The 144179-nt window shown below is 36.7% G+C and overlaps 7 protein-coding genes across 8 annotated transcripts in view; 4 read left to right on the forward strand and 3 right to left on the reverse strand.

Moving 5' to 3' along the window:
* Window positions 1–748: 748 nt before the first annotated feature.
* On the reverse strand, window positions 749–9350 carry slc25a16 (solute carrier family 25 member 16). Its single transcript, XM_030156110.1, has 10 exons — window positions 9066–9350; window positions 8662–8781; window positions 8252–8344; window positions 8023–8156; window positions 7786–7849; window positions 7193–7314; window positions 5780–5846; window positions 5521–5683; window positions 5258–5326; window positions 749–3795 (listed from the first exon to the last, which is right to left on the reverse strand). Exons 2-10 carry the CDS (start codon window positions 8753–8755, stop codon window positions 3639–3641), a joined length of 963 nt encoding a protein of 320 aa, XP_030011970.1. The 5' UTR covers window positions 8756–8781; window positions 9066–9350; the 3' UTR covers window positions 749–3638.
* An 8694-nt stretch (window positions 9351–18044) lies between these two features.
* On the forward strand, window positions 18045–77139 carry tet1 (tet methylcytosine dioxygenase 1). Of its 2 annotated transcripts, XM_030155313.1 has the most exons (12): window positions 18045–18364; window positions 21159–23444; window positions 60899–63158; window positions 65957–66047; window positions 66537–66630; window positions 68323–68531; window positions 68619–68769; window positions 69656–69745; window positions 71653–71790; window positions 71945–72121; window positions 72997–73141; window positions 73828–77139. In XM_030155313.1, exons 2-12 carry the CDS (start codon window positions 21315–21317, stop codon window positions 74883–74885), a joined length of 6543 nt encoding a protein of 2180 aa, XP_030011173.1. In that variant the 5' UTR covers window positions 18045–18364; window positions 21159–21314; the 3' UTR covers window positions 74886–77139. The 2 variants fall into 2 exon arrangements, with proteins under 2 accessions (XP_030011173.1, XP_030011174.1); XM_030155314.1 differs by lacking the exons at window positions 18045–18364; window positions 21159–23444 and adding an exon at window positions 52493–52799.
* Window positions 77140–80772: 3633 nt separating this feature from the next.
* On the forward strand, window positions 80773–92758 carry eif4e1c (eukaryotic translation initiation factor 4E family member 1c). Its single transcript, XM_030156167.1, has 7 exons — window positions 80773–80876; window positions 82383–82468; window positions 87725–87820; window positions 88035–88098; window positions 88997–89110; window positions 91307–91446; window positions 91579–92758. The coding sequence occupies exons 1-7, from the start codon at window positions 80859–80861 to the stop codon at window positions 91691–91693; spliced, it is 633 nt and encodes a 210-aa protein (XP_030012027.1). The 5' UTR covers window positions 80773–80858; the 3' UTR covers window positions 91694–92758.
* Window positions 92759–97011: 4253 nt separating this feature from the next.
* LOC115433761 (transmembrane protein 150A) lies at window positions 97012–112391 on the reverse strand. The gene is made up of 7 exons (XM_030155246.1): window positions 111975–112391; window positions 108097–108144; window positions 107956–108021; window positions 107802–107869; window positions 107092–107222; window positions 104800–104977; window positions 97012–97721 (listed from the first exon to the last, which is right to left on the reverse strand). The coding sequence occupies exons 1-7, from the start codon at window positions 112037–112039 to the stop codon at window positions 97528–97530; spliced, it is 750 nt and encodes a 249-aa protein (XP_030011106.1). The 5' UTR covers window positions 112040–112391; the 3' UTR covers window positions 97012–97527.
* Window positions 112392–115933: 3542 nt separating this feature from the next.
* On the forward strand, window positions 115934–122458 carry LOC115433718 (NFU1 iron-sulfur cluster scaffold homolog, mitochondrial). Its single transcript, XM_030155181.1, has 8 exons — window positions 115934–116067; window positions 117876–117970; window positions 118071–118206; window positions 119272–119338; window positions 119433–119547; window positions 119633–119696; window positions 120516–120690; window positions 121815–122458. The coding sequence occupies exons 1-8, from the start codon at window positions 116003–116005 to the stop codon at window positions 121881–121883; spliced, it is 786 nt and encodes a 261-aa protein (XP_030011041.1). The 5' UTR covers window positions 115934–116002; the 3' UTR covers window positions 121884–122458.
* A 1056-nt stretch (window positions 122459–123514) lies between these two features.
* On the forward strand, window positions 123515–126963 carry cox20 (cytochrome c oxidase assembly factor COX20). Its single transcript, XM_030155182.1, has 4 exons — window positions 123515–123658; window positions 125059–125173; window positions 125301–125364; window positions 125930–126963. Exons 1-4 carry the CDS (start codon window positions 123626–123628, stop codon window positions 126072–126074), a joined length of 357 nt encoding a protein of 118 aa, XP_030011042.1. The 5' UTR covers window positions 123515–123625; the 3' UTR covers window positions 126075–126963.
* A 2828-nt stretch (window positions 126964–129791) lies between these two features.
* The window catches only part of LOC115433717 (high-affinity choline transporter 1-like), a 28128-nt gene continuing 13740 nt past the window's right edge, over window positions 129792–144179 (reverse strand). Inside the window, exons 6-8 of the mRNA XM_030155180.1 lie at window positions 136920–137073; window positions 134989–135206; window positions 129792–130889 (exon numbers count right to left, since the gene is read on the reverse strand). Of these exons, the coding sequence (XP_030011040.1) occupies window positions 130341–130889; window positions 134989–135206; window positions 136920–137073 (921 nt within the window). The 3' untranslated portion in view covers window positions 129792–130340. The remainder of the gene's footprint in view (window positions 130890–134988; window positions 135207–136919; window positions 137074–144179) is intronic.

A 144179-nucleotide genomic window follows, 5' to 3' on the forward strand; every position in this document is an offset into this window, starting at 1 on the left:
TAAGGCTTGGTTTTTTATTTTAGTTGTGTTGTGCATGAAAAACTCACTAATTTTACTCGTTTTTGTTTAAACGTGAAAGCCATGATTTCTGTCACAAATTATTTATTCCAGTGTTTTTCAACCTTGGGGTCAAAACCCTACGTAGGGTCACCTGAAATAAAAAAAAATGAGGTTGCCTGAAATTTCTGGTAATTAAAAAAAAACAAAAACAAAAACAAACTTACAAATAAAAAATATATGGTGAGTTGAGTGAGACAATCACAGTACAAAAAAGACACGACAAACTGTGAAGCTGAAACTGAAGCACTGTGGTACTGCTTATCTTTCAAATGTTCATTGTGGCCAGTTTAAGATGCTCTTTCATAATTCATAGTTTGAGTTCTTGTTTGTTCAGTATTAATTGTCAGCCTTGTAAATCCACGCTGAACTGACTGTAGATATCCTAAACAAGGAAAATAAAATTCTCAGTTTGTGCAGTAATCAACACCTGGCTTTTCTGCCTCCATCCATAATAATGTACATTATATAGACTAAATGTCGTATAAAATTAACTTTTATTTGCAACATAGTATAGCAAACTATTACATGATAAAAAACAAATTAATTTTACCGTTTTGAATGTCTGGGGTCACCAGAAACTCGTAATGTTAAAATGGGGTCATGAGCCAAAAACGGTTGGGAACCACTGATCTACTCCATTATCAACCACACATTAAACCGACAACAAATGAAAAATCAGACTCTGTGCCAGCATAGACAAGAATTAATCATTTAATGTATCCAGACGATGCTTACACAAAGCATGACAAGCAAAACTGAGCATGTATAAAGAGAAAAAAAAACCTAACAAACATTTGAAAAAAAAAAAAAAAGGCATTTACATTGTTCGGTCACTCTCAAATATTTACTTTGTAATTAGTTACATCTATAGAATCACAGGATACAACATTGCATATAAACAACTAAATCCCCATGACTTAAAACGAATAAGTTGCAGCAGAAACAGAGCTGGTCTATTCATGTACCATCAGGAAATGTTGCAGAGAACTATGGCAGCTGCCACTTCCAACCACTGTGACCACACTGTAGAGGCAGGCAGGGTGGACGTTCCCATCCAGCTCTGATACCTTTATCATAACACAGCTACAATCAGCTTTACATAAACAACTCTTTTGTACTTGTACTTTGTAAGACAATTCACAAGGGTGCTATTAGGAGAGATCATGTGAACTGAGTTGGATAAAACCTGTTATTTTGTTTGACATGGTGCTTGATGCAAAATCGTACCCTAGTGACATCATATTCAGGATGCAGCATTTTCATGGAACACATAAACCTGTCTTTCACGTCCCTTTATTATTATATTAATGCTCAGAAACCTGGACTAGTATTTTAGTACTCTAGTGAAGTTTTATCCTCTGGTCAACTTTCGGAAAAGTTTCTGAAAGTTTGTTTTTCTGCACTGTGTGATGAGTGGTAACTATCCAGGTAAGACGCTGCATAAAGCATTTTTATTGTCTCCATTTCCTCTGTTCCTTTTAATCATTCAGTAGTCTGTGTAAAATGTTATATTTCAACATAATAAGGCATCTGCCCTCTGTAGTTTCCTTTCCCTCCTACACCGAGATCTAAAAGCTTAGGCATGAACTAAAATGTGAGGTTAAATAAAACATTTAAGCACTGTGCTCATAAGACACCATATGTAGATGAAGGCATGAAGCTGACGACAGGAGAAACAGATATGGCTAACATTGGCAGTGACCTGAAGCCCTGTGGTGCACTTGAGGCTCAGAGGAATCCCAGCGCAATCTCCCCTCTCCATTCGTCCAATAAATAATAACATCCAATAAATGCAAACATCTATAATGGCTCCAGTGAGTGATCGAAGATTTGGGCTAAAGAGGGTTAAAAATACTGCATGTATTGTGCTCAATGCCTGCTACCTGCTTTGTTTAAACAAATGAGAAAAATCCTATGATGTGAGTTTACTTTAAAATTTGATGAATTTTGTGTCCAGCTCATGGTAAACAATGTTATTTGTATTCAATGCTGCCACCTAGTGGCATACAATAGTTAAATCAATAAATACAAGAAGAAGAAGCTACAGTCAAAGTGCAAAGCTGCCCTGAATCACCACCATCAGGTATGTCCCTTCAGATGCGAGAAACCTACGTACATCCCAAGTTTCTCAGGACAGTAGATGACTGTGTAATCACACAAAAACCCTAAAATTGTCCTCAGTCTCAGCTCAGCATGGATTAACATAATTTAGTATTAACAATGCTATAAACTTTACATCTGAGCGCACAACAATTTTTTTTTTTTATGCAAAATGAAAATGCATACAGTAACTGATTCATTCAAGGTTTGGCAATAAAATGGGAGGCCATTATGATTAAGTCACGTCCCACATCTGTACATTTAGAAAACCTACTGTATGAAAGCAGAAAGGAAAATGTGTGTACTGATTGGGGAGCAAATATGCACAAACAGCCTTTTCAAAAGATAATGGATTATAATCCAACAATTTAAAGGCAAAGTATGTAATATTTTCCTTAAAAAACACTATATATACTATATAACACTATACACACACAATAATGTTTCTTAGTCATGACTTCTGACCCTCTGTCATTGTGTGGTGGTGGATTTATCTACAGGGCCCCCTTTGGTCTGTTCTGTCTGACGGACAAAACTCTGGGTATAGGAAACACATACAACGCTTCGAGTCTGTGGACTCTAACAGACTTGTCAGTGATAACCAGAACAAATGACAAAGCATTTTGGAAAAGTATTTGTGCCTTTGTGTTTTAAGGATATAAGTATGATCAGGAAATAATGTTTTATTTATCTATTTCATATCTTTTTGTTTTGCTACCCTGCTAACCCTCAACATTCTGCTCTAACTCCTTCATGTGCCGAGTCAAGAGGAGCTGCCAAGTCTATTCACAAACACAGCTAGAAATGTTACATACTTTGCCTTTAGAAACACACCAAACCCTGACAAGGAAAAACATTGGCGATCAGAGTATTTTTAACATTTCAGATACATGTTAACACCAACACCACCAACCTACAAACCAGTCTGTCAAATCTGTATGCTAAAAATGAAGAAAAAAATATGGTGCATGTAGAACTATGTGCTTCATGGATTATCAAGTTCCCTGCTTTTAAGTAAAAATGAAAATTGTTGATTTTTAGATCATTTCTACCTGATGTGTATAAAGAATAATTAAATGAAGATACAGTGAAAAAACAAAGTGTGTGAGAATCTGAGTTTGCTCTGTGACGAAAGTGTTGTGGCAACATTGCCACCAAAAGCTGCACAAAGCCATCAAGCCACATCAGACCAAAAGTGTGGCTACCTGCTGATCCACATCAGAGAAAGAGTAGAACACCTCCAGACAAAGTCACAAAAGCTGGAAATAAGAGGGAATGAGAGGGACATCGGACAGAGTGCAGAGCGTCTGACTATCCTCTCTCAATCTCGACTCTAACTGAAGTCTGACTCGGGAAAAAAAGCAGCTTCTACATTAAAAGGTTTAAGACGTAGTGAGTGAGCCTCAGGTCATTCAGTAAGGAAGCATTCAGGAGTACAGGCCCAGGTGGAGACTTGGTGGACGGTACAAAATCTATGGCTAGTTGAGGTAGAGGACCTGCTTCATAAACTCATAGGTGGTAAAAGCCATGGCCTGGGAGGGGACACAGCGGATGTAGTTCAGAGAAAGGCCTCGGTACAATCCTTTCTTGATACCATACTTTGTGTACACGTACTGCAGGGTCTTGGTCAGATTTCTGTTCGAGAAGGAAAAGAAAAAATCATACTGCATTAAAATGATAAACACGGAAAGCATGTACTTTTAAAAACAAACAGTGAAAAGACCAAATTACTTAAACAAAATGAAAGATTTTAGTTTTGGTAATAATTTTACAGAAACATGAGAACTCCCTGTTGCTTGACTTTAATAACCTGTATAAAAAGACAACTTTTACTAGCATTTACCTGTGTACCATAGAATTAATGCATGTACTTATGAGATATTAAAAAAAAGAAAAAGAAAAAAGTGAACAGGAGCTAAGAACAATCAGTAGCATGTGGACTGGTAAAGGTATGTGGCATGCTGCCAGCTTTTAACTGCTCAAATGCAAGTAAGTCCTCCAATCTAAAGGGTTATTTATTCTAAATACTTTCCTTATTTCAGGAATTTATCTGTATAGTTTCAGTGCATAGTTCATCAAACTCAATTTTCATTTAACTCATGTCTCCCTGAGGACACACTTTCACGGCATGAGCTTCTCTTATTTAAATGAAATAAATGATGTTGGAAATAAAGCCTGTTTAAGTATTAAAACAATCTTCATTCTTATAATGACCTGGAAATAATTCCCACCAGTTTTAAAATCACTTCATTAGTTTACAGTCCACTTTAGAATACATTTTAAAATCCTAATCATCAGTTTTAAATACACAGGATGGTTTAACTCCAGAAAATATGGCTGACCTCTCATTCTCATACAAGCCTCAGTGCAAACTGAGAATCTCTGGAAGGTCATTCCTCACTCAAACCTTATGACTAAAGGTGACAGGGCCTTTCTGTTTTAGCCTCTCTGCTTCGAATGACAAGTCAGATGAAATCATGGACGGTAATACGTTGTCTTCTTCTACACTGAACAAAATGTCACTATTTTACACTTGCTTTTTTTATTTTATTGGTTTTACTGTTTGTTTTATTATCTTGTTTAATGCTGATTTTACCATTTAAGTGCTCTTGCTTGTATTTATCTATATTGTGTTTAATGTAGCTTGTCTTTTTCAAACTACATGTGAAGGTTTCTTTCTTTTGATTCAGTGTCTGTAACTCACACTAAATGTTTCACCAGTCTCCCATTGTTCTGTATACAAGCAACATATTACCATGACAAACTGAGAAACAAAAGGATATCTCTTATTAACCTTCATTAAGAAATTAAGATAAAATTCAGCTTTATTTAAGTAGCATACAATGTAATAAATAGTATTTTTTTTCCCTTTATGTCACTTATGATCTACATGTACATAGTGTTGTGTGAGCTTCTTTCTGCTCACAAGAGATAACCAACAACTAGCCCGTAAACAATATAAGATTACATGAAAACACAGATAAATGCATCTTTTAGAAAAATAATTGAAGAGAGTCCATCAATTAAAGAAATCTCTACATTACCATGTACACACAGACAGGTAGTGTACTCCAAACATTACATTTGTGATACTTACACACATTTCTCAGAGTCTGGAAGCACTCCTCCTAACTGCATTCTTCTTCTCGCCACATCCAAAGGGTATCTGTCAAAAAGACAAACTGTCTCTGGACATATGCGTTGTTGTACAACAATGTGATACACCAACCATTAATAACTCAAATCAGTCAATAAGAAGCCCCGGCCAAATCGCACAAATTAAGGGCTCAAATCATTTGGTTCATTATTCATGTGAGCTCAGGCCAGAAACCTTTTTGGCTGCCTGCCTGCAACACTTACGATATTGTCTGAGCAATGACACCGGCGAACCCTCCACAGAGCAGGTTGACATAAGTTTTCAGGACGAGGACATCAGGGTTGTCTGAAGAGGGACGGCCCAGCATCTCTGGGAAATGTTTTAAGCCCAAACTCTTCAGGGTGCCGAATGTGAAGAAGGAGAGACCTGGAGAGAAGAAGCACAAAGAGAAGACATTTAACCCTCATGTGAAGCTGTGCACAGCTAACAACCACTGTTAAGAATTCATACATTAATGCTCACCTGCATAAGGAGCCATTCCAATAAGAGTTGGAGTCAGTCCCCTATAGAAGCCTAACATGCCCCCTTCCTTTAAATAAACAGAACAACAATATTCATTTAATGAAAATAAAAATGTATCCGATATTACTTTTTTCCATAAAAAGCGGACGACACTAAAAATACCTAAAATGCCACTTCCTCCTTGTCCCACATCGAAAAAGTCAGTTACTAAATATGTAAATGCTGTTTATTTCAAACATTTATCTGCTGAATACAAGATGTTTTCTTAAATATTTTCATCACATTTCCACATCATACTTTGGTGACCAGTGGGACACTCCTTAAACTGAGTTTTCATGTGAACACACTTAAAATCCCAAATGTATGTGAAAACAGACTGACAGTATTAAACTGTGTACAATCCTATCACACACTGCAATTCAAACAGACCTAACAATGAGTAAGAAACTTTTGTGAGTAGGAGTTCTAGAGACTCTATGATGTTAGTTTTTTGGGTTTTTTTTCAATTAAGGTTTAGTTAAATTTAACGAGTACAATTTTGCAATTAACTTACAAACTGTCAGCTTTTTTGTTAAAGATGTCTAAAATGCTTAGTTCTAAAGGTGTACTATGGAGCTTTGCCAATGCTTGTTTGTGTTTACATGTTTTGTCTGTTTGTCTGCTGACATGAGCTTATCTTAGAGTATGGTAGACTTGGCTGCCTACAAGACACACTGATTTTACATTGACGTTTCCCAAAAATCTCCTTGGTTTCTTCAGTGCATCTCTTCTGCAGCTCTACTGCTGCAACAGTGTGCAAAAGTAGATACTGTTAAATTAGATATGCAGACAGCTAAAGTCAACAGGCATCTGGTTCCTGACACAACACGGACTCCAACTCAGATGTTGCACATGCAGCGCTTACATAGGGAACCTCTCATTTTGAGACAATTACTGGGGGATGGAGGCATCAAGTAACAACTAGATTGGTGTAATCACAGACTAAGAATATTTAATACTAAAAGTTCTTGACCGCAATTATTCTGAAAATTCATAATTCATTTGATCTAGTCATTGTGGTGTAGCCACCACGCAAGAACACAATGAATGAGATATGACATCACATATATAAGGACCTCTGAAGATAGTAACTGTTTCATACCAAGCCAAATAACTCTCTGTTATGAAGGTAACACAGGCAGCTTGACTTGCTCACAGTCACTGTTACCATGTTGATACTCATCAGACAGTCTGGACCAAAGAGGTGTATAAACCACACAACAGACAGACCAACAAGCTGACTAAATGTCCCTCATTGCTGCTAATGTCCCAACAGTAAATGAAAAACATGTACTGCTTTCAAGAGGAGCATAGCAGAGTCTTCCTAAAAAAAAAACTGTTGCTTGTCTAACAAGGTGAATTACTGAGGCTCACCTTAAGGTAGATGGTCTGGAAGGCATTGGCAATCCCAGTGTAGCGATGTTCTCCTTTTACCTGGAAGGCGAGCCTGGCTCGGACCATATCCAAAGGATAGGTGCATATTACCGCAGTCATCCCTGGAAGCACAAAGATGTAAAAGAAAACTACTGTAAAACACACTTTTATGACTTGTGTTTGCAATTTAAATGGGTTTAAACATTCACACAAAATGATCTGTGGATAATTTTTACATAATTCCATTTGATATTTTGCTACATATTATGTAGCAAAATATCAAACGGAATTTTTCTGTGCATGTTCCTATTTAGATGTGAATAGTCATTCTTTCTTCTTCCTGAACTGATGCTGATTTGCATCCTGGAGAAGTAGTGACTGTCACATTACGAAAAAGGGGCACACAAAAGGAAGCAAATGTCATAGTGAAAGGTAGTGTGCATGATCCAGGAAATGAAAAAAACATTTTCCTCCCATTTGCATGCAAATGTAAAAAAAACAACTTTTTTTTAATATCAGTATGTCAACAGTACATGATGTCCAATTTACACTGTTTGTAACGGCGAGCCTTATCAAGGAAAGAGATAAATTACCTGCCATTGATCCTGCCATGAGACGGTGGATGTGTCCAGAAATCCCAAGATTTTTTCTCAGCAGCTGTAAATGGAAGGGTAACTACAGTGAACATAATGCAAGATGAAATAAAGTTTCACCTGACAGGTTGAAACACTTTCTGTCAGAGAGGTGTTTTAGCAAAAAACACTTAAATAAACATACGCCAAAGCAGTTTTAAGTTAACCATAAAACCCCAAAGTGTACCCCCAGTGTACCTCACTGTAAGCGTCGAAGGCCATGAACTGAATAGCTCCATATGGAAATATCCTGACCATCATGGCTCCATTACCCTTGTACAGGCCCAAGAAGCCTTCTTTCTTTGGTATTGCTGTCAGAGTGGAAAACACTCCTGTAAGAAAAAATTCAAAGTATCAAATGACATAGAACCAAAGTGTGGAAACAAACATTACTTTTTTTTTGTATTATTAGCCGATGATGTTTAACCTAGATGTTTGTAGTGGGGGTTCTGGGCTTGAAGCAGAATCTTCACTCTGTCCAAAGGAGCAATAGAACTTTTGGCACAACATGCTGCTACACCTGAACGGAAAAACAGAACAAAACACAACACGCTCTTTAAAGAGAAAATGCACCAGATACAAATAAGGTATTTCCTAATATTGATGGTTTTCTTCCAAAATAACTCTTGAGAAGAAACCATAATTTCCATAAAAATAACACATCTGGAGTATGACATAAGCCAACATCAATTTCTGGGTCTTAACAGAAGGCTGGAGGCAGTAAAGCAAACAAGGAGATGTTTCTCCAGGTCCAAAGTGAAGTCTATCCTGTCTGCACATTTCTGACTGGACAGATAGTACAGATTTGATTATACACCGTGTCTGTGTAGACCTTACCTCCAGCTGTGAGGGTGCGAAGTACATAGTAGTCCTTCTGGGCAGGGGTATTCCCTAAGACAGAGGGTGTGGAGACTGCAGCCACAGATGCCATCCTGCCAGCTCAGGACTCAACCATGGCTGCACAAGTTGGGCAAAAAACTGTCAGTCCACAATCACTCCTCATGTTTGTTTACTGGGTCTATGACTACAGAGTACAAATGTCATGAATATCTTTTAGGGATAAAGTTCACCCAAATCCTATCAATCTCAGTCACAGTAGCAAATATTATAATGACAGTTGTTTCAAGGTTGGTTCGCCATTTGTCAATGCTGTTAATAGCCCCATCTGGCATGTATTCGTAGTACATTAGACCTATCAGTCAAACATAAGGTCTGTTAGTCTGTCAACATGGGATACTCACGAAATAAGCTGTTAGAGGTGTAAAAGGTCGGTCGGTTGAGTCGTGTTTTCCTTCACAGACCTGAACGTCTCACTCGTTTCACCACTTCCTCAGATAATCCCAGCCGTAAAAAATGACCTGCTGCCATAGACACACAGTAGAAACACACCGAGCAGCCCGTCGACCTTTACCTCTAGAAACCTGACTAGAATCGTGGTCATAAATTGGTTAACCTGGGGCACTTTCAACAAATATACAACCACATTCGTGCCCTTCGTCCGTAGACAAGACAGCTCGAAAACAGTCGCACGTCAGTGACGCACAATGACGTCGACGAAGGGGCGATGTTAAAAAAAAAAAAAGATGTTATTAATTTGTATTTACAAAGTTATTCCAACTTTTTGTTATATATATATATATATATATATATATATATATATATATATATATATATATATGCGTCACTATAAACTGCCGACAACGTTTTTTTCACAGCATTTCAATTATAAAGATTTTTAAAATTTCTAATATATTTATTTTATCTCCTGCTCAACTGACTGTTGATGCATGTTTACTTTTTATGAATTGTGCTTCATTTGGGTTTAACAAAAGCATATGAAATTTGAATTAAAAAAAAAAAAAAAAAAAAAAACCAAACAAACAGCATAATAAATATACATGAGTATTCTTTATTTTTATTAAAGGTATAGTGTTTCTGTTTATCAAAATTCGGAGGAGTAAATCAGTTGAAATACTGAGTTTCAGGTGAGGGTGAAAAAAGGAACTAATTGCCATCACTTATTTGTGTTTCTCTCAAGTCAGGTTATTTGATAAAGGTGTAAAAGTGTAAATATTTTTCAACCACCAACAAAGTGATCTATGTGGAAATGCTGTCAGATCTAAATCTAATTAACCCTTGGAGACTGTTATGCACATTTTACATGATTTTCATTCTTTTTTTAGGGGGGGATAATTTTGACAAGATTTTGTATTTTTACTTTATGCTGTTATGTTGTTATTTCCTGCTTAGCTCCTATAAAAACTCTAAAATACACTGTCTACAAGCAGATGCAAAAGGTACATTCAACAAATGTGCCAAAATGTGAAATTCATAAAAAAGAAACACCTTTTATTTTATTTTATTTTATTTTATTTTTTTTTGCAATTAGCACAGAACTAGGATTACTTAGGAAAAATAAATAGCTTAATCTTTTCTTGTGTTTTAACTATATGTTGTATGTTTACATAATATAACTAAAAAAGGATTCCCCCCCCCCTTTTTTTTTTATCCTACTGACAGTTTTCTGGAAAAACTACTCAGTAGGATGTCAGACCATTTTCTGAAAAACTGTATGACTAGGCTGCAATCAAATAGGGCCAATAGCTCTGTATCTCGCATATTCTATCAAGAATCAATAACAACTTAAATTTGCAAGGTTGTCAGGTTCTGCTGCTATGTTAGAGTCCTGTGGTCTTAATGAGATCAGTTTCCCAATAGAAGTAGCTGGTACTTTCACTGGAGGATAACTCAAATAATTAAATGGAAGTCCATATATGACTTACTGACAGCCCTCAGTAGTAACTCTGTGCATATCTCTAACCACTTTCATATTATAAGCCATCAAAATATGGCCCATTATGAGTAAAGACAAATTTTTAATATCTCAAAAATTCATCAAAAAATCAAAATTTCTCAACACTGTGAAAAAACTTTGTAGACATTGTACCAAGGAAGCATACAAAATTTGAAATGAATCTGACCACTAGTTTTGACAGGGAAGATGTTTGAAGAAATGGACAACAAAGATGAAGATGAAGATGAAGATGAAGATGAAGATGAAGACGAAGACGACGGACACAGCTGCTTCACAGTAGCTCATGGCTGGTGAGCTAACAAAATCACATATTTAAGTATTCACAAATAAAGTTAAATTCATTAATTTATCTTTTTGAAGATAGCAGTTAACTAGCGGATGTTATTTAACCCTTAGAGCCAATTCTAATATCAATCACGCTCATACCACAAAGCACAAAGACTGTTTCTTCATACGGTGAATGGGTTTAAATGGGTTTAAATTGAATAGTTTGAGAGTAACTTCTGCTTGTACACAGTGTATTTTAGAGTTATAGTTGGTGGTCAGCTGGAAAAAACAAGATAAAATAATGATAGACAATCTTGTCAATAATAATGCCATATGGATGAACACAACCAAAATTATCAAAAAAAACAATGAATGGAAAGTGTGAAAAATGTGCAAAACTTAAAGGTTAATTAAGCCTACTTTTTTTGTAGTGAGCACACAACTAGCATTGCTTCGGAAAAATAAGTAAAGCTAAATAGTTTAACATTTTCTGGCATTCTAACTATTATTTTATTTATTCTAATTTATTATTTATTTGATATGATTCAACTAACTTTATTTTTTTAACTGTTTTGTTGTATAATTACTTAATATAACTAGAATATTATTAATTATTTATGCCAATAGCATCTCATAGTTCTCTTAAAAACTTTATTACTGGTCTGGAAAACAAAATCACTTTTAACATCATATTAGTGTACAAAACTTAAGTTACATATTGTTAGCCTCACAACATAATTGCCTATTTTTTTTTTTTCCACAATATAGCCAGTGATGCAAAATGAAGTAGCAGTGTTAGAAAAGTAAATTTACACAGGTATCACAATTCAGCCAAAAATATTACAATTATGCTATGATGCTTATGATATAATAATTTGTATATTTTTTATGCTAGCAGTTAGCTAGCTAGTATTATTCCAATGCACAGTTGTATATCCACTGCTCCTCTTTTAAAGGAGTGATATTTTGCTTTTTTTTAAATGGAATTATGAATTTTAAAACATTTCCCTGTGGTCTACATAAAATGTAAATGTTATATTTGGGTCTGAATTCTTCATTAGTTAAACTCCACAGGTCCATCTTCAACCTTATTTCTAAGTAATGACATCAGAAATGTCGTTTTGAACGCTGGCCCTTTAAATGCAAATGAGCCACTTCACGCCCCTCCCCCTCCAAGTTGTTGACCGTGCTTTCTGTCCCGTTCAGTCACTTGTGTTCGTTAATACAACTAGCAACTGAACGTTTTAGGTAATCGGCTTTAAGTTTGGATATATTTTCAGTTTTTACTACAACCGCTGCTGCTGTTAAACAATTATGTCGTACTCTGAGAAATGTTTGTTGGAAGTCTTGACCTTATATGTGCAAATGTTGTGACGTAACTACTTATAAAACATAACAAGTTAAGCAGGAATTGAAACACAAAATTAGAATAATACATCTCAAGATTTTACATAACAAATCCCTCCAACGGTATTTTATCCAGATTTTCTGACGTTGAAGGAATATGTAACTTTTGTAATTCTTATCCTGAAACCACTTTGCACTTATTCTTTCTTTGTGTGCATTCTTCTGACTTCTGGTCCAAAATTAAAAACTATCTTATATGTAAATGTAATGAAAATACAGCTATAACATCTCAAAATGTACTTGTAAATGTTGAACATGACATACGTAATTTTGAATGTATTGTTAATTTGATCTTTTTATTCGGAAAATGTCACATACACGAAAGTGAATATGCCAAAACAAATTTTTAAGTCTTTATGATTGAATTTGAAAAATATATTAAATCACTGGAATTTATCTTTAACAAGAAAAGCACAAATACTCTGCCAATTTCTGAAGAATTTTTTTCAATGTTTTTTTTCTTAGATATTTATATTTTAAGTTATTATCATTATCTTTTCTTCTTTGTGTCTGTAGGCCTTTGCATTATATTAATTTATTTATTAGAACGATTTTTCCATTCAAAATTTCTCAATGTTTTATATACACATATATTTTCAATAAAGTTGGGGGGAGGGGAAAGCAGGAATTGAAGCAGGTTGTAGAAATACACTTGATTTTTGCAAAAATGAATATAAAGATAGCTTTGCAGCACCTGGAGTGTTCAAATTCAAACTTTTCAAACTGTTATAGTGGAGAATCAACGTTCAGTTTCTATGCTCCGTATATATGGAACGAACTACCAGAAAATATCAGGTCTGCTGAGAGTCTGAGTTCTTTTAAGTCAAGGTTAAAGACTCACCTGTTCACTGCTGCCTTTGACTAAAAGGCTTTTTACTTTTTAAATTTTATATTCTCCTTCGAAATTCTGCACTGCAACTCTTATTTTAACATGTCTGTGTTTTTATATTTTTTGGGTTTTATGTGTTGTTTTCTTACTTGCTGTTTATAATCACCTTTTACATGTTTCTTTTATAATGTTTTAAATGTGTTTCTTTTTCCCTTGTTGTATTTCAATGTCCTGTGTGAAGCACCTTGAATTGTCTTGTTGCTGAAATTAGCTATACCAGGGGTGTCAAACTCATTTTCATTCAGGGGCCACATACAGCCTGATATGATATAAAGTGGGCCGGACCAGTAAAATAACATAAATAATAGGATAATAATAACTTTTGAGTGAAAAAATTAAAATTCCGTAATGAAATGGTTTACATCTATGAATTGTACTCAAACATAACATGAACAAATATAAGCAACCTGAAAATTCTCAAGTAAAATAAGTGCAATTTTAACAATATAATGCCTTAGTTTATCATTTATACATGTGAATCACAAGTTAGAGATCACAGTGGATCTACAAATACACAAAACATTAAATAACAGGCAGAATATTATTAGAATTCCACATACTTTTCTTAAGACATTTCAGATATTCACATTTTTTGTAAAAGTCCAGTCTGTAGATGTAAATATTCTTGTGTAATGTAACTTTTTTTTCACTAAAACAAAGAGAAAAAAATTGCAGTTTTCATAATTTATAGGTAATAAAGATAGTATTTTACTGAACTGACCCACTTTAGATTGAATTGACCAAAAATTATTTTAACATCCTTGATTGTTAATATCTTCAGTGTAATTTTTGCATTTCACAAATTCATCCCAAGGGCCGGATTTTGGCCCCCGGGCCGCATGTTTGACACCTGTGTGCTTTACAAACAAACTTGCCTTGCCTTATGGTCCCCAAATACACAAATAAATGTACCAAAGACTAATAAAAGTGAGTTTAGCAATATTGATGGGACTTTTAGCTCTTTGAAGGGAGACATTCAATCAGGAGCCGTTCACTAAAAAGAGCCGTTCAAAAGACTGGCTCTTTTATGTTTTTTGCATTATTTTGAAACACCAATGTTTTAATGACTAAATAGGCTACATATGATGATTGACATTACATTTTAAAGGTGTTTAGTTGGCGCGGCAGTAGATATTATCTTACCGTAAAAAAGAATAGTTAGTTAAAATGTGTGGGCTAAATACATGACATGAGAGGTGACATGAGGCAAATGCTGGAATTTGATAAAAAACATCACGGTACATTATGTGGACTAGTCTGTAGCCTAAAAATGAAGAAGAAAATAAAACATTTTCTTGTGAAATAACATTTTATTCTCCTCAAAACAAGAACAATAAATGTGTGTAAACATACGGAAAAAATTGCACAAAACACAACAGCATTTAATCACTGCAATTACTTAAATTCCTGAACTATAGTGCAGTTCTCAGAACAAGAACAGTATGTTGGTAAACATACAGAAAAAAATGCACAAAAGACAAAAGCGATTTATCATTGCAATTACTTAAATACCTTAACAACTGTAGTGCATTTTCCCTAAGAACAAGAACAATAAATGTGCGTAAACATACGGAAAGAACTGCACAAAACACAACAGTGATTAATCACTGTTATTAATTTAAAAAAAAAAGAAAAGAAAAATGAACGGCTCTTTCCAAAGACTCGGTTCCCATCATTCATTTCAAAGAGCCGTTCAAAAGATTCAATTCGTTTGTGAACGTCATATCACTATTAAGCAAAATATGACCCCTTTAGATGTCAGAGTTTCATTGAATTTTTAGCACGCTCCACAGACTATTAGCCCTAATTGCACCCTGTATGGTACAGGTGTCAAACATGCGGCCCGGGGGCCAAAACTGGCCCGCCAAAGGTTCCAATCTGGCCCGCGGGATGAATTTGCAAAGTGCAGAAGATATTAACAATCAAGGGCGTCAAACTCGAAAATAATAGCATAATAACCTAGAAATAATGACTCCAAATTTTCTTCTTGGTTTAATGTGAAAAAAAAAAAAAAAATGACATCATGCCTATAAATAATGGCAACACCAATTTTTTCTCTTTGATTTACTAAGAACAAAGAAAGCAAAAAACATTAAATTCTGATATCCTGTAATAATAAAATATCAGTTACCTGAACAAATATGAACACCCTGAAATGTCTAAGGAAAAATAAGCGTAATTTTAATAATATTCTGCCTGTTTTGTGTCTTGGTACTGTAGATCTTATCTGTAATGCACATGTATAGATCATAAGTTGAGGCATAATATTGATCAAATTTTTCTTATTATTATTTCTTCTTATTTTTCTTCAGAATTTTTTTTTTTTCTTTTTTTTTTCAGATCTTTTTTCAGATCTTTTTTGTTTGGATAGTTTGTAAAATGTAATTGTTTTCATAATTTAACCCTTTCATGCATGAATTATGAGAACCTTGGTCAATATTTTTTTCTTGAGTGTTGTTATTCCTCTTTAGGCATGAATAAAACAATGCAATTGATTTTTTTTTTTTTTTTTTTTAAATGAACCTATTGGACACCATGCGTTTACTTTTTGAAGCAAAGAAACATGTATTTAAAACTCATCAGAAAGTGATAAACTGTGTGAAAACTATGAAATTAAAAACAATTTTAATGCCGCTAATTGCTAAATTGCTACTGTTTTCTCACCTTTTATCATATGCTAATATTAGTTATTACTCATTTCATGGAGATAATATCCTCCTGAGACCCAGGAATTTGACAGTTTTAGCTTTTTTACATTAAAAACAATTGTCTTGATTGGAAACTGCATAATGCAACAATTTTTTCAGATACATTTTTGAAATTATTTTTATTTATTGATTGATTTTTTTAATGGAATGTCCATTGCAATGCACAGTATTTTTTAAGTAAAACTGTCAAACTTTTGTCCCCTACAGAGGACAAAATGCATTGCTGGGTCTCAGGAGGATATGAAAAAAAACAACAAAACAAAACAAAAAAAGTTTCTTAATTGCAGTCTAATAGCAATTAGCAATTGATTTACACTAAAACATGTCACTGCAGATCAGGTTTATCATGAGCAGCAAAGTTACAATAATTGTATGAACTGCAGTGTTTTGGATGGTGCATGAGTGTCCACTGTGTTGGCTGATATGGTATGGAAGTAAATCTGTCTCATCAGATTTTGAATTATAAAAGCTATTGAATTTCTAGCACTGAATTTTTTTTTTTTTTTTTTTTTTTTTTGCACTGAAATTAAGTATCTTAATTATTTTTCACCAAAATTAAGTATCTGAATTTTTTTTTTTTTTGCACTGAAATTAAATATCTGAATTTTTTGTCTCTGAATTCAACTATGTTCATAAATTTAGAATAAAAAAAATTCAGATACAAGAAATTCAGATGCAAAAAATTCAAAAGCAAAAAAATCAGATGCAAAAAATTCAGATGACACATCCACACTGACTGTCTTCCTGCATCGGTGTCCCTTGACCAACCTTACATAACTCGATTAGCTGGCTGTCAGTTTGACTTGAGATAGAATCAGTTATTTATTCTTGGTGTCCCGGATGTGTGATCTGAATTTTTTGCATCTGAATTTTTTGCTTCTGAATTTTTTGCATCTGAATTTTTTTTTATTTTTAATTTTTTTATTCTAAATTTATGAACATAGTTGAATTCAGAGACAAAAAATTCAGATACTTAACCCTCTGGTATCCAGGTGCGCTTTTTAGGCACACTTTGCACTTCGTTTTAAAAAACTTCATATTATTTTTCACAATTTAAATAAGGTTAGAATTCAAAAGTTGTTCATTTTTGCATGATCTTTAAAATTCTGGCCACCAACTAAATTTTGCACATTGTAAACAAAAGAAAATTACAAGACTAGCATCTGTCTCCCAAGTGTGCCTAAAACGCACTATTTCTTCCATTTGATAAGTATGATAAGGGCTGACCTTGATTTACAAAAATAAAATCAAATTAGAGCAGAAAAATAAATCAATATATAATATTTAATAGTTTGATTTATAGGTGTGCCTTTTTGGCACACTTTGTGACAGATGCTAGTATTTTTCAACATTTGACCTAGCGCCAAAAATAATAATGCAAATTAACCGATATTGGAGTTAATCATTGACATATGCCAGGATGAAAAAATCAAATAATATGTGATCCACTTTTTATGCAGTATATTGAAAAAAAAAAAAATTTTTTGTGTTTTTTGCATCCAAAAAAAAAAAAAAAAAAAAAAGGTTTGTTTACAATACAAAAACAGCATTTAAAGGGTTAAAAATGTGACAATTATTGAGTATTTGGTATTTTTATTTACGGCTCAAGTTGATGAAATAGAAAAAAAGTGTAAAAGAATTAAAAACGAACTGTACGAAAAAATTTTTGACATTATTCCACAAGTGGTGCTTAGTAAGGGCTTTGCTGGACGGGATACTGGAGGGTTAATTTCAGTACAAAAAAACTCAGTGCTAGAAATTCAGTGGCATTTATAATTCAAAATCTGATGACACAGATTTACTTCCATAATATGGAACTAAAAAAAAAAACAAAACAAAAAAACAAAAAAAACATGAATATACAAGAGAACAGCTGGAGAAGATCTGTCCACTGTAGTGACCTGTAAAGGCTTAATGTTATTTTTTGCATATAAAAAATTTGAAATTGTCATTATTTCTAGGTTATTATGCTATTATTTGACTGGTCCGGCCCACTGGAGATCAAATTGAGCTGAATGTGGCCCCTGGAAGAAAATGAGTTTGACACCCCTGCTGTTTGGGACCGACTGCAGCCGTGAATCCGGTCCAGGTTTTCTCGTCCACTCTCCTCCAGAGCCGACGACGAGTTTTTGGCGAGCTAAACCCGTGGGTAGAGCGTCTGGTGGAGGGAGAGTGAGCGGGGCTGCCCTGAATGGACTGACAGAAGAGGGATTTACATTTTAACGGGTGTCGCTCTCCGTCAAACACCACATCTTTTCGGGGGGGAAAAAAACAGCAAATTTGGCTTGATGTATTCATGTCGGTGCTTCTAACATGTCCATGTGTCATCGTCGGGAGAGGATCGAACTTGCCAGCAGTCTATATTTGCCGAGGAGGGAAAGCAATACAAGGTCTCGCTGTCTCGCTGGACTGGAGTATTATTAGCAGTTCAGACAGTACAACTGTCTCTCCATGGTATGTAAAGCATTTACACCGTAGCCTTGTCAATAAAACATCAGCGACAATAACAGAACACATACAAAAGTCAGATTTCCGCATGTGTCGAGGTTTATAGCCAACCACCGCTGTAAACAATAGCGGTCAAGTGCAAAAATAACAACAAACAGGGACGTTGAAGGCGTTTTTACACGGTAATAACCCCCCGTCCGCCCCCCCCCTTCCGCCCGTCAGACAGGACGAAAACAGGATCCGACCTCCGGCCAGAGCCCACTGCAACTCAGCCTGTCTGCCTGCCCTTTAAACTGTTAAAGCCGCGATACTCAAGCAGGAAGCCGTAGTAAATGTGTGTGTGTATGTGTGTGTTTGTATTTATTATTTTACAACCACTTTATTCAGCCAACTCCATGGACACACACTGACAGACTTCGCTTTATTGACGTCTGTCCTTGCACTTGCTTGTCAAAGGAGATATTGCAGGCGAGGCAGAGCTGTCATTGAACAGCAACCATCCAAACTAGTAAAAAATAGTATACATCAGGGAGGGGTGTCAAACTCATTTTAGTTCAGGGGCCACATTCTACTCAGTATGACCTCAAGTGGGCCGGACCAGTAAGATAATAACAGTGGAAAAAGCAAAATTACATTATGATAACATATGATTATGATCTACAACGTTTCCCTAAAAATGAATAACATGAACTTGAAACTTGAACTTGAAATGTCTTAAGAAAAACAAGAGCAATTTTAACAAAAACAAGTTTATCACTTTTTCATTTACACATGTGCATTACAACTTATATTACAATTACAAATACACAAAACATTTAGCAACAGGCAGAATATTAGTAAAATTGCATTTACTTCTCTTAAGATATTTCAGGTTGTTCATGTTTGTTCAGGTTATTAATGTTTTTTGTACAAGGATAGTTTGTTAATATGCCCATTTTCATGTAATTGTACTTTTTTTTTTTTACACTAAAATTAAGATAAAATCTGCAGTTGTCATTATTTATAGGTCATTATAATTATTATTATAATATAAACAAGGTGAGGAAGCAAAATTTACAATGAACATTTAGTTGTTTTTTCTCAGCAGGCACTACGTCAGTTGTTTTGAAACCAAACATATATTGATGTCATAATCATACCTAACACTGTTATCCATACCTTTTCAGAAACTTTTGCCCATATGAGTAATCAGGAAAGCAAACGTCAAAGAGTGTGTGATTTGCTGAATGCACTCGTCACACCCAAGGAGATTTCAAAAATAGTTGGAGTGTCCATAAAGACTGTTTATAATGGAAAGAAGAGAATGACTATGAGCAAAACTATTACGAGAAAGTCTGGAAGATACTATTAGAGAAGAATGGGAGAAGTTGTCACCCGAATATTTGAGGAACACTTGCGCAAGTTTCAGGAAGCGTGTGAAGGCAGTTATTGAGAAAGGAGAACACATAGAATAAAAATATTTTCTATTATGTAAATTTTCTTGTGGCAAATAAATTCTCATGACTTTCAATAAACTAATTGGTCATACACTGTCTTTCAATCCCTGCCTCAAAATATTGTAAATTTTGTGTTGCAAATTGTGTTACAATTAACTCAGCCAGAAATCATTGCTCAAATAAGTATTTATAAAAAAAATATTTAAAAAATAACTGTAAAGTTTTCATTGATGCAGAGTATATTTAATTTTTTTAATTCTGTTTTTTTTTTTTTTTTTTTTTGGCGACACGGTGGTGCAGTGGTTAGCACTCGTGCCTCACAGCAAGAAGGTCCTGGGTTTGATTCCAACACCAGTCGACGGGGGGTGGGACCTTTCTGTGTGGAGTTTGCATGTTCTCCCCGTGTCTGCGTGGGTTCTGTCCGGTTACTCCAGCTTCCTCCCACCATCCAAAGACATGCACTAATAGGTTAATTGGTTAATCTAAATTGCCCATACGTGTGAATGTAAGTGTGATTGTTTGTCTCTATATGTTAGCCCTGCGATGAACTGGCGACTTGTCCAGGGTGTACCCCGCCTTCGCCCCTATGTAGCTGGGATAGGCTCCAAGTGACCACCGTGACCCTAGTGAGGATAAAGCGGGTTCAGAAAATGAATGAATGAATGAATATATACTGGGGGGCAGCCATGGCTCAGGTGGTAGAGCGGGTCGTCCAATAACCGAAGGGTTGGCGGTTAGAATCCCACTCTATCCTAGTCAGTCTGTTGTGTCCTTGGGCAAGACACTTCACCCTCCTTGCCTCCAGTGCCACTCACACTGGTGTATGAATGTTTGGTGGTGGTCGGAGGGGCTGTAGGTGCGAATTGGCAGCCACGCTTCTGTCAGTCTGCCCCAGGGCAGCTGTGGCTACATATGTAGTTTATCACCACCAGAGGGAGAATGTGAGAGCGAATGAATAATGGATCAATAATGTAAAGCGCTTTGGGTGTCTAGAAAAGTGCTATATAAAATCTAATCCATTATTATTATTATTGTTATTATTATTATTATTATTATTATTATTATTATTATTATTATTATTATATTATTATTATACTATTTTACTGGTCTGGCCCAGTTGAGATCTAATTGGTCTGTATGTAGAACTTGAATTCAGTGTAATTTTAGCATTTTACAAATTCATCCTATGGGCCAGATTAGACCCTTTGGCGGGTTGGATTTGGCCCCCAGGTCACATATTTGACACCTGTGGTATACATGTTGTTTTTGTGTGTAGTCACCAACTTCTAGCAGATGTTTGTGTGCCTGTGCTTCCACATGAATAAATTCAAAGGTGGTGACATTATTGCTTTCTGTGTTTATAGGTCATGCAGTGTTATTTCCCAATAACTGAAGCATCCAAATCTGCGAGAACAGAAGGAAGGTTTTGAAAAGTATATTACTGTGTGTACAAGGAAAGATAAACATTCATCTAGCTCCCATGCTGGCGGACAGAAATCCTCCTCTCCACACCCTCAGCCATGCCTGCTACTACCAAACCCACAAGGAGACAGACACCTGCCAGGAAGAATGGACAGAAAGTGATAAGCACCAAAAGGCAGACCTGTAACTCCAATAAACCCAGAGGAAGGCCCCAGAAAACACCCGTAGAGCCCAAAAAATCAACAGCTAGGGCCCAGACTCAGTCAGGAAAAAGCTCCCGTGGAAGAGGAGCAAGTGGGCCAGCTGGTCAGGGCCCAGAGAGGTCCCCTGGTGGAGTTAACCGTGCCCTAAATGTAACAGGATCTGCAAGGCTTAGATCGCTCAGCAATCCACCTGACCACTGTGTTGAGTTAGAAGATCCCCCAGGACGAAGGAAGTCCCTGCGGGGCACGGGGGTGTCTCTGTCTTCATGCCAACCTTCCAAACCTGGCAGAGGAGGGAGGAACAACAGACGTGGCACAGGGAGAGGAGCAGCAGCATCTCAGACCAGGACTGCAAGAAACCAGCCTCCAAGCACCACCAGTAACAGCAACAGCAGCAGTGATTCAACCTGGGATGAAGAAAAAGTAACACTGGGCCCCAGTGAGGATGAAGATGTCCCTCCAGTTTCTCTGAAAACTAGTTGTGAAAGCCCTAGAAATATCAAAAGTCAAGATCTTGGAGTCAGCAATGCTAAAGAGAGGAGCCCTCTTAAAGCTGATTCACCTCCATGCAATGACACACTGGAAGACTGTATACAATGCAGCTGCGACAGCACTACAACTGAGCAAGACGAAAAGACTGTCAGTCATAACAGTGAAGAGGACCTTAGAGGTGTGATTGGAGCCCTTGAGGGTGATGATGTTGATGGACAGCTCTGCACAGACAGTAAAAATAGCCCTCCTGAGACTTCTGCACTAACAAGTATCAGCGCAGTGGGGATCCAGTCCAGCATTGTGGGAAATGACAGCTCTCCCATCCCTGGAAATAAGCTAGATCAACTTGCCAGTGATAGGAAGCAAGATGAAGGGGGCGGTATCCATCAGGAAGAGGGTGACAACTTGGACACGAAAGTGCAAGTGACAGATCAAAGTGTGAGAGTTGACACTGAGATAAAAGAGGAAATACATCCAGAGAAAAGGGATTGCCTAGAGGCGAATGAAGCAAGACCAGATGAGACTGTGGTGGAGACCAGTGAGAGTCTGCATAGAAATGAGGATAAAAAGGAAGATATGGATAAAAAGGACAACCTCATCAGACCTGCTGACTCCCACCTCAGTTCTGCTCCAGTCTCTAAACCTCCAGATCCTCCTCAATCTAGCAAAGGACTGGCAGTACAGTCTGAAGCACCTGTCTCCAACACAGCTACCTCAGCCACCACCAAAGCCCCCTCAAAATCAGAGTCACACAAAGGAGAACAGCTACTGAGTCATGGCAACACAGACGTGCAACCTACCATTCATGGTGCTAAGCCACAAAACCCAGACTCCCCTGCTGGTCTGACCCCTCAAGTGATAAGAAATACACCAGTTATAATCTGTAATGACTCCCTCAGACCAAAAGGCTTATGGGACTCAAACCAGAGAGAATTACGAAAATTAGAGATCCCTCAGATGGACAGACATGCTTACAGAGCAGCAGAGCGGCAAACCAAAGATAGTGAATCCTGTCAAGAGCCATTCAAGCACCGCAGCCAGGAAGGGTCTCCGTTTTCCTCAGTGTCATTGTCTCTACTTCCTCAGTCGAGTACGGTTGCCCTTGTAACCGAGGCCGAGCCAAATGTGGGCGAAGACAGTGTTGTGGTAGCTGTGTCAGAGCAGGACTCAGTGCCAAAGATCTCCACTCATTCTCTGGATTGTAGTTCATCATTCTCGTGCAGCTCAGAAAGCACTCGCTCCTCTTTTTCTTTTGACACCGAGTCAGAAACAGGATACGGGGAACCCAGTCCGGTTATACTTCCGGGACCTTGGGGTGCAGAGGGGGCATGTTTTCCTTCAAAACCTCAGAGGAAGGAGAGGAAAAAGAGGAGCAGGTGTGGGATGTGCAAGCCTTGCCTGACGAAGATCAGCTGTGGCCAATGTAGCTGCTGTCTCAACCGCAGGACTGGCCACCAGATCTGTAAACTGAGGAAGTGCGTGGAACTGAAGAGGAGAAGCCCGTCAACTCCTCTTCCTGCTTCTGCTGAACAGGTGATGCTTAAATCCACTGTATGAGTACATTTGAATTATTTAGATAACACATGCTGCAGGATTTCTTATTGAAGTCAGTTCAAAGACTTCTACTTAGATCGGCTATGATTTTAGTGGGAACACGCCAGAGTTTCTTTTTGTGTCTACAAACAGCTGATCTAAAGAAACTGAGAAATGAGTGGCTTTATATGCGGTGAGCCCTGCTTTTGATCACAGAGGTTTCCCAGTCGCCCACTGGTAGAGATGACAGAGAACTTAGAAGCCCAGACAGTTGAAACAAAATGTTTCACTTTCATAGATTTTGTTGATTTCATGTGCTTTAGTTAACTTGATAATGTGTTCCTCTTAGAGATTATTGAGTGATTAAAGGGGAAGTGTTCTCCTGGATTGCGTGTGCGTATGCAGAATAGGATCATGTGCAAATGCATGTGCGGTGTAAAGCATGTGTGATGATACTCTGTGTTAGAGAGGAGAGCACTGTCACATGACCAGCAACTCAAAACATTGCTGGAATATGTGTCTGTTTTGTGTGTGTATGTCTTTGTGTGTGTCTTTCGATCACTGGTAAGAAGTACAAGTATACGCTATTTTGTGTTTCACATTGTGGATGTATGAATGGGCATGTGTGTGCAATTAAAGCCAATTTCAGCCGGGTGTTTTTACGGAGGCCAGTGAATGGCAGTATTGTGGGATGGTCACTTTTCTTAGTTAGCTGTTTTAAAATGTAAATATAATGTATTGTGGTAAAATATAAATATGATGGTATTTTAATTACCTCATCAAAGTAAGGTAACTCATTACATTATCATATGTAAGTGTAAACCTTTACAGCAGTGAACTCTACATTCAGCTCTTCGTAAGATGTCCAATAATGTCAGAACACATTGGTTGAAAAAGAGATGATGCAAATTCAGATAAGAGAACCAATCATAAACAATGTTCGTACCCTTGATGGTTTGCAAACAGTTTCTTGGTGACTCACTTTGTCTAGAAATATGAAAAAACAAAGCGTTCTTTCAGAGTGAAAAGATGCAACGCAACAGACTGAAAGTTATATCCTGCATATAGGCTTTATTCAAAGAAGTGGATTTTTATATGGAATGTAAATATATAGAGATATTTGATGATTTATCTCAGTAAATAACATATAACAATTACAGTATGTAATTTAGTCATTCTCAGTGCTGCTGAATAGTATTGTGAATGGCTGTCAAAGGGAATAACCCCTAAGACTTGCAGACAACAGACAATGTTATGTGGCTGTTTATTGTGTTTGCCTTGTAATCTTTAACCGACCTTTAATCATTTAATAATAGCATTGAAATAAGTGACAAGGTTGTGGACTACACCTACCTACCTCTGGAGATACTCTGCGCCAAAAAACTCAGTATGGTTTTAGTTAATGTTCTCAACAAGAGCAGGAGACTATTGTCAGCAAAACAAAAGAGAAATCCAATAAAACCCCAACTTGCCCAGGATTTAACAACCAACTGAAAAAGGGAAACAAGGAGTGTGTTAAAAATGAAATATTTAGTAGCTAGAGACCCAGAGAGTTTCCTCAGAACCAACAGAAAACACAACAAATTTATTTCTTGGCTTTGTCAGGACCACCAACACCAATGGTACGAGACTAGAGTAATGTTTCTGATGTACAGAATGTTAAATTTGTTATGTAATAATAAACCAAACACACAATTCATCAGTGTTCTGGTGTTAAAACATATAAATAGACATCTGAAATGACCATAAGAATAGTTAAAGTCAATTAGATTTAGCAGCAAAACCTTTAATAAGAAAACAGACATATTATGCAACTGAAACTGGTCTTATTGCCATAATCTGACTGCCTTTAGAAATGTTTCGCAACATCCTTACTTATAGAGAGGTAGTGGGAATAAGTGTGGCTAGCAGCAGCTGTCTACATAAGCATGCACATAGTTCAGTGGTGTCCATTGTGGCTGGGGGGAAGGTTATGCGTGTACAACTGTGAATGTAGGTCCATGTGTCTGTGGAGTCTTGTCTGTGCATGCGTACACCGGCATGGCGTAGCAGTGGCAGGAGCAGATTAGGGCTGATTATATAACACCTACAGCATTACTGGAGACCTCTGCGCTCTATTTCTGAGCATAAGAGGGGGCAAGGAGTGAAAGATTAGGCCAAGCAGGGATTTACAAACATATTCTACTGAATGTCGTGGAATGTGGGTCAGTGCAAGTGTGTGCGTGTGTGTGCATGTGTGTATGTGTGACTCAGACGCAGCTTTGCATGTGCAGGATTTCTGGTTGATGTGTCATATGCACAGCATGTGTTTAGACAGCCGTACTGTAGCCTTCCCTGCTTCCCTCAACTGACATCACACTGGCCCACATGTACAGCAGTTCCTGTGCTTGTGTTTGGAGAACAGTCTCTCAGTTTGTTTTTAGTGACTGCAGGTTAGGATTGTCGCAGTGAAGAAATGTGCAATATGTGGCATTACTGCAGCATGTACAGTACCAATACGCCATAATCTGATTATATAATATACTGAAAATATTGTTACACTACCATTGCTTTGACAAAATATCTGTCTATAACATCAAACTTGCTGCTTGTTTGGACATCTATAGCCAGCAGCTCCGATTACAGTAGCAAGATGATCTGAAGTTGTTTGTTTTATCTTCAGTGATACGTTTAGTGCTGGCAGACTGCAAAGAATCAAGCTGTACATGCTTTTAGACCCTAATGTTGTTTTCTGCACCATTGCTTTGGCAAAAAAGGACAGAGTTCAACAGTCACAGATTTTACAGTTGTTTTTTGTTATCTAAAATTGTCGTTATTCCTTGAACAGCAGCAAAACAACACATGATAAAAACTCTACAGGTTACTCTGCAGCATTATTGAACATTTTAGTGTGGACAAATGCATAAGAATCACTATACCCAGGCTTTATTTCCTCAAATAAACTCAAATAATCCAGCAAAATTAAGGCTAACAAGACAAAAAATAGTGCAATAACCTGGCACTCAGCCCAATTAAAATGAATAACAGTAGAATAGAATAGCGAAGGACAGCGCGTGTATTTTATTATGTCATGATATGATCTTATGAAAAGCTCTGGAAAGCTTATCAGATGACAACTCCAAACAACCTCATGAAAAACTGAACAAGTGCGACAGTGGTATCACAGCTGCTTGCCAGCGTCTGCGGTCGGCTTGTTAATAGTGCGGTTTTTACAGTTTTGTGGTTACTATAACATCCTTAAAGCGGGTGTAGATCTTGCTCCAAAATCCAAAACTACAGGAGAGCCAGAGAGTTTGGCTTCTTTCAAAAGGGTATGAGCTCCCTTGAAAACATTTATCAGCCTATTGTTTTCTGCCTTTTTTCTTTTTTAATCTGTATTACCCTCACCATGACTCATGCCCAACATTTGGTTTATTGATTTTGGATCAATGCAGATGGGTGATTCATTTATACAGTAAAGGATCACACTAAAGATACCAATAAACATAAATAAACAATATACATATGCTCTAGTCTTTGCCATCACCATCATTGAAGCGTGACAGCGCAATGTTGTAAACTTCACTAACCTTGTCTCAGAGATCAGGAGAAATAAACCTTGATGCCAAACGCTATAAAAAAATAGAATTAGAAGAAGAAAAACCAACTTTCCCTTTGCTTCTAGTATTCACATTCTTATTACTGCTACTAAATAACAACCTTTATAAACGTACCTCTTGTTCATGCCTTCATATTTTCTCTTTCTCAACACCTCAGTTTTGCTGAACCATGCACATTAGACATCAGCAGCTACGTAATGGTTTTGTTACTCTTATTGTTAATTTTCCAATTAATAACAGAGGTGATAAATAACATGGCATCATAGTGGTGGATGGTAGCTGTGGATTTGATCCCAGTACTGACCAGCGGGGCTTTTCTGGGTGGAGTATGTGTGAGTTCTCTCTGGGTACTTTGTCCTTAGGGAAATGAATAAATAATGGATAAATAATACCTAAAGTAAATTAAATGCTTTGTAAAAGTTGTACCTGACATTGACAAAACAAAAAAAAATCTAATCTTCCATGAAGTCATGGTACAATACTGTGCCAAAGTCCTGATCCAACATTAGGTTTGTTGGTTTAGTAAAGTTATGTCCACACATATGCATTTGTCTGTGTCTGTTTTCAGATACAGTCTGATGTATGTGAAATATGTACACTAGTAAAAACAAAAATTTCAGGGAAAAAACTGCTTCTATAAACCAAGGAGGTAGTATTTACTGTGACCTCCCTTTACGCTTAACATGTCTTTTGTTCAGACAAAGTAAACTTGTCCAAAATCAACAAAGTTCAACAGAGCATAAGCCTTTTGCGAAAAGTGTTGCAGTGGCCGTTAGTAGATGCACTGTGAGTCATATTAACGACATGCTGGCCAATCTTGTTGATCAAGCTCACACACCCTTTCACTGAATGAAGAGAAGAGGAGTTTATCTGATGCCTGTTTACTTTATTCATCACATTTACCCTGGTTGGTGTGGTAACGGTCTTAGTGTGATCTGATTTTATTATGTCAGAGAACATCTATGAATAGCGTGAAAGCATTAAAACACACAACTAAAATAGAGGACACAGATGTTACAGAGTATATACTGTATGAGGACACCACTTATAAAATAAGGGCGGGCATGGTTTGTGAGAAAGTGAGTGAGCATTAACCAGACACAGTGAGAGTTTAGGTTTCCACATAAACATGTCTGGTTTCACTCAGGCTCCATGGCCCCCTCGTGGCCTCGCCTTGTGTTGGCCAGTGGAGACAAGGCTGAGACCTGGCCCTGTACAGACACACACAACCACATTATGAACACACAGATGCAATGAAAACACAGCTATACTGTTGATGATGTGTAAGAGCTCCTGAACTTCTACAGTGAATTTGATAGAAATAGTCCTGACATGTTTGGAGCTGGAGGCTGCACAACTGAATGGCTTTTCTGCTGACAATGGAGACCTCATAGGTTATTATTATTTCCATTTACTCATCATGAAATAGGTCATGAAGTACATTTCAACACATAGTCATCCTCAGCATTTTACCAAAATAATAGGAATTTTTAGACTTAAAGAGGAACCATGCAAGATTTTTCCATTTTGGCTCTTCTTCACTGTTTTTGTAGCATTTTTCCTCTATGGAGCTCCCCCTACAGTTCCAAAATACATATTAACTGTCGTAAAACCCACACCTAACCCTCCCCCTCCGACTGTGGGTTTGGGCATTGTTCATAAAATGAGTTCATAAATGAGTAAACACCATTACAGCCAATAATAATCATCAATAGCGCAAATACACTGAAATACACAGAGTATAGAGAATTCTCAATCTCAGTGATACTTACAAGTGCAACAGCAAAAACGCCAAGTCTGCATCCGTTTTACATGCTTTTTTTTCTTTCAGCTCTCACCATTCTGCAAAAGCTGGACCAAGGCAGCCTCTTGTCTTGTTCCTAGTTTGGTCACTCACTCTTTTCTTCTTCCTCCATCCTCTGACAATGTCCGCCTCTCCCTTTTCTCTGCTGGCTCTGCTATGGTAAACACCTGTGAAATGAAGGCATGGCTAGCTTGTGTTTATATCTAGCCGGTGGTACCTGGCTGGGGGAGTGTTTGTGTAATAGTGCCGTAAACTGTGCCGTTTCTCGCGAGAAGTGAGATCTAGGTCACTGGGACGGTGGCAGAGAAGTTGCAAGTAGCATATTTGGCCGTAGAGACACTAGTGGGAAGGTAGAGGGCCGCAGAAAACCATTTAACCATTAAAATGTGTCAAAGCTGTTTAATTAAGGTAAAAATTTTTGTATAGTTCCCCTTTAAATGTAATATACAATTTGAAACAGTTATGCCTTAAAATATCTAAAACAACTGGGCCTAAGTGCATTAGATGTTTGTTTTAGCCTTTCAGAATATAGTAATGTAACTAAGTGGTGTAAGATTCTGTTTACAGGTTGTGGAAAATAAATCTCTTAGCAGAAAGTCATAGGTGTATTCAACCAGATAACAGAGTTAAATACATGATTTGTATGATTCTGTCAGACACAACTATTGCTCAACTCGTTGCCTCAACGTAGAAGCAACACAGCAGTTACTGTAACCGTATTCTGACTTCAGCATGGACATATTCTAGTGGTTTTTGTTTGATTCCCACCTCCAGTAGCCTTAATTATAACAGCCAATTTCATTTGGGTTCAATATGTATGATGGTGATTTTGGATTCAGAGTCATTGAGCATGGAGGTACAACAAATTGTATTTACTTACGAAGTGGCTACTGTCACAGTACTGTTGCACAAAATATTGGTTTGTCTATTACCACAGAGCCAATCAGTGCCCTCATTATATCATGTCTAGACCGGTAACTTACGTCCTGTAAAGTACCAAGGCAATCAGCTGACAAATAGGTCAAACTGAAGCACAATGGACTTTTAGCTCACTTGGCAATGTATCAGACTGCAATGTGGAAGACTCAGGTTCTATTCTCGGTTGGAGTAGCTTTTTATTTTTCTCTGAAGATTTCAAATGGGGGGGGCAAGGGTGCCAGTAGGTAAATCCGACATTGATATAAATCAGCCACTGGCACAACGTTCACAGTGGAGAATTCGAAGCACAGCACTCAATACACTGAACTGGCACAGAACTGACACTGAACTGAGAAGTCACACGGCACACTGTATATATATGTAGTGTGCGCCATATATCACCACAGTACTGTGGCAGTAGCCATTGCCATTTTTCTTAAGTGCGAATTAACAGAAATAGATATTAAAACATATGTCTATTTTCTGTGATTTTAAGAAAAGATAAATAAGATGGTAGATTCAAGTAGTATTTGTTAATCTCAATATTGCCCATAATTACTGCAGTTTGACCTCTATGTAATGGGGAGTTTTACTGTAGTTTTCACACTGGTAATGTACAAGCAGTTACACTACAGAGATAAGTTAGAAGTTAGATTGTTTTAGTAATAATATTTGAAAAGCCATTTTGCAACATAGTAATCTAGGAGAGAGCCAAATTATTGATTATTTTTTATATACTGACAAGTGAACTGTACACACACAAAATGGAATTTCCTGCTGTGTGACTGTATCATACACTGGTACCCATAAAGTTGAGTTTTTCAGACACATTCCTCTTTTTAGTCCTATTTATACACATTAGAAATCACCTTTTATCAGGTGCAATGATTACATACTGAGTCCCAGTTACACTTCATCTGTCAAGAATAAATCACATTGTCACAGTCATTTTATGAGAAGAGGTCAAAATATTTTATTCCAGTTATTTATCCATGGGCAACAGTGTATAATGTTGAGAGGTCTGATATGTTTGACATGTCTTGTCTTGACTTGTCTCATCTAATGTTAAAGCAGTATGTAGCATTACATTAGCTCACGTTACTTTTAGCGATTTAGCCTAATCAGAATTAAATGACATCGTATAAATATACATCATAAAAATATGAGTGAAACTTTAATACGTTGCTTTCTCTGTAAATATGATTTTTGGCACAACTCCCAATGATTAGAGCTGAAACTAAGGATTATTTTCAATTTATTGTATTTTTAATTAATTTGGTAATAGTTTCGCAAATAAAATGTTAAAAATTGTGAAAAAGTGTTTCTCAGAACCAATGTGACATTTGAGAATGTCATATTGCTTTTAGAGAAACTTAACCAATAGTAATGAGAACTATTAAATCAAAGGGGCCAGTTGGTCGTAGCTTTCAAGACACAGTATTTGGTCAAAATGTGAAATCCTATGAATTAATGAGAGAATGGGTTTTACTCTGTCTGTGAGCTCCAGCTCTACTTCAAAACACTGTCTGCCCTTTAGAATACATTCCCTTTTCATAAATCTTCTGGTGTTAGTCTATATAGATATAGATAAACCTATGTATATATGTAGTAACACTTTATCACATACCTTAAACATTAGACAGCCAGCTCTTTGTTATTTGTCATTTAATTCAAATGATCCATGTATGAAAGATTTAACACATTTGATATGAAACTGTTCATTTCCAAAACATTGTACAAAAGTGATATTGTTTATTAAAATAGCTGTTGATTTTTTAGAAATTGTCAACAAAAAATCTATCAAGTCTTACACCTCATGATCTCACACTACTTCACAGTATTGTGAAGTCTTTTATTCATGTTTCAGGAGACAGTTTCAAAAATTATGTGTTTGGATTTTATCTCTTTAGATTGTACTGGTACAGTAACACAAACTGTGTGATTCATGATTTATGGACATCCAAATATGTAAGATACTCCTTACTACTGCATTTATAGTTGATATGATTGGTGTGTCATCATAACGCTGTAGCTGCGATGCTTGGAGCTCTTGCAGATAAAAGAAAAACACCTCCATTCATGTGTGTCCTGATTTACCACTGAGCTTTTCCCAGGTGTCTGCATTCACCAGAGGATGTAGAAAAAAGTGTTTTAAAGCTTTAATGGAGCTTGACTCAGACAGAAGTAAAAGGCAGGCGAGCTCAGGGGTAATCCATTTAACAGTATTATCTGTGCAGACTGAATTGGTGAGATGCAGTTTGGTTAATTGCAGCGTAATTAAATACCAAAGGGGAACATTTAATACAGCTGTAGGTAGACTGTACTATTTTACAAATAGTCACCAGTGGGCTCACCAGCTCAATCCAGCTCCTCTTGCAGACTTATTTGTCTCCTGCAGTTCTTCTTCCAGTCCTCCTTCGCATTTAGTAACCCAGCTGAGATAACAAGTGTATCAGGAAAGCACTTAGCAAGTCCTCAGACGGGACGCTTGGTAGAGAGAAAGGCATCCAGGAACTCATGTTGTCATTGACTGTTTAGTCTGGCACCGCCTACATACATGATAACAGATAACACAGACAATAACACATATTTAAAGTGTGTTTGTGCATGTAGATGATATTCCCTTGAATCCTAGTTATGTGCATAAATCAACTTTCGTGTATTTATGTGTGCTTGGGTGTAGGTTTTGTTTATATGTTCCAGTCTGGGTTTCCTCCTCCTATAAATTTTGAGCATGAACCACTTTATTTCCTGTGTCTGGTGAAATTTTTATGCACCACTTTGTCATTTGTAAATCAGTTTGTTGTGTACATGTGTCTATATTTATGTGAAGAAAACACCAAATTCAGGCACCAGGTGGTAATTTCAGGTAGATCAACTTTTTCTGTTTAATATTATCCACAATAGTGTCCAACGCATACACTCTAGGGCTGCACGATATTGGAAAAAACTCTCCGCGATATATATTGTGATATGAAAAACTACTGAGGAGGATACAATAGCTGTGTGGTGCAGACGTAAATGGTCAAACAAATTAGTTGTGTTTCCTCTCTTGTCGACAGGTGTAAGGCACTGTTGACACAGAATATGTGTTTCAGTATCATTCTTCTTATAGCCAAAATAATTCCAGATAACTGACGGTGCTTTTCTTTTTGGCACCAAGTCTTTGTTTTTGGTGATTTTCTCTTGTTCGTTGCTTATTTTTCAATGTTGTTACCAGCGACTCACTGCATGTGCAGGTGCGTGGTCTGCTTTGGCAAACTGATTTAGAACAGTTGTGATTGGTGGATTGCTGTGCGCAGAGTGTGTCAGGTACCCTGGTTGAAATTAGATGAGAACATGTTGAGTTCATTTGCCTCCTACATTGCAGGACCTGCAATGTGACTACTGGGCTCACGTACATTGCAATGATGATGCTCAAACAATATATTGTGCAGCTCTAATACACTCTATCACCTTTTGTGAAATAAAATATCATTACTTGCAGGACTCTTACTCTTGTATCTCCAAATAGCAAACCTGCACCCAGACCACTTGACCACCAGTCAGCCGCTATCACTTATATCACTATATTACCTTTGTAGCTGAGTAACCAAGTAGTGTTTCACAACATAATCTGTTAAACTGAAGTCCCTGTGTAAAACACAAAGGTTGAGGAGACTCAACAGGATTATAATAGGCTGAGCAGGACTAACCTTTGTGAACTGTGACAGAACAGGTGAATCGCTTGCTTTAGGGTCATTCTAGAGCCTTGTCTGTAACACAGTCAAAGCCACTTGACAATTGCAGTGAAAATTATCTTATCACATAAGGACAAGCGAAAGAACACAATTGTGAGTGGCTAGGGTGATTCTCTAATCTTTGTTATCATACACACATTCTTTACATATTCATGCTGAAATGAACTAGATACAGATAAAAACACTTCAATAAATGTACTAATGGACAAACACAGGATAAGTATTATATCATGCTTCTATTTCTGAGACAGTTTTGCTGAAATGAATATATTCAAAAACATTCTTTCCCATGTAATTTTAAGTGTTAACCAGCCACCATTGTATCAAACAAGTGTGTTTATTTTTAAGAATATTGAAGCAGACTAAAAACTAGAATAGAGCTACAATACATTTTGACCATAAGTGATTAAAATTAAAAAAAAAAAAAAAGACAGTTTAAATCTAGCATTGATCTTTTTAAAGCCTCTGTGAGGATAATAGTGGTTATAAGTATAAGTTTGTAGTTCATAGTTTTGGTGTAAAAACAGACCCAGAGCTGTAGATAAAAGGACTGATGCATTGTTGTATTTATGGGGAACATTATAGGCCATTGTCAAAATAAGACTCCTCTGCTTCTTTTATGCTTTTGTTGAGGAGGACATAAGGGGGAAGACAAATCCCCTGATATCTGCACCTATGTGTGTAGATTTACCAGTTTATAGTTCAGGCCATCTAACAACAAAACCACCCTATTGTTCCTCTGATGGATCCAGATTAATGTAACTAGAGAGTGATTTGTCCCAGCAGACGCTCCTGTCAGGCTTCCCTCCCATCTCTCTTATTACACAAAGGAGAAGAGGTCTTCAGCACTGACAGTTACCATGGTGACCTCATTGTCTGCCACTGACCTTTGACCTGCCACAGTTGTCTGATGAGGTATTCTCTAGGTTGTAATGAGGATTAGTGGAGATTACCCCTACATACGTACCACTAGTGGGTTAAAGCTGGGAACTTGGTAACCTACATCCAGGTAATTAGGTCAATTAAGCTATGCTGAATACATCTATGCAGGCAGTACAATACTTTTATTACCTAAATTCATGCATGTGGTTGGAAAAAATTACACTGGTTTATGTTACTCAGCAGTATACTATTTACTGTGCACTTGTATGGGATATCTGAAGCTCCTTTTACAGCTTCAGATTCACCAAATATTTGCAGCAGTGTTGCATTGTGGGGAATGGGATGGAATTGATTTTATAGATACCAGTGTCATCTCCTATGCTCATTGGTCAGATTTTATTTTTTATTATTTACCTGGGCTGATTTCTGGTTCGTTTTCTTTATGAATAAAGTAAGCAACACTTAGGACTGTTGTTTCCTGTCTGCAGTAACTCAGTTTTGCAAATTAGCCTACCAGTAGGTTTGTAGAATATTTATTTCTCAATGAAATTGTTATTTTGATCATTTCTTGTCATGATGTGAGTCATTTTTACATTTAATTTCTATAGAAAAATGTCAGAAAATAGTGATGATGTGATTTTTACTGATCTTCACTGAGAATATGAGAATAATAATTATTATGTATATTGCACTTGGTAATATCGCAATTCTGATTATATTTCTTGAGCCTGTCAAAAAAATCAGCCTCGATAAAGTATTTAACATAAACATGAGTCATACTATTCTAATTGATTGAACAACATTAAAGGAGTGATATTTTGCTTTTTTAAATGGAATTATGCATTTTAAAACGTTTCCCTGTGGTTTACATAAACTGTAAATGCTCTGCTTGGGTTTGAATTCTTCATTAATAACTCCACAAGTCCATCTTCAACCCTACTTCTGAGTAATGACACTAGAAAGGTCGTTTTGAGCGCTGGCCCTTTAAATGCAAATGAGCCCCTTCACGCCCCGCCCACTCCAGGTTGTTGACTGTGCTGCTCTGTCCCGTTCAACCAACAACTGAACATTTTAGGTAATCAGCTCAAAGTTTGGACATATTTTCAGTATGGACTACAACCGCTGCTGCTGACAGACAGTTATGGTGTACTTGGAGAAATGTTCATTGGAAGTCTTGACCTTATATGTACAAATGTCGTGATGTAACTAGTCATAGACATAACAAATTAAGCAGGAATTAACCCATTCATGCATTAATTATGAGAACCTTAGTTACGATTTTTTTCTTGAGTGTTTTTATTCCTCCATAGGCATGAAAAAAACAATGTGATCAAGTTTTTTTGGTTTTTTTTTTTCATGAAGTTACAAAAATATCTATGCATTTAATTTTTGAAATAAAGACACATGTTTAAAACCCAATATCAGAAAGTGACATGAAAACAATGAAATAAAATAAAATCTGATGTTTTCTCACATTTTAACCTATTCTAATGCTAGTTATTACTCTTTTCATGGAGATAATATGCAAAAAAAAAAAACACTTTTTTTTTTTTAACAAATAAATGATTAATGCTGAAACATGTTAGTGCAGATCAGGTTTATCAAGAACAGCAAAATTACAGTAATGGTATGAATTACAGTGCATGAGATGATGCATAAGCGTCCACTGTGTTTGCTGATATGGAACTAAAACAACAAAACCCATGAATATATAAGAGGATAGCTGTAGAATAACTGTCCACTGTAGTGACCACTATGCATGAAAGGGTTAAAACAGGTTGTAGAAATCCATTTGTTTCTTTTCCAAAATGAATATAAAGATAGCTTTGCAGCACCTGGAGGGTTCAAATTCAAACTTTATGAACTATTAGGGTCCCCAAATTCACAACTAAATGTACCAAAACTAATAAAAGTGGGTTTAGCAAAATATGACCCCTTTAACCCGGTTCTCAAATGAAACGCATCCTCCATTCCCATCTCTACTGCAGTGTAAACTATAATTTGTGTTGTGGCCCCTCTGTTGCACTGTGTAATTTTGTGCAACTCAAGGGCCACAATTAAGGGAAAAAGATGCTTCTGTAATAGTGTAAGCAAATGCAGCCTTCAACCTGAGCATTCAACACAGGACCCATTTATTATTAATGTCTTCATTGTTAACAAACGGTTCAGTCATTCTTACCATTTCGCCTCTAATTAATTGCATATTTTCGTATATTTTCATTTCCCAAATCCCCTAAATGACTTTGATCACGCTTATATTTCCAACAAGCTACAGAATGAAAGAATACTCTTAAGAAGGTAGATGTGTAACAAGTGTCCCTTCCAAACGCAGTGGTTAGTGCTTTCACATCACAGCAAGAAAGTTCAGAGTTTGATTCCCGGTTTCTGTGTGGACTTTGTATGTTCTCCATGTGCCGGGCAGGTTGACTCCAGGCCCTCCTGCTGTTTTTATGCCCTCACCCAATCATAGGGTGGGGGAATATAGTAATACCAGGAATAATGTCCATCTTTTTGTCCATCCGTCTGTCTGAGATTTTTGTCCAACCAATTTCTCGAAGACTATTCACCCGATTCTTTTTAAATTTGACACAGCCATGGCTGAATTTCAGTTTTTTGGATTTGTTATTCATTTGCCAATTTAAAAATTATCCAACTGATTTCTCAAGGACTATTCACCCAATTCACCAAACAAAGTGCAATCAGATTGAAGTTAAGACTTTGGCAGAATAATGTCTGTTGTGGTTTGACTGAACTACTCAAAAAGAACAGTAATTTTCTTTAATCTAGTTTACAATTATCTTTAATTAGAATTCAAAATGAATCCCTGACTAGGCAGGCTATCATTTGCCAAAGTGCAAAGTGTTGTGCGGTGGGGTGTGGGTATTATAAAGCTCCACTCACTTTTGCTACGTTCAGACTGCAGGCAAATGTGGCCCAAATCCGATTGTTTTGCCCATATGTGACCTGTATCCGATCTGTTAAAGACAGTTTGAACAGCACAAATCCGATTTTTTCAAATCCGACCCAGGCCACTTTCAAATGAGGTCTTAAATCTGATACGTATCTGCTATTTTGCAATGTAACTTCAGTCTGAACGGCCAGGTCACATTTATCCAACCTTTACATCATTGAAATGCAACAAAAGTCACAATTCTGTGTCCCAGGGGTGTCGCTTCTATAAACACAATGCATGCCTGCATGGTCACGTATTAAGTCAGGACCTCTTTTGTGCATGCAGGCCACTTCAGGGTCGCATTCAGTTCATGCTAAAAACTGATAGAAGTCACGTTTAATGTGTAATATCCAAATAAGTGCATTAGGACCTGCTGTCTGAACATAGCCTCTTTCACTTGGTTGTGCTATAAAACCATGTATGCTAGGTTAATTCTCCTGTCAGTATCCTTGATCAAGATACTTATGTATGGTGACAGCCCCCTGCTAACTGTGTGCACTAAGATGAGTTAAATGCAGAGGGTGGACTTCTTTATGACAATAAAAGTGAACTTTACTTTTCATTACATGACACATTAATGATGTGTAGTACTTTCACAGGGTTTAAAGATGTTGTTGATATGCAGTCTGCAGAATTACATTTCAGTCTTTACACTTGATTAGACTGTGCTGAAATGAATGGGAAAAGAAATCCATAAACAGTAAATGTCCTTTCTCATATAATATAGTACAAGCTGTCCAGAAACATAAAAATCAGGTCTGTTCCACACAATGTGATTGATTGATGCTGTTATCTGTAAAGCAGAAGTTCAGAAAAATCAACTCCATTCAGAAGGAAAGCATTGCTATTCACTGCGTAATATTCTTTTCTTTGTGAAAGTACTTGCAGAAATTTAAAAAAAAACAACAAAACATAGTCACATTAAATCACCCACCAAACACACACAGCCAGTGTGTAAAAGCCATAAGCGTTCATGATATCATAAGACACAAAGTGTTGTTAACAGGCAGCCGAAAGAGAGTTCGAAGTGTGTGTCACTGTCAATCTTGTCTCATACAAGAGGTTTGTTCAGTTACTGCTACCGTGCTTGTGGGCATTCTGACAGACTTGCATCCACACACTTTCTGAAATATTTTCATCATTACGCAAATGTGTGGGACAGAAGGAGGCCGAAGCACTGAGGAGGCTGCATGCATCGTGAAATATCAGAGACATTGTCAACGTTTTAACAGAGCCACCTCATTATGATTAAGCTGAGAGCATGGTGCTCTAGCCCACTCCATATCCTCTTCCCCTGCACAAACACATTTTATTACATGAACTCGCTTCTGATTAGGGCTGCTTTGTGTTTTCTGTTAACCTGGTCCAAGCCAGTTAAATCTGAAATAACCCTGTGAGGTAGTTATCTGTAATGGCTGCAGGGCTTGGGTCTTGGCCCAGAAAAAGGCTCAGCGGACAAGTAGAAATGTCTGTTTTATTTGATTTGGGCCCAGTTATTTGGCCAGAACCCACTATACGTCAGAGCAGATGTATGGAAAAGCCTACGCCAGGATGGATCTTTATATTAGCAATAGAGTGATTTAATGTAAGGCTACTTTTCTCCACTCCACGCGGTTTGCTTTTGCTTTAATGCAAAACATCCCAGCTGTTTTTTTAAAGTTTGCTGGACCTTCACAGCCCCAACAGATGAGCTGACGTTCCCCTTCATCCAAACCATCTGTCATGCTCCCAGTGTGTTCATTTAGAATGATTTGAAACATTACCTGTTATGAAGAAGTCGGTGTTTTCATACAGACATTCTTCAACTAATTGTATTTTATTGTGTTTAATTAGCTGAGCTACTCCCAGTTTTTCCACATATCTCCTGTCGGTCCAAAACTTTTCAGTTTCTTTACATTACAATTCAATCTACAGCATGAATGTACTTTAATATTGTAAAATGTGTTCAGATATTCACACAGTTAAACTTTGATAACATTAATGCTCCATTCCTAAGCGGTCTGTGGTTCTTTGCATCTGTAACTTTGTCCTGACTGTTATAAGACTCTTAAGTCCCTGGATAAGCTTTGAAGTCGTGCTACTTGATTTCTCTGGGTGAAAAGAAATCCTCACTTTGCCCCCCCCCAAAACAAATGCCACTCAAATCCTACCCAGGGGCACACAATGGCCCCCATCTGGAGACATGGGAGCTCACTCATGCATAGGCCTCATTTAGAATATACAGCTTGCACACCTAAAAAGGATAGAAACTGCCTCTCTGCTTTATGCTCCCACTTGACATTATCTAGAGAACATCATCACTAATTATTCATTCGGTTAGTCATAAGGTGATAAATTCATCTTAATTTTTTAAAAATTTAATCTCATGCAGGAAAAGGAAGATTTAAACATGTGGCCTTTAACCCATAAAGACCCAAACAGCCACTGGTGACCAAAACCATCTGTTGATCTAAACTGTTTAATACCTGTTGATCCACGAATCTTATCAATGCATGTAATAATCAGTGTAAAATGCAGTTTGTCATCTTTTCATCAGATATGACCCATTTGGACGTTCAGAGGCTCTGTAGTGAACATGGAAACACTGTCGTCTTCTTTAACATTGATTCGCCAGTAAAACCCATGGAGTCTGATAATGACAATGGATGGAGACACTTGGTTTATGTTCAGTTAATTATGTATTTTACTAACAAAGTCACTTTTTCTTCAGTTTTCTCTGATTAGATCTAATAACCTTTGCACTTACTCTGAGCTTTTATGAACATCTACATGATCAGTGAATTAAATATCAGAAAATACATGATTTACACCGGAAAAAACTCAAAATAAAGAGGATAATATTAATAAATAAGAATAAATAATAAATGGTGATGAATCACTTAAGAGAGGTTAAATATAGAGAAAAAATCATGTGGGAACTGCCACAAACATACCAGTGGGTCTTTATGAGTTAAACTGGCTGCATGTGATAGAAACAGGCAGTTACTCAGACATTAATAGAGGAGAGAGCAAAACACAAAACATTTTCCTCAAAACAAAACAATATATTGACTCATACGATGTTAATCATCATCAAACAGCACTTCTCCCTCTTTGTCAGTGTGTGGAGGTGTATTCACCTGCAGAGACCAAGCCTTCTGCCTTAATTTTCTGTTTTCCTCTTGTTTTGTATTTGAGACATTTCTGGTCATTGACTTTTGCTGTATTAAGTTTGTAACCTCAGCCACAACAGTGTTAACACAGTATGTGTAAATGGAACAAAACAAAAACCAATGGACGCTAGTTCATTGAGCTTTTCTTAGTTGCTGCTCTAACACTTAGTGTGGTGCAGGACTGGACTAGGACATAAATTTAGCCCTGGACTTTTTGGTCCAGACTGGCCTACCACAGCCTACATGCAAGTGCTGTACCGATTCTCTCTGTTAATGTACATACACACAGGCCTAGTGTTGAAAGTAAAGCATGCATATGTGTTATTCAGCTTACTACAACATCACCATCTCCTTCACGTGGTGTGACGTCTGCCTCGACATTTTCTACTTCAGTCTCCAGCTCGTGTACCATGTTACTAGTGGTTTCACCATCTCCATCCTCATCAGACTTACTGTCAAACTTGCACTGGTCCCATACCACCTGCTGTTGCTCTGAGGAACCCGCTGAAGCAGCAGCCACCTTACTATTAGCCCTGGCCCCTGCAGCAAACGTCATCAGACTTTGTTTACTCATTGCAGCCTCAGTTGCTAGAGATATTCTTTTCTTCTCCCGAAATTTTGCAGCATCACTTTTGCTTTTTTTTTTGTCACCTTCTCCTTTTTTTATTTCTTTTTGTTGGTAAGATGATACTGCTGTCACTATCTGATAACTCTCTCACTACTTTTTTCATGAAGGTGATTGAATGAGGGCATGGGACTCCTGGGCCACTGTAGCCTCTTTCATAGGGCCACTAGGTCAGGTATTCTGAAAACAGGCAAGCCAGTGGACCAGTGGTCACCTCTATGCTGAGTCTGCAGCTCTGTGGGCCGGTGCTACTCAAGGTCAAGGATCAACCATTTAGATGAAAGACTAAACACTGGGCCAATTACATGTCTATCTACCCCAGCTGGAAGGTTAGTTACAAAAAAAAGGTGGTCATATTCCATTTAACACAATCCCATAGAGTTATGCAGTGGTGAGGGAACATAATCACTGTGAAACAATCACAAAATGTGCCATTAAAATTAGGTGTAATTAGTGGTTGTTCTCCAACACCACTTAAAGGATACAAGAAGTGATTTTTAACTCTTTTGAACAGCGGACAGGGCTGAAGAAATACACTAGTCTTCCACGTCCAGAACTACAGCGTGTCCACAACTACAGCTGTTCCAGTTCTATAAGCTAGGTCTGGCTCCATCCACTATCACTGTGGAATAAAGTCCAGGAAGTCACTGATATTCCTTGGGCAGCACTCAATGCAAATGCAGAAACCTCAAGTCAAAGAGAACTTGTTTTTGTGGAATATGTGGTAAAGCACGCTGTCCGCAATGATGTCCTTTCATTGTGGACTGCCAAAAAGCGTGTGAAGATGCGAGTCCAATTGTTAGTGCTTTAATTATTTTTCTAAGCCAGTACTGGAATAAGTGATGCATTCTTGTCTTGGAAGCAGATCATTAAGTGTTGGAGGGAAGTTATTGTTTTTGAGCTGAATGTAAAATATAACAGTTACAATATTAGGGTAAAAGTTGTGTGAAAGTGCACATGGGATTATTGAGGTTTTGGCTTGTTAATTTTTCCAGTTGTTTATCATTTTTATCTTCTTTTCTGTTTTTTCTGTATAATATTACTGCACCGCTGGAAAGGGCATTTGTGGGTCTGCACACAGTTTTGCATATTTGTGTGTTTTATGAATGTGCATGCATACATAGAGGCAGTCATATGGCACACATGCTTACTCAGCATGTTACTCCAGCACACACTTAAGTAAGCCTTTTCCTGTTTCATTGTGTGTAGCTTTGAGGCCCCCAGGCTGCTTTGCCCTGCATATTGTATGTATTTGTGTGTCTGTGTTTACATAAACTTAACAGATTTAGTTGCTCTTCTCTATTCTTCCCAAGGTGGAACACAAATTTGACGAAGCAAAACCTTCTATCTGAAAAATGTATTTTTTGAGAAACTAAAAAATATTGCTGTTTTCTTGCAGAATGCTATGTGTAAATTATAATATAGTCCAAAGCACAGTGTATTATTTATTTCTTATTGTTATTAACAAATCAAATTGTGCAACAAAGTACATTTTTCAGATAGGAGGTTTTGCTCTTTGGCTGATTATATAGTCACAGCTACTCCATTTCTGCTTTATTGTGTGTTCACAACATTATCACCAAAGAAAACAGTACTGAAATACAATAAAAATAGACATTACACACATTGACTTTATCATTTAGTCACATCAAAATGAAAATTCAATGCAATGATTCAGGAGGCAACAGTAAGAAATAAAAAAGGCACTAGTATATATATATACAAGGTAAAATGTGCTTATAAAAACTATGTATAAAGTAATAAAAAAAAAAACTATGAAGCAACCACAAGATTTTCATGAGCATATTTCCTGCTTTCTGCCAAGTTCAAAAGTTCATCACCTCCTTCTTAGATAGAGTGGGAAATGTGTGAGTTGGGAGTGACCTGCCATCCCATCACACTGACCAAATCAACATCACATGGGCTGAGGGTGAGGTGTCGGGTGATGCACTTTTCTTCTTTGGCACTGTAGTAAAATGTTAAATACCAGACGCCGTGTTTAGTGAGATCTGAATATGAATCCATTGTTTGTACTTAAAATAAGCTTCCCTGTGGGTAAGAGGAAGTATGAAAGCTACACTGCGAATTATTTATATGCCTACTACTGGCACCGGGTGCAGAAGGGATTTTTTTTTTGTTTTTTTTTAAAGCTTAAAAGTCCTTAGATGTCCCTTTGGAAAGCTGAGTAGCATGAAGTGAGAGCAGCCTCCAGGGTCTGTTAAATATGAGCCACACTGCTTCCTCCTCTCAGGTAACACGTTGTGATATCAGTGTTGTCTCAAAAGAAAATCAACTTTTACTTTTACAGCCCTTTTCTGCTCATTCATGCTTGTGTCTTTTCAGACTACATGAGGACAGGTCCACTTTCCCATGGCTGTCACCACTCACATTCTCACCTCTGAAGCGATAACACAACCTGCTCTTCCCTCCTCCTCTGGAAACTACTTTTAACTCAGACTACAGGTGTCAAACGCACGGCCCGTGGGCCAAAACTGGCACGCCAAAGGGTCCAATCCAGCCTGTGGGATGAATTTACAAAGTGCAAAAATTTCACTGAAGATATTAATAGTCAAGGGTGTTGAACTCATTTAAGTTCAGGATCCACATACAGACTAATATGATCTCAAGTAAAATAATAGCATAATAACCTGTAAGTTATGACTCCAAATTTTCTTCTTGTTTAATGTGAAAAAAAAATACATTATGCCTATAAACAATGACAACTCCAAATTCTTCTCTTTGTTTTGGTGCAAAGAAATAACATTTAATTATGAAAATATTTACATTAACAAGCTATCCATGAACAATAAAATGTGAATAACCTAAACAAATATGTTCAACCTGAAGTGTCTAAAGAAAATGAAGTAAAATTTCAACAATATAATGCCTGTTACTAAATGTTTTGTGCCTTTGTAGATTCGATCCATAATGCACATGTATAAACGATAAGTTGATGCATAATATTGTTAAAATTGCACTTATTTTTTCTAAGAAATTTCAGTTTTTCAGGTTAGTCACATATTTTTTGTTTGGGTAGTTTGTAAGTATTTTCCTCATTTAATTTTTTTTTTTTTTGCTTAAAAACAAAGAGAACATTTTGTAGTTGTCATTATTTATAGGTTATTATGTTATTATTTTGCTGGTTGAGATCAAATCGGGCTGAATGTGGCCCCTGAAAGAAAACAGTTTGACACCCCCGACTCAGACCTTTAAAGAACGAAAAAGAAGTGTGAACACCGCCTTCATCGCAGTCCTGTGGGCATTCCAAGAAAATAATATTACATTATGCCAATGAATAATGACAATTCCAAATTTTTCTCTTTCTTTTATTGCAAAAAAACTCATTAAATTATGAAAATATTTACAGTAACAAACTATCCTTTAACAATTAAATATGAATAACTTCAGCAAACATGAACGCCCTGAAATGTCTAAAGAAAATTAAGTGCAATTTTAACAATATTCTGCCTCTTACTAAATGTCGTGTGCCTTTTTAGATCCATTCCATAATGCCCATGTAGAAATGATAAATTAAGGCATTATATTGTTAAAATTGCACTTATTTTTTCCAAGAAATTTCCATTTTTTCAGGTTATTCACATCTTTTTTGTTTGGGTAGTTTGTAAATATTTTCATCATTTAATGTTATTTTTTTTGTTCTAAAACAAAGAGAAAAATTTGTAGTTGTCATTATTTATAGGTTATTATGTTATTATTTTACTGGTGTGGTCGACTTGAGGGCTGAATGTGGCCTCTGAAAGAAAAGAGTTTGACACCCCTGACTTAGACCTTTAAAGAACAAAAAAGAAGTGCGGATAGTGCCTTCGTCACAGTCCTGTGGGCATTCCAAGAAAATAATATTACATTATGTCTATGAATAATGACAATTCCAAATTTTTCTCTTTCTTTTATTGCAAAAAAACTCATTAAATTATGAAAATATTCACAGTAACAAACTATCCTTTAACAATTAAATGTGAATAACTTCAGCAAACATGCACAACCTGAAATGTCTAAAGAAAATTAAGTGCAATTTTAACAATATTCTGCCTCTTACTAAATGTCGTGTGCCTTTTTAGATTCATTCCATAATGCCCATGTAGAAGGCATTATATTGTTAAAATTGCACTTATTTTTTCCCAAGAAATTTCCATTTTTTCAGGTTATTCACATCTTTTTTGTTTGGGTAGTTTGTAAATATTTTCATCATTTAATGTAATTTTTTTTACTCTAAAACAAAGAGAAAAATTTGTAGTTGTCATTATTTATAGGTTATTATGTTATTATTTTGAAGGCTGAATGTGGCCTCTGAAAGAGAAGAGTTTGACACCCCTGACTTAGACCTTTAAAGAACAAAAAAGAAGTGTGGATAGTGGCTTCGTCACAGTCCTGTAGGCTTTCCATGCAAATGAGAGACAAGTTTACATTAGCGTCAGCAGTAATGGCAGTAATGACAACTATTGGCACGGACTAAGCCTGGCACAGCTCCACCATTGGGCTGGGCCAGGCTCCAGCAGGTCAGCCTCCAGATGTGTTGGACAGAGTTTACGGCCACGCTGTAGAATGACTTTCTTTACCTCACTTGCGTGCTCGTGTAGCTTAGGGTGATTAATGTCCAGGCTGGTTGTTCCTAACGAAAGCAGGGCAGCTTGTTAAAGAGGAAAACATATGGGGCACGTAAAGAGCTGAAAATGAAGGGTGCGGTAGAATATTGGTGGAGTGTTTTTGAGTTGAAGGAATGGAGCGGCTGCAGGAGGAGGAATGGTTTGATGACGGTTAGTGGATTATCTCTGCTATAAGGTGCATACTTACACATCCTGCTGTGTGTAGTTTGTTGGAGATAACACTGTGTAATTACTGTTCTTACATTTTCTTCCATGTCTCGATTAAAGAGAAAAAGGCTACAGAAGCAGCTTGTTTAACTATAATGACAGAGCAGGGGTGAACACTGCTACTGTTTGCATTTCTTTACGCACATGTTTGTTTGGGTTGGTGAAACCTGTTCAACAGTTGTGTTTGCAGATTTTGGTGCACATGTCAAACCTGTCAGACGACCTCTGGGAGCTTTAATTCACAGCCTGAAAAACCACAGTGAACTTTAACTATAGTGTCCACAAACGGTCTCTACATGTGTTCTGTTGCTTTGTGCTCTTTTTATTGTTTGTTTTGTTTAATTTACAAATGAAACAGTGATTTCAACCAAGCTTTAAGAGCCGTCATAAGTCCTAACATACTAAAATATTTAGTATAATATTTACTTTTTTGTGAAACATATTTAAGAGAATCCAATGCCGTGCAAAAGTCTCAAGCCACCATTAGGTTTTTATTTTAGCTCATAATGATCATACAATGAAAATCTCTCTCTACATTATTTTATTTTATTTTATTTTATTTTTCTACAGTGATACAATCAGGTTATACAGGAAAATTGTGCAACAAGTTTCAAGAAGAAAAAAAACAACTGCTCCTACAAACCAAAGTGTCAAATACTTAGTGTGACCTCCCTTTGCACTTAACATTCCTTTAACTTTCTTGTTCAGGAAAGAAATACATCCACTGCATTCATTTTCTGCCTGTTTTCCATTAGATTTCATTCAACACATGTCAGATGTTTCTTTTTGTTTGGGCTATTTTTTGTCATTGGAACAAAGGTCAGACTAAATATTACTCTAGTAATGTTGTAGCTATTTAATTCAGATTTATTATGTGGGCTTTTATTGTTCAGCACATATGACCTGTTTTCTTGTATCTGAATAGAAGAGGCTGAGAAAGAAATACATAAGCTCACTACAACCATGTAGAAACACCAAAACTACTGTATTTTAGCTGTCGCCTACCCAATGTTTGGAACATTTTAAGAAATGATTCTTGATTAAAGGGAACAACTGTAAATAGTTGGACAAGAGTAACAAACATTAGACTTTCTCAATATATGAATTTATTTATGTGGATACATTACAGCTTATACTGTAGGTGCTGATACCTGTCATCAAAAAGCTTGTACTGAGTCCACCTAGGACTGGGATTTATGTATTCTGAACTCTGTAACTGTTTAGTTTTTACAGAGGAATAGTGTGTTCTAATGTGGTCTGTGGTTTATTGTTTGATTACTGAGAAATGATGCTGTGTAGGGATAAAGTGTCTGTTTATATTTTATGTGTTTAGTCTGCATTTGTGTTTGTTACAGTGACTATGTTAACATGCACAAAATATTCTTTTGCCCTTATCCAGAAAAGGGCAGTTTTTATAATAAGCTGCTCATATGGCTAATGAAAATGAAAAATCCTTTAACATTTCTGTTTCAGTGTAAGTGTGTGTATTCTGATTAACATAAAAACACCTACCTTCTTGTAGATGTTAACGTAGCAGATTTGCACATGTCATCTCGTACTGTTGCTCAGTTTCTCCTTTTGATCAGTAATGTGAAGTGGGTCCTTTGGTCGTGCTTGTCTATTCCAGCCTGGTTGGTTTGTATCCGATGCACAAAAGTGACTATAAATAGACAAGAGCCCATGTTTGGCAAACTGTTAAAAACCCTAAATGAGAATTATAACCCGGATAATAAACATGACTTTAGCAAATATATTGTAAAATGCTCTGTCTACATGTCTAAAGAATGCTCCTAAAAGCTGCATAATATCCAACATGTCTTAAGCAGAGAAAGCTACAGTCAGAACAAGGCCTAATTCAATGCAAAATGAATATACTGCTCACATTTGGACGATTACATTTTCAGAATAACAAGAAAATATTAGCATGAATTTCTGTGTATGAGATAAATAGTTGAGCTGTATATTTATCTGTGCTTATTTGCACCTCAGGTAGATATGGAGTGACATTAGTGTGAATTTGTGTCTTTTTTCTGGCTTCCAGATGAATTTAAATCTAAGATTCTTTCTGTTTTACGCCAGTTGCAGCTCCCAACTGTGGCTCTTTAGAACTAGTGTGTTCAGCCAAAGAAAACTGTCTGAGAAGTGAAGTGAAGGAGTGAAATGACACAGTAAAGTTGGAAGCCAGAAATCCAAATGAACCAGCAGAAACGTTACACATTGTCGTCACTTTTTGTAAAAAATGTTGTATTAATTTTAAAGATAGTCACTGGCTGTATGTTTCCACTTGTTTACCACTTGTTTTGGATTTAATTTTTTTATCATTAAGCCACACCATGCAGTTGTTTGAAGGTGATAAGTTGTAATCATTTCCTGACTGTTTTACTGTTGAACTGCTACCATTGGACCAGGAACTCTCATCTGTGCATCATTCATTTATAACTGATATGTAACATGTTAGACCTGACAAACCTGATTTACAAACCACATTTAAGTTCCATATTGGCAAGAGTTCACCTCGGTTGTAACTTGTGACTATTTTTGGAGGTGTTGACATGGCTTTAAAGTAATCCATCATAATACAATCTGCTAACGTGCCTGTGGTATTTTTTCTCACCGGTAAACTACATGTTAAACACGACATAGGTATGTTTTGCATTGTTTTCGAGGGATTAAGCTGCGCACGTTGTTTTGCGCAGTCACATTGGTGCCTTATGTTGGTTACTAGAGTGATACAGACAGGCGCTGGCTTGAGCTGCGTTCATGTTCCCGTGTCCTGATGTGACCTCAGCGTCTTGGCTGCATGGTTGTCTTTAAAAGAGGAAAGTACTTAACTCTCTCATGACATTTTTCTCTCTTTGTCTTTTGCTTTAAGTCTTCTTTTTCTGACCACTGTCTTTCCTTTTGTCACCTTGGGGAAATATGTAAATAGAAAAAAATGCTTTGGGGTGTATGAGAAAGAATGAGAGGAATGGGGTGAGATCAGGAGAGAAAACACAGTGGACGTTATGAGTCAAATTTGGCATTTTTTATTTAGATCTTGTGCAAAAACAGAGGTGCTGCAGATAAATTGTGCTTTTTGATGAGAAGGATGTGATATAACCGGCTACACAGTGTGTCTGATGGGACTGACAGCAGCACTTAAGTTTAATACAATACCTCGCATTCCTTCAAACTGTGGGAGAGTAGTTTTTAGAGGGAGGGAGACGTACACACAAACACTGAATCCTGCCCAGTGTCACAGTCTTGTGATGCTGGCTTCTGCTTTTTTGTGACACTAAGAGAATAATTATGTTGCACAAGAGTCTTTTGAAGGTTTGCAGCGGTAATCAGTTTTCTCTCCTGGATTCAGTTCTTGACATGCTGGTTAATTGTTAAGTCTGACGCATGCATGCAGGGAACGAGACGATATTGACACAATTACACAAGAGCATAATATTTCATAGTAAGAAAACAACTCAGTCAGTTTTATATGTACACTATGTTCAGGCAATCTTCACTAAAACATGTCAACTTGAATCTGTGTATGAAGGAAGCTGTTGTCTACTTTTTTTTTTCTTTTTTTTTTTTTACAGTCAGTTACACGTACAAATAGAAAATAAATATGCTTAAAATTAACCTGTTTTGGTTTAGTTTAAAACACAGTAGCTGCATTTACATGAATCTAAATGACCAGTTATCATTACTTACATAATGTTGATTATCTCATTATGATGTCACCTCTCACTGGGTTGGGTATGTGAACATTTAATTCTCAAAGATGATGTGTTGGAAAGCAAACTGAACAGTGTACAGATCTGAGCATAAGGGTGAAACTGTGTAGGCTAAATGACTAAATGGGGTAGAACACAGGTGTCAAACATACAGCCAGTGGGCCAAAACCGGCCCGCCAAAGGTTCCAATCCAGCCCCAGGGATGAATTTGTGGAATGCAAAAATTACACTGAAGATATAAACAATCAAGGATGTGAAAATCATTTTAGTTTATGTTCCACATACAGATCAATATGATTTCAAGAAGGTCAGACCAGTAAAATACTATCATAATAACTTATAAATAAGGACAACCCTGATTTTTTCTCTTTGTTTTTTTGTAAAAAAGTGAAATTACATGAAAATGTTTACATTTTTCAACTATCCTTCCACAAAAATGTGAATAACCTGAACAAATATGAACAACCTACAATGTCTTAAGAGAATTAAGTCCAATTTTACCAACATTCTGCTTGTTATTAAATCTTTTGTGTATTTGTAGATCCACTATGATCTGTAAATTGTAATGTAAATGGTAAACTGAAGCATAATATTGATACAATTGTACATATTTTTTTTTAAGACATTACAGGATGTTTATGTTACTCAGATTTTTAAGGTAACTTTGTAGATATAAACATTGTCATAATGGGATTTTACTTTTTTCATTGTTATTATTTTACTGGTCCAGCCCACTTGACACCATATTGGGCTGAATGTGGTTCCTGAACTAAAATGAGTTTGACACCCCTGATCTAGAGCAACTCCAAAAGTGCAGGATGTGTCAGGTGTTCCTCATCCACAGTGGTTAGTAACTACGAAAAGGACAACCATATCTAAAGTCAGTTGAGCATCTGTGGGAACGTAATATCATTACCACCAACTTCTTGTGATGTAGGTCGGCCTTTTGCTACCAAAAAAGCTCTAATCTGAGTCCTGGATGCTAGGAGACCTCTGAAGGTGTATCTGGGAACAAGGCAACGGGTCATTTAAGTCCTGTTAGTTGCAATGTGGGGCCTCAGATTGTCCATCACATCCCATAGATGCTCAATTAGACTGAGATCAGGTTGGCCTTCCTTAGACCACTTTTGGTAAGTGCTTTCCACTTTAGACTGTTTTGGTGTTTTGATTATTTTGCTCTGACCCAGTCATTTGGCCATCACAATTTGGCCATCGGTCAAAGTCACACAGACCCTTATGCTGTCCATTTTGTTGCTTCCAACTTAAAGGTGTAAATGTTCGCTTCCAAATATATCCAACCCAATGAAAGGTGCAAGTGTAACAAAATGATCAGCAGTATTACCACTTCACCTGTCAGTGATCACAAGGTTATGGCTGTGATCTGTGTGTTCTGTGTGTATGATCTGTGTGTTCTAATAATATTCATCCAGTAAGAATAAAAATGCCTCGACTTCAATCAGAAGGGACAGCGGTGATCAGACAGAAATAACCTAACCATGTAAACACTTCATCCAGTTGTTTCTCACTGATTGGAGTAAATATATGTTTTCCCACATGGTTGTAATATTGGGTAATGGACTGAGTTTCCAAGTGGGTCCAGATCATGGCAGTTTTAAAACAAAACTAGTCTGCAGCCTGAAAATTTACAGCCTTAAAAGATTTAAGGATTGCTGAGCGCTTTTATGGTCAAAAACCTCAAAACAATGAGATGCTCAAACAAGTGTTTGAAAAGATTTTTGAAAGACTGGAATTTCTATGTAAGTGTTGAAAACATGTCTTCAGTTTTGTTTTTAGCAGAGTACGTTAAGGCATACCTTATTGGATTACTCAATTCAGTGAGTGTGGGTCTAAGTCATAGTATATATGATATTAATTTACAGTAATAGCTTTTATTCTTTTATATGTTTGGAATTTCCATAAAAATAAAAACACATCTGCCTCAAACTGGACAAGACTGGGGCTAAAAACAAAGGACTCTGAACAGTAAAACTGTCATTCTTTGAAAATGGAGGCTTTAAGATTCCAAATGAGAACAAACTATAGTGTGACAATACTAGTTATCATGCCAGTCCAGCTTCAGTACAATCAAGACAAAATACCTATTAGTTTTATTGGTTTTAACCTAATGAGCAGTTGTGTTGCCCAATCCTTGTTGCCTTTCGAAGCAGCTGGAGATCACACAACCATGATAGAAAGGATATGAAAGGATATAGACAATTTTGAACACATTCCCTCTGTCACATCACATCACACAATCCTGTTATTTAGTGTCCATGTAAACAGTCATAAACCTTTTCTGCCTGTTATTATTGCAGTTGAAAGCAAAAAACAACGTGCATTAATCAGTGAATACAATGTCAACATCAACGTTAAAAACAATTTCAGGAAACAGTTAAAGATTCATCTCAACATTCAGAAGAATGAGTTACTGTTCAAATTGCATGTGTTAAAGACATATAATTTACAATCATATAAATCAGGAAAGAGGAGCAGATGTTCACAAGTGATTACATGGAAGAAAAGATTGTTTTGCTTTTGTGCTGAACACAGAGTAATGTGATAATTCAGGTATTAAACTGGTGAATGGTAATTCAGTCTAGATGTATAATGAAATTTGCAAATTGTTGGAGGACTCTTCATGATTCATTCTTAGCCTGAATGATGAGCTGTTAAGGGGTTAACATTATCTCTGTTTGTTTTCATGTGATCCAGTTCCAGCATGTGCGGTGTCCGCTCCACGTCTTCCCTTCAATCCATGTGCGTAGGGCTGGAGTAAAAAGCCCACATAGGGGATCCTTTGTTTAGGAGAGTCTAGGCATGGAAGATAATTTACAAGCCGCTAAGGTCCTCACGCCATTGGCTGATGAGGCTCTGTCTGCGTCTACGAAAGGCATCCCGTATGTGTGTGTGTCTATATGTCTGTGTGTGTGTGCGCTGAGTGTGTGTACGTCTGCTGTCGCAGCACTTTGCTACAGTGGCTCACAGTCGCCCTAGCCATGACACCCAGGAGCTTGCCCTGTGTATGGCTACTGTAGCCAGCGTTTTCTTTTGAGGGTGAAGGAAGCAAAGCAAGATGGCCACCAATACCTTTTAGGGGTATGCTGCCTAAACCGGAGGGGCTTCCTCTGAGGACAGACAAGGTAAATGCAGCCTGAGTGTTCACCCCAGGGTCTATTGTCTTGCTGCAGATGGGTCATCTATCTCCGGTGGAGCTCATCTTGAGCTTGTCCTCTGTCATCTCCTCTTCTCCCCCCTGGATTTAGCTGATTGGAGCACTTCATTTGGACACTGATGGTTGTTATTGTCACTACTTAACCACTGAGGGACCTTGGCTTGTGTGCGTATGTGTGTTTGCCCTGTCTTTTCCAGGTGGGTTTAAAGGACATGACAACAAAGTCAGCAACAAAGAGGTTAGTTTCCACAGTAACAGACATCCCTCTTCTTTTCCCCCCTGCATGTCTTTTTTAGCCGCTGCAGTACAGGAGGAGAGCCCCTTTGCTTCCCCTTTTCTTTCTTGCAGTGTTTTGGACAGCCATATTTCTACACCTGCTGTTTTTTAGCACAGAAGTGGAGGACTTCTTTTATAACTTTGTAATTTGGCAGGCTTCTCTTGTTTGGCAGCAGCAGTAAAGGTGATGTAACTGCTGGTGTTGATCTATAAAATGTTATAGTTGATGAAGCTCTAATTCATGCTGGTGTACTGCAGTTCTCCTATGTATACTCAGCTCATTGTCTTCATTGTCTCTTTTTTCATGTGTTTTGCTTTACATGTTGTCTACGTGACTTAAAGCTGAGTGCAGACAGGAAGCGTTCTCTCTATGAATGAGGGAAATTCTCACGTGAAACACATAAACACGCTCATAGCCAGGAAGGAAGCACGCTTTTTTAGGGTTATATTGCAAGAGCAACACTGCGAATAGGAGATCATAACAGTGAGTGATTTCTGCACAACCACAAAGTCAGCAAGAGGAACACTACAGAAAATGTGATTTTATGAATGCAAAGCATCTTCTTCATCACATACAACTGAATACATGTTTTAATTCAGGAGTATACATGTCAACACGTGTGTGTATATGTTGATGTGTATTTGTGAGTTTGCTTGTGTTAGGATACATACTCCTTTAAACTCCTAGGAGACTCAGGTCTCTGGAGAGGCTTGTTAGGATTCAAGCAGCAGTTACACCTTTGTTGCTAGGGAAGCTACTCCGCTGTATGTTTTGTTGATCTTTGTAAGGCACAGGTCTGTATGAGCGAAGCAGAGATTTTCATTGAAAACAGATCTGTAGTTCAGCAGAATGTGAGTGTGATTAGATGCCTTGAGGAAGACACAACAAGAGCAACACAAAGACACTGCACTAACACAACACAGACCCTGCTCTCTCCAGAGACCCAGTGGCTAAATGAGAGCACATGACTCCGCATTTACATCCTGCATAAGGCTTTATGTTATCACAAGACTGAGCGCAGCACAATTAAAGACAGAGACTGCACTTTGATGTCAGATTTGGATCATAAACACTTGGATACACAAATGTATGCAAACTCAGGCACACGCATACGCATGCATAGCGACACGCGTGTGTCTGGTGCAGTGCTGGAAGGCAGCCAGCGCTGCTTTGTCATTAAAAGCAGGTTATTGTGACAGACACACTGCCTTTTTCTCTGCTCCCCATTGCTTTCCCTCTTTTTTCTCGCTCTGTCATTTGAACGTCACGGTGGCCCGTTTCCACACGCTGTGTGGAGTGGTGGGTCTCACTCTGTTGCATTGGCAGCTTTCGTATTGGCTCAGTCCGAGCTCCAACAATCTGTTGCATCAGCAGCGTGTTTCTAATAGTAAGACAAAGTCCTGGCAGAGGTGAGAAGAGTGCAGTGGACGGTGAAAAAAGCACAGCAGACTGGATTGGACTAGCATTACATATCAAAGGGACATCAGCTTAATGTCAGTGTAATCTTTTTATGACTGTCACTGAATTGAAATTTGTAGTTGATGATTAACCGACGTACGTAGAGTTTTGATTAAGTATTAGTATTTCTATTAATTTTGTGCTGCTGGTCTAGTATAAGCGTAACAATAGTTTATTTGTACGCATATTTAAATACACGCTAAATGAAGAAGAATCATTATATGGCATTGATCACATTGATCATCACACAAGCAAAAAATACATGTTTTGCCTTTAAGTCTGTGTAAACAAAAGCTGGAACGTATGCACTTTTGACACACTAATACCTTTATGTAAATATAAGTGAGATGGCGTTAAAAATGGCAAGCAAATCTCAAATGGTGGAAATGTTGGTGAAACATGACATTTCTGTTAGTTTCAGCAAGTTGTTTATATACGTGAGTAAACGGAGGTGGTCCTCACAGTTATGTAAAATAGTGGTGGTTCTGATTATGTAATATTTTTAACAGGCCTCCTTAAGTTCTTTACAATTCTTCCTTTCTAAATCTACTTTCAACTTCAACGTACAGGAGGTCCTATATGTACATTTTTAATAAACAACTTAAGAGTTTGTGCTTTGGGTTCCTGTGGATAACAAGACAAGAGCATAACATAAGGTGGTCAGTGATGAATACTTTCATGACAAATTTTTCAGTCGCCTGTGGTTAAGATTAGGGTCACTGATCAGTCCCTGTATAAAACATTCTGTCTAGACCCCCATGTATGCCTGTTTGATTGATTTTCAACTACCATTTTCAAAAGTATCACAATGTGGTTTTCATCTACCACTGTTATCAGCTGTCTGAAATGATACTGCTTTGGTCTAAATCTCTGAGAGAGATTTTGTTTGGAACCATGGTAATGCTGTGGGTCAGGCATTGAAAAACAGTTGTGTATTATAAATGTAGTAATATATCATTAATAAGATAAGATAAGATAAGATAAGATAAGTTAAGATAAGATAAGATAAGATAAGATAAGATAAGATAAGATAAGATAAGATAAGATAAGATAAGATAAGATAAGATATGCTTTTATTTATCCCACCATGGGGAAATTTCACAGTTAACAGCAGCAACATACAGCAAGCAAGTACAAAGAAAAAGACAGGTAAAAAACCCACAAATGAGTGAAAAATGAAATATAAAGAGAAAAATAAGAAATTTGGTATTCATATAAATATTTATATAAATATAGAATTTGAATAATTTTTTTACATTATTTACGTATGTACATTGTGGTTGCACATACACATGATGTGATGGGGGGTTACTAAGAACTATAGCATAGAAACAACAATCGTAAAACAGTTGTGTATTAGAAATGTAGTAATAAATCATTAATAATTATGTTATATTGATATTAGTTTTGTGGAAAAAAAAACCTAGACAAACATTTTACTTGGCTGTAGGATGCAGGACAGAACATCTGAAGTTCCTGTGACTCGACTCGTCACTTGTTTGACCTAAACAGTGATGTGACATGTTGTGATTGGCTTTGAGCAGGGACTTGACTCGACTTGACTTCTTCAGCTTTCACCCCAGAAACCAGGACTTGCTTGAGACCAAAAGTTTAAGACTGGAGACTTGTTGCTCACATATGTGTAACCTACTCTCGCTTGTGTCAAATCTAGCATTGGAATGTTAGTTTTTCACTCTTTCACCACATGTATTGAAATAGTGCACCAAAATAGTTGAAGCGTATTGTTTAAATCCCTCTCAGAAATGTCAACAGTCTGGTGGAAACTTACTTGAACACAAAAGGTTTCAGGAATGCATTAAATGGTATAGATTTGTGGTATTTCAGTATCAAATATGGAATGTGTTTTTATAAAAACCAGACTAAGATAAAAACTAAAAAGTAAAACCCTAATCTCTGAACTTGAATCAAAAGATCAAAAGTATTTGATCCCTGAAAAACCTCATCTCTTTCACACAGCGCAGTAACCAATCTCCTTGAGGAAGACCAGCGTTCTCCTCAGCTTCACCACCATTTATTTCTACACTCAGCTCTACAGATGGCTTTGTGTCTATGCCTGTTTCTTCATCAATGACGATTCATGCCACTACTCAGTAACTATCACATGTGGGATGTCACAAGGCTCCAGTCTTGAGTTTAACCTCTTGTAGTACATACTTATCTTTGCTTTAGTCTCAAACTCTTCATCTCTTCATACATTTAACTCTTGCATAGATAACAAAAAAGAAGATAATTTCAATTCATAGAGCTCAAAGTATAGATCTTCACCACTTTATCTAGTTTTATTTTGTAATACAATACCTTGGCCTACCATGTTATTGTTTCAACTTTGCAAACCCTCATGTTCAGTATAAGGATCAGTCATGTACTTTATCCTTTTTGACTGTCAACAAATCCTGCAAATACACAAACACTGATTCTTCCTCTAGAGTCTATACACTGTCAACGGTGCTCTTCTGGAAATCTTCAAAAGTGGGTCAATTACATGAAAATGTTTACATTTACAAACTATCCTGTCAAAAAAAAAAGTGAATAACGTGAACAATTACAAACAATATAAAATATCTTAAGCGAATAAAGTGCAGTTGTAACAATATTCTGCCTGTTACTAAATATTTTGTGTATTTGTAGATCCATTGCGGTCTGTAAGTTATAATATACATGTGTAAATGATAAACTGAGGCCTAATATTAAAATTGCACGTATTTTTCTTAATAAATTTCATTTTTTTCATGGTTGTTCATGTTATTCACATTTTTAGGGTAGTTTAAAGGATAGTTTGTAGATGGAAATGGAAATATTTTCATCATGTCATTTTTTTTTTCACTCTAAAACATAAAAAAAAGTTTGGAGTTGACATTATGTATATATTATTATGTTATTATTGTGGTGCAGCCCACTTCAGATCATACTGGGAGGATGTGGCCCCTGAAATAAAATGAGTTTGACACCCCTGAGTTAGCCTATTTGGGTGCATGTCTTTGGATGATGAAAGGAAGCAGGAGAACCCACGAATGTGCACACCCACACCAGCCAGCACTGGAATCAAACCCAGGACCTTCTTGCTGTGAGGCACCAGTGCTAACCACAGCATCACCGTGCCACCACTACAATACACTCATTTTACATTAAAAAGTAGAGAATGCTTACACTGTTCATTGTTCAGTAGCCACAGTGACCAAGCTGCCTGCGCTGCAGATGTGTCTGCATTCATTTTTTTATTTACTAGCCCTGTGAAATAATTGGTATCGGCCAACCAATGACATGGATTAATACCCATTTGAAGGAGCTGTGAACTGTGTGTGAGACAAAATAACAGACAAATGTGCCTTTCAAATGGATCATGTCGTTGTTGGTTGATATTGATTTGTTGACCAAAAGGTAAAATATCACCAGCCATATTATGTAAATACAGCAAAAGTAATATTTATACAGTTTTGTAACCTAGTTGATGTCTGGTGGAAACAGAGAGAACAAAGTTGGACAGAGCAGATGTTAGTGATACAGACACAAGTGTTTCGTGTTTGGCCTGTGGGTTCACAGGAGTCTGGTTTGTGTTGAGGGAAGGATGCTGTTCAGTCTTGATCTGTCAGCTTGGAGTGCACATCTTCCCCATAAAACACATGAAAACAGTAGTAGTGATGGAGTTTAAGGAGAGTTCAGATCAGGTAAACAGTGATAAACAAAGGCTTCGCCAGCTCCCCTACAGTTGTGCTGCTCCATTTGAGGGAAAACATCGCTCCTACATACACATATACAGTCAAACATACACAACACTCATCAATGCTCACACATTCTCTACCTCTCGTAAAAGGATTTGGGATCCTTTTGTCAGCTGAGACTTGGCACGTGATGCAGTGGGGTTTTTTTCTTGTCACGCTGCTACATATTTAATAAGTCTTCCATTGCTCAAGGCTTTAGTTCTTGATGTAAAGCTGTGTTTGAAGCTAAAATAAAATGCAGCATGACTTCAGTTGATCAAGGTAAAGATATAGGTTTTATCAGACACACAAAAAAAGAAGAGCTTGGCTGAAATTGTCTTTATTTTATCCAATAGGCCACTTTCCAGATCTAATGATTTTATATTATGATGGATTTTACAGATGTCCATATGCCCTACTCTTGTTTCCCAAACATGTTAAAACTGCATTTTATTATCCCAGTCCACACTATATAGCTGGAGCTGTACCAAATGCACATTATACATACGTTCTACTGAATGACTTCACTTAATTTCGTTATTGTTTTGGTTTATTTGGCAGCACACATTAATCAACCTTGCTGTAAATGCGTCAGTTAGCCAAAGCCAAAGGGCTAGTTATCATCTGTTGTCCCTGAACAGATATTACATTATCACCATGAAAACAGAAATATGATATTAAAATTCCAAAGCTATGTAGGTCACATATAAGCATGCAGAAACAATCATAAAAAGACACAAGAATACTGATATTAAATAAATAAATAAAAACATATTAAAAATACCCTAATGCTATATTATCAGGTACTATTAAAACCATGAGATGCAGATATACATACTACCAGACACAGAAATAGAAATACAGACTAAATTTTGGCCACATTGTGCATTTATTTGTTGCATTTTAGACACTACTAAAAATATATAAAGTGGAGACGCACATTTTAAGAAAACAATGTCAGTATAGTTAGGTAAAAAAAAAAAAAAACACAATAAGACATGTGTGCAGACAAATGACTTTACACACCTCTTTCTTTGCTAATGTGATGCACATGTAAACAATGCAGCCTGAGTAGCACCATGGCTACCCGCAGTCTACTGGATGAACCTATAAAACCAAAACAGCTGTCCGTGAGTGAGGCCTTTGAGCAAGGGCCAAGGTAGAACATCCAAGAGAGAGGTGACGTCCTTTTATTTGATGCAGTGTAAAGTAACAGAGAACACAAGCCCTATAGATGCACAATATGACATTAACCCTTTCATGCATAGTGGTCACTACAGTGGACAGTTATTCTACAGCTGTTCTCTTATATATTCATGGGTTTTGTTGTTTTAGTTCCATATCAGCCAACACAGTGGATGCTCATGTATCATCCCATACACTGCAATTTGCACCGTTACTGTAACTTTCCTGTTTTGATAAACCTGTTCTGCAGTAACATGCTTTAGTGTAAATCAGTTGTTAATTGTTATTACACTGTTAGAAGTTTTTTTTTTTTTTTTTGCATATTATCTCCATGAAGTGAAAAATAATTGGTATTAGAGTATGATAAAATGTGACAAAACATCTGATTAGCTGCATTAAAAATGTTTGATATTAGTTTTAAATACATGTTTCTTTGCTTCAAAAATTTTATGCATGGTGTCTGGCTGAGTGGACATTTTTGTAACTCCTTAAAAACAGAAGAAAACAATTCAATCACATTGTTTTTTTCATGCCTATAGAGGAATAAAAACACTCAGGAAAAATATCTTGGCTAAGGTTCTCATAATTCATAAGCATAATGCATGAAAGGGTTAAAATCTACAAATGTTTTTCCAATCCTGCTTTTATGCTCAGGATCGACAGGTTGTCATGTCTAATTAGGTATTAGACATTGTGATATGATGTTTTGGTCTGATTACTGACCCTTTTTTTTTGCAGTCCTCCCAAAATCTAAGTATGATCCAGTATCCAGCGTAAGCTTTTGGGATCATCATTATATCTGTATTGTGGACCTGTTGTTGGCCACAGTTCTGTACAATCTGTCCTGACTGAAAGGTGAAGTAGACCTGCTCTGCCTGAATAGAATCTCTAGTGGGTTAATCACTTACAAAGCAATGCACCACAGAGTTAACGTTACAAAGCAACAGCAATGTGCTGCCTTGCACATACATGCATGCCTGGTAACACACCTACAAATGCACACAAGATACAACATGTACATAGACATTGCACACATGCCCTTAGTGACCTGCTATCAGTGATGCAATCATGAACTTTAAGTATTTACTCTTTTTGGCTTTTACCTACTTGTGGGGCTGCTGTTATCAACATAACCCATGCAGGAATATATCACAGCCTTTACGGTAAAGTAACAGTTTAATGTTAAATTAGATGTGTTTAGAGAGAAGGTTCTTCATGTGTTATAGAAAGCAGATTTTTGTTGCGGTATGTCATAATATTTTCCACAGCCTTGATAGTAGTTGCAACAGATGCTTGTGCCATGCTGGGAGACAGTCTGTTGTGCTGTGTGCCGTGACTGTTTAGACCAAGCTGAATCACTGTATTCTGCCAAAGCTTGTTGAGTCACTTCTCTCTCTCTCTCTCTCTTTGTTTCTCTCTGTGTCTCAGGTGGGTCCAGAAAGTGGGTCGGTAAATGGCAAAGGCAAGGCACAGATGGATGACACCCACACGGCAGCAGAGGAGGATGAGGGGGAGGAAGGCCACATACCTCATATACAGTCTCCCCACATCACCCACTTGCTTACCAACAGCCTGGCCTCAGACCAAGCCACACGGCCAGCACTTATTAAACGAGAGCCCGGGCTGGAGACGACCAGCAATGCACTTCACCAACACGTATGCTCTTCTGTGACTTTACAGAATGGTTCTGCTGAAAATCTGACAAAACCTTACGGTGCTAATATGACCACAGGATCACACTCTGATCCCAAGTCGACATATCAAAGGAGCACAATGGCATCAGAGCCTCAAAGGGCTATAATATCAATGGTTTCTAAAGACTGCTCGGAGAATGGACGCAAGAATCCTTCTGCAGACTTTCCAATTCCACTCAAGAAGATCAAAATGGAGGAGCCATGGGTGTGGATCAATGAACAGACCACCACACAGCTGAGGGATGATGACGATGAGGTGTGTGAGGACCCGCTGTCCACACTGGCGGCAGTAGTGTGCCTTTCTGTCACAGAGAGAAAGGGTTTGGAGGAGAAACTTTTTGGCTCGCGTTCTTCCATTCTTCGCTCCATTAAAACGGAACCACTGGATTTCCACTCTGTGAAAAAAGAGCCAGATGACTTGAAAATTGACTTGTGTCAGAAAAGCACTCCTGTCAGCCTGCAAAGGACTCCGCTGCCTGTCAAAACTGAGCAAAATGTCTTTTTACCAAGTGTACAGTCTTTGGCAGAGAAAAGAAATCTCAGTTTTGATCAGGCTATTGCAATTGAGGCCTTGACTCAGCTGGCAGCTATACCTCAAACCACCCCAGGGCCCATTAAAGCTGAAATTAAGGGTGAACAACCCCTTTCTGTTGCTGCCCCTCTTACAACCTCCAGTACAAATACATCCCTACATGAAGCCAAACCCACAGCAGCTATCCGCTACAACAAAGTCTCGGTCATCAGCTCACCACTACACCAAACATCAGTTATACACCCTCCTGTGGCCAGACAAGGGAATGCCATCCAATGCTCCCGGGAGACAAGCTCCAACACAAAGCCATGTCTCTCAGAATCCTATCAGAGCCGGTTCCTGAATGATAGAACACCCAGCAGGAGGACAGAACAGGGCTTTGCTTCTCATGTCATCAAGTCAGAATGCAGCTATAGAGATCAGAGTGACATTAGGTTAACGAAAGACCATCAAGATCGCCTGTTTGGGGAGGACAGGGAGGGGATTGTTGGGAAAACAAGAAGGAACAGAGATGAGGAGGAGGTGGCAGTCCAGCTGGCAGACTTAGCTTTTATCATCCAGGCTCGTCACAACCAGCAATCGGAGAACAATCCTCCAAGAGGAACACCTGTGTCAGCCATCAAGTACAACTACAATTCGCAGCTACCCCCCACTCACAAAAAGGCACTTGTGAAGAAAGCCAAAGCTACCCCCCCCAAGCCTAGACGGAAGAAGATAAATGATGGACAACATGAGGGAATTAACCAGAGGACCCCTCTGTCAAAACGCATGCCAAATGGTGAGATGCCTCATCGGAGCCGAGGCCAGAAGATGCCTCCACCAGGGAAATCAGTCCTCCCACACAAGAGGAACCTGTTTCTGCCTCAGGCTCAAATTGACCTCAAGAGATACTTGGCTGAAGCTCAAGAGGAAAGGAGACAACTCATCCATCATGGTAGCACACACATGCAGGGCCAGAACTACTGCTCCCTCATGAAAACCAACCATATTCATGGTCAAGAAAACCAGCTGCAGTCCCCCTCTAACGGTCCACTCAACCTCCACAAACCCTGTAACGGTTACTCGGCAGGACCAGTGCAAGACTGTGAAAGGCATTTTTCTCAGGTACCACAGCCCTGTGGTGGGCTACAGCACGATGCTGATCCTAACACCAGCTCAGCTAAGGCTTGTTTCTTCAGTCACACCACCGGGCATCACGGTTTGGCTAATGGCCTCTCAGGACTTCGACAGTCCCCTCCTCCAAGCCAGCAGAACTACTACAAACTAGAACAGTCAGGACCCATCACTATCCTATCAACATCTACTGATGTAGATCTGGACCACTCCGAGGAGTCGACTCCATCTAAGAACAGCGTCAACAGCTTTCTGGAGTCTCCAATGAGCTTTCTAGACACCCCGACCAAGAATCTGCTCAATACTCCTTCCAAAAAACTGTCAGATCTTCCATCCTGTCAGTGCATGGGTGAGTTTACCGTGTACATGCCAAGTATGTTTTGTTACCACATTGGCTATGATTCAGTTCTTCTTTCAAGTTCACTTTCACTAGTTCAGTTATTCTATTGCCTCATCCACATGCACACCAGCTGTTTCCCAGTTCAGGGGCCAATTAGATAAAAATAGGCCACATTTCACAGTCATATTTGGACAGATGCCTTTGGAAGTCTTATTGACCTATTGTGGTGAATTTGGTGTTGAATAAATAAAAATGAAGACTTGAAAGGTGGCCTCTGAACTGAGATACAGCCACAGTAACTATGTGCATCTTACTGAAATTTAACCTGAGTCTCAACTAATGGACTAAAATGATGTTCTACTAAAATAGTTGAGGGGTGGGTTTGGGGATAGGTTTGCTCAGAAACATCAGGATATCAGTGAATTCAAACATGTTGTTTTTTGTTAAAATATTATTCTTCTATTAATACTAAAACCACCAAGAGTCTACAAGCTGCTGCACATACTGTCAAACTTATGAAATACTATAGGTACGTATGAGCTTACAGTATTTGGCCCTGTTGTTTTAATAGTGGTCACATTTACATTGCCAACTCTGTTTAACATGACAAACTGAAACGTGGCCTTGTCACAAATATGTGTGATATTATAAGAAATTGTCAGTATATACCATGGTATTTAACTTATCCAAACAGGCTCATGGGTGATTTTATATTGTTGTGAATTTAACTTTTACTGCATAAGTAAGCACAGTTTATGCTAATTGATAAAACTGGTTGTAAACACATTGATCACTGGAGAGCAAGCAAAATCATTTTCATTTCAACATGTATTACGAATTGGGTGTTAGCTATAGTGGAGCCACTGGGGTGTGGGTCCTATTAATAAACCATAGGCCCCTGTAAAAACATGATTTTACCTCTAAAGTACAGACAGTGTGGTAGTATGGTAGGAATTTCTGTTTATATTCATTTTCATCACCATGATGGATCATGCATAAATTTAGACTATTTTTTGATGTATGATTCATGCGCTGGGGTGACTCATCACTGAATCACCTTGATAAAGATATTGGCATAACTACTATGCATTATAATCACTTCGTAAAATATTCTCTCTCTATTGGCAAGTGAAATTCTGTCATCACTAATATTACTAATGTTTTTTCCATTGTCAGAAATGGCCAATCCAGTATTTATAACTGATATGATTTTTGTGTCTGAGCTTTGGAAAGTAGAGGATAAAAGGGTTTTTTTATTGAACTTTATAGCATTTCTCTCTCTCTCTCTCTCTCTCTCTCTCTCTCTCTCTCTCTCTCTCTCTCTCTCATACCTCTTGCCACCTCTGTGTTGTTGAAAGATGTACTGTTGCAGGCAGCAGTGGCTACTTTTCAACAGTTTTTCCTGAACAGTAAATCATGTGTGTTCTATTTTCTGACCATGAGCAGGCACCACAGGTTCAGAAATGTGATCACTATCCTTGTGTTAGCAGTACCTTAGTTTTAACAATCTACGTATATACAGTACTGTGTAAAAGTCTTAGGCCACCTTTAGCTTTGCCATTTGTATTTATTTCTTATTCTCTTTTCTTCAGATACAACAAGAAAATACAAGGAAAAGTGTGCACAGTCCTAAAAGACACACACAAAAACTGAAGTAAATGTATTGTAAAGGTTAAAGTCACTATTTAGTGTGACTCCTGACCCCATGACAAAAAAACGGCCCAAACAAAAAGAAACATCTGACATGTGTTGAACAAACCCTGGTATAAAACAAACAAAAAAAATAATGCCCTAAATGTCATATTGTCTGAACAAAAGGGTTAAAGACATGTTAAATACAAAGGTAGGACATAACAAATACTACTTATGCATATAAAGTATGCGGTCATTAGAACTTTACTAAACTAACAAATTTAATGTTGGCCTGTGACTTTTGCACAGAATTGTAGTTTCACATCAGTGTGACTGGAAATAGATATGAAAATTAATTTTAATGCAACTGAGACTGACCGCTTCCAAAGATTCTCCGAAAGTCATATTATATTGTATTACATTATATTATATTATATTATATTATATTATATTATATTATATTATATTATATTATAGCATAGTATAGTATAGTATAGTATTGTATAGTGCACCATTCTTTAACCCTTTCATGCACAGTGGTCACTACAGTGGACAGCTATTCTACAGCTGTTCTCTTGTATATTCATGGGTTTTGTTGTTTTAGTTCATTATCAGCCAACACGGTGGACACTTATGCATATGTAACTTTGCTGTTCTTGATAAACCTGATCTGCAGTAACGTGTTTGAGTGTAAATCAATTGTTAATAGACTGTAATTATCATTTTTTTCTTTAGCAAAATGTTTTTTTTGGTATATTATCTCCATGAAGTGAGTAGTAACTAGTATTAGAGTATGTTTAAATATGAGAAAACATCAAATTAGCAGCATTAAAAGTGTTTATATTTCATAGTTTTCACAATATATCAGTAAATACATGTTTCTTTGCTTCAAAAATTAAACGCATCGTATCCATTTGAGTGAACATTTTTGCAGCTCCATAAAAAATAGGTTCATAAAAAGCTGTAATTTGTATTTTTTTCATACCTAAAGAGGAATAAAAACAGGGGAGAAAAGTCATGATTAAGGTTCTCATAATTCATGCATGAAAGGGTTAAACCTGGTTTTATCTTGATAAGTCTCTTACACTATAATAACAGATGTACCTGCTACATAATCACATTTTAGGGAAAAAATCAATTTCTTTCTCTCATCCTGTTTTTGTGTTTTCCCTCAGATCAAATCATTGAAAAAGAGGAGGGCCCTTACTATACTCATCTTGGGGCTGGACCTAGTGTTGCTGCGGTCAGAGAGCTGATGGAGAACAGGTAGAGTGACTCTTTAACTTTGGGAGCATTTACTCTGAGAGCCAAATAAACTCTCCACCAAAGGTTCCGTGGAATGAGGCGGAGTTACAGCTGAAGAGTGTGTCATTAAAAGGAAGCGCCGCCGAGCATACACGTGCACATACACATTCATATATGGCCTCACACGGATACTCTTAAACACACAGAGCATGTTGAAACAGGAAACCCCTTGAGCTGAGACGAGGGGCCCGTAAACCAAGGTGACAACCTGATTTAAAGGTTTGAGGCTCACCTTCCATCTGACAGGCGCACTTAACAGCAAAAAAAAAAACTATTTAGCTGTTGATGTGTGTTTTAAATGACAGAAATGCACCAAAAACATTTCAGTATTTATCTTGGATTACTACGTACATGTCTATTTCACATTAAAAGAGTTTTAGATGTTAATGCTGCTAGAGTTCTCTGCTGTCTTCTGATATGTTTGACGTTTCTGTGTATTTTGTGTCACAGGTATGGTGCCAGAGGAAATGCAGTAAGGGTGGAGGTTGTTGTTTACACTGGGAAAGAAGGAAAGAGCTCCCAAGGGTGTCCGATAGCTAAATGGGTATGTGACCAGGGTTTGTGTTTACTGGATGTTGTATCATGAAACCTGAATATGTCTTCTGTATACTGATCCCTTCTGAAGGATTTCGCCGTTATTTATTTTTAGCAAAAGGCACCTGCAGCTACTTACACTAACTTTAAGGGTTAACATCATCTAAATTAAATCATGTTTTACTCAGGGATATTTAGACATGCAGGTTGGGTTTTATTTGTTTCATTATTTATGATTTTGGTTTTACTTGCCCTGGTTTTAAAGACTTTTTTTTTCCACAGTACACTCAATAAATTAACCTCAAGATTTTCAGAGTTGTCTGTAACAGTGAAGAGGTAAAATACATTAATAAAACCAGTGCTATTTGCATGTCATGGTTTTAAAAAATTATGTCAAAACTTGCCATCCACTTATTATTATTTGTGTGCCCTGAGCTTCACCAATTTATATGACTTATTTTTGTGGACCGGGTTGAAATTTGTACAAAACATCTAAGAAGCTAATAATTTACAACATATTTAGTTGAAGTTGTTGGAGTTATTGAAATCAGATTAATAAACATTAAAAATTGTTACCAGACCTCCACTAGTTATCACTCTCCTTTCATTCTGTTTTATACTAAATATATTTCTGTCACATCTATTAGTTATGTCATCTTGTATAGACCACAAATTTGCTAAATTTAGCTTATAAGGTGACACTTTTTGTTAAGAAATTGTTTTCATTGATTGCAGATATTCACAATATTCACAAGGTTATATTACTCCTCCGTCTTCTTGTTTTCTTCATACATTTCACTCGCTTTAAAACATAATAAGCAGTTGATGAGGCTCCGAATATACATACTAATGATTAAATTTAGCCCAGAGGCCAAACCTTTATAAATAAAGGAAAACTAAAAACCTATTTAGAGTAGTCATTTAGGATATTTCAACATCCCAAAAATTAAAAACTTTTCACTATATATATATATATATATATATATATATATATATATATATATATATATATATATATATATATATATATATATATATATATATCCAGAATACAAACTAGATGAGTAAATGGATGGATCTGGATGTTTTTCTAACTGAGTGAATAAGATTGTGCTTTGAGATGGTTTTAAGGGACATTGTTGTACACTTTAGTACCTTTTTAATTAATTGATGGTGTTTTTTTTTTACGTATGTTATCAGTCAGGACTCTCTTGCAAAAGAGATTTTTAATCTCAACATGTCTTTTTTTCCCCCGTTAAATAAAAAAAAAAAAAAAGAGTAAAAAGTGTAAGCTTAAACGTAAACAAGACCATATCCAGTCAGTATATGTATAACATTTACGTATTTTGGATCAACTGCTGCACCATCTGTGATGCTCTTGTAATATTGTTCTACCTGTACCAGTGTCTGGGATGAAAACTAAACAGGACCAAGCCTTTGTAGTTTAGTCTGAGTTGGGATGTATTTTAAGACTCTTCCGAAAACCTCCTTTTACCAGAGGGGTTATTCTGGTTTATCTGAGCCGCTAGTTTACCTTGTCATTTATTTGGTTTTTACAACCTTTTATTCACATTTGTATATTTTATCATTTAGTGTAAGATATCAGTTTCTTGTTAAAGCAATTTATACTTTATGTGAAAAGTGTTATTGTATTTAATCATTTTCATGAATGATATATCTGTTTTTTTCCTGTGCGTCTCAGGTGATCCGTCGTGGCAGTGAAGAGGAGAAGCTGCTGTGTTTGGTCCGCCGGAGGCCAGGACATCACTGTGACAGCGCCGTGTTGGTCATTCTCATCTTGGCATGGGAAGGGATCCCACGGCCTGTGGCGGACCACCTGTACCAGGACCTGACAGAGACCCTCTTTAAGTACGGCTCCCCCACCAGCCGCCGCTGTGCCCTTAATGAAGAGTGAGTACTTCATCAGCTGTTTGTACCTGATGCTCCTTCTTCTCGGCTTTGTCTGAGTCTTCAGCTCCTTTCACTGTTTCCCCACAGTCGGACGTGTGCATGCCAGGGGTTGGATCCAGACACCTGCGGAGCTTCTTTTTCCTTCGGTTGCTCTTGGAGTATGTACTTCAATGGCTGTAAGTTTGCCCGCAGCAAAGTGCCCCGCAAGTTTCGGCTGCTTGGAGACTACAGGGAGGAGGTACGGGAAATATCCAAGCAGAAGTCAGCAATAGTGATCTCTCTGTTTTGTTAACACTTGTCGAATTTTACACATGTGAAAGCCTATTAATATACACTGTTGTCAATAAAGTTAAAATATAATATATTTACCTGTTTTCATGAAATGCTTGGGACAATGTGGTTTATTATTGATACATTAAGGGTAACAATCAATCCCATTCAATGTTATTTTGACAAAATTTTGCCAAGCCTTTCATTCTGACAAATCAGGAATATAAATAGAAGCTATTTTAATGGTTATACTTTATATGAAAGTCTAACTTAACAGGTTAACAAAGACCTGATACAATTTAATAAGGCATTGTTTTTGCTTTGGATTCAGTAGCTACAAAAAAAACAAGAAAAGCACTCAGAGAGCGCAGACCTCCGCCAAGACAAATCTGCCCCCCCTCTCCCCGATCACCACCAAAATTTAATCATTTCTTCCTTGTGCCAGTATCTACATTTCCTGAAAATTTCATGAAAATCCGTCCATAACTTTTTGAGTTATCTTGCTAACAAACAAACATGCACACAAACACACAAAGCAAAGTGATCACAATACCTCCTGGTGGAGGTAATTAGCTGTTGCACATAGATAGATAACTGCTGGTACATCATAATAGCACAATAATTAATCTTAACAAAATATCACAAAATGTTTAACAGTAGTTAAACTCAAATGTTGCTTATAAAGATACTTTTATCAAGTAAAAGAAACCTTAAGATTTTTTAATATTCTTTGGAATTAATAACTTCCTATAAAACTCTAATAACAATAAACAAGTGTTTATTATGCTATTATTACCACTTAAAGATAATTTAGTAATTAAATTGTCACTCACCCCTCACATGTCTCTCTTTAGGAGGAGAAAATAGAGAACAACCTCCAGGCTCTGGCCACTGACCTGGCCCCTCTCTACAAGAGACTGGCTCCTGAAGCTTTCCAGAACCAGGTGTGACTCATTCAACAGCTGAAACATGCACCAAATGTTCAAATTAACCCACATCTACCATTTTATGATGCATACACACATCCTTGTATGTAGGTTTGTCCATCAAAATGCTGGTTCCATTATGTTAAAAAAGGCAAAATCTCAGTAACTGTTCAACAAAGTGTGTAGATTAAAAATGTGAACAGTTATTGGTCAACTTGGCTGTAGGGAAATTCATACTCTGTATTTTACCCATCCTAATGTTCTCTTGGTCACTGTGGCTTTGTGTCTTTCCATCTATCAAAGTGTCAGGAAAGCCATGTGGAAATGTATTAAAATATGGCACAAACTTTGTTATACATTTACTTGGACTGAATACAGGCGGATAAAGGTTAAATGTCACAAAACATAATTCATGATTTCAGGTTATGATGTGTTATGACAGTGGTTATGTACGATCAAACAGTTCTTGTTTAAATAGGAAAATTTTTTTACAGATTTGATCATTTAGATTGATCGGTTCTGTTTTATACACTGAATACACCAAAGCCTTGAACACATTGCTGCAGAGTATTACTACTGCTTCCATCTGATCCTGTCCTCTGCAAGGTCTCTCTCACCAACTACCTGCATGTCCTCCTTCACCACATCTATAAATCTTCTCTTTGGTCCTCCTTTTTCCCTCCTACCTGGTAGCTCCATCTTCATCATCCTTGTGCCAATGCATTCACTATCCCTCCTCTGCACATGTCCAAACCACCTCAGTATGGTCTTTCTCACTTCATCCCTAAAATGTCCAACCTGAGCTGTCCCTCTGATCTGCCTGTTCTTAACTTATAAAGACCCAGTGCTACTTTTATGGTAGTTCCCAAATTAATTTTTCTCACTATTTAACATTTCTTAATCAATTTATCACTATTTAATATAATATTATTCTCTTTGTTTTGTGTTTCTTCAGTGAAAATCATGAAAACAATCACTGAAGAAAAAGTGACTGTTTTCAGCAAAATATATCAATAACTGAACATAAAAACAAGTGTGTCCATCCACTGTCATTGATCCAACTCCACGGGTTTTACTGGTGAATTAATGTTGTAGAAGATGACAGTGTTTCCACGTTCACTATGGAGCCTCTGAACGTCCAAATGGGTCATATCTGATGACCATGAAAAAACGACAAACTGTATTTTACACCAATTATTTACATGTAGTGACACGATTAGTGGATGAGCAGGTATTAAACATTTTACATCAGTAGATGGTTTTGGTCGACGGTGGATGTTTGGGTCTTTATGAGTTAAAGAAAAATCTCAGCATCTTCAGTTCTGCCGCCTCCAGCACTGCCTCCTGTCTTTTCATCAGCACAGGCACCTCTAAAATGTACAACATTGCTACAGACTACTGATATAAGGAGAAAAAAATATACATAGGAAGATAATAATACCTTCCTGACAAACCATCCATGCCAGAAGCAGAATAATAAGTTAAAATGAGGTGGTAAAAAAGAAGAACCATAGGAACTATTTTTTCTTATCTCCTCTATTTTAATTAAGGAAAAAGAAAAACTGTTAACAGTAAAATAGTATTCATTGCTTTTTCCCTTGCTCCTCCTTTTTGCTCTTCACTTGGTCCAATCAATATTTAAGGTGCTGATCATTTACAGATACAGATTAACTTTATTGATCCCCAAGTGGAAATTCACAGCCTTCTCCAGTTTCACACTTTCTGTTTCTGTTTTTTGTCTTTGCCCGTCCTCCTTATTTTCTGCCTACTTTCTTGACTTAATGTTTCAGCTGGGTCAGCTCATACATGGCTGATGTATTCTGTCAAGTTAAACATTTATCTTCTCATAATTTCAAGGACAAACTCAGTGGTGCTGTAACTTGTGCCTCCTGTGTCGTGTTCCTTCTCCTTGTCTTGGTGTTTAGGTGGAAAATGAAGAGGCAGGAACGGACTGCCGGCTGGGCTGGAGGGAGGGACGTCCTTTTTCTGGGGTCACAGCCTGTGTGGACTTTTGTGCTCACGCCCACAAGGACACTCACAACATGAATAACGGCAGCACTGTGGTAAGTGTGGCAGACAACAGGGTGAACATGCAGGATGCTTTGATACTGCTCAACACTTCCACCTCAAAGGTCGCTGGGTCTGGTGTTGCTCCAGAGTCTTGAGGAATTGATCTACTTGGTTAAACATCACTGCTTTTGTTTATTTGCCCTTCAGGTTTGCACTTTAACCAAGGAAGATAACCGTGCTGTACGTAACATACCAGAAGATGAACAGCTTCACGTTCTGCCACTTTACAAGATCTCTGATAGGGATGAGTTTGGCCAGGTCGAGGGCCAGTGGGCCAAAATCCAGAGTGGTGCTCTACAGGTTCTGTCCTCTTTCCCCCGTGAGGTGAGTAAATAGGCAATCATCTCATTTATCATCACAATAAAACTTTATATTGAAGTATACTTGTAAACATTACGCATATATATTGGTGACATATCAGCTCTTGTCATTATATAATACATTTGTTAAGTACTAGTGAATGAGTTGTGAGCAAGACCTAATTTTGGAATGGGGAACATATTCTGAGTTAGAAAGACTTAATTTAAGGGTAATTTGACATTATTATACTTGTAGTTTTTGTTTTGTCACATAAGAACTCTATTAAGTTGTGATAACATGATAGTTTGTGACCAGCAGGGAAGTAAAGCAGTGCAGTGCTGAAGAGGGAGGCAGGAGCAGAAACAGGCCCATTTGAAAGCAATAGCACTTGAGTGTTACTTTTAGAATATTTTCACATCACATTTCTTTTGGTTCTACATTTTATCAACTGTAATATGTACTTATGTATTTCATACACACTGAATTATATCACACATTTGCTGTCTTGGTTGAGTTGGAAAATGCAATGACTATGGTGATGACTATGGAGAAGTACCACCTACAACCCAACAGAAACAAATATGAGCTATTCCTGTCATGGAGAAGGACTCTTCTTGTTATACAACCACCCTTTAAGACCAAACTAAGATTGCAATCCTTGTTGAACCCCTCCGGGTATTACCAATAAGCAGTATTTAAGAGGTTACTAAAAAGAAAAAAAAGACACTATTGAAGGAAATCCATAAGTCAGTAGCCTAGTAATTGTAGAATATAGTAATGCAAGAAAGCAGTGCTTTATGATGACTGATAGAGAGCCAATATGCTATTAATTTATATGTCTGTGTATATAAAATATAAATAGTGCACATTTTAAATTAATTATATTATGCATCTGTTAGGTTCGTCTACTGGCTGAGCCAGTGAAATCAGCCCGTAAGATGAGACAGGAGGCTCGTCTGAAGGCTCAGGCGGAGAAGCTGGAGAAGAAGCAGGGGCTGACTCCCCTCACTCCTGGCAAAGGGAAAAATGAAACCACCAGCAAAGGTGACAGACCTCTAGTCCTGCTGATGTTTGAGCTGTTTCACAATACACACACGTTGAAGAATAACAGGTTAAAGATTACATTCAGAATGTATTAAGTAATATAACTGTTTTAATACTTCACAAAAGTAATGTAACTCATTACTGTAAATAGGTGTGACACAAATATGATACGATCTCATATACTGCATAAAATCATAATTTCACCGTAGAGCCATTCTGCGATACATCACAATATCTTTGTAACTGAAGAAGAAAAGTAAGATATAAATTCAGCCACTACATTTTTGTGACAGTTTCGCAGAGTTTGACAACTGAGGTGAAATAATGTAGTGAAAAGTTGACTGAGTTTTAGATTTGTTCGTCTTTAACACACAAATTCTTTCTAGTGCAATATGACTTGTATATATTGTATAATACAACATACCATGTATCACACAAAATGATTTATTTTTGTGTTAATAGTTTGCCCTGTTGTGCTTATCTTTGTCATTTTTATTAAAAGTTTGTAAAACATAACTCGAATCAAGATTTTATTATTTTAATGTTAAAACAGTACCACTAAAACAAATCACATGGATGTAAAATCTGTTACATGTAACTAGTCCCCATCACTAGCTCAGGTCACAGAATCTGGATGTTTGTAGATGTTTAATTCTGATGTTTTGATTTTGGTGCTTTATTTTCAGAGCCCCAGCCCTACTACAGCTCTTATAAAGTACCACCCCGACCTGCCAGCGTTGGAAGGTACCCACCGGAGAGGACGCCACACAGCACTTACAGTCAGACCATCAGCAGCTTTCCCACTCCGGGTACTGGGATGTCCACACACAGGGACATCATCTCCTCCAACCACCTCGGTCTGTCCAGTCTCCAGTCCGGACAGAACGGCTCAGTTCTCAGCTATAAGACACTGAGCGGCACGGTGAATGGTTTTCCTGCAGCTTGTAGTGATCAGAGCACTAGATCAGATCGTATACCTCCACATAACGCCCTTAGTGACCACCCTTTTAAAACTGAGCCCAGGGAGGTACACTACTCTCCTCTGCACAGACCCTCCCCCAGCGAGAGCGCTCCTCCCGCCTCCTCCTTCTCCCCGCGACCTACCTCTGAGGGCCTCTTCAGTAGGCTCAACGGACTCCACAGGGGTGCAGGAGATGGCGGGTCAGAGGTCAGAGGTCACGGCCTCGCACCTCTCTCAGCTCTCGCCCTCCCACCGCAAACGTCCCCGCCTGAACCAGAAGAAGTGAAGCACGAAGAGGTGTGGTCAGACAGCGAGCACAACTTCTTGGATCATGAAATAGGCGGGGTAGCTGTGGCACCCTCACATGGCTCCATCTTGATTGAGTGCGCGCGGCGGGAGCTCCACGCCACCACCCCGATCCTCAGGCCGAACCGCCGGCATCCCACGCGCATCTCTCTGGTCTTCTACCAGCATAAGTCTTTAAACGAGCCGGGCCACGGGATGGCGATGTGGGATGCTAAAATGGCCAAGCGGGACCGGGACAGGGAGGAGGAAGCTGAGAGGTTACGGATGGAGGAAAGCCCGAGCAAAGCGACGGGAAGGAAACGGAAAGGAGCTGGAGGCGTGGAGGTGGAGGAGGAGAAAGAGGAGGATGCAGAGGCGATAAAGAGGACGCTGAATGTTCCAACGCGTCAAGCTTTGACTCTAGCAAGGGATGGAGTCATCACTGTGTCTCCCTATGCTCTCACCCACGTCACAGGCCCCTACAACCGCTGGACTTAGTCAACATGTTTTACACACACACATACACACTTACACACACAAAGAGAACTCCCACACCCTGTGCTTCTGCCTTACCTCAATCAACTTCAAACCGCTACTCTCATTTTTATGTCATTTTCATTGTGCTTTTCTAATATCTTTGTCCACTTTGTGCTTCTTTGTCTCTGCCTTCAAAGTGATGAGGAAGACCAAAGTTGTGTCGGCTTTTTAACTGTGAGTTCGGGTGTTGGTTTTTATTGTAAAGAGATGGTGCTTTGAAGCATTTTAAACTGGTTTTATACACATGATTTAGAACAAAAAAAACAAGATGTGATTATTTATTCTGATCATAACGATTTATATTTAATTCCTGGTGTAAGCCTGTTTACTGCAAGATTTTCTATGATAACCTGCATTATGTGTTGACGCTCAGAGTTTATGTTGTACTATAGGACTATGCTCTTTATTTCAGCCAGTAGCTCTCTATCTATGAGATGAACTTACTGGCCTATTATACATTGGTGCCATTCTCACTGTAACCTTTGTTCAGCAGACATCACGTAATGTAGAAAACAGGACTAATAAGGTGCATATATTTACCACAGACTGTCACATGTAGCATTATACTTTTTCTTCGGCTGCCTCCGACTGCTGTCTGCAGCTGATGAAAGAAATGTACTTGTATGGTTTGTTGTTTATTTTCTATAAACCGGGATGGTTTGTCTTTTACTCACAGATATGTATGACATATTAAGAAGCACTTTTTTATTTTCTTAAACTTAACTTGAAAAAGGTCCCAAACCATAGGCCTAAAAATGTATGTACAGATAGAGATATATATGACAGTTTAGCATGAACCCTGTTTTATTTTTTCAGTATTTTACCGCATTTATTTGATTGAGCTACACAAAGACATACATATCCGATTAAAATTCACTCTTATTCAAAACTTAGTATGACGAGGAATCGTGAAATGCTGCAACAGTAAGGTGCTTATTATTACTAGCACTTCATTTATGCTCACCTTCTGGAAAACAAGTTAAAAATGTTCAAAACATTTTTCACAGGGCACAAGCATGAGTATAGAATTATGAATTTCTGACTTACTGTATTTTAATGGTGCTAACGAGACCTCTGGTTTTTTTTTTTAAACAGTAATCATAAAGTGTCAGATTTGTCAAAAAAGTGTTGCAAGTTTTTTAAATCCACACTGTTTAAATACAAAACCACAGGTGCTTAAGAATCAAACTATTTATTCTTTACATTCTCTCTACATTTGTCGGAAAACCACTCATTACTAGTTGGCAGATTCCACTCAGACAATTGCCTAAGACAATTTCAGGTGCTCGAACCTTGTGAAGACGTTGTTTACAAAAACCTTTTATACAGGATCTGAGTAAGGGGGTTGGTGTCAACTCCTAATGAGTCTGGATCTCATGTTCTTTGACTCTTCATTGTTCTCGCTTATCACTGAAATTTCAGCACAACAGACAAAGACCTTTAACTGATGTCCACACTAACACTAGTGACATTTGAGAAACATGGTGGTCTTTTACAGTTTGACTTCCATTTGGTGCTAATAGGACAAGGTGTCAATGTACATTCAGTGACACAAAAGCTGATGGTATGGTGCTTTTTGTAAACTCATCGCACACTGACCTGCTATATTCTTCTCTACAAAGACTGTTCTAGTCTTTCTGTAGTTTCTTAGTGGCTGACAACAGACCCGAGATGTGTTGGATTCCCATCCTTGATCATGATGTCAATTAAGTGCCAGAAAAAAGCAAATCATTATCAACATGTCCATCAAGTCTTCCATAGATTCTCATTGATTTCAACTCTTCGCACAGTCTTCACACACACAGAAAATGCAATGAATGTAAACAGATTCAAATCATTTGGCTTAGATGGAGCATTTTTTTAAAACATTTTTTAGCATCTTTTCATTTGCCTCTCAGTTATCATCATACAACATTGAAACTCTTTGTATCGACGAGAAACTAACAGCAAGCACCAGCATTTGAAAAAACTGAAAAAACATGTTTTAATAGTGGAGAAATGTGTAAATATGTATGTGAAGCAAACTGTTTTTACTGTACTATTAATGGTGTTTAGACAATGGATGATCTTGCTTATTTTGAAACTGAATTACTGTATGTTGCTGAAAGTATATCCAGTGTAGACTTGAGAAGAGACTAAATTTAGCATTCCTTTTATGGATGGCTGAGCTCCTTCGGGATTGTAAAATAAAGTCATATTTATATTTTGGACCTGATCATGACTTTCTCTGCTCTATTTTGTTGTGTGTATGTGTGTGAGTATTTTATCTATGCATTATATTTAGTATGAGAGTGATAAAAAGGGTGGTGCCAGACACAAGAAACCCCGCCCCTCACACATTGTAACTTATTCTGGCATTGATCCAGCTGATGTCATCATGTCTGTGTGTGTGCTGATGTCAACATATCAATTGCCTCTATATATGTGACAAGTTTGAAGTAAATTGAAACAAAATTAATATTTTTATAGACATTTGAAATTTTGTTATTATAAGTAGATGGGAGAGGAAAGAGTGTAAAAATTCTTTAAAAATTTGACCTTTGACCTACTTTTCCCAAAATGTAACCACATCTATTTTTGGCCACTGGCAATCTATAAACCAAATTTGGTATGAATTCAACCAATAGTTTTGCTGCTATAGACATTTGAAATTTCACTTATTAAAAGCAAATGGAGAAAAAAAGTATTTTAAAAATTCATTAAGAATTTTAACTTTGACGTACATTTCCCAAAATGTAATGAGATGTATTGTGGGTCACTGGCAATCTATAAACCCAATTTGGTATGAATTCAATTAATAGTTTAGCGGCTACAGATATTTAAATTTTGTCCTTTATAAATAAATGGGGGGAAGGAAGTTTAAAAAATTCATTAAAAAATTTAACTTTCACCTACTGTTCCCAAAATGTAACAAAACCCTTGCCTCCCTTTTTCGGGGTGGGGTAAAAATACGCCTTTCACACCATTTTGAGTTTTCTTTACTATAACATGAAAAAGCAGTGACACACCTTAATTTGGCAAATATTCAGATGAAAAAAAAAGACATATAATTGCCCTCTGAAACACATTAGGATATGAGTCAGTGCTCCAGGACTTTATCCTCAGTGTTTGGACATGAGTCATCATGTGTTTGGGAACAATTTGTCTTCAGGAGAAGGAGTTTATTCCAATATGTTATGAGCTATTGGTTTGCAGGAATGAGTAATTTATTTTCAATCAACTAAAAAAAAAAAAGTCATTAAAGGTAAACCACTGAATTTTTAGTTGTTTTACAAATCCCAAAACAGTTTAATGTCACATCATGTATATGTATATCTGCAGACATTTGCTTAGTATTTGTGCAGTGAATATTAGTTTCAGTCTATAAAATGCCAAATAATTCAAAAAAGGTCTATCCTCAGAACTCAGAATGACAGGTTTTTACAGTGCTCTAGGCTCAAATTATTAGTTACTACAAACGTGTGAAAGAAGAAGAAGAAGATCAAAGAAGATGAGTAAATCTCAACATTTGGTCATAGGTTCAAATTTCAGTCAGTTTTGATTGAAAAATCATTAAAATGACTTAATAACAAAGAACATAAAACATTAATCTGCAACATTTCTATAACATCCAAGATCTTGAAAAATTTATTTGGAGAGAAAGACCCAAAGCAATACTGTAAGTCATAATTATGGGACAACAGCAAAGATAATGATGTGTTTAGTCAAATAAATATGTATAAATTCATAGAATTTTTTTTTTTTTTATTTTGCATAGGGCCTAGTCGGTGTCATACTCTCTCATTAAAAACCAGGATTTTGGTTATTTTAATAAGTCTCAAGTATAGTTGTCTCCATTATTTATTTGAAAATTTGTGATTTAATATGTACAGACTTGTTCTTTTAAAATTTTGCTATTAATTAATGAATTATTGATTATTATCCATTGAATTATTATTAATACTAATCATTTGGTGATTATTTTATTAGGATACCCATTAAACTAGTCAAATAAAATTATATACCGAGCCTCAGAATTAGATATAACTTACATCAGTCATTCTGACCACAGACAGAAGTGGTGATAATACTGATTATTTCATTTCAGTGGTTCCTTTCACTAGGTTGGATGTATCTAGCACCAAGTGAACATTTAGTTCTTGAAGCTGATGTGTTGGAAGCAGCAGAATGACCAATGTAAGGATCTGAGTGACTTTGACCAGGTCCATATTGTAACGGTGATGACTGTGTCAGAACATCTCCACAGCTGCAGGTCTTGTTGGGTGTTTCTGGTCTGCAGTGGTTAGTACTGACCAAAAATAGACAAAAGAAGGGCATCCTCTCAGGTCAATTGGGCATCTTTGAGGAATCTGATCCATGGAGGTCCACCTCTCTACTTCCAGGACTTCAGGGATCTGCTGCTAACATCTTGGTCCAGATCCCACAGCACACCTTCAGAGGTCTGATGGAGTCTAGGCCTCGGGTCAGAGCTGTTTATGTGGAAAAAAATGGGGACCTTCACCATAACAGACAAGTAATAATGATGTTACGCTCCCACAGATGCTTGACTGGTTGAGATCCGGTTGTACTTTAGACCACTTTTGGCCTGTATTTACACTGGGAATGAATAACAAGATCTGGAGATGCTCTGAACCAGTGATTTGGACGTCACAATTTTGCCCTTGTCAAAGACGCTCAGATCCTACACTTACACATTTTGTTGTTTCTAACACATAAACTTGGAGGGCTTCTTGCCAAATGTATCCCATCCACTGACAGGTGTCATTGTAATGAAGGCTCATCTCCACTGGCTACCAGTTGAAACTGATACTAAAATCTTACTTTTTGTTATTAAAGCTCTCTATGGTCTTGCTCCATCATATTTAACAGAACTTTTAACGCTCTGTTAGTCCAGTGTGTGTGTGTGTATATATATATATATATATATATATATATATATATATATATATATATATATATATATATATATATATATATATACACGAGGGCTGTTCAATAAGTTCATGGCCTCACCCAGAAATACTGGTTGTTATAATACAGGATGTTACATTCTTTCATGATGGGATAGTGATGCTTGAACATCGATGGACCAAGTGCATTGCTGTAAATGGAGATTATGTTGAAAAATAAAATATAAATTATCAGTCTGTGTTGTTCTGTTCTGGGTGAGGCCATGAACTTATTGAACGGCCCTCATATATATGTATATATATATATATATATATATATATATATATATATATATATATATATATATATATATATATATATATATTTTTATATAATTCTGAGAAGAAACTCAAAATTCCAAGATTACAGTCAGGATTATGACTTTTTTTCTCTGATTTTTTGTTGTTGTTGTTGTTTTTTACATTCAGGGAGTGTCACTTCTGCTTTATGACATAAAGGAAGAGTGCAGGAGGCTGACATATTGACGAATTTAGATGACTATTTATGCATTAGAGGGGTTCCAGAAGAAGCCATTTCACTATTTTATAAGCAAAAGGAAGGGAAACAGATATCAGTGGCTTTTTCCTTCATATTTTCATAAACAAGTTTCAAAACATAACATTCACTCACCTTTTGCTAATCTGAGAAAAAAGTCAAAATTCTGACTTTTTTCTCAGAATTCTAAGCTTTTCTCAGAATAATAATAAAAAATCATATTGGACTTTTTTTTTCCAGTGGCCCTAATCCTCTTCCGCAGGATAATGTCTTGGATGACCAGTGTAATTACACCATGTACAAGTTTTGAGTGACTCTCCTGGTCGTCCGTTGTTGTAATATTCGTGGAAATGAATAAAATACGCTTATGGATGTGTCAGTATTATGGGATACTCACCTCGGACTGAGCCGCGCAGGCTTCCGTAGCGGTGTGAGCTGCCGGACGGTGACGCAGAGGCGCTGAACGGGCAGAACATTTCTACTGTTAAGATGGCGACATCGGAGCCGGTAAGAGGAGCGACACATAGCTGTATATTTCGACTTAAGTTGCGTAAAAAGACAGGAATTACACCCACTATATATGGAGACATTATGAAATAATGACATTTAACCGAACCCGTCCGCGTATTTGAGCCGTGCTGCCTGTTTTTGCGGTCGTTGGTGTGTCAGTTGGCGTGGATGTGTTAGCGTTAGCATGCACAGCAATGTGATGGATGAGGCTGACTTTGTCGGCAGGGAGGGACTGACTGGACGCCGTTCATTCAAACTCCATTCACTAATTTGTTTTAATGAACACCAACGTTAACGTCAACCTTTTATGTTTATTTTAAGTGAGCAATGGCATCAATAAACACCCATATTAGGACGCTATCGATTAAATTCGTGACAATCTGGACACGTGTGTTTCTCGCTGGTCGCTAGCTTAGCACGACTGCTAAAACTAAAGCTAATGAAGGATAACTTGGTTTTATTATAGTGATAAATGTGAGTCTTGGTTTATATTTTTGCTGCTCTATATGTTTTCTGTGAACTGGCACATACGTGATCAAAAAGCTGACATTGTATATATGTTCTTAACAAAATAAATTGTATTAATATTGTGAAGATAATGGTTTCATAGTAGTAGGTAGAGGCTTTCATGTGGTGTTTAGTAATCCTTAACTGATATGTGACTGCTCCTTGGAAATATTCAAATTAAATATGGGTGTGACCCATCATGTTAAAGAACGAATATATTTGCTTAATTTAGATATATCAGATATACTCGTTAACATCACAGTTTGTACTTTTCTTAAATTAGAAAATATTTGAGGTTACCCTTTTATTGTTACTGATACAGCATCTATTTCTCCTTGGTGATAACTTCCTTAATGCATGTAAGTCATATTTAGTAAATATTTTGTTATCTCTGTTAAAGAATTCGATTAAATTAATTTGTATTGCAGTTTGGCCCTCAGAAAATTAATCATCTGAGGTGTTAAGCCACCAAGAGCCTTTCAGTTTTACCTCTTGAAAGATGTCATCAGCAGTGATGGGTTTAAAATTAGCCACATTCATGACATATATGGTATAAATAGTTCTAAATATTACCTCTGCTCATTTTCCTGTCATGTCTTTTAAAGGAATTTGAAAATTGATCCCTCCCTACCTTATCAGACACTTAGAGCTGATAAGATTACTTAGTTGTTTAGCACAAAATTAACCCAGGACTATTTTAATCATTAGTACTTACTTGATCAGACAATATTCTTACACTGGCTGTAGCTGTGTTAAAATGGGGAATGTAAATGTTTATAAGGCCCTGTGTCATGTACATTGCAAACTGAACATCAGAACAATAGCCCTGTATTCCACTATACATAGGTCAATTCGACAATATTCACTGACAAAACGAAGATCATATAGAACCCAAAACTGTTAAGAAGAGAAAGTGTGGATTACCTGTGTTGACCCATGATTATTACAAAACACTGTGGGAAAACCTGTGATATGTGTGTGTGTTTCTGTCCTCAGAAAGCAGCTGATACTGAAGATCAACAAACTGAAAGCCAAGTCGTTGCAAATCCTGAGCAGTACATCAAACACCCTTTGCAAAACAGGTGAGTATGTAACAGTATGCTCTGACTAGTGTATGTATGCTGGCTTTCATAGGAGTGAGCAATATATTAAACTAGTGCGTTGAGCCATGGGGAACCACGGGTTCTAGATGTGGTAGTTTTTATGCTGGAGAGAGCTGACTTTTGGGAAAATATGTTTGTCTATATTTATTTATATTTACTGGCATAAAAATAATTTGGTGAATCATTCTTTAAAATGTAAACAACAGTTAATATATTAATACCCACATCTAGGGACTGAAGTTAGAAAATGCGTCGTTACTGTTTTTAACTTCATTTCCCATCATGCAGCGTTGTACTGCACTTCCTGCCAATTGTCTCCTGACGTGTAAGGCTGCTTCCTGTCCCTCCCCCTGGTAACTGCTTAGCAACATAAATTAAATCAGTCCCTCCTGACTTTAAAGAAGGGAAATTAAAAAGAAAAAATATATTTAATATGGAGCTGGGACTATTCCTCAACTGTAGGTACCAAATTGGCCAGTTAAAAACATCTCAATTTCTCAGAACCACGCAGATACACACACAGACACTCTGAGACCTTCTGTATTATGATATAAATTAATTTAGTTGTCATATATATTGTTGTTAGTACTGCTTATAGACAGTGTGTAGATTTAGTAGGAAAAACACTTCTTAATGTTACATCTTGAGTTCATATGGGTGGAATTATAAATTGTACATACCTAAAAAAAACAAAACTCAAAATTAAAATTTTTGTGCGCATCACTCAACCCTAAAAGAACATGAGAAAATAATTGTTAGTTTACCTTGCTTTAACCTTGGATGAAATCCAAACCCTCTACATATAATGCCTGGTTGTTTTGTATAAGTTCATGTTAACATAATGACTCATTTTTGTGTTGTTTTGGGGAAGGTGGACATTTAGACCTCTACTCATTGGCCTCACTGATACATCATTCACTGATTAACAGTCCTTGAATGTTTGTGCTGTTCCTCGTGATATCTGAGTGGGAAACACTACTGGTTTTGATCATCACTGAGTGCATTGTGTTATCAACTGTCTTCCCTACGATAAGGGTATATGTTCACTTTTAAAACCTTTTCAAAAGAGGAAGACATTTTTCAGTTACCAGATAAATTAAATGAACAATGCTGAGCTTTATGTAGACAAGCCACAATGGTTTAGGGTTAAAAAAAAAACTGAATCACCTATATGTTTAAATAGGAAAACTTAACAGGTTTTAATGTCCCAACTGCTGTTCATTTTCCCTATTTTAGAAAAATGTTATCATAGCTTGGTGCTGGTGCCTGACCTATTCACCATACAGGCAGTTTACTGAATTGTTCGCCTCACAAGTCACTTCCAGACCTTTCTGCTTGTTCATTGTGGCTTCACAGGGAAAGGCTGTCATCTCTGCTGCTCTATCATGTCCTGTATAAACCTGGACATCTGGTTTTTAGGCTGTGAAATAGTACTTGACCTTGCTATGGATGCATTATTTTGATGAATCTTCTACATCTTGGGTGGAGGGCAGGGTTGGTGTGGGTCTGTCTTGCTTCATTCCTCTTCCCTGTTACAGATATCAGCTTGTTGATGCAGGACTGCTGTGTTGTGTAACATTATTTACAAAAATGTCGTAACTTGGCTTGTGCTATAACTGCAATCTCAAATTTCCCTTTGTAGTAGAACCAAGGCTGCTCCTTAAGTTATTTAGGTTGATCTGGTAATAGATTAGCATAAAGATTGTAAACAGAAGTAAGATTCATTTTATCCTTGAATGTCTATAAAATGCAGCCTTACTTATGACAATAGCAGTACAAAAAAAACGAGCAAAGGCAGTTTTAGCCAGAAAAATGTAAATATGTACCATATGTTTCAAAGTACAGTTGTGGTTTCCTCCAATTTTTATATTTTTCTAAGTGTAATTTTCTAACTTTTTTTCCTTTTGAAGGCAACTAGGGTTCTGGGAAATTGTATTATTTCAAACTTGTCTGACATTTTCTAACCAAAAATTGGAATGACATGATGAGATGAACGCTACTTCAAACCTACATCTTAAATCATGCGCAAGTTTCAAGTCTTGCAGTTTGATTTTCATATTGTACTGAAATAGAAGGAAGCTAACAGCTGCTGGGGGGAGGTAAATCTTGGATGGGGTATTCAATGCAGGATGGGCAGAAGCTGACTTTCTTTTCTCAGTTTAAGTAAACAGAAAGATACTGAGATACTTGCAGACAGCCCATATTTAGAAACATGTGCTGGTATGTAAATAAGATACGTCGCATGCTCTGATGACAGGACAAGTTATGTCACATTGTTATATAGGAAATAAAACAATATCCACACACTTGGATTTAGATCCGAATGTCTTTGACTTATTTATCCTTCGTTTTGGTGCTATTTTCTGTTTTCAGTCAAGAGGTTGCAGTGGTTTTCTACATAGTCAAGGAAGGCAAATCTAGTTTTATTTGATTTTTTTTTCCCCCCTTGGAACGATAAAGTCTTTTCAGGGGGAACTTACAAGTTGACTCTGCTTGTCAAATTCTCATTGGCTGGTTTTAAAACATAGTGTTAACACACCGTGTTTTTTTTCTCACTTTGAGCTGCACCTCACCTGTTATAAAATGCAAGTTATAATCATCAGCCTCATTCATACCCAGACCAATTGAAATAGGGGGACACCGGTTTCAGCTGGTCTCTACGGGGCTTAAAAATTTTAAAATGATGTCACTTCGTGCAATTTCCCCTAATAAATGTTGAGTTTGCAGTGATAACTGATAATGCTGTTTGAGATGACATCAGGCATCCTTTAGTTCAGTCTCTCCATTCAGAAGTTATCACCTAAATTGAAGAATCCAGCCATGTCTGAACAAGCACTTAACTCAGGCTGCATCCACCCTAATCTCTACATTTTAACACTTCTATGACATGACCAGATGGACGAACGCCACCAGTGGACATGACTTGGTCCAATAACAGCTTTCAGATTGTGAATGTGATCAGTAGTATCATGGTTGAATGCAGAATTTAACAATATAACAGATGTTTGCTGAGAAAATAAGAACGGGATGTGTCTTAATTCAGTATCTATGTTGAATTAACAGCTGATGGTCTGGGATGATGTCTTGTTGTCGTGCTCCCCCTGAGAAGGTTTCATGTGACTACTGTGTGGAATCAGGGAAGGATACAGAGGCACTAGTCGTTTTTCCATTGGACATCTGCACAAAACTTTACAGATATTTATTAAATGTCGAAAAAACAGAAGTGTGTAATGTCGGTTTTTCCAGTTAATCACAAATGCAATGATTTGTTTATTATTGTGAGATGACACAAGAAGTCATTCCATAAACATGGTGACAAAACATAAATCGTATTGATTTACAGATGTATTCATTATTATATATTACCTCTCTATCCTGTACTAAATTACAAAATGATTTGGTTTCCTGGTATGTCCACACATACCGCGCCATGTTTCTTTTAAAACTCTTCTTCTTCGCTTGTTGTAACATCCATCAACATCCTTTTTTTTTTTTTTTATTCACCTGACTCTAGTTGGGGGAAAAAAGGTCTTTCCATTGCAGTTTTGCGTTATATACCAATTGCGCTATGCCTGAAAAACCACCTCTTGCCAGCGCAAAAACTTTTAATCGAGAAACAAGAGTTTTGGCAAAATTGTCGTTTTGCCATTAGGGAAATTTTTATGTTATATCCGTGCAATTTGAAGGTCAATAGAAAAGTGATTACTGATGAGACCCAGTCAGACCGTGAAGTGGGGCGTCCTTTTTTCTGTCCATATTTCAAATAAAGTCCACATTGTCAAAACTTAAACAAGTTCAGCTGCATTTTTCAGTAAGTCCCTGAAATGCCAGAGTAGTGTGGGTGTACACTGTAAACATTTAGATACCTCATAACAAAGGGATATTCCTTTTGTTTTCGAAGTGATCTCCAAACATCTGCTGTCATATTAGTCAAAATGAATTCACATCAGAGGAACAGGCTGGACTTGACCTGCTGTCACAGGTGTCCAGGTTTATCTAAATAGTTGTGATAGTGTTTATTATATCGTTGCGTGGAGGGTAGAGGGTTCTATCATTGGTACTAACAGCTGTAGTAGTACTATATCCACTGTTAGTACTTATATTTGGAGTAGGAGTATTAACAGTTGTGGGTATTTGTACTAGTTAGTGGTAGTTATACTAGTAACAGCAGTTGTAGTTAAGAGTCATAGTTCAGTTTGCTGTGCATCCATGTCTCCCCCTGTTTAGCCCCCTTCCTCCCCCAATCTTTCTCTCTCTCTTTCTGTCACTGTCTCTGCCCCCCCCACCCCCCAAGAGGATTCTGGTTGTGTCTGTGAATTAGGGACTGATCTCATGAAATTGCGTTGTATGTCTTGCCAGTTATTGTGGCATTTGGCATGCTATATGTACACATTTTTGACCTTTTGTGTGTTATTCAGTGCCATTTGATTGCGTGTCAGTTTACGCCAACATCTCCGCTTCACCTAACCCTAACCCTCAGTGCGTGATATTTGATGCGGCGTGAACATACACGCGAAAAGCTCACTGTGTGTACAGATAAAACCCCAGTTAAAAGTGGTGTGTATATTTACGCGATACCATGATATCACGTTGGTTAATTGGTTTAACAGTCTGTTTTAGACCAGCTCTAAATATAAAATGCCATGACATAACTTTTCTTATGATGTGGCACTGTATGAATAAAATTTAATTGATTGAGGCGTCTGTTTTTATGCCAGGCCGGTCAAGTGTCCTCAGTTATTTCACCACTGGAGTCCTCCCCACGCAGAGTAAAATCAGGTTCACCCTCTGGTTTGGCTTTGTTTGGCCAGTGTTTATTGGTGACATGTCGGATCGATGGTTGGGGGCGTTGGGGAGAGGGACAGAGGGTTCAGCCGATGCCCTCTGTTTGCCCTCAGCCCTCCCCCTGCACGCTCCACCCTTCTGCGAGCAGATGAAAGAATAACCCCACGTAAACAAAGGCTGCATTTATAGTGCTGATGATGGCCGGCTTTCTCTCCTCTTTTCATTGATATGCATGCTGTTGTGTTCTGTTGAAAAATAGGCTGTACATGGGTTAATAGGGCTTTGGCTCAGGTTGTTTTGTTTGGGATAATTGTTTTATATGTAGTAGATTTAGGTTTAGAAATTTGTTTTTGAAATGAAGACACAAGTGTAAATATTTGCTACTTTGTCAATGTGCTATTTGTTTCCTGTGTGTACTAATTGTCATTGGTGTTTTTTTTTTCCCCACAGATGGGCCCTGTGGTATTTCAAAAATGATAAGAGCAAAAGCTGGACAGAGAACCTGCGTCTGATTTCCAAATTTGACACAGTGGAAGACTTTTGGGCGTAAGTTTCCTCTATTCATCCTATAATGATCTATCTTCAGTCAAAGCTTGAATCCCCCTACAATCATTCTTGATGCATTTTTTCTTTTTTTATGACTTGTTATATTTAAGTCTCTTATTATGAAAATTAATGTAGAACTTCACACCCGCCTTAAATTGTGGCACAAGCATTCCTGTTTTGACGCACTTGCTTTTTTTTTTTTTTTTTTTTACAGGTTATACAACCATATACAGCAACCAAGCAAACTTGGGTTTGGTTGTGATTATTGCTTATTTAAGGTAAGGCCTTTTCTGATATATATTTAAATGTATCAGGCACAGCAGAAATCACAGAGTTAAGCAAGAAGAGGATCCTGTTGGAGCAAATGTCAGAAGGCAACATTTTGTTCATGCGTACTAGATTTGACTCACCTCCTCTAACTGCTCAGGGGTTGGTTAGCGCACTATTTGATCAAGGGGATAAGTGAACCAATGTCCAACTTAATTAGATTACAGGGTGGGGAAGCAAAATTTACAATATTTTGAGGCAGGGATTGAAAGACAGTGTATGACCAATTAGTTTATTGAAAGTCATGAGAATTTATTTGCCACAAGAAAATTTACATCATAGAAAATGTTTTTATTCTATGTGTCCTCCTTCTTTCTCAATAACTGCCTTCACATGCTTCCTGAAACTTGCGCAAGTGTTCCTCAAATATTCGGGTGACAACTTCTCCCATTCTTCTTTAATAGTATCTTCCAGACTTTCTCGTAATAGTTTTGCTCAGAGTCATTCTCTTCTTTACATTATAAACAGTCTTTATGGACACTCCAACTATTTTTGAAATCTCCTTTGGTGTGACGAGTGCATTCAGCAAATCACACACTCTTTGATGTTTGCGTTCCTGATTACTCATATGGGCAAAAGTTTCTGAAAAAGTATGGATAATAGTGTTAGGTATGATTATGACATCAATATATGTTTGGTTTCAAAACAATTAATGTAGTGCCTGCTGAGAAAAAACAACTAAATGTTCATTGTAAATTTTGCTTCCCCACCCTGTAAATAGCAGGTTTGGATGGGACCTAAAGAACAGAACCAGCGCTAGGTTGCTAGTGACACATTATGGAGGACGTCTAATGCAGAAGAGACTGCACCAACAACAGCGTTAAGTTATTGTTGAACTTTTCGTTCCAGGATGGGATCAAACCGATGTGGGAAGACGACAGGAACAAGCTGGGAGGTCGATGGCTGATGACGCTCACCAAACAACAGAGACACAATGACCTTGACCGTTACTGGATGGAGACGGTAAGCCATCTGGGGTTTTTTTGCACTGCTGTACTGTTACTTTAAGTAGACAGACATATTATATCATATTATTGACAGACAGTTAAGAAAAAAAGGAGGTGCCATGTTCCTATTTTTCTCAGGTTGTGTGTGCTTTATCAATCACTATCTGTATAACATACTAAGTTTTCTATTTGTAATAAGTCTTTTGCTCTTAGAGGGTTTAGGAACTGAAACTCTATCACTATTAAAAAGTCCAGAAAAATATCAATTACCTAATGCATGTAAAGATGTGGTATATTGTCTTTGCTTATTTTAGTCCGTTATTACTACAAACAAAGCTACATGCTAAGGAGCAATAGCAAAATTCTTGGCCGATACTAACTGTTAAAATGACAATTTAGCTGATGCCAGTAGCAATGTTAATTTCTGTTTCTTTGTATTGTTTTTGTAGTTATCCACACACCCATTCACCCACACTCAAGACTAAAGAAATACTCAATATAAATAAAAAGATCAGTTAATATTTCCTAATAAGTCTTTATAAGTCTGAAAAATAAGTCTTTTAGTCCATCATGTTATCGTTGAATGAATAGAGATTCAAACATACACATCTATGAAAAAACCTTTAATATAACATAGCTGACAAATATTGGTGAAAAGCCATCTGATTTGTCAATAGCAGTGTCCCACCTCTGTATCTGTGCATCCTTATTACATGCATGCCATGACCCAGTCCAAATGCAGCACTGTACCGGTCGGGCGTACAACACTGATTGGATTGTTGGATCCGGCTAATTCGACAAATACATTTCAATCATCTGTCTGTCCATCCAAATACGTTAAAGAGCGTATTCGGTAAATACGCTCAAAACAGTCTGGACCTCATCAAACGTATATGTCGAGGCCCAAAACGGAATCTGCCCCGATTCAGAATCGGGCCGGCCCAGAATGGAATTCTATTCTAGGCCGGCCTAGAATGGAATCCTGCTGCTATAATGTTATTTTTATACCATGTTTAATGCAAATGATCCATAATTCCATAATTTGTCATAATTTTACATTTTCAGTCTTACATACCTTGAGTAACTATTGTCAATTTCAGTCGATTTCACTGTACCATATATCGGTGGGGAGTACCACTAGGTTCTATTTGTAAATAAAGTGTATTATAGTTTACAATTAAAATGTTGTTTCATTTTTTTTTCACATATTTGCAAATTCCATGTATTGATTTTTGTAATAATTTAGATCATTTGCATTAAACATGGTATAAAAATAACATTATAGCAGCAGGATTCCATTCTAGGCCGGCCTAGAATAGAATTCCATTCTGGGCCAGCCCGATTCTGAATCGGGCCAGATTCCGTTTTGGGCCTCGACACATACACTCACAAGAAATTCAGTGAGACTTTGACTCAGCGACTGGAAATGTCATTTGAATACATTTTCAGGAACTTTGAGCTGTGGTGGAAACGCAAAACATGCAGATTACCAGGAATTATTTTACCCAGGTAAACAAGTTCCTGGTAGTAAATATTCCTGGGAATCTGGTGGAAAATGGGTTACTGGGTCATGGACCTGTTTTTATGAGGTCACCAGTTTGTCAGTTTAATGCAAGAGACTCAGTGTCAAGGCTCTCAGTCAAATATATTTTTCCTGAGTAAGACACAGTATCTACAGCGTAAAAGTAGATCAGTTGCGTGTGTGTGTGTGTTTGCTTGCATGAATATTTGTTTTTGTTAGCGACTGGAGCACCACCAACATTACTTTCAATTTTAGCAGTGATTTAAAAATGTGACATTTCCACCCTGATGCGTTTCTAATGTGAACCTTAATGACCTAGAATTATTTTTCTGGCAGCAAATGTAGATGTTAAGGCAGTTCATAAAATGTTTTTGCAAGTCTGGGTTCTGAAAAGTTTGGGAACTCTTGGTTTAGTGGGTAGAATCACTTTGCACGTCAGCAGTGTTAATAAATGAATTAATAAAATTACATCAGTTCACAACCTATCAGTAGAAATGTCAACCCTGAAAAAGCCAGTTATGGATTATTTTCTGTTACTTTAGGTGTTCATGAGGATGCTGTCTGTCACATGTGGGTGTTACTGATGAGAACCTGCTGTTTTCAATGATCTGTGGTGTGTCTTTGTACCGCAGAGATGTGTTTAGGTGTTTGTTGATCCATTTTGACGTTCTTCCTTTGTGTATTTCACAGCTTTTGTGTTTAGTCGGCGAGTCCTTCGACGAGGCCAGTGAAGACGTGTGCGGAGCCGTGGTCAACGTCAGACCTAAAGGTGACAAAATAGCCATCTGGACGAGCAACTGCCAAAACAGGGAAGCCATCATGACGATAGGGTGAGCCCCCTCATTCCACCTGCTTCGTAACATGACTAATGTGGTTCGTTTGGTGTTTGCTGCAGACGGCCACTAGATGGTGACATGTTGGCATTCAACACTCACACCGCTTCCTACTTTGTCTCTCCACAGTCAACTTTACAAAGAGCGTCTGAACATCCCCATCAAAGCCATGATTGGCTACCAGTCACACGACGACACATCCAGCAAGAGCGGCTCCACCACCAAGAACATGTACTCCGTTTGAACCAGTTCTCATTTCAACTCGCTGTAGATTTAAACAATTACCAGGCCGCATCACATTGATTTTTTTTTTTTTTTTTTTTTTTTTTTTTGAGTTGTCAGCTACTGTAGTGTCCTTCCCTTTTTATTGAAAAGAGGATATTGTATACAGGTGGAGCTCCCCACTACATGAAAAATGACATGTATTAAAATAAATGGGGACAAGGCAAGAAAGAGAAGCTTTCAGATGTAAGTAAGAGAACACGCTTTTTTTTTTTTTTTTTTTTTTTTTTAGATTTGAAGAGTTCTGTGATTATTATCTGCCCCTAGTGTAGCTACGAAGGAGCTTTATTTCAATACTTATGGCTTGGAGTTGCAAAAAGGAAAAAAAGTTACTTAACTATAAAGTCTTGTGTTTTCTCACTCCTTAGAAAAAGTGTCTCACCTCACAGGAAAAGACAGCAAGGAACTTATCCTGTCACAGAACAAATTTTTAGGGCAATTTTAACTCTTAAGACGTATCCAGAAGTGTTAAGCATGAGTTGGGCTTTGAGATGCACCAGCTTTGAAGACTCTACAGTATGTTAAAGGTTTGTAAAAGCTGTGGTCACACTCCAAAGTATACGATTTGGATTTAAGGCCACTTATTGTTTCAGCCATGCTGGAATTGTGGAATATTGCTTGTAGTATTTTTTGAACTTTTTCCCCCTTCTTCCTTTTACATTTATTTATAATGTATGCATTGCAGTTGAACTACTTAGTTAAAAGACAACCACAAAAGTCATGTTTTTCAAATCCTTTTTTTTTTTTTTTCCTTCTTTTGTTATTGAAGTTAACAATGTGGACTACTGCATATAGGACATTTTTTACAGTGTACCATACAGTAAAGATGCTGACAGAACTAGGTGTGCTTTTCACTGTTTTCTTCCTAACAAAAACTGTAGATATGTCGCACTGCTCTTCGGGTTGATGCGAAAGAAAGATGATATTCATTGTGAAATGATTTTGCTCATAATGTATCTTTATTATCTGTAATTCCAGGATGTATATTACCTTCTTTCAAGTAAAGGTTAAGTGCTTTGCATTAAAATCTAGTCTTCTTGTGTCCCTCAATATTCATCTTAATGCACTCACAGATGAAATGAATAAAAAATGCTCCTTAAAGATGTGTAGTCAGTGAATGTAACCCCAGTTTTGTAAAGACAGTCCTTGACTAAACCTTAGAACCACTGAGGATACAAACTTCAGATAGATGGCTAAACATGTTCTGCACAAAGCCTACTTAGGTAGTACTCTTACTTTGAATTCTGGGTAAATATAAATGTGACTAGATACGCATTGAAAGAACCTTAAGGTAAAAAATTGTTCCATTGCAGCAGAGCTAGTTTTTTTTTTTTTTTGCTATTTTTGGACCTTGCACAACACTAGTTGTGTCTTTTTCATGTCTTGGTCTATACCCCAGAATACTGACAAGGCTATAATATATGATGACTGAAGCTGACGGTTACATGTGTCCACAGAGTTAACGAAAACGTGTTAAAAAGCACAAGATTCCTATTTTTGCTTTCACTCACTACGTTTCCTACATACAGGGAACTTTCAGGAAGTTTAATAGATACAACATAATTTGCCCCTGTACCCTTGAGCAAGGCATTTACTTCCTGGGTGCCTGACATGGCAGCCCACTGCTCCTCCGCTGTAGTGTGTGGTCTGTTCCTGCATGTTCAGCTAGTGATGGGTTAAAGGCAAAGGGTAAATTTTGGTGGGTGTCTGCATATATAATACACTAATAAAGATGATTTTTTTTTATTTTATTGGGAAATTCAGCTACAGTTTAAGTCAATCTCAGAATGGTTTTTCCTGCAGCTACTGTGCTTTCGGGAAGAGTTGGATCTTATTTTTTAATTCCATTTTATGATACAACCACAGACAATCCATGGTTCTACCCTCTGTTTTCCTTTTTTCTAATAAACCTGATTAGTTTACCAGTTCAGCATAGTCACAGAAGTCTGAGCTTAACCTGGGTGTTGCTAACATGTTAGGTTAAATACATCCTAATTTAACCCAGAAAGACCAAACATCCACTGGCGACCAAAACGATCTACTGATCTAAACTGTTTAATACCTGTTGATCCACTAATCCTATCAATACATGTAAATAATTGGTGTAAAATACAGTTTGTCATCTTTTCATGGTCATCAGATATGACCCATTTGGACGTTCAGAGGCTCCGTAGTGAACATGGAAACACCGTCATCTTCTACAACATTAATTCACCAGTAAAACCCATGGAGTTGGATTGATGGACACGCTTGTTTTTACCTTCAGTTATTGATAAATTTGCTGAAAGACTTTATTTTCAGTTTTCTTTGTTTTGATGTATAATATTTGAATTTACTCAGAGGTTTTGTGAGCATCTAAATTAAGTATAGGAAATGAAATATAGTCAAATACATGATTTACAGTGAAAAATGCAAAAATATAGAATATAATACCATAATAAATGATGATAAATCACTTAAGAAAGGTTAAATCAAGAGAAAAATTAATTTGGGGGCTGCCACAAAAGTAGCACTGGGTCTTTATGGGTTAATTTTTGTGAAAATGTGTAACTTGCATCAGATAAAATCTAAGATCAGAATAAGGACTGGTCTAACGCTGAAGACCAGTTTGAGACTTCTTAGTCAAGTATCTTTCACACAAGTTGAATCCAGTCTATTTTTAGATGTATTTAAGCTTTAGATTATTTCTATTCCAAACAGAACAAGATGTAACAGGAATATTTATTCAACTATTCTTAAGTATCTTTCAGTAACTGCATGCCTTAACCCTTAAAGACCCAGGACTATTTTGGAGGGGACTTCCAAATGCATTTTTCACATTTCCTAAGTGATTAATCACCATTTACCATAATATTATCTTCTGAGTTTTGCATTTTTCGGTAAAAATGAGGTGTTTTCCTATATTTAATTAACTAATCATGTAGATGTTCATTGAAGCTCAGAGTAAATCCGAAGGTTATTATATCAGAGCGTGGAAAACTGAAGAAAATGTGACTTTTTCTGCAAAATATATCAGTAACTGATTATAAAACAAGTGTTTCCATTTACTGTCATTTGTCAAACTCCATGGGTTTTACTGGTGAATCAATGTTGTAGAAGATGACGGTGTTTCCACGTTCGCTACGGAGCCTCTGAATATTCAAATGTGTCATATCTGATGACCATAAGAAGCTAAGAATAAAGACTTAGACTGCAGACTAAACGTCCTTCGTCAGCCTGTGTTTGGAAATCTGACAACACACATACAGGCGGGGAATCCCAGTTACAACATTTTTTGGAAACTGGGGAGACAAGTGATAAGTTTTCTTATGTTTCGGGTGCTAATCAAATTGATTCATGATGTTAAATTCAGTAAGAAATGTGTGGGAATTATAAACGTTTGAGAAAACACTTTTACTTATTATTGTAGTACAAACTTCTGTTTTTAACCAGTTTCCATAGTCTTGGAAACTGATGTCTGAGAGAAGCAAAAAGGATTTTAACCCATAAAGACCCAGCGCTATCTTTGTGGTGATTCCCAAACTTTTTTTTTTTCTCTTTATCTAACCTTCCTTAAGTGATTTATCATCATTTATTATGATATTATGCTCTGTATTTTGCATTTTTTAGTGAAAATCATGTATTTTCCTATACTGAATTTACTGATCATGTAGATTTTCATTCAAAATTCAGATTAAAGTTGAGGATTATTACATCAGAAACAGAGAAAACTGAAGAAAAAGTGACTTTTCCAGCAAAGATATCAATAACTGAATGGGGAGGGGGGGCACATGTGGTTCTGGGATTTATGCTCAGGGGAGACCCACACAATGTTACCAAAATTTTGTCAGAAAAGATAAGTAATGTGTTAAAAATTTTATAAAGATATGTGTTAAAAAAAAAAAAAAAGTGATGACTGTATTATGCTTTTGTGGATGATTCGATGTGTAATAAAAACACTTTGAAAAAAAAAACAAAAAAACATTGCAATGACGTTTTTCCATTGAAATCAAACGTCTGAATGTTTTGTTCCCATAATCATTAAAAAAAGTGACATTTTTAACAGAAACCCAGATGGAAATTAATATAACTACTTAAATTATTACAATCTGATCAAGCAACAAAGGACAGTGTGAAAACTAAACATTTCTGAAGTGTTCCTTTCATTTGCATTACTATTTTAAAAAAAACCTGTCGAAAAGATTTTTTTTTTTTTTTTTTACACGGACCTTAGGAGGTTATGAAACTGAAAGAAGAAGAAAAACCTGTTCTGTGAGGTGGCATTCTTCCTGAAACAAATTATTTTAGATGGACTCTTTTTTTTTATGTCGCCTTGAATTCAGAGAAAATGAGCTTTAGTCATTTGACGCTGTAGTTTTTATTTATTACAAAAAGCTTGGCCTTATATCTGTGTCTTTCTTTGTAAAATCACACAACTGTGACACATTAAACAATCAGAAAATCCAGTAGATCTCAGACGTCAGTGTCTCTCACAAAACAATAAACCTCGCCTATCACGTTTGTAATGGAAATTAAACACCCATTACGCAGTGTGCTGTGCAATAATGTTAGTCGACCAGTTGAACAGGTTAGTGGTCTAGAATGTCAGCATGGGTATGCAGGGCAGAAATGTGGATGGCATACAACTTTACAGTAAAAAGGAACTAAAGCAGTCAGATAAATGTATTAAACTAAAATACAAACTGGTGTCTTTTAAACAAGCTGAAACATCATGTGTGTTAAGGAGAAAAAAAAGACTGTTCAGTGTTTTCAATGTGTTTTTATTAAAGTGCCAAAGCCTAAGTGCTGAGATCTGTAAAGGTTTAAGATAACACCGTAACCCATAAAGACCCAAACATCCATCATCGACCAAAACCATCTACTGATCTAAACTGTTCAATACCTGTTGATCCACTAATCCTATCATTACATGTAAACAATTGGTGTAAAATACAGTTTGTCATCTTTTCATGGTCATCAGAAATGACCCATTTGGATGTTCAGAGGCTCCATAGTTACCATGGAAACACTGTCATCTTCTACAACATTGATTCACCAGTAAAACCCATAGAGTTGGATCAATGACAGTGGATGGAGACACTTCGTTTATGTTCAGTTAATGATATATTTTACAGAAAAAGCCTGTTTTTCTTCAATTTTCTGTGTTTTTTATACAACAACCAACTTTATTCTGAGGTTTTATGAACATCTACATAATCAGTACGTTAAATACTGGAAAATACCAGATTTTCACTGGAAAAATGCAAATTATGGAGGATTAAAAAAAAAAAAAAAAAGGTGTTCAATCACTTAGGAAATGTTAAATATAAAAAAAAAATCATTTGTGAACTGCCATAAAAGTAGCACTGGGTCTTTATGGGTTAATATAAACCTTAAGATTTATCATCATCATCAGTTATAGGTACATGTGCTGTTTTACTAAAGTGAAGCGTAAATTTAAAAAAAAGCCAAATGTTCTTGTTCTGTTGGCATAGGATCAATACCACTGTTTTGTTCATTTCTTGTTCAATCCTTTTCTTTTTAATAAATAACAAATGGTGGACTGAGATTTTTACCCAAAGATCCCAAACACCCAGAAAAAAAAAATATTTACACAGTTTAAAAGTGTGGGATTGTGGGGGAAAGTGTCAAGTCTGCGATGTTGCATATCACAGTTCCATCCCTCTATCCAGAAAGGGATTAAAAATACAAAAACTATGGATGTTCTAGCCACGGTCCGGACACTGTCTTTGCAGAAACTTCTCTTAGTCCTTGTGTCCATCCTCCGTCTGTCTGCCGGACCGTGGCTCTCTCATGTCAGGACATCGGCATTATCAACGGCTTTTGTTCGTCTCTTTCACCCACCAGATTTGATATCATGAAGGAGGAGAAGAATAAAAACTCTACGGCGTAGCTGAGCTCAAACAGCTCCAGGTTGATACTGAGCATCCACTCGAATACAGCAGACAGGTGGAGGTACCGGTACTGGTCCTGGGTAAACAGAATAGTATCTGGAAGATCTCAGGTTAAGGATGTAGAGCTTCAGCTTTTAAGGTTGGCTGTAATTATGCCTGGAAAATGAAACAACTATATCTATGAGACTTAACACTGATATGATCATTGTTACTTCCTTATATTATAGTACTGTGCAGCTGTTGTATTTGCAGTGCTGTAATGGGTGTGTGTCTTCATGTCTAACAGGAAATATGCATGCAATGTATGCCCAGTATTAAAACACACACGCACACTCCCAAAAAAACAACAAAAAAAAAACACAGATCAGAGCTAAAGAGCTTCTGCAGGTAAAGTCAGTATTTTGTGTGACCTCCACTTGGATTCAGTACGTCTTTAACACTTTTGGCTCAACTGTCTAGATCACAGGTGTCAAACATGCGGCCCACCAAAGGTTCAGATCCGACCCGTGGGATGAATTTGCAAAGTGCAAGTTAGGGCATCAAACTCAAAAATAATATCATAATAACCTATAAATAATGACAGCACCATTTTTTTCTCTTTGATTTAGTGCAAAAAAAAATAAATTATGAGAATATTTATAAAAACAAACTGTCCTGTAACAATAAAATGTGAATAACCTGAACAAATATGAACAACCTGAAATGTCTAAAGAAAATTAAGTGCAATTTTAACAATATTCTGCCTGTTACTAAATATTTTGTGCCTTTGTAGATCTGACCTATAATGCAAATGTATAAATGATAAGTTGAGGCAGAATATTGATAAAATTGTAGTTATATTTCTTAACAAATTCCTTTTTTTTTTCAGGTTATTCACATCCTTTTTGTTTGGATAGTTTGTAAATGTAAATATTGGCATAACTGAATGTTATTTTTTGCACTAAAACAATTTGGAGTTGCCATTATTTATTGGCTGTCATGCTATTATTTGACTGGTCCTGCCCACTTAAGATTAAATTGGGCTGAATGTGGCCCCCGGAAAAAAATGAGTTCGACACCCCTAGGCTAGACGTTTTCTAAAATAATCCTCTGTTATATATTACACACCTTCAGAATGTTCCAAAGGCTTTCATGGTTTTGTTTTTTTTATCGTTTTCTCTGTCCACATGATCCCATACAGCTTCTGCAATATTCATATATTTTTCTGAAATGCATGACCACATACATATGCATTTGTCAGTATTTGTAGTATGTACAACTGGGATATGAAGCAAAAATGTAAACAGTATTAACCCCTAAAGACCCAAACACCTAAAAGCATCTACTGATCTAAACTGTTAAATACCTGTAGATCCACTAATCCTGTTAATACATGTAAATAATTGGTGTAAAATAGAGTTTGCCATCTTTTCATGGTCATCAGATATGACCCATTTGGGCGTTCAAAGGGTTCGTAGTTACCGTGGAAACACTGTAATCTTCTACAACATTGATTCAAAAGTAAAACCCATTGAAATCAATGACAGTGGGTGAAAATATTTGGTTTATGTTCAGTTAATGATATGTTTTACTGAAAAAGTCACTTTTTCTGCAGTTTTCTCAGTTTTTGATTGACTTTAATCTGAGCTTTTATAAACATCTACATGATCAGTGAATTAAATACAGAAAAATACATGATTTATACTGATAAAATGCTAGATACAGTTGATGATATGATAATAAATGGTGATAAATCAATTAAGAAAGGTTAAATATAGAGAAAATGTCATATGGGAACTGACACAAAAGTCTTTATGGGTTAAAGCAAAAATGCATTTCAGAAAAAAAATATGAATTTTCACTCAGGAGCACAAATCAGCCTTTAAACTCGAAAAGCATAATTATTTGATATTTGTAGTGATAATTATAGATACTGACTGACATGAAAATATTGACCATGATAAGATTTTTGACTGTATCAGCATCATTGCCTTATCTGTGATATTAGTCAGCTGCTAAACTGGTGCCTCCATGTTACGTCACTGGTGACTGAGATAAAAACTGTAACTATTTGGAAGGGTTCAGTTTTGTCTGTTTGCAGGATCACTGAGGCAGATTGAACTTGTACTGACCATTCCTCCCGTTCATACTGACTATTAAAAGATCCCTTTACAAACCACTTAGAATAGAAGTATTTAGAGGCTAACACCAGAGCAAATATAGCTGCAGACATCCTAGTCGTATCTCTCAAGTACATATTTGCTGAGGTCTATCTTTTCCATATTCTTAATTTACCTTTCAGCTCCTCCAAAAGAGCTCAGCACAAACAGAAATAACTTAAATCCTGTAACTCTAGAACATCCAGACTAGTGCGATTCTTCAGGTTAACTGATAAATATAATTCCACAAAAAAGCAACAGTGGATTTTGTCTCCCATTACTGCACTGGAGGCTGGTGTTCTTTAAATGACCAGAATTAAAAAGGAAAAAAAGGACCAATGGCCCTATAGCTTACCGGCCAAATTAAAAGCTTTGGGAAATGTATCCAGATGTCATTGATCATTACCCAGTTCTGTGTATTTATTATATTACAGAAATAGCCCATGTTTTGGTCATATTCCGATGAGATCAGTAAAAAATTCAAATTCCAACTTGATATCATTGATACTTACTGATTTAGTGGATCAATCCACTTCCTATCTCTTATAATGGGAACATTTTTCAAAGTCGCACCAAATCCAGAATCAGATCCGGATTGAAATAATTTCACTAACTTTTGTTGACATCATTATAAAGAAGCTGTATACCAAGTTTGAAGTCAATCGGAATTGCAGTTTCGGAGAAGAAGACAATTGAAATTTTTGTAACAGACAACAGACGATGCCGACGCCAACGGACGCCGCATGACAACAATAGTTTACGGCCTGTCGGCTGGTAAGCTAAAAATGATTATAGTAGACACACCATGTTTCATCCAGGGTGTCAGGGTAAGCTCTAGTGACCCTCAGAAAATTCAGAACATGGATGGATGGATGTGAAATTGTATGAATTAATGAGAATTAATATTAGTATTAATTAGGGCTGTCAAAATTAAAGTGTTAACGCAGATTAATATATCATCATAATTAATCTGATTAAAAATTTTAACGCAATTAACCCATCTGCAGCACAGAAAGACAAATCTTTATTGAATCAGTTTTTAGCTTACCGGCCGACAGGCTGTAAGCTATTGTCGTCATGCGGCGTCCGGCGGCAGCGTCTGTCATCAGTTACAAAACTTTCAATCGTCTTCTTCTCTGAAACTACAATTCTGATTGACTTCGAACTTGGTATACAGCTTCTTTATGAAGGGAAATTATTTGGATCCGGATCTGATTCTGGATTTGGTGCGACTTTGAAAAATTTCCCCATCATAAGAGATAGGAAGTGGATCGATGCAATAACTCAGTAAATATAAATGATATCAAGTGTAAATTTCTACAGTCCAGCCCTGATGGGGAGATGACCTAAACATAATGGCCACATGCTGATCAGGATCTTCTTCTGGATCCAGGAACTTACGGAAAATTTAACATGTGCTCTTATGGGGAAAAAATTTCAATCGTCTTCTTCTCCAAAACTCCAGTTCTGATTGACTTCAAACTTGGTATACAGCTTCTGTATGATGATGTCAACACAAGGTATTGAAATTATTTCGATCCAGATCTGATTCTGGATTTGGTGCCACTTTGAAAAATTTCCCATTATAACAGATAGGAAATGGACTGATCCAATAAATCAGTAAGTATCAATGATATCAAATTGGAATTTGAATTTTTTACAGATCTGATTGGAATATGACCAAAACATGGGCTATTTCTGTAACATAATAAATACACATAACTGGGTGATAATAAATGGCATCTGGATACATTTCCCAAAGCTTTTCATTTGGCCGCTAAGCTACAGGGCCATTGGTCCTATTTTCAATAATACTACTAATTGAATCAAACTTTAACAAATAATAATGCTTTTTGTTTATTTTTGACAAAGTGTATACAGAAAATCTTGGCCTAAGAAGTCCCACCCCATTCACAATTGGCTGTCTTCTGCTCAGGATTCATACATTGAACTTGAATAACAATGAAATAATTTAATATAATTTTCATTTTTTTGTGCTCACTCTAATAACATCAATAAAATCAATTGCACAGAATATCTTTTGTCTGTATTGTTTGAAATTTCAGTATTAAATAAATATGTTTTTTGTCTGTCTATACGTTCTGGTCAACTCTGTTATCTCTGTTATAAAACTCCATAAAAATCTCCAAAGCATTCATATAAAAACATGAGACCTGCATATTGTGATGTCACTTCCTCTGGCAGAAAACATGTTGAAGGCACTAAGGTATGTCATTTTTCTTCTCCCATTATTTTGTACAAAATGTTTAGGATTCACCAATAGTAGATTCATTACTTGTCAACTCTGTTATTGTTAAATCATGGTGAATCAATCATGAAACCTTTAAAAACCAATGATATGATAAAATCTATAAAAATTCTATTTTTAGACATGCCATGTGGTGTCTCATTTTCATCTAGCACATGGAGTTAAGGCCAAAAATGGAAGAAAATGTCAACTCTGTTATGTCAACTCTGTTAATGGTTTAATGATAACAGACACTTAATAGTGACTTACAGAGTCAAATGCTCCTAATCTTATCTGAGTATTTTGAGGTATTTTACTTTAGTAATACACACACATATATTCACATTTATTATGGTTGCTGACTCATAAACTATAAAGAGAACATCAGTGATATAACTTTCCAGTTTAAGGAAATTGAATCATATGTTGTAGGTAGATGAAGATGAAGCTGTCAGGGGCAGAAAGGCAACGGCAATACAGGGAAAGCAAGATGCCAACTCTGTAAGGAGAGCAGAAAATGCACAAAAAGACAGAGATAGATGGAACAAAAGAAGAAGTGCAGGGCAGACAAGCAGAGTGGCAGATCTGAGTCAAAGGGAGCAAAGACAAAAACACAGGTACTGGAGAGAGGTTCAGCAGAGGTGCAGCGCAGGAAGGTAGAGAATTTCAGAGATGACACCACCACCAAGTCCACAACCAGACCCTGAACCACCACCAAGTCCACAACCAGACCCTGAACCACCACCAAGTCCAGAACCAGACCCTGAACCACCACCAAGTCCAGAACCAGAGCCTAAACCACCACCAAGTCCACAACCAGACCCTGAACCACAGCTATCCAGGTTAGATTAGTACGTGATTACATGGCTACAAAGGTCCATGAGTTTATAATTATATTCTGTAAAATAACTGTACAGTAAGTCACAGATAGACTGAGACACGTGTTTTTTATTAGGGTTGTCAGTGTGACAGTATGTAACTGAACTGTCCAGTGCGCATTCTGTAATTTTCGCATGGCTTTAAATAAAGGTGCACTTTTTAGCAACAGATTTTGGTAAAAATTTTGGACTTCTAAATGGACAATGTTCTCTTTTTGTTCTCACCATAATTGATATGATGCCCACCGTAACTCTAAACACAAGCCTGTTTTGCTCTTCCTTCTATCAAAACCTCTGTCTTCTTTGTTTGATATGATTTCAAAGTAGTTGTATAGTGCACCTTTTATTAATAAATACTTATTTCTTGAAAAATTTAACTCATTGATGAAGACGTGGGACATTAGGCTAGTTAGGCCATGTTCTCATAAGTTAGGCTAAGTCCTAACTTAAACTAAAGAAGAGTGAATGCGTCAGATGATATCACAAATTGTGTCAGGAAAGATATTAAAAATCCTTTCTACATTTTTAAATGTTTTTAAAGGTTTCAGAGTCTGGCAGAAATGTTATTGTTGTTTTTAACTATGAGCGGTTAACTCTGTTATTCATGTCAACTCTGTTTGTTTAAGGTTTTGCTTTAAAAAATAATTATCAGGTATGTTTTATTGTTAACAAACTTACTAGAAGCTGTGTCCTAACTACCATTCTTCCTAAATGAAATTTCAAAGTATTTAATTCATTTTTACAGATATGTTTACAGAAAATGCACACCCTTGCGGCAACATGTCAATTAAATGTGTTGATATTTTTACTCCAAAACAAAAGATTTTATCTAATCAGACCAAAAATTTACTTAATGGATTTAGAGACACAATATCTTTAAGGAAAAACAGTGTTTTAAATTGTGTGACATTTGTTAATTTTATGTAGTGTACCCAATTTGTCTGCAACAGAGTTGACAAACTTTTCTGCAACTACATTGTTTTTCATATTAAAAATTTTAAATGTTACAGGTTTAAGCTCAGCAAATACTAAAAAGTTAAATTTAAAGTGTGTTCTATGAAATAAAAAAGAAACTCTCCCAAATTTTGTTTTCTTTCTCCATGTGAAATGAACCCGCAATTATGAAATGAGCCACATATATAACAACACTTAATCATATTTCTGTAAAACATTAGCCACTCAGCACTTTTGCCATCTCTTTTCAGTTCATCTTATGAAAATATCAGCACATCATATCTCTGAAGCAGATGATAATAATAATAATAATAATAATAATAATAATAATAATAATAATAATAATAATAATAATAATAATAATAAAAACAAAAATAATCCTAGGCCAAAGTGGTAAACATAGGCTAGAATACATGTAAAATAGTTTTAAAATACCATTCAAAACTGGTATTGGTGTACCAGAGTGGAGGTGTTTTGGGGGGAGTTTGTACTCAGTAGATGAATGCCTGGCACTCATGTAAGTGTCCTCTTGTAGCTATATTCTATCACGCTAGATTCGACCTTACACCCCGTGAATGAACCACCTGAAGCTGAATCCATTGTCATGTTTCCTTTGAGGGTGACAAAGTATCCACTTACAGTGAGGATGTTTCAGCTCCTACATCAATGATTGTCAAATCCTGGAAATGTGAAGTCAAACATTCCACAGTGATAAGAGCCGACTACATGGTGCATATCTGCTGGTGTTACGTAGGCTGTTTTGGCCTGTCCCACTTTGTAAACAGAGCCAAAGACTATAGGTGCTGCTAGACAGCGTTACTCATTCACCACTTCTTAAGAAGGTTACTGTAATGTCTCATTATAAGCTACACTATAATCAGTCTTACCTCCTTCATTAGTCATTGAGTCACCACAAACAGGCAGAACACACAACACAATGTTTTATGAAAGGATACAGCAGAGGGTGGCGATGCTTTGAGTTATTGTTAATGTTATACGTAAGGGGTAGAGAAACTTTTCATATCCTGTCAGCAGACATTTCCCAGTCAGAGCGGTGAGCAGCACCGTGTAGAGGCAGATGCACAGAAAACTAACAGCAGCTCCCAGGTAATGTAGGAAAGTCAGGTAACCCGGCTGTGGAGGACAGAAATGAATGAAAACCAGAAGAAACATGACACACAACAGCTGTTTGTAGGTTTATAACACTCAACTTATATATCACATTGTCACAAAATATCTTTTCATACAGGAAAAACTAAAATGTGTGTATTGATCTTTTAATAAATTTGACGTGATCTCATGTCACTAATGTGTCAAAAAGTGTTACCAATAGATGATCTAGTCCAGGGGTGTCAAACTCATTTTAGTTCAGGGGCCACATTCACCCCAATAGGATCTCAAGTGGGCCGGACCAGTAAAATAATAACAATAAAAGAAGTAAAATTACATTAGGATAATTTTGGCATCTACAACGTTTCCTTAAAAATCTGAATAACATGAACAACTTGAAATGTCTTAAGAAAAACATGCAAAAAAAGTGCAATTTTACCAATATTCTGCCTCAGTTTATCAGTTTATCATTCATACATGTGCTTAACAACTTACATTATTATTACAAATACACAAAACATATAGTAACAGGCAGAATATTGGTAAAATTGCATTTACAGATAATAATAATAATAATAATAATAATAATAATAATAATAATAATAATAATAATAATAATAATAATAATAATACACACTTATATAGCACTTTTTTGGACACTCAAAGATGTTTCACAAACAAACAAAGCAAAAGGAACATTCTCTTAATACTTTTCAGGTTGTTCATATTTGTTCAGGTTATTCACATTTTTTGTAAAAAGGATAATTTGTTAATGCACACATTTTCATGTAGTTTTACTTTTTTACACTAAAGCAAAGATAAAATCTGCCGTTGTCATTATTTATAGGATATTATGATACTATTTTACTGGTCTGACCCAATTGAGATCTAATTGGTTTGTATGTGGAACCTGAATTAAAATGATTTTTACACCATTGATTGTTAATATCTTCAGTGTAATTTTTGCATTTCAAAAATTCCTCCTACGGGCCGGATTGGACCCTTTGGCAGGCCAGATTTGGCCCCCGGGCCGCATGTTTGACACCTGTGATATAGTCTAAAACAAAACAAAAAAAAAGCCGTAGTTGTTACATTTTAATATCCAGATCATTACAACCACATGGTTTTGTTTTGTTTCCAATTTAACTCATGCATTCTTCTGGTCTTATGGTCTGGCATAAAGGCAAAAATCAAAATACTGGATGTCTGCATCTCTAATGGTATGAGGGTGAATCAGCGTCTATGGAATGGGCCGCTTGAACATCTGATAAAGCACCATCAATGTTGAAAGGTATTTACAGGTTTTAAATCAACACATGGTCCCATCCAGACTATGTCATTTTAATGGAAGGCCGACTGCATCTACTACAACAGCATGGCTTCATAGTAGTAGGTCCCACATGTTTATGGACTGTTGTTAAAGCAGAGGGGATGATACACAGTAGTAAACATGGGCCTGTCCCAATTTTTGGACAAATATGGCTGCCAAAATTATGTGATTTCTTCTCCTGAAATGGTACATTTTTGCAGTTTATGGATAAAATGTGGGTTTATGAGATTTGTAAATTATAGCATTGTATTTTTATTCACATTTCACATGCATTCAAACTTTTGTCGATCATAATGTCATTTTATAATATTTAAAAATGCCACTATTTTGAGCACCTTTCTGTGCATGTTTCATGTTGCTTCTTGAAGTTTGTATTTAAATATTTAAATACAACCTACAAGATGTCACATACAAATATCTTCAAAAGTCAAAATTGTAAAATATGTGGTACGAGTGTCGGTGTTGTGTTGTTTAAGTTGTTTTAGTCAAAGAAAATGCTCACTTTCAGCTTCAGGTGTATGTTTTATATACAGCATGAATACTGAGCTGAAATGAATGAAAAATGTGCATGACCTGCATTTAACTTTGTGCTCTAAATCTTTACAGATGACATTAAACACACATTCTCCCACCTTTGTTTGCTCTCCCAGCACAGGTGCAAATGGAAGCTTTATTCACATTTTATTATGAGGTCCTGTTCTGTCAGAGCTTTACTGTTCTTTTACTGTGATGAATTACTCTGATAAAATGCGGTAGAGCAGGACACCACACATATTCAAACATGTCCATCAGAATGTGCTCTACTTACGTTACAGTTTCCGGCTGCAAAAGACCCCATGGCTGCAACCACACCGAAGACCAGAGCAGCTTTGCTCAGCATTGAATGATGTGAATGTTTTTCCATGATATGGGCATGGTGAAACAAACAGAAGAGCAGGACTGGAGAGGAAATCAATAGTTAGAATAACACATCACTCACAGGATGTACAATGCGCTTTAACCCCTTCATGCATGACGTCCACATTTGGGGACACATAGTTTCAGCTCACTTTCCAAAGGGTTATAAAGGCAATATTCTCCAAACCACATGGGAGCAGTCTATATAGACCCTAAGCAACACAATGAAAAAAAGGATCATCTTAGTTTGCGAATTTTGCCTGCTCTGTGATCTCATAAAGTTAACTTTTGTCCGCAGCTTTATACAAAAAAAAGTCTACCGCAGAGGACATTCCATAAAAAAAAGCATCTGAAAAAACTGTTGCACTGTTGTTGTCATGATGTTTGATTTGAATGTTTCCAATATAGGCAATTATTTAATTAAAAAAAGCCAAATCTTGTACTTTCCTGGGAGGTTACATATATTCTGAATAAAACTATTTATTTATTTTTTTATTCTAAATGCATTTCAACTTTAGCCTAATTTTGAGTAATAAAATCAATCTAAAAAAAAAAAAAGAAAAATCTAGATGCTTTTTTTCATAATTCATACATGAAAGGGTTAAACAGGTTTAAACTCACAAAGAAAGGATCCAGCGTTGATCGTGGCTGTAAAAAGTGAATTTTCTGGTGTTCCGGTTCCACTGGAGCTGAGGCCACATCATTAGTTGAGTTATTCAGTGCACCCTCACAATTTAATTCCACTGTAAATGAAAATATCTGTATGTATCCGTACCTTATGGTGGGAGCAAAACAACAGTTGAAGCTTGAGTGATTTTCTCTGCAGAAATTCTCTCCACTCCTGAGGATAAATGGTTTAGATTTAAGACAAACTGCTGATAATCAACTGTGTGGAAAACATACGACTTGAACTCACCAGTCACTAAGGGAACACACATGACCATTGGCCAAGGCAATGCCATATCTGGAAACATAAAAAAGACACAAGTACCCTTGAAATCACTCATGTTCCACTGGAAATGACAGTGGCAGAATGTAATAAAGTATTTAGTAACAGCTTTGTCGTACATTATTAGGATAATTCCACGTTGAGTTACCTTATACTTCTATCTCAGCCAAGGTAAATGGACTTTTTACTGCTTTATATCTATCTGAACATTGTATTTATATACTTTAGCTGTAATACAGCTCCAGCACTGACTCGTCATTGGATAGAACGTATAGCCACTTCTTTTAAATAATGAACTCTAATAATGAATATCTTTACATCAGTGGTTTCCAACCTTTTTAGGCTTGTGACCCCATTTTAACATCACAAATTTCTGGCAACCCCAGACATTCAAAATGAAGACTTTTTTTTTTTTTTTTGCTAAAATTAATTTGTTTTTGGTTATGTAATAGTTTGCTATACTATGTTGCAAATAAACGTTAATTTTAGATGACATTTAGTCTATATAATGTATATTATTAATAACGGAGGCAGAAAAGCCAGGTGTACAGGGTGGGGAAGCAAAATTTACAATATTTTGAGGCAGGGATTGAAAGACAGTGTATGACCAATTAGTTTATTGAAAGTCATGAGAATTTATTTGCCACAAGAAAATTTACATCATAGAAAATGTTTTTATTCTATGTGTCCTCCTTCTTTCTCAATAACTCCATTCACACACTTCCTGAAACTTGTGCAAGTGTTCCTCAAATATTCGGGTGACAACTTCTCCCATTCTTCTTTAATAGTATCTTCCAGACTTTCTCATAATAGTTTTGCTCATAGTCATTTTCTTCTTTACATTATAAACAGTCTTTATGGACACTCCAACTATTTTTGAAATCTCCTTTGGTGTGACGAGTGCATTCAGCAAATCACACACTCTTTGACGTTTGCTTTCCTGATTACTCATATGGGCAAAAGTTTCTGAAAAGGTATGGATAATAGTGTTAGGTATGATTATGACATCATTATATGTTTGGTTTCAAAACAACTGACGTAGTGCCTGCTGAGAAAAAACTAAATGTTCATTGTAAATTTTGCTTCCCCACCCTGTAGATTACTGCACAAAGTGAGAATTTTATTTTCCTTGGTCAGGATATGTACAGTCAGTCCAGCTTGGATTTACAAGGTTGAAAATTAATACTGAACAAACAAGAACTCAAACTATGAATTATGAAAGAGCTGCAGCATCTGAAACTGACCACAATGAACATTTGAAAGATAAACAGTACCACAGTGCTTCAGTTTCAGCTTCAGAGTTTGTCATGTCTTTTATGGATTGTGATTGTCTCTCTCAACTCACCATATATTCTTTATTAGTAAGTTGTTTTTTGTTTTTTTTTTTTGTTTTTTTCCTATCAATAACTAGAAATTTCACTTCTTTACATTTTAGACTGGAGAAAAACAAGCAATCTGAACATTCAGTTTATATCAAATCAGTGTTATATAAATGCATTTTGACATCAAAGGGCCTTTGTCTGTACAATGTACAACACCCTTTGTCCTTACGTTGAATGAGGAAAAACTCCCCCAAAAAACTTTTAACAGGGAAAAAAAATCAGTCATGTTCCATTCTGGTGCACTAATACCAGTTTTGCTCGGTATTTTTTTATCTATTTTCCATATATTTTAGCTCATATATTTTACCACTCTGGTCTAGATTTTTTTTTTTTTTTAATTATTATTATTTCTTCAGAGATAAGATGTGCTGATACTTTAATAAGATGAATTGGAAAACAGATGACAAAAGCACTGGTTACCTCATGTTTTCAAAAATACAGTTAAATGTTGTTATATACTGTATGTGCACAGATTAATGTACATTTATTTAACAGAATTATAAATCTGACACTAGAAGGAATCTGGAAAGTGAATGTACTGGAATGTGTCGGCAGTGTTTTGAAACTGGAGCTCATAAGCATAACTTTCACTAATACCTGTTTGTTCATTAATTCATAGAATCTCACATCCATCCATCCATCCATTTTCTGAACCATTTACTCCGTGTGAGCATCATTTAGACCCAATAATGTATCTTATGTACGGTGTTTGTCTCCTACTCTGTTTGTATTGTCCTAACAGACCAGTGCTGTTAATAGTAAAAATAAATATTGGTAGGACCTGAATGTATTCTTATGAAATGCCCGATAACTAACACTTTCAATATAGTTTTGATACTGAAACCACATTTTCTGAGGTGTTTAAAGGGTAGAACTTCTACTTGCAACAAAACACATCTTTAGGGAATATTTAATAACACTCCTATTCTAATCCATCCATTTATAGATATTTGGGATGTAAGATAATGCACAAATTGACATTCCAGATCTTTATAAATAGCTAATTTAAATAGAAGTGTTTTTAACCCATAAAGACCCAAACATCCACTGGCAACCAAAATAATTACTGATATAAAATGTTAAATACCTGCTGATCCATTAATCCTATCAACACATGTAAATTATTGGCGTAAAATGCAGTTTGTCATCTTTTCATGGTCATCATCAGATATGACCCATTTGGATGTTCAGAGGCTCCATAGTTACCGTGGAAACACTGTCATCTTCTACAACACTGATTCACCAGTAAAACCCATGAAGCTGGATCAGTGACAGTGGATGAAGACACTTATTTTATCTTCAATTAATGATAGAATTTACAGAAAAATATACTTTTTCTTCAGTTTTCTCTGTTTTGATCTAACAACCTTTCAATTTACTCTAAGCTTTAAAGAACACGATCATGATCAGTGAATTAAATGTCCAAAAATACCTGATGTTCATTCAAAAATGTAAAATGCAGAGCGTAATATTAGAGTAAATGATGATAAGCCACTTAAAAAAGGTTAAAAATACAAAGAAAAAAAATAATTTTGGAACTTCTTCTAAAGTAGCACTGGGTCTTTGTGGGTTAATTATATGTTTCTGATACTAAAAAGAATGAAAAGTTTGTGATGTGAAATATAGGCCTCTCAAACAGACACCATCATCTGAGCAACCACTAATACGTAATGTATAAAATGTTCAGTACAACAACAATGAAGCAAGAATAACATGGGCTCTTTCTGTCATTTCATCAGCGCACTGGACTGGAGCTCACAACATTTTAACAGAAGGAGTTTATGATTAATCTGCAGGTATGTATGACTCAGACCAAGAGGCCGTCTGCTAGATCATCAGGCATTTCTTGGCTGTCCTGTGTGCACACCTTGTGGTTTTAAACTTGTTTGATTGCATATTTCAAAGTTGACGATCGTCAAGACATGCAAGTGATGTTTCTCAGAATTAAATACTGGTGTGTAGTCACTTCCTTTCATATCATCAAATTAACTTTTTACAGCCACTCCTGCTAATATGCGTAAAAAATCTCAGCTAGAAATGTTACATGCAGGAAAGAACATGATAAATCTAGTACAAAGTGATGTCGTGGCATAGCGTTATGTTCTGTTCAACACTTATCAGCATTAGCACTGAAACCTCCAGGTCCGTAGCTTATAAAACATTAGGAATGTGATAATATTGTTCTTGATGAGTCGCTGCAAACAATGTCTTAGATACATGATAATAAACAAATAATGAATTATCAGGAAAACACATAATAACTGATATGACTGGCTAAATATTTCAGTTGTGGATGATAAAAAGAGCTGGATTTGGATGCTCAGAGTGAAAGAAACACAATCTAAAAGTTAGTTTAAATGAACAACTTTCAGAAAACAATAATGTTGATAAGGAGAAAATTACTTTAAGGTTAAATGAGGGTTGAAATGTGACATTTTTTGAAGCAGTAGCAACGTCACTTACACGGCCCATGTCCCAACAAAAGAAACCAGGGCGAGGATGATGGGGAAGAAAATCCAGAACACCATGTCTTGGTGTTAAAGTTGTAAAAACGAAAGCCGAGATATCTTAAATCCTTAAAACAGCAGATGGTGGACGTCTTGAGAGTCTTTTAGATTCCTCATGGAGTCATCCTCATATCTGTGTGAATCAAACAGAGGATAACAGGTAACTAATAACCTGAAACTGTCCTTCAGGCTCCTCAGGTACATCCAGATCCACTTGGTTAGACTGTTCCACCATCCACAGCACAGCCTCGCTTTTATGGGAGAGTCTTTTTCACTGCCACTCCTTTGAGCACCACCTCACTCTGTCTGAACAAATGTGAGGAAACACAGGGCTGGTCGTCTTAACGCTGCAGTATTGTTTGTTCTGTTCCAAAACTTTGTGTTCCACTGATTTTGAAATTTCAATTGTCAAAACAGAAAATCATAGAGGTACTTCATGTTTTTTTTCCCGGAAAGTACAAGAGGGAAAGTTCAAGACCAGTGCAGCCATTTGCAGAAGTCGAATAATCTGTTAGTTAAGACATGCTTTGAATTCTTTAAAAGATATGCTGTTCCTTGTCTCTCCAGGCTCGTGAGTAGGTATGTATTTGGAAAAACCTGGAAAATTAGCCCTGGAGCACTGTTTCAGAACAAGACAAGACAGTACGCTGTGAGTCACTATGAGTGTAGTGAATGTAAAACAGTAGTAAAACACATCATAAATCTAAATTTGAATAATTACCTTCTCCATAAAGGGCTGTCAAATGACACATTATCAACTGAAAAGGAATTACAGATAGAACATGTATAACAATGGTGAAGGACAGCAGCATTTTCAAAATTAAATGTACTGTATTATTTGGATTATGTTTGACCCTTTTAATCCTGTATGTCATGTTAAAAAAAATAGTACCTCTAAAGTATTACTGCATAAATGGGCCTCTGTAGCTGACTTTCTTCTCTCTTTACATATTTAACCTTAAAAATAAAGCAAACAACTACTGTAAATGTATCATTGTTAAAAAGTGACTGTCCTCATTAAATCTGTGCCTTTTTATTTAGTAATCACGACTTTGTATTGTCAAAACAAGATTAAGCTATGGACAAACTGATCTGAACAGAACTTTATATGTGATTAGAGAACAAACTATCAGATAGGGGTGTGTATTGGCAAGAATATGGTGATACAATATAAATCACAATACTAGGATCACGATATGATATATCACGATATATCACGATATATCACAATCCTGTTAACAAGGCGATATTTTTTTGTTTGATTTGTTTCTTTTTTAAAAAAGATTATTCCCAGGAAAAATTTAATTACACCTGAAATATGCCCAAACACTTATTATTATATGGGCGACATGGTGGTGCAGTGGATAGCACCAGTGCCTCACAGCAAGAAGGTCCTGGATTTGATTCCAACACCAGTCGATGGGGGTTGGACCTTTCTGTGTGGAGTTTGTGTGTTCTTATTGTCTGTGAGAGTGACTGTTTGTCTTTGTATGTTCAGCCCTGTGATCAACTGGTAACTTGTCCAGGGTGTACCCTGCCTTCACCCCTATGTAGCTGGGATAGGCTCCAAGCGACCCCCATGACCCTAGAGAGGATAAAGCAGGTTCAGAAAATGAATGAACTTATTATTATTATTATTATTATTATTATTATTATTATTAGTAGTAGTAGTAGTAGTAGTAGTAGTAGTAGTAGTATTAATAATAATAATTATTATTTGGTCAGAACAGGATCTAATGCTTTATCACAAAACTTTCCTCTGTAAAAACTTAAAGTGCAGGATTTGGATAAATAAAGTTGTAATGTGCTACTTTACCAGTACAAAAAAAAACACAAAAAAAAAAAAAAAAAAAAAATATGTTTTACACTCATTACAGTTTAAGATCCTGCTCAAATGTACATATTCTATTAGTTGTGAAAAGAATGCATAGTGTACAGTTCCTGAATCATCCAACATCGTAACATTATTTTTGTGCAAGCCCAACAAAGAAACTAACATCTGCCTCTTTCAGACGGTAAAAAGTGCTTTTAGGATGCTTAAAATAACCATTATTTAACAGAGCAGTGTTGTTAATGTCAAAAAACTGCATGTATGACCTGCAATATCACAATACTACTTTTGTAGTATACAAACAACAGAGCTAAAAACCCATGATAATATATAAATAAAAGAGCTTAATAAATACAAAAGAAAACCTAAAAACAATGTCTGCATTTGAATAAATACCTAAAAATATCAATACAGTACTTTTTAATATCAATACAGTATCATGAAATGAAATATCGCGATATATAGCAGAACTGATATTTTCTTACACCCCTATTATCAGAGTGTAGTATGTCTAGTTAAAAGGTGTGAAAGAATCAACATAGTAGACTTCACTGTTCATTCCATCAAAGCCAAAATATAGAATTGGAAAAATGACCAATAACATTAGTCATTCACTGAGTTAATGTTTGACATTCTGTTAAAGATGTATTATCACTGACTAGTAGTTATTAGTAAAATCCAGTCATTCATATTTTCAGCTAAGCCATAGTGTTGATTAAAGCATTTTTTTCTACTGGGTTACTATCAGTTCCAGACTGGTAAAACAGGAAGTGGCACACTGACTGAGTTTTTATGGCTTTTATACAAGAGGAAACCCCAGATGAGCTACCTTGGTTGTTTGGAGTTGCTTAGTAAAAGCATTATTTGTTAAGAATGACAATAGACAGGCCTAGAAAGATCAATTATAAGCTTGGGTGATCTAATGGGCAGGGATACCAGCTCTAACAACCAGGCAGTAGAAGGACCAGGAAGAGGATTTGACATTGTTTACTCTATATTTCATGTTTGAACATAGTCCTGGTTCCAGTTAACTAATTCCTCCAGGAACAGAAAGGGACACAAAGTTATCCTCCAGGGTCATGAACTGAATTAGGTTTGTATCATCTGAAGTCCTTGAATAGTTTGTGACGTGAGCTGGGAGGGGAACACACTGGAGCTCAGTTTTACTTTGAAGAAGTTGAGCCATTTTGGTGGAACTTGATGGCTATATGGATATAAATCATTATTATTACTACTACTACTACTACTACTACTACTACTAATAATAATAATAATAATAATAATAATAACTAACTAACTAACTAACTAGCTTTTTGCACTTTTCTCCTGGCAATTGGACAGTTTTTATCACCTTCCATCACAAGTTAAAATAAATTAGTCACTGGGAATACTGTACTGATGCTATGTGTGTCGTTTCCATCATGTAAACCTCCTCTTACACACACTCTACTATCGTGTGAAAACTTTATTTTAGTTTATCTAAATCCTTGCTGTTTTAATTATATCTTGCCAAGTCCTTTGTGCTCTATTGTCCAGTCTGATTTAGTTATTTATTTTTCTTTCTGCTTCAATACTTTCATTACACCTCAAATGTCTAAAAATTATTATTTTTTTGTTTGTTTGTTTGTTTTTTGTTTCTGATAGTTGTAATAGTTGTGTTTAATCATTCCACCATATCTCAAATGTATTTCTGTATTTCTCTTTTGTAATGTTTATCCCATTCTTGTTCTGTAAATTTGCTTTGTGCCATTAATAATAATAATAATAATAATAATAATAATAATAATAATAATAATAATAATAATAAAAACTCTACTATCGTGTGAATATTACAGAAACAAGGAAGAAGTGGATTGTGATTTATTGTCAGAAGAACTACGATAGATGAATTAAGAAATACTGGAAATTTAAAGTGATGTTAATCCGTGTAATAATAATAACATCGGCAGTGTTTTCTACTCATTTTGTTTTCTGAAGCTGCCACAAAGATCAGAAAGTTGATATACTTGTCGTATAAAACCAGATCGGAAGACGGCAGTGTTTCACCCGGAAGTAGATTGACAACTACCATTACAAACGAAGAAGAAACAGAGGCCGTCGTGACGTCAACATCCTATGGTCCACATGAGCCGCTCATTTCCAAAACAAACAAAATGGCTGCTCATATGAGATGGGGTCTTCAGCGCCTACTCCGGGCAAGAAATTCGGCTCAAATCAGGTATGAACACTAGTGTGTGAACTTTTCTATGGAACTATGGTGTGTGTTAACATATTCTTGTTTGTGTAAATCGGAACCTTGACCATTTAAATTTTTTTCTCAGGCTTTACACTATGCAAAGCTAATTTGTTAACTGCGACAGAACAGTCAACACCTTTTTCAGCCTGACTATTCAACTCGAACTTCTTTTGGAGGTTATCTACATCATTATTGAGTATCTATAATGCTGGGGGCATGTTGAGTATAATGATAAACTTTGTGTCTAATTTTGCTGATACCACGGACTCGCTGCTGTTAGTTAGCCACCGTTAGTTAGCTAATGTTAGCTGAGATTGGTGTTGATGGTGATACTGTTTATCCTTTGTTTCCCAGAATAAAAACCAAATGGGAGGGTGCTGTGGAAATAACTTTTGGATTTTGGTTCAGGTTAAATTTACAATCAAATGGAAACTGAAAAGGAAGCAAAGTATAATACAGTACCCTTGAACTTTTGAACTTTTTTGGCCAATTACATCATGCATCGATAACACTGGTCAACAACAAATTTATTGTTTAAGTTTTTTGAGCTGATTTAGGATAATTTTGGTGTGCTGAATCCAAAATCACATTAATTTTGCTCAATCAGGTCAACTTTCTGAACTATGCTACATATTGGCTTTTTAACATTTTTGCTTACATTTATGGCCATTTTCACATCATATGATACAAAATTCTTTCATATTTCTTGCAATAAACGAGTTCTGAAGATTTTACTTTTGCCAATTCATGATTATTGGTTTTTTTTAATATTACAGGTGAATGAAATGGCTTCGACTAGACGATCTTGCAAAAATAAGCCAGATGTATTCTGCTACATCTGCGGTGAATACACCATTGTACCTAACAGGAGTCAAGTCACAAGTTTCATAAAGTGCCCTTACCAATCTTATTTTGGTATTAATGTAATTAAATGTAATCAATTTTTTGAGAAGATCTAATTTTTCAAAATCAAATTAGCCAAAAAACCTGACCTGATTGAGAAAACCAGATGTCATTTTTGGATTTAGCAGTGTAAAATGGTCCTAATTCAGTTGAAAAAACGTAGACAACTTGCAAAAAACATTTTTTTGTAACCCAGTGTAATCTACTCACCCTTCGAGGTCCCACGTCAAGTTTTAAGTAAACTCTTGAGCTCAAACTAATACCAGTCATGTTTCTGCGAAAAGGTACCATAAAATCAGAAAAAGAAAAGGTGCATTTCTGCTTCATCCATTACTGTTGTTTAAAGACAGGTGTATATTTCTGTTTTCATTTTGTAAACGGTGCATTTGACTGAAAAGGACGAAGATATGACTGAAAAAGCCATTAACACTTGTCAAGTTCCTGTTTAAGCAAATGTTCTGTTTTCAGTTACATTATGTTTGCGGCTATTTAAAATGTAAAACAGCTGGAAAGGCACTTTATCAATACAAGATCATAATAACCGTGGTTCTTATTTTCCGTTTATGTCCACTGTATTTCTTTAGGGTTATAAAACATCGTCATGTCTTTCATGTGATTCTGGGCATAGCAACATGATTGTAACGCTATTGTATTCCAAAATGACTAATAGCTCCTAAAATATTGGTCCAACAACTTGCTGTTTTTGTTAGTCTCTTCCTTGACCAAAAATACATAAGTATACCAAACTGCAGCAGTCAGCTCTGTCTGGATTTTGTGTGATGTCCGAGACACATTCACAGAGTCCACTTCCCTTTTATAATATAGATTCTCCCCATGAAATGAATGAATGTCCCAAAATGACTAATATTTGTTCATATCAAATTCAGGGTTCCAGACAAGCCAATAACATTGTACCACACGCAGTGCACGGCCCAGAGTCTCAGAAGACTTAAGTCAGGGACGGAAACCACATACTGCACTAGTGAGAAACCTTCACTCATTGTCATCCTATTCCAAATGTTTTTTTTCTATGTCGTCAACAAAATATTTGTAATACTAAACTCTTTAACAATACCTCTCAGTTAGAAACCTGTCCATCCAGACACAAGACACTCCAAACCCAAGAAGCCTGAAGTTCCTCCCTGGTAAACCTGTCCTAGGAAGTGGGACACTTGATTTTCCTTCTCCAAGCTCAGCTGAAAGTTCATCTTTAGCCAGGTGTGTTTTTTGTTTTTTTTTCCAATATGCAGTAATAAATAGTACAACAAATATAGACTTATAGTTTGTCCCTGTCAGTGCATGGGGCTGCTTTAGTAAAGAGCCCATATACAAATACTGCTCCTTCTAGACTCTTTTTTTTTTTTTTTTTTTTTTTTTGCACACAAAATACTTAGTAGTTACAATTTATGATATTTACCACATTTGCTGCAGACTGTCTTCTGCACTTTATTTCACATTACACTTTTGTCACATCTGCTGCTGTTGTGTTCCATTATGCACCTCCTCACCTTTCGTCACACTACTGTATTGCATTACCGCCGTTATTCTAAATAGGTTTAATTTATAATGTTTATATTCTTTTGTAGTTTATCTTTCATAGCAGTTTATTTTTATTCTATTTACCCTCTTTTTTTAAATTGCATATCATTTAAATAGCAATGTTAGACAGAAACAGTATCTCCCGTGCATCTCACGAACTGACAACAAAAAGTCGTTGAGTCTTAAATCTGTGAATATAGATTATTATTATTTTTACACATGTAGTATAGTAGACAGATTCTCAGTTACAGCTATATTTGTACTAATGTTATTTGTGTAAAAATGAAGAGATTATGGATCAAGGTAGGTGTAATGTTTTCATTAGATTGATTTATTAATCAAGAGAAACTTAATTTCAAGAATTTTTGGGAGTTATTTGAATAATCATTTAAATTATCAGGCAAAATGTCAAAGGGATTTATATTTTCTAGCTTCGTGAATGTGAGGTTGGTGATTGGGAAGACCGTATTGAAGAGAATGATTTAATCATAATGCATATCTGACAGGCTATTTGGCTGTATTTTAACTTTTTTTTTTTTTTTCTAAATTCTGTCTTAAAAACACAGTAAACTACATGAATACACTATGTTGATATTTTTGTCTCAAGGATGTCTTGCATTTTGTCAGGTCTTTGGAATGATATTAAATATATCATCACTGACTGTAATCTATCGAAGCGGTGAACACACACTCCCAGCTGTCCTCCTATGTTTTTAATGATTGTTAATATCGTGATTTCCTCAGGACCTTGTTTGAAATTGAAGGAGTTAAAAGTGTGTTTTTTGGCCCCGACTTCATAACTGTTACTAAGGTAACTATTAAATAAACTCTAACCACTTGTTCCTGTGATTGACCCATTATTGGAGTGATATTGCAATACACTCTATATCTTCTTGCTCTGTTAGGAAGATGAGGACATGGACTGGACAGACATCAAACGTCACGCTCTGGAGGCTATTACCAATTTCTTTGAGAGTGGGGATCCTGTAACAACAACAACAGCCGTACACGGCGAAAGCAGTGAGTAAAGCAACACACCACTGGATTCTTATATGTTCACTTTAGATTTGGCAAATTAACACGCGAGCTCTTTTGTGTTTTGTAGCTCTGTCTGAAGATGATGATGACATTGTATCATTGATCAAAGAGCTTCTGGACACTAGGATCAGGTATAAACCAAGGCTGTAACAGTAATATGTCCTGTCCTGAGATCAAATAGAGGAACAAGTCTTATTTATGCAATTTGTGAATTAATTGTCAGATGATGTTAATATTTGCATGGTGTTCATTTGCTTATTTATGATCACAAGCAATTTGTTATTGAAATGATCTGGATAGTGATTTGTCATTTATTTATTTATTTATTTATTTTTTAATCAAGTCAGAGGCCAGTAAAATATATATATAGTGAGAGAAACTTAAGAGTGAAATTTAGTTTATTTATTTATTAATTTATGTTTCAGGGACAGTACAGTGAAACATAGCAGACATACAGTCGTGGAAAAAAATATTAAACCGGCTTTGTTTTCTCCAGTTTCTTGTTTATTTTAATGCCTGATACAACTAAATGTACATTTGTTTAGGCAAATATAATGATAACAACAAAAGTAGCTCATAAGAGTTTAATTTCAGAGCTGATATCTAACCATTTTCCATGTTTTCTTGATAATAACCAAAATCACTTCAGTTCTTACATCAATATCCATGGCCAAAACAGTGCTTTTAGGCATTCCATGTTTTTTTTTCCTGTCTGTTTTAGTCACATGATACACAAGTTAATACTTGATTACATAACCATTGTTTTTGATGACTTTTGATGGTCTAATAATATTTCCGCGACTGTATAAAACGACTGATGTTCTGCACAAAGAGTATATAACATTTAGCTAATTTGCTTCTCCTGTCTCTTGTGCCGTGGCCAGTAAATGATATCTGTACTGAGAGTACTGTACTTCTCTTTGTGCTGCTTTTGTTTCCTTACTTGTAAGACCTACAGTGCAGGAGGATGGAGGTGACGTGATCTTTAAGGGTTTTGAGGCAGGCACGGTGAAGCTGAAGCTAGTTGGTTCCTGCACCGGTTGTCCCAGCTCCACCGTCACCCTGAAGAACGGCATTCAGAACATGATGCAGTTTTATATCCCTGAGGTGGAAAACGTGGAGCAGGTGGCTATCACAATGGGATAGTGTCTTTTTGTTTGTATTAATATGTTTGGTACTTGTAGGTTTCTTCCAGTAACCTTGCTTCAAATATCATGTGCACAGTGTTGTATTCAGGGTTCCTGTAGGGTCTTCAAATGTCTTAAGTCTTGAATTTACAAATCTGTTTTTAATACTTTAAAAAAATATATTTAGATTTGATATGGTAGGTCTTAAATTATGTTGCCATAAACTTGTTTGCTGTATTGTGTTTAAATGTGTCTGGGAACGTTCAAGCAGCAAAGAAAGTAACGTTAATCTACTCAGCTGCAACCCGACAAATTATATTGAAATTAAATTGAAATTCAGCTTTATTTATAGAGCACATTTCATGCACAAAACAGACTCAATGTGCTTCACAACAGGTATATAACATAAAAAAAACAGGACTTTACAGAATTAGTTGGATATGAAAACAAACAACAGTCAAATAAACAGTAGGAGAAGGGAATGGATTAATGTCCTGGGCATCCTCCGTCCTTAGACCCTCCTTCTTGGCGAAAGGAAAAGCTCCAAAAACCCAGTGGAAAAAGAGAAACCTTCCGGAGAACCACAGTGAAGGAGAGATCCATTCCCATGGACATCCACCAGGACTGATGGATGTCCATTTAGTTCCAGTCTGTAAAGATGCAGTAGGGTGGGGGCACATGAGGGAGTCCATCTAGTCAGATGAGACAGGAAATTAGGAACCAGTTAAAGCTAACTTCGCAGCCCCCCCTGACAAATGACTCAGAACAATGGGAATCAAGGCGTTGGCGTAAATAAATATATTTTCCTAAATTCTAGGAGTTATGAATTTTTGCCAATGTGGCAATGAAATAGGCATGAAATTCTGGTTTAAGTAGTCTTAAAAAGGTCTTAAAAAGTCTTGAATTTAACTTGTAGAAACCTGTGGGAACCCTATATATTTTAATGTTATTTTTCCTTTTGGCCTCAAAGGTAGAAGAACTGTTAGATGCATTTTTTGTCAGTCCAGTCTTACAGACTTAGCACATACAACTACTGCATTTTGGTTTTTGTCATACTTGGATACATATTAAAAATATGTCCCATGTCACTCTGTCTAAACAAATGTCTGTTTCTTACTGTAGGTGGAAGATGAAGTGGACGAAATCAATGCAAAGGTTTTCGAAGAGTTGGAGCGCAAATTACAAAAGTAACCCATGACCAACACGCTCAGAATTTCTCATGGTATTTAACACGTATGCCTGCATTTTAATCCACTAAATGATACAAAGGCGAAGAAGCAGCCATTTCCTACTTACGCATCTTATACTGTTTAAAATTTGCGCTTTCCAGCACATACTATGTACACCTGTTGACCTGTACTCAAAGGATACTGCTGTGTTTCTGCCTAGACGAATATTCCGCAGTGCTGAATTCAAATGTTGTATTTATTTCTTACAGTTATAATTTCTTATTGTATATTTTGAGAGAATATTTTCATAGGATGGAGATGTTTTGAAAAGTGAATGTGGCCGTGCGTGAAGAAGAAAATGGTCATGCTTGAAGAAGATTATTCATGATATTCCATTTCTTGATGCCATACACTGTATAAAACATACTGTAACAGTTTGTTCATGGTTCATCTGTAAATTAAATCAAACAAGAAAAGGTTTTATTTAAAAATGTTGTAGTAAAATGTTTGATGTGACAATATTTCTGAAGATGTACTTTATTCATGTGTTTCTCTGTGCACCATATTGTTTCATATTAAACGAAAAACTGAAAGTTCTACTGCATGTTAATAATGTTTAAAATAAACCTAATCTGTAAATCTTGTAGTAATACGAACAATAGTTTACTATATGTAGTAAAGGTGCAGTCAGCATAAAATGAAAAATGCATACCAGTCACAAAATCAAGGAATTTATTCTCTTTGCAAATAATGACCTAAGTTTCTCTTAGATCACAGGTGTCAAACATGCGGCCCGGGGGCCAAATCCGGCCGGACCACCAAAGGGTCCAGTCTGGCCCCTGGGATGAATTTGTGAAATGCAAAAATTACACTGAGATATTAACAATCTTTTTAGTTCAGGTTCCACATTCAGACCAATTCGATCTCCAGTGGGCAGGACCAGTAAAATACTATCATAATAACATATAGATAATGACAACTCCAAATGTTTCTCTTTCAAAATGTAAATATTTTCATTATACTAACTAGTATAATTTCGCAAAAAAAGTGAATAACCTGAACAAATATGAACAACCTGAAATGTCTTTAGAGCTTTTTTTTTTTTTTTTTTCCAATTTTATCAAAATTCTGTCATTAAATGTTTTGTGTATTTGTAGATCCACTGTGAACTGAAAGTTATACTGAACATGTGTAAGTGATAAATTGAGGCATAATATTGTTAAACTTACATTTTTTCAGTTCATGTTTATTCACATCTTTTGAAAGTATAGTTTAACGATGTAAACCTTTTCATTATGTAAATATACTTTTTTCACTCTGAAACATTGAGAAAAGTTTGGAGTTGACATTATTTATATATTATTATGTTATATTGTTATATACATTTTACTGGTTCGGCCCACTTCCGATCAAATTTAGCTGATTGTGGCCCCTGAACTAAAATGAGTTTGACACCCCTGCCTTAGATACTTTATACAAACATAGAAATAGAAAGGGCAAGAAATAATTCTTTCTCAACGAGTAACAAGCCACTTAACACTGGACTGATAGGGCGTCCCGGACATCTGTCGTGTATGAACTTCACATAGTGGAACTAAACAGACAAACATTTCCTTGTTCTAGTCGGTCACCTATAACGGACGGACATTTTTGACTTGGAGCGCATGCGCAGAACTCAATGTGATTACAAAATGTGTTATATGATGGGTTTCCTGAAGTAAAGTCATTGTAAACTTGTCATAAATATATTGATGCATTGCAGAAATGTCAGGAGAAGACGAAGAGACAGCGAAGAAGGTAAATGTCTTGAAAATAAATATCGCAAATCTACATTTTGAAATGTGTAACGTCCTAGCTTGCAGTATTTAACCAGAAGGTCAAGAGCAGCCATTAAAAGACACTTAATTTTCTTATTATTGGGTAGGCTTTGTAGTATTTTATCTATATTTGCTCATATACCTAAAAGCCAAACTACATGTATATGAGCACGAGATAATAACAGTGGTTGTAAATGTCATCGTGTCCATAGCTCATATTCATTTCGTGGAAAAACTCAATCCATTTTCAGAATTGAAGTATAATGTCGTTTAGTATCAGTAGGTAGCATTAGCATTAATAAGATAAATATGGCAGCTAGCTATGAGATATCGGTGTGAAATGGTCAGAGCCACATCCTTGTAAGTGTTCAGATTCAGGGTTGGCATACGAAAATGCATAGCAGCATAAATTACACTGGGTTACAAAAAAATGTTTTTATGCAAGTTGTCTAGGTTTTTTCAACTGAATAAGGACCATTTTGCACCGCTAAATCCAAAAATGACATCTGTTTTTCTCAATCAGGTCAGGTTTTTTTGCTAATTTGAGTTTGAAAAATTTGATCTTCTCACAAAATATAATAATTAATACCAAAATAAGATTGGTAAGCACACTTTATGAAACTTGTGACTTGATTCCTGTTAGGTACAATGGTGTATTCACCGCAGATGTAGCAGAATACGTCTGGCTTATTTTTGCAAGATCTTCTAGTCGAAGCCATTTCATTCACCTGTAATATAAAAAAAAAACATTAATCATAAATTGGCAAAAGTAACATCTTCAAAACTCGTTTATTGCAAGAAATATGAAAGAATTTTGTATCATATGATGTGAAAATGCCCATAAATGTAAGCAAAAATGTTAAAAAGCCAATATGTAGCATAGTTCAGAAAGTTGACCTGATTGAGCAAAATTAATGTGATGTTTGGATTCATCACACCAAAATTATCCTAAATCAGCTCAAAAAACTTAAACAATTAATTTGTTGTTGACCAGTGTTAGCATTAGGACTTTCTCAAATATAAAGACCTGTTGGAAAATTTGATTCAGTTTGTTTATGTAGGATTTTCTTAAGTGACTCAACCCAGTTTGCACGTGTTTGCTCAGTATTATGTGCTCTCTATGTCACACCATACCTCACTGTTGACATATCTTAGTAAATATGTAATTTGATTAAACTGTAACCATGTAGGATGCTTTTTCTCACATGTACAAAACACAACTGGGTCACTGTACACCAGATATGATAATAATAATAATAATAATAATAATAATAATAGTAATAATAGTAATAATAGTTATACAGCAATGCGAAAGTTGGATTATGAGTAAAGATCTTCATTCACAAGACAATTTTCACAACTGGGGTCTGATTCTTTCAGGGTTTCAGGCTGCTTGGGATTCTAGATGTCCACAAGGTCCCCTGCTCTAGAGAGGCTGTCCTGCATGGAGCTGGTGGTGCAGTAGTTGCTGGTCTGCTGCACTTCTTAGCCACCAGTGAGTCTTATGTTCCTGTGTGATCTCTGTGTGTGTTTGCCTTGCAGTAAGAAGTGCAAAGCTTTGTATGAGGAGTTTAAACCATGTGAGTTTGATTCTCAGCTACAGTTTCTCTGCCTGTCTGCAGGTCGTGTGAGGAGGTCTTATGATGTTGGGTTTGCAGGTTTCATGCTCACTACTCTTGGATCCTGGTAGGTCCCTGCTCACTTCACTTCCATGTGTCTCCCCCTACTTCCCCCCTTCTCCCCCAGTCTCTACTGCTCTCTCTGTTTCTCCTCCTTTACCCTCTATCTCTAATCCCAACTGGTCGAGGCAGACGGCCATCCTCCAGGAGTCTGGGTCTGCTCGAGGTTTCTGCCTGTTAAAGGGAAGTTTTTCCTCGCCACCGTCACCAGTCACAAGTGTTTGCTCTTGGAGGATTCTGTTGGTTTCTGTAAATTGACTTAGAGTCTGGTTTCAACCAACTCAATATGTAAAGTGTCATGAGATAATTTTTGTTGTGATTTGGCACTACGTAAATAAAATTTGATTTGATTTTGATTTGATTCACCTCCCTTTTTATCTGGATATTCATTTCACATGTAGAGGAAAAAACATATAATATAGGACATATTTTAATTAGTTTTTGTCTGATTCTTCATCTCACAAATGCAAAACTCTTGTATCTTTCCACCAGAGGGCACTGTTCTCTAGTGTTGAAAACATGTATTCCTTATAAATACAGCCCCTTTCAAACAGATGTGTTTCTCCCCTCAGGTTTTACTGCAGGATGAACAATGCTAAGACACGAGTGCAGCAGAGAATAATCCAGGACGGCATTAAAAACAAAATCTTGTATGAAGGAACTCGTCTTGACCCTGCAAACCAACCCAAAGCAGAGGCACCACCAGGACCCTCTTGACCTGCAGCAGTAAGACTCCTCGGAGGAAAAGAGAGGACACAGTCACAAAACACAGACTTTGAAGCAAAACAAGTAAACTGACATCAGCTGCACAAATGACTGAGGGATAAAATGTCAGATTTTATTTGTCAACTTCTATATAAGTTGACTGTACTATCTGAGGAATGATGGCGTAAATCCTCAGTAATTCTGCAGACTTCACTCAGAACAGACTCCTTATTGATATAAAAGATTAACTTCAATGATTACATCAGAACAGAGTTGTTTATTTGTATTTTATTGTGTTGTCGGTTGTTCATTTTTGCTGTAATGCTTGAACCACATGTTATACTCAATGTGTGTGGAAGTGAGTAACTAAGTCTTGTCTAAAGGAACATGTGATTTCCCTCACTCTCAGACTCTCAGATTTCAGATAAAGGAAATACTAATGGGTCAGTCACTTGTTTTCCTCTTCTTTACTATCCAATACTCTCTGCAAAGGTCAACACAGTAATGAATTCATCTCACAAGTAAAGGTGATAATCATATCTGCAGTAATGGTTAACACCTCATTCCTACTTCTACTCTGCATCTGTTAATGTTTCCTACACTTTTTTTTTTTTCTCCATGAATTAGATTGATTTGTCGCAGGATTATGTAAAAGGTACTGCACCAGTTTTCACGGAGCATAGACCAAGGACAAAACCCTTACATTCTGGAGTCGATCCAGACAAAGTGGCAGATCAGTGGCTGTAATAGGGGGACGTACTCTGTGCGTTAAACTGAATGCCCTTCCCGTTTGACTTCAGAGATGCTTTGTTTAAAAAATAGTGCTCCGTTGTGCTTTATAGGGAAGAAATGTCACCCAGGGCAAAAACCAAGCTCACTGCTTTTAATCATTTTCTGACAACACTACAGCTCTACAGCACATGAACAAGTTCACAGACAGTACAGAGAAGGCATTCATTGGCGTTACGTGTTTTCACCGAATGTGTGGACGGTAAAGATATTAAAAAAAAAAAAAAAAAACATGACTAGACTTATCCTTATGACTCTGAACACATCAGGGGAAGTCTTAGTCTGTAATTCTGGACATTTGCAATCATAGACCTTTAACCTGGACGACTAGGCTGCCCATCTTGAGGCACAATAAACCAAAAAACTGTAAATGTCGTGGGGTTTTTTTTTTCAGCCACAAATGAAGTAAAAAGTCAACTGTTACATGTCTTGCTGTGGTGTTGAAGGTATGTGTGTGTTTTCTGTCAAAGTCACACTCCTGCTGTGAAGTCACTGATTGTCACAGCGCCAAAACCATAATGCACTTTTTGGTTTTACCCCACAAAGGACAGAGCTCCGACTGTTTCAAAGTCTTGGATTTTGCATTGACATCTTACATTCACATAAAATTAATGTTTTAATCTGTTGTATCTATAAATTTAGTGTGGAAAATAAAGTGTGTGTGCTGCAATGATGTGTTTTAAGTGAAATATTGGTACACAGATATAAACCATAATCACAGCTAAAGGTGATCCTGTGAAATGTTACTGCGCTGAAGTGTTTTTGGCTGTGTGTAAACTAAGAAATATGAAATGTATTCATAAAATAATCACAGCAATGATTAAAATTGCTGACTGTAATGTTGAGTTTGCCACTTGCTCTAAAATGAGGGCATGAGTCTAAAATTATCTGCTTTAGGCACCAGCCAAGTGAATCAGGAGATGAAAAGTCCACCCTGTGAGCATATTTTGTACCATCCAAAAAGTCTGAGTATTAAATCCTCTGAAGGAGCTTGTAATTGATACAATGAGTACATTCATTGTTTGTTTTTTTTTCATCCTCATTAAACTGAAAGATGATGGATAACTATTTAGTTGTATAATATGTACAAACAGCAGTAAGAAAAAATGTGTTTTATATATTGAGGATGAAGTACCTCTCCCATCCACCTAAAAGTGTACCTTTTTTATATAATGTATGGATTTGTCCAAGTTAACAATGTGTTGTTTTTTCAACTGTGGATCTGAGCATGGACTGAACTATAATCCATCAGACATGTTCTAATACAGGCTGTATGTGTTGATACCAGCAGGGGGTGTAAATCCCTCCTCTGTCCAAATATGGCAGCTCCTATACATCAAAATGCACAGTCATGTCTGGTGTGACAGTGCAGTTAAGGTCAAGGTTAATGTTAAAGGTTAAAAAAAAACACCTCCATGTGTCTAATTCTTATTATTATAAACTCACATGACGTTGCTCAGCTTTGTGATCTGACCAGAAACCTTCACTCATGCAAAGTATGATCACTATTTTTTGCCAATGTCAAGTCTAAACTGTCAGTAAAGAAGAGGTTATACAAACATTGTCAGTTAAAGGCCTAAAGTGTTCACCTACATTTAACACTTTTACTGGATAAAAAGACTATAATAGGTTTGCAGAACATGCTAGTGCCTTAGTCCACATTGAGTGAGTTGCTGTATTGTGGTTTGTTGTGGTGGGAGTGGGACAGTGAGTTTGAAGAGGCTGAGAGCCACACTTGTCTTTGTAGTCTTATTATAGAAGACCTTTATCTGTGTATGACTTTGTCCTGTGGGATGATTGTTCCACCAGAGCTGCTGCTGCTGTTGGCACCAGCACAAAGTCGAAAGCAACATGTCACCTCATTCAATATCTCACTGATATACTGTTCCTCAAACGGGATAGACACGGACATTAGGGGGGTAAGGGGGACGGTCAGGACACATCTGTCACATGACATGTCTGTCATCTACATGCCACAGGTCCCATGTTGCATTTTCAAGGAGAGGCTGGTTATTTTTGTGAGCTAGTAGGACACTGTCGGCTTAGGTTAATGAGGGGCTTAATTTCAAATCCTATTATACACATGTTTGACTAGATATCATCCACAGTCATGTTGTAAGATGTTAAAAAACAAACTGCACTGCATGGAACAATAGATGAAGTCTAATATGGGTCATTCTGTAGAAACATCCTTATCCTTTACAGGAATATTACACGTGAAGGACACAATTTATTCATATTATAAAATAAAATGTTACAGTTGTACAGCAATACAGAAATTACACCTTATTGATCCATGAATTAAGTAGTTATTGTTTTTTAATCAGACTTAAAATGTTTGCACTGAAGTCACTGTTAAAGTCATTCTTATTAACTCAACTTTCTTTTATTTTACATAACTTAAAACTGTATTTATTTATTTGTAATGCATGGTAGTTGCTTGTTTGTTGGTTCTTGTTTTGTTGCAACTATGTCTATGCTGCCCTCTTTGCCAGATAAATCTTGGAAAAGAGCCTTTTAATCTCAATGAGAATTTGACCTGGTTAAATAAAGGACAGATATTAATCGAGCACAGAGATTTCTAACCACAGAAAAGCATGAGCACACTGTCATGTATAGCTGTAGAGTAACACATTTTCAGGTCAAAAATTCACTTTCTACTATTTAAACTCTAATGAATGAAGACAAAATACCAGATAACGTACGTATACTAATATTTATGATCTAGGTGATTACTTAGAGTTATGTTACTTATGGTAAATAAATGCACAAAAAAGTTAAAAACTAAGCTGTGTACTCATGCATGATAAATTTGGTCTAAATTTTAAGAGTTTTTTGTTGAATGACTCATTTAGTTTTTGCCCCAAAAATGTCACCTCTGTAAAAACTGTACATCTTCTCCACCTTCACCGCTGAAAAAAAGTCAAGAATCTCAAAATATGTACACTGTAAGCTGTTTATTTCTATCACTAAACTACTAGACACAAGATGTTTGTTCCTCTCCTACGAGTCATTTTTCACTGTATGAGCAGTGATGGCTTCAGGTTTCCACATGCACATAAAACGTTGCATATTAGACCACATTTGGCTCCAAAATATATGTGAAGTTACACATCCTGCTTGGAGGTGCATGTCTTCAGTGAACACAGAAAGACTCTGCTCCTTCAGCAGATGAATGTGACAACATATCGCAACATTCTGCTGTGAAACTCACAGATAACAGTGAAAAAACAAGTATGATGAAAAATACTTTCGCATGGTGGGTGACTCTGCTTCATAAAAGTGCAGAGAAAATATTGAGCTCTTAAAACAAAGAGCATAATAGTGTTATTATTTCATTAATGCTGTACATAAAAGTATACAAAAATCTAATTAATCTGTGTTGTAATTAAAAGAAATAAAGAAATTCCATGTTTGCCCTTAAAAGTGTCTGTGCATATTAACAAGTTATAAAAAGGTGATGGGATTTCTTACCTAAACTACTCTTATTTAACACGGTGACTCTAACATGGGTTCGCATATTTCATTGTCCTCATTTTCTGCTTTTAAGTCTTCCTTAGTGTCGGTTATGATGCCGTTATGTTTATATGTTAAATGCTGACTTTTCACTTTAAAAACGTCAAACTTCTCAGGGATCAGGCCTCGGTTGAAGAGCACAGATGCGAGGTAGGAGAACAGCAAAATGGCCACCACAGCAGAGAGCATGCAGATGGTCCTGATTGGGGAACGTTGGACATAAACTCCATTAACCAAAACGCATCCTGGGAATTTGATAACAGGTGGTAGCCCCAGCAGCGGCTCCCCGCAGAGCACCCTGAGGAGCACGCCCACTATGCAGCCCAGAACGGCGCCGTAGCCGTTGGAGATGCTGAAGAAGAGGACACAAACGAGCTGCGGCAGCATCAAGGTGTAGGTGAGGTCGGAGCGAAGCATCCAGATCATCAGGACGCTGTTGTCCAGGAAGGTGAGCGACGTGCCGGCCAGGCCCACCACCACCACTGAGGCCCGGATCACCCACTGGATCTCCTGCTCTGTCGCCTGATGAAAGGAAACTTTGATCAGATTTCTTCCTTAGCTCAGTGACAGTCAGTTAAATGAATAATACAAAACTCCCGCCCACTGTAGGAAGACTGAGGAACACTCTGGAGACCCTCTGGATCTTTTAATACAGAAGAAATTTAACGTAATGAGATTTTACAACCTGCAGTACTTGATATACAGGGTGGGGAAGCAAAATTTACAATATTTTGAGGCAGGGATTGAAAGACAGTGTATGACCAATTAGTTTATTCAAAGTCATGAGAATTTATTTGCCAAAAGAAAATTTACATAATAGAAAATGTTTTTATTCTATGTGTCCTCCTTCTTTCTCAATAACTGCCTTCACACGCTTCCTGAAACTTGCGCAAGTGTTCCTCAAATATTCAGGTGACAACTTCTCCCATTCTTCTTTAATAGTATCTTCCAGACTTTGTCGTAATAGTTTTACTCATAGTCATTCTCTTCTTTCCATTATAAACAGTCTTTATGGACACTCCAAGTATTTTTGAAATCTCCTTTGGTGTGACGAGTGCATTCAACAAATCACACACTCTTTGACGTTTGCTTTCCTGATTACTCATATGGGCAAAAGTTTCTGAAAAGGTATGGATAATAGTGTTAGGTATGATTATGACATCAATATATGTTTGGTTTCAAAACAATTGACGTAGTGCCTGCTGAGAAAGAACAACTAAATGTTCATTGTAAATTTTGCTTCCCCACCCTGTATATATATATTTTTTTGTTTTGTTTTGTTTTTTTGCATCACTGGGAAAAAAATCCCATGATTCCTTTTCAACATATAGTAATTCAGGTGGTCTGACAGGACATGACAGTTCTGCATGTACTCTCCTTGTGTTTTCAGTTTATAGAAAACGCTGAGATTCTGTCCAATCACAGGTGTGTTCAGACAGGGAGGCGGGTTAAATTTATGATTGACAGCTCTAATTACCAATTGTTGATCAGATTATGTCAAATGCAACTTAAAAAAGCGGCTTCAAGTTCAACTACAGCTATATTTACTCTTTTTATTTGGACCAAGACAAGAGAGCTGCAGACAGACGATATATACAGAGCTGGGTAAAAGGGCATTTGTGTACTTTGCTCCTTGCTCATGGAATATGCTGCAAAGAGACTGCAAATTGACTGAACTGATCTCTTTGAATGCTTTTAAATCCAAACTCAAAGTGCTAGAGAATAACTCAATGACTTGCACGTGTTTTACATAGGTTGACTGGACACAAATATCTAACATTTTAAGTTGGCTCATTTGAATCTACATTAAAGGTCCCATATGGAAGATTCGCATATGCTCGCGTGTTTACGTGAACTGTTGTAATCCATTGGTGGGAGTTGCTCATTTTGTGAAGGCCTCACTCCTCCATCATTTGTCAGGATGTGAGGGAAACTGTTTGAAACTATTTTAAAACATGGTTCAAATCAATGTTACAAGGTCTAAAAAAACAAACATAAAGGCTTCAAAGTCAGAATGAGTAACTTTTAAAGCCCATTCTCATCAAACATAGATGTGTGTTACAAAAACACTTTTGCTTTTTATCCTTCACAATAAAAGGTCTAGAGTCTAGACAGACAGACACACACACACACACACACACCATGAAACAGATGCCACATTGAGTGAGCAGTGTTAACTCAATAAGCTATCTGACAGTACAAGTGGTTTCAAATTTAGAGCAGCTTGTCTGTGCAGGCAAAGTTTAAGAAATAGAGTTTAGTCACCAGTAGAAAAGTCAACTTCTGCTGTTAAGATTTGTAACTTACTGTTACCGCTGTAGAGGAGCAGAATAGAGGCAATGAGGAACAGAATCAGTATAATGTGGCTGTTGTAAACAATGGGCTCCAAACACAAAAACACACTCCAACAAAAACTTCACACAAGTACACAGACCTACAAACTGCAAATGTTCCGTATTAAACCTTTAAACAGTTCAACCGACTTCATTTTCTGACTCATTCAGGCAGTTGTACTCAGATGTGGAACAGAAAACATTGTAATCTTTGAGAAGCAGCCTTATGAGTGAGGTAACCTGGGCTAAATTAGGGAATGATCTGAAGGTCACACTGTCATTGGTTTGATGTGTCTGGGGCTGAGAGTCTAACAGTGTATTTGTTGAAGGAAAACCATGTATTCCCTTATTTAGAGATACATACTGTATATGTAGCATTGTCCTAACTTTATTGAGGCAACTACAAAAACAATAGAGGTGGAAATGTTATGCAGAATGAATTACTGAATATGGGCCTTCAAACTGAAGGATTAAAATCCATCTGTTGGCTTATTGTTGGAAGCTGCTTAGAAAATTCAGGAGTTTGAACAAATGTAGTTGATGACCCTGGTGTAGTGTTCGCTTGTGGTGGTAAGGTGATCCAACCAGGATGTGACCTGACCACAAGGCCGCAGATCCACCCAACTCCTCAAGGAAGGTGAGCTTTGCATGTGAAGGCGATGTTACGCAACATCAGCAGCTGCAACCAGTGGGTCGTACATGTCAAGATGTAAATAAACTACGGCGTTGTCTTGATATTTGAGCAGATCATCACCTTCCATGTGTATTCACTCAGACAAATGGGAGGAGAGAATGTTCCCACTAGTGTCGTAGCCACGGCCGCCTCAACCGAATCAAAACCACGACCCGAGTGTAACAACACAAGACCAAGACTTTAAAGGCTAAGACTGACACAAGATGAAAAACACATCAGAGTAACCATACATCCACCCATCCATCTTCTGGAGATTATGCTAACCACTGCACCACCGTGCTGCCCGTCCAGATAAAGTTTTTCAAATACTTACAAAAGGATACGACTGATACAGTGTGATACGTCCAAACCAGTTAATTTACTTAAACTGACGATAATGAACAAAACAGTTATCTTTAAGGTGACTAAACATCCACAGTAATCGGGTAAATCTCTATTTTTCCATTCACCCAATGTTGAAAAGACTGTGTATAATAGCACATTAGGGATGTAACGATATGAAAATTTCATATCATGGTTATTGTGACCAAAATTATCACGGTTATCATTATTATCGCAGTATTATTGAAATAATGTTCAAAATGTTCAAGAAGTACTTATATACACACACTGAAATAATTTAACCAAGTCGTATTTAAAAAAATAAATAAATAAAATAATTGGCACAATGTACCTTCTATTGCAGAAACATTCAAATATTAACCCTTAGGGGTCTGAGCCTATTTTGTCCGTTTTTCAGTCCTTTTGATTTTTCCTTTATATACTATATAAATAAATATTTACTATACCCATGTTTGGTATATTTTTTTTCAGCACAACTTCATTTGTATCGTCTGTCTATTATTTTTTCACTTTAACCTACTATAAAAACATAAAAGGCGAGAAAACAAAAAAATATATAAAATCCGATTTGAAAAATGTATATAATTTATTGCATAAATAACACAAAGATGCTTAACGAACCTTTTCAAAGACTTTAAAAGTGAGTATTTGTTCCAAATATTAGGTATAGAAAATCAAAATTTTTATAAATTAAAACTATACTCAAATATCTGACATAAAAGCATGTCTTTACGTATAGTTTTTTTTTTTCCTAAACGTACAGTAATCAAACACGGTTATCATAATAATTAGAATTTAAACGGTAATACTAACCGTCTGCAATTTTACCGCGGTTTATCATTATACCAGTAATCGTTACATCCCTATAACACATCAAATCAAATTTAATAAGATCTTCACAAATAGATTAAACAATTCACAGCTCATTTTGTAATATTGTATGACTGATCAGAAAATTTGAACTGAAAAAAGAGTTTTCAACCATAAATGAAGTAAACAGTGGTTCAGTTGGATCCAGACTAAGACCACTTCTTTTGGTCGGTGCTATTGATTGGGGTTGGTTTCACACCAGCATATTTGGAAAGTCTGAAAGTCCAGACCAAATGAGGCTGGTGTGAAAAAGGTCAGCAATTCCAGGATGAGATCAAAACCTTCAAATAGTGGCCATGAGACCAGTCCTGAGTACTCCAGCACCAGTTCTCTCCAACCATTACATTCTAAATCCAATCCTCGTCCTCATCGTCTCTCTCACCTGTGTCCTCAGGATGTTCTTGTAGATGTTTGAGGTAAAGATGGAGGCGGCGGACAGCAAGGCGGAGTCAGTTGATGACATCACAGCGGCAGCTACGGCCCCGATGCCGATGATGGAGATATAGGTTGGGGTGAGGTACTGTAGGACGATGGGCAGGATGAGTCCGGTCTCTCCACGCTCAAAGGGAGACGGAGAACCGTAAGAAGTCAAGTTCCAATCTGGGAAACAAAGAGTTAAGACGTTTGGTGAAACAGAGCAGTGGAGGTGCCTGCTATGTTTCTAAAGTAATGCAGAATGGACTTCCCCTTCATTTTTCTGAGGTGCATCACTGTCACGGTAGACTACAGTGATTTTTAGTGATTTATTCCGAACATGCAATGAAATTTTAACATATATGCACTAGCAAAACATACATAATAATACAAATATCAAGAATCATAACAATCTTAGTCAGAAGAAAAGCACAATAATTCCATTTACATGCCCGAAAAGGGGAAGAAGTGCAACTTATTTAATCCCACCCCCTCTCCCTACAATATTATTAATATTATATGTCCCTCTTCCTTTTACATTACCCTTCAATATTTATATATCTATTCACACACACACACACACAAACACACATACACACACACTCATTCATCCATATACACATATATACGTTTATACATATAAACAACATACAAATACACATATAATCTTTTACCAATGCCTTTCTTAGTTGTGCTAGCGAATAAATAAACAAATAACTAACTCAAGGAAGGAAATATATACATAAACAACAGTGAACATATGGTGACAATTAACAACCCTTTTCCCTATATCTTGTGAAAAACATGTTCTTATAAGTGTTTTTGAATTGTCTTATGTTTGAACATTCCTTGTGCTCCTCCCTCAGTCTATTCCAGACTTTAACACCACACACAGATATGCTAAAACTTTATCTAGTAGTGCGCACCCTCTGAATTTTGAAATGAAATCTACCCCTTAAATTATAACTCCCTTCCCTTTCAGTGAATAATTTCTGTATGTTTCCTGGTAGTAGATTATTTTTGGCTTTGAATATGATTTGTGTTGTTTGTAGTTCTATGATGCCTTTGAGTTTTAGTAACTTTGACTGTGAAAATAATGCATTTGTGTGAGTCAACATCCCCTTCACTAAAAACCTCTGAGCAGTCAAAATAAGGGTTTTTGGAGGTTTTAGGTGGACTGAGTTGTGAGCAGAGCAATGCAATCTGCTTAAAATCATTCACTCTGATGCTGCAGTATTTAATTCCCTGAGCTCATTTTTTAAATAACAAGTGAAAAGTAAGCAGAATGTACTAATACTCCCGCCTGGTTGCACAGCAATTTACCCCTCCTGCTCACTGATATTCTGCCTCCCCAGGGATTAATTTTGACTCTTAACTTTCAGTCTTTTAAAAACATAAAAAAAGCAAAAATTGAGAGAAAAGCACGTGTAAAAAATATGTGTGTGAAATTTGAAAAGAACTGGATGAATAATGTCTGAGAAATCAGTTGGACAAATTTTCTAAGTTGAAATTTTCAGAAATTTGCAAAAACTAAAATAACTTTAATTCAGCCATCAAACTGTGCACTGCACCTCTCCTAGTGGTAAAGAACATATGTCCAATTTGAAAAAAAAAATGGGTGAACATGGTCCCAGAAACAGGGTGGACAAAAATTGTAAGTTGAGATTTAAAAAAAAAAATTTAAATTCAGCCATCAAACCTATTCACTGCACCTCTCCTAATGATAAAAAATATGCGTGTGAAATTAGAAAAGAATCGGGGGAATAGTGTCCGAGAAATGCGATGGAAAATAATCTCGGACGGACTGAATTCCTGGTACACCTATAATGGGTAGACTAAAAAATAAAGAATGAAAATGAGGTTTAAAGTTAAGTTTTATTGTGCGCTCCCGATTCGTACTTGTTGATGCGGCAGCTGCTCCGAGCAGAATGGGAGGGATGCCTAATGTTGGAACGATGAACGCAGCAGCGTAGCAGGTGATCTTGGCTGTAGACGAGGACGAGGCGGACAGCGTCCTCTGGTGGAAATTCTGGAGCCCCAAATTCCCCAAACCCTGAGAAAAAAAATCAAGAAAGGAAGACAGGTAAATCAGGATGCACCGATGTAATTTAAATACATATTTGTAGAAACAGGGCGTTTGCTGAGTCAATACAGTTCTGACAAAACAAGTGGAAAAACACAGTGTAAAAAAAATATGCTTGAAAAAGCTTCAAAACGGCAGCAAGAAGTTAAAAATCTCCCAGGACTTACATACATCTCACAAAAACAGATACTGGATCAACTTCAAAAACAATACCCAGCAACCTGAAACACCCCCACAATTTAGAAGCAGCACCTCCATCTAAGGAATCCTGATGATACCCCCGAAGACCTAAGCTACAAGTCAGAGGCTTTAGAAAACATTAGTTGGCAGAAGAAGAACCATTTATTCCCCTTCAGCCTGAGGAATTCACTTCGAGTTAAAATATATTAATAGCAAGTTGAAGGGATCATGTTTACGTAACACTCACAATGCATTCTGTTTCAGTGTGTATGACAGATCGTTATCTCTAAAACAGAAACCTAAGAAGACACTAGAATGCCTTGGTCCTCACAGACACAATCAGTTTCTATAGGCCCTTCATTACAAAGTCAAAAATCAATCAGTGATCTGTGCTCAAAAAGAAGCTGTCATAGAAAATCACAAGCCAAGGGCTGCAAGTAACTGGGATTTTCCTTCATATCCTTTGTATGTTTTTCGACAGTATGACCTGACATTGCAATCACAGTGTCCTTACAAAACTGTACATTTAACTTGTCCAAACATGTAGAAACCACATCTATGAATTCTGAAACCAGTAAGGGGGCAGAGGACACGCTGACCACATGAACCTAGCGGGCAGATAGTGTGCTGTGAGTAATGAACAGGTTTTTAAAGCCTTTTTTTCCTAAAAGAAAACAACTGCCTGCTGTGACCAAAAAAAGAACCCTATGAGGCAAGATGAGCTCTAGCCTTGAGATCAACACAATGAGCTCCAAGTCTCTATGGGAACTGCAGTCAGGTGATAGTACTCTGTGGGTTCATCACTGTGAAAAGCACCTTTCACACGGCATTTTGCTATTTGATATTATTGTTCTTATAAAAATGATGACTGTAGCAGAGCAGCATCTAGGACTTTATGAATAGATCAAGCAGCAACGTCTGGGACTGAAAAATTAAGCCAGCGCTAAACCCTGTACTTCCTTCAATGGCCACATGTTTAGAGCCTGGTACCATGTATTTTTTTGTTGTCTTTAGCTAATTTTACCTGTGCACTGCTGAAGATGCACGCTTTTGTGTTTACAAAAGACTGTATTAGAGTCAAGGGGTAAAAGGACTTCATCTCCAGATTGAAGCCAGTGTAGAAGTACACTTAAAGGAGTGATATGTTGCTTATTTAAATGGAATTATGCATTTTAAATCATTTCCCTGTGGTCTACATAAACTGTTAATGCTATGCTTGGGTCTGAATTCTTCATTAATTAAAGTCTACAGGCTCATCTTCAACCATATTTCTGACTAATGACACCGGAACAGTCGTTTTGAGCGCTGGCCCTTTAAATGTGAGCCACTTCACAGCCCACCCCCTCCAGGTTGATGACTGTGCTGCTCTGTCCCATTCAGCCACTTGTGTTTGTTAATACAATCAACAACTGAACATTTTAGGTAATCGGCTCAAAGTTTGGACACATTTTCAGTTTTTACCACAACCGCTGCTGCTGACAAACAATCATGTCGTTCTCGGAGAAATGTTCAGTGGAAGTCTTGACCTTATATGTGCAAATGCCATGACGTAACTAGTAATAAAATGTCACAAATTAAGAAGGAATTGGAATGGGTTGTAGAAATTCACTTGATTTTTGCTGGAATGAATATAAAGATAGCTTTGCAGCACCTGGAGGGTTCAAATTCAAACTTTGAACTATTAGGGTCCAAATACACAAACAAATGAACCAAAGACTAATAAAAGTGGGTTTAACAAAATATGACCTCTTTAAAGGGTACCTATAGTGAATTTTCATTGCTAGCTATTTCAGAAGATTACGTATAATAGTAGCCGTTCCATCAGGTAACTTACATTATAGCAGTGTTTTTCAACCTTGGGGTCGGGACCCCACGTGGGGTCACCTGGAATTCAAATGGGGTCGCCTGAAATTTCTAGTAACTGATAAAAAATTAAGAAAAACGTACTAATAAAAACTCTATGGTGAGTTGACAGAGACAATTACAATCTATAAAAGACATGACAAACTGTGAGTCTGAAACTGAAGCACTGTGGTGCTGTTTATCTTTCAAATGTTCATTGTGGTCAGTTTCAGATGCTGCAGCTCTTTCATAATTCATAGTTTGAGTTCTTGTTTGTTCAGTATTAACTGTCAGCCTTGTAAATCCAAGCTGGTCTGACTGTACATATCCTGACCAAGGAAAATAAAATTCTCCCTTTGTGCAGTAATCTACACCTGGCTTTTCTGCCTCCGTCCACAATAATATACATTATATAGACTAGAATAGAAAACTATTACATGATCAAAAACAAATTCATTTTAGCAAAAAAATGTCTCCGTTCTTGGGTCACCAGAAATTTGTGATGTTAAAATGGGGTCACGAGCCAAAACAGGTTGGGAACCACTGCATTATAGCCTGTTGTCAAGTACATGTGAGTACTAAGTCACTTCTCTGTCAGTCAGACATGGTCAGGGACATGTTGCCTTCTTCACGGGCTGTTCCAGCACCGGTAGTGACACATTAACGCTGTATTGTCCGATTACTTGGTCTACGATGGACCAGTCACTGACCCTGTGCAGCAGATACCAGTCTAAGATGACAGATGATCGGCCAGTGCTGTCGTGGTCATGTCCCTAGAACAATGGCGGCGTGCAAAGCTTACAGCTGCACAAACACGTGCTTTCCACTCAGTCTCACTCACTCACTGCTGCTTGTGTACTCGTATTTGATCACCTAGAGTCAACCTGGGGATCTTCCCCTAGGGCAGGGGTGTCAAACTCATTTTAGTTCAGGGGCCATATTTAGCCCGATTTGATCTCAAGCGGGCTAGACCAGTAAAATAATGACTTAATAACCTATAAATAATGACAAATCCAAGTTTTTCTTTTTGTTTTAGTACAAAAAACCCCCCAATTAAATTATGAAAATATTTACATTTTTACAAAAAGATGTGAATAATCTTAAAAAACTGAAATTTCATTTAACAATATTATGCCTCGACTTATTATTTATACATGTACATTACACACAATGTTACATAAACATTTAGTAACAGGCAGAATATTGTTCAAAGTTTGGAGTTTGGAACTAAAATTTGAACAATTTCTACAATGTTACATCTCTTATTATTATTAACACAACTACAGATCACAGTGGATCTATAAATGCACAAAACATTTAGTAACAGGCAGAATATTGTTCAAATTGCACATATCATCTTTGTTTTTATTTATGTATTTATTTGCCTTTTATTGTGAAAGAATAGTTTTGTAAATGTAAATTTTTTTTTTTTTCACTTAAATTTTTTCCACATAATTTTTCACAAAGAAAATTTGTCGTCGTATTTATGGGTTATTGTGTTGTTATTTTTACTGTAGATCACATTGGTCTGTATGTGGAACCTGAACCAAAATGATTTGGACAACCTTAACTGTTCAGGTGAAGTTCTGCACTTTCACCCTGTGGGCCGGAATGGAAGCTTTGGCGGGCTAGATTTGGCCCCCAGGCCGCATGTTTGACACCTGTGCCCTAGGGTCTTCCCCTGTTCCTACAGGTACGCTTTAAGTGCAACACCACTGACAAATGCTTGATGACATTTCTATTATTGAAAATCAAACATTTAGCATCAGCTCATCAATGACCCCTCACTGATGGTTGTGACCCCTCACACTCCTGTCACTTTGCCTCTTCTGTCCAAATATGGTCACATCTGGCTACAAAAAGTCAGCATGGTGATGGTTAAATCACACACTATTGGCTTCAAAACAGCTGTGCAGAAACCAGTGGGTGACATCTCAGTTCCTCTTTCCACTAATTACATATAGTCAATGGTTGGAGTCTATTTTGTGCAGGCAGCTAATCAATTATTGACATTTTCTAACTCCATTATTAAACTAACAGTGGTCTTGGTTTCATAGAGCCATGGAAACAAGCATGATACTGTGATTTCTATAAAGAAATTGGGCTGGATTTCCATGAAAACCTAAAGTTCTAAAGCTCTGGAGTTCTTCAGTGCCTCTCCTCCACAGTAGTCACGATGTGCAGCACTAGACACTGTTAGAAGTAGATACTGCTTAGAAAAACCCAGCTCAGGTCAACACTTTTGACTCCCAAATACTCCAACACAATCTTGACACATCACTTGTGCATTAGCATGTACAAATCTTATGTAGAAAATCTGTAGCCAGTTCCATCTGTGTTGCCATGGTAATACTACACAACACTTGTAGCAATATACACATACTATACATCCATGTAACCAGAAGAACATCAGCTAAAACCTCAACAAAACCAACTGTTAGACAACTAAACACTATCCAAACAACAAATGGGCAAATATCTAAAACAAGTTAACAGTCTGAGACCAGCGTATGTCATGAATAACTTTATAACACAGACCAACGTGAAATAATTTGTAGCGCTAAGCCAGTGTTTTTCAACCTTGGGGTCGGGACCCCATGTGGGGTCCCCTGGAATTCAAATGGGGTCGCCTGAAATTTCTAGTAATTGATTTAAAAAAATAATAATTATTGATAAAAAATATATGGTGAGTTGACAGAGACAATCGCAATCCATAAAAGACATGACAAACTGTGAGTCTGAAACTGCAGCACTGTGGTTCTGTTTATGTGTCAAATGATCATTGTGGTCAGTTTCAGATACTGCAGCGCTTTCATAATTCATAGTTTCAGTTCTTGTTTTTTTTCAGTATTAATTGTCCTCCTTATAAATCACAGCTGGACTGACTGTACATATCCTGACCAAGGAAAATAAAATTCTCCCTTTGTGCAGTAATCTACACCTGGCTTTTCTGCCTCTGTCCATAATAATATACATTATATAGACTAAATGTCATCTAAAACTAACATTTATTTGCAACATAGAATAGCAAACTATTACATGATCAAAAACAAATTAATTTTACCCCAAAAAAAGTCTCCGTTTTGAATGTCTGTGATCGCCAAAAATTTGTTATGTTAAAATGGGGTCACGAACCAAAAAAGGTTGGAAACCACTGTGCTAAGCTAATGCTAAGCAGATCCAACAGTACAAGTATTATTTCTGTACTGCAAAAAACTCACTGAACGAGACAAAGAGTAAGAATAAAGTCTGCACAATGAAACCAGTACTATGAATTTTGTCTTACTCTTGCTGTTTTCTGATCATAACTTGGTTTTGTATGAATGAAACTTCCGCTATTAATCCATTGTTTTGTTTTACACTAGTCACTTTTCCACTGACCCTCAAATTGTGCAAATATAACTTGCGCATAAAAATTTACCTAATGGAAAAACAACAATTTCACCAAAAGTCTCATTTTTCAATTAAAAGTTTTTGTGTTGGCAAGAGGTGGTTTTTCGGGCGTAGTGCAAATTGTATATCACGCAAAACTGCAATGGAAAGACTTTTTTTCACAACTAGAGTCAGGTGAATTAAAAAAATGGATGTTGACGTACGTTACAACAAGCGACAAAGAAGAAACATGTCGCGGTATGTGTGGACACATCAGGAAACCTGATCATTTTTTAATTTAGTACAAGATAGAGGGGTAATATATAATAATAATGAATATATCTGTAAATCAACACCATATTTTCGTTCATCACCATGTTTATGGAATGACTTCTCGTGTCATCTTGCGATGATAAATAAACAAATCATCACATTTGTGATTTAATGGAAAAACCGACATTACGCACTTCTGTTTTTTCGACATTTAGTAAATATCGGTAAAGTTTTGCGCAGATGTTCAATGGAAAAGCGACTATTGACATGATTCTAATTGGAAACAAATGGCTCAGGACTTAACAGGTGAAACAGTTTAAATCCTTAAACTTGTGCATATTTTAGAGGCATGGTCATTCTGAGCTAGTTTGCCTGTTGAGTCAGACTTTCAGAGCTTCAAAATGTATGTGTTAACGTTAATAAATCAGCTGAAAGTACTGGGCAGTGGCAGTGTTAACTTAACAGTGTTACGTAGCAATGTGATCTTTGTTATGAGCAGCATTAGCTTTGCAGGTTTCACACTTTACTCTTCCCAAGATCCACCTTCTTGTCCAAATATATTTCTAAAAAAACCCAGATGTAAATACCCAAAAGCCCAAATCATGCTAAAATAGCAGTTCAACATCCCTCTGGCTATATGCACTTCTTCCATCCAGTCCATGCAGTGTTGCCAACTCCTCAGTCAGGAAAGTCGTTATTGGCTGTCCCAGAGTTGCTAGAATTTGCAAACTGATCTCATCACCTAATTTGCATAAATGGAAATGTTCATGCGATTGTAAGGAATGATGTAATGTACTTTGTCAATTCTTGTTTTCCTTTTTAAAGCCACAATTCCAACCTTCCTCCTTTATCTGGACTTGGTGACCGCCTAAAGTGATGCAAAAGAGACACTCTGGAGGAGTTACTTACTGTAGGTTATTTGTTTACTTGTTTGTTTAGTTTTACCTTCATTTTCTTAGATTTGCTTAGTTGGTTTTTAATCTTTCTGTCCACTGAGGAGCCTACAACAAGTCACACTAAAACATGAACACTAACAATCTACATGGACCAAAAAGAGACACTACAGAAGCCTGTCGATGTCAATGGGAGTGATTTATATTCAGTGGGCTGATTTGTTTTAGATGATACGTGAATGATATGTGCTTTCACGTCACAGTTTCCAAAAGTGTCCAATAACACCAGAAAAAGTTGCTAGATTTGTTGCAGGTTGCTGTTTCTCAGGCACACAGATCGTGTGTTTTTCTGACTGTGTTGCAGAGAAAATAATTTTGTGTCATTTGGAGGTAAAATATGTGCATTTGAGTCACTTATCAGAAGTTGCTAAAAGTTTCCCAAACTAATTTTCAAAGTTGCTAAATTCATTGCTTTGTGCTTTTTGGGAAAAACAAAACATTGCCAATGTAAGCCCG

Source organism: Sphaeramia orbicularis, chromosome 15 (genome assembly GCF_902148855.1).
Source record: "Sphaeramia orbicularis chromosome 15, fSphaOr1.1, whole genome shotgun sequence".
In the NCBI taxonomy this organism is placed as follows: Eukaryota; Metazoa; Chordata; class Actinopteri; order Kurtiformes; family Apogonidae; genus Sphaeramia; species Sphaeramia orbicularis.

Excerpts from the sequence above, each read along its gene's own strand:
- eif4e1c (XM_030156167.1), top strand. Across the intron at positions 82,469-87,724 it reads AAACACCCTTTGCAAAACAG|ATGGGCCCTGTGGTATTTCA; the intron begins GTGAGTATGTAA and ends TTTTCCCCACAG. Across the intron at positions 88,099-88,996 it reads GTGATTATTGCTTATTTAAG|GATGGGATCAAACCGATGTG; the intron begins GTAAGGCCTTTT and ends TTTTCGTTCCAG.
- tet1 (XM_030155313.1), top strand. The coding sequence starts at position 21,315 with ATGCCTGCTACTACCAAACCCACAAGGAGACAGACACCTGCCAGGAAG. Across the intron at positions 66,048-66,536 it reads AGAGAGCTGATGGAGAACAG|GTATGGTGCCAGAGGAAATG; the intron begins GTAGAGTGACTC and ends TTTGTGTCACAG. Across the intron at positions 69,746-71,652 it reads CTGAAGCTTTCCAGAACCAG|GTGGAAAATGAAGAGGCAGG; the intron begins GTGTGACTCATT and ends CTTGGTGTTTAG.
- cox20 (XM_030155182.1), top strand. The coding sequence starts at position 123,626 with ATGTCAGGAGAAGACGAAGAGACAGCGAAGAAG. Across the intron at positions 125,174-125,300 it reads GCTGCACTTCTTAGCCACCA|GTCGTGTGAGGAGGTCTTAT; the intron begins GTGAGTCTTATG and ends GCCTGTCTGCAG. Across the intron at positions 125,365-125,929 it reads CTCACTACTCTTGGATCCTG|GTTTTACTGCAGGATGAACA; the intron begins GTAGGTCCCTGC and ends TTCTCCCCTCAG.
- slc25a16 (XM_030156110.1), bottom strand. The coding sequence starts at position 8,755 with ATGGCATCTGTGGCTGCAGTCTCCACACCCTCTGTCTTAGGGAATACC. Across the intron at positions 8,345-8,661 it reads TCGCACCCTCACAGCTGGAG|GTGTAGCAGCATGTTGTGCC; the intron begins GTAAGGTCTACA and ends TTTTCCGTTCAG. Across the intron at positions 7,315-7,785 it reads CATGGCAGGATCAATGGCAG|GGATGACTGCGGTAATATGC; the intron begins GTAATTTATCTC and ends TTGTGCTTCCAG.
- LOC115433718 (XM_030155181.1), top strand. The coding sequence starts at position 116,003 with ATGGCTGCTCATATGAGATGGGGTCTTCAGCGCCTACTCCGGGCAAGA. Across the intron at positions 117,971-118,070 it reads GGAAACCACATACTGCACTA|TTAGAAACCTGTCCATCCAG; the intron begins GTGAGAAACCTT and ends AATACCTCTCAG. Across the intron at positions 119,339-119,432 it reads ACTTCATAACTGTTACTAAG|GAAGATGAGGACATGGACTG; the intron begins GTAACTATTAAA and ends TTGCTCTGTTAG.
- LOC115433761 (XM_030155246.1), bottom strand. The coding sequence starts at position 112,039 with ATGGTGTTCTGGATTTTCTTCCCCATCATCCTCGCCCTGGTTTCTTTT. Across the intron at positions 108,022-108,096 it reads GTGTGTTCCCTTAGTGACTG|GAGTGGAGAGAATTTCTGCA; the intron begins GTGAGTTCAAGT and ends ATTTATCCTCAG. Across the intron at positions 97,722-104,799 it reads AAGCATCGCCACCCTCTGCT|ATACTATTCTGTTTACCCAG; the intron begins GTATCCTTTCAT and ends GAGATCTTCCAG.